At 43.9% G+C, this 144,179-nt stretch overlaps 7 protein-coding genes across 7 annotated transcripts in view; 6 read left to right on the top strand and 1 right to left on the bottom strand.

Moving 5' to 3' along the window:
• Positions 1–5,015, top strand: part of LOC131282775 (5-hydroxytryptamine receptor-like) — a 5,620-nt gene extending 605 nt beyond the window's left edge. Inside the window, exons 2-8 of the mRNA XM_058312316.1 lie at positions 768–998; positions 1,721–1,854; positions 2,103–2,212; positions 2,285–2,474; positions 2,536–2,673; positions 2,921–3,115; positions 4,302–5,015. Coding sequence (XP_058168299.1) covers positions 768–998; positions 1,721–1,854; positions 2,103–2,212; positions 2,285–2,474; positions 2,536–2,673; positions 2,921–3,115; positions 4,302–5,015 — 1,712 coding nt within the window. The remainder of the gene's footprint in view (positions 1–767; positions 999–1,720; positions 1,855–2,102; positions 2,213–2,284; positions 2,475–2,535; positions 2,674–2,920; positions 3,116–4,301) is intronic.
• Positions 5,016–59,920: 54,905 nt separating this feature from the next.
• LOC131290817 (kazrin) lies at positions 59,921–100,399 on the top strand. Its single transcript, XM_058320001.1, has 13 exons — positions 59,921–60,052; positions 70,877–71,393; positions 71,515–71,739; positions 72,975–73,460; positions 73,544–73,684; positions 73,751–73,838; positions 73,896–74,459; positions 74,528–74,691; positions 74,759–74,920; positions 75,398–75,542; positions 87,298–87,412; positions 98,864–98,887; positions 99,959–100,399. The coding sequence occupies exons 1-13, from the start codon at positions 59,936–59,938 to the stop codon at positions 100,397–100,399; spliced, it is 3,189 nt and encodes a 1,062-aa protein (XP_058175984.1). The 5' UTR covers positions 59,921–59,935.
• A 3,095-nt stretch (positions 100,400–103,494) lies between these two features.
• Positions 103,495–129,011, top strand: LOC131282795 (protein spinster). Its single transcript, XM_058312337.1, has 7 exons — positions 103,495–103,987; positions 122,634–122,991; positions 123,062–123,388; positions 124,188–124,449; positions 126,505–126,603; positions 126,678–127,035; positions 128,232–129,011. The coding sequence occupies exons 1-7, from the start codon at positions 103,549–103,551 to the stop codon at positions 128,312–128,314; spliced, it is 1,926 nt and encodes a 641-aa protein (XP_058168320.1). The 5' UTR covers positions 103,495–103,548; the 3' UTR covers positions 128,315–129,011.
• Positions 129,012–130,549: 1,538 nt separating this feature from the next.
• Positions 130,550–131,680, top strand: LOC131281143 (sugar transporter SWEET1-like). Its single transcript, XM_058310402.1, has 3 exons — positions 130,550–131,065; positions 131,138–131,257; positions 131,343–131,680. Exons 1-3 carry the CDS (start codon positions 130,610–130,612, stop codon positions 131,451–131,453), a joined length of 687 nt encoding a protein of 228 aa, XP_058166385.1. The 5' UTR covers positions 130,550–130,609; the 3' UTR covers positions 131,454–131,680.
• A 1,904-nt stretch (positions 131,681–133,584) lies between these two features.
• Positions 133,585–134,656, top strand: LOC131282155 (alpha-tocopherol transfer protein-like). Its single transcript, XM_058311556.1, has 3 exons — positions 133,585–133,886; positions 133,952–134,327; positions 134,387–134,656. Exons 1-3 carry the CDS (start codon positions 133,585–133,587, stop codon positions 134,654–134,656), a joined length of 948 nt encoding a protein of 315 aa, XP_058167539.1.
• Positions 134,657–135,495: 839 nt separating this feature from the next.
• On the bottom strand, positions 135,496–136,065 carry LOC131286476 (peptidoglycan-recognition protein SC2-like). Its single transcript, XM_058315439.1, has one exon. It carries the CDS (start codon positions 136,063–136,065, stop codon positions 135,496–135,498), a length of 570 nt encoding a protein of 189 aa, XP_058171422.1.
• A 2,394-nt stretch (positions 136,066–138,459) lies between these two features.
• LOC131286142 (peptidoglycan-recognition protein SC2-like) lies at positions 138,460–139,029 on the top strand. Its single transcript, XM_058315036.1, has one exon. The coding sequence runs from the start codon at positions 138,460–138,462 to the stop codon at positions 139,027–139,029; it is 570 nt and encodes a 189-aa protein (XP_058171019.1).
• The last annotated feature ends 5,150 nt before the right edge of the window (positions 139,030–144,179 follow it).

Here is a 144,179-nt window from a genome sequence, read left to right as displayed (position 1 = left end):
TTTTCCCGTACTCTCTTTATGGTTTATTTATTCAAAACAAAAATCACCCGTCATTTGTACGGTGTGCAGAAGGTCAAATTAATTTAGCATTCCTTTGATTCTACAATGAAGCGCTTCTGTGTTCTGTGATCATTAAATATTTAAGAATCATCTCCCCCGTAGCCAGCAATAGCATAAGGTTCACGTTTATAGGGCCACATGAACACAGAAAGGTTGCATCGTTGCAACTATGAAAAGCGAGCTCTAGCTTTGCTTCCTTCCCTCGACTCGGTACCCGGTTTTATGACCGAAACCAAAGGACAACCGAGGTGAAAATTATTGCTGGTTGTATAATTTACGTACCCTCGTTGGCCCAAAACGCAACCGTACCGGGAGCGATCCTGCTCGTTACGTACGGTGGCTGACGAGCCCGAGTACAAATACACATAGAAAGCGGTGCGGTGTAGGTATGACATAAAGCTCATAATTATCCGAGTGCCCTCAACCGTTCTATTTCTACCGTAAAACCCCATTCACACCGCAACCCATCGTTTTTTTTCAATCTTTTTTCCTTTCCATGGCGGTTTTCGGTGGTCATGCATTTTTCAACGCAACCCTCCAAAACCCCCCCGCAACGTCCAAACAAACGTCTTCCATCGGGCATCCGGTCGCCATCCGGATCCGGTCCTGCGAACCCGACCATCATCAACGCTGTCATCGGCATCTCCGGGTAACATCCGGCCATCAAAACCGCCCCCCCCCCCCCCCCCCTCCCCCTGACGCTGCAGAGCTGTACGATGATATATTCATCGACAGTGGTAGCCCCGATTCGTACCTGAGTGCCGACGTCGGTAGCATCGGTAATGAGACGTTCTTCAACTACTCGGCGAATGCGTTCGCAAACGCCACCGAGCTCGGGCCGGGCCTCAACGGTACCGCCGAGGAACCGCTGGCCGATGTGATCGTGATGGCGGTCACATCGCTCGTGCTAGGACTGATGATTTTAGTTACGGTAATAGGTGAGTATTAAAACCGGCTCAACCCCCCACCGCTCCCAGCATCGGGTGAACCACCGGGCGCCTCCATCTCGCGATTCGACGAGCGCTTGCTTCATTTTCATGCTTCTCCCCGCGAGACGATGCAATTCAGTTTGGGCTCATTATTTTCCATCTCCATTGCCAGCAATTTCAATCCAAAAATCTGTACCATTCGTGTGACTTAAATCGTTCGTACTTGAATTAAACGAACCGCCGAACTGTTGACATTCTTCTCATTTAAATGCTTTCCTTTGTGAATCTAAAAATGTTCAAACAGTTTAATGTAGCTTTTTCACATTTCTTTTTGTTTTTTTTTTGAAACATGGAATGCCGATGTTGCAACAATTAGATCCGATTAGTATTCGAGGGGCGCAAAATTGCACTCCTACCTACGTAATGCAGCATCCACACTAATCACCTCCCTGCAAAATAGACCTCTGTTGCAATTCTGAATTAAACGCTACCGTTTGCATTTTTAATTACATAATACGCCCGTTTTGACTCGAACTGCAACGTCTTGGAAGAGAAGGAGACATTCGGTGCAAGAACCCAAGAATGGAAAGAATGCACACACACAGAATCATTTCCTCGCTGCAGCAACTGTCCTTACCGTCTTGGATATTAATACACAGTTCGCTTTTCTTTTCCTACCGTCGTAAACGTTAATTTTACTTTCCATTTTTTTTGTCTACCCTCCTCAACAGGAAACGTTTTCGTAATAGCTGCCATCATTTTAGAGCGTAATTTACAAAATGTAGCTAATTATCTGGTCGCCTCGTTGGCCGTCGCCGATCTGTTCGTGGCGTGCCTGGTGATGCCGCTGGGTGCCGTGTACGAGGTAATTGCCGCACGCTTGTGCCTTCTCCGTTCGCAGGGATATTGCTAGCAATTGGTTCCGCTTCCTTCAAGGACAACGGTAGTTTCGTCGTTGTGCAGCTTGGTTGCATGATTTTCTTTACAAATGTTTCTGTTATAATTTCTTCTCGCTTGCGTACTCAGCGGAACCGTTGTTTGTCTTACCTTTAGTTATTTGAAATGAAAGAATTGAGCTACTTTTTGTTTCTTATTCCCCACCATTGCCTTCAGATAAGTCGTGGCTGGATCTTGGGTCCGGAACTGTGTGATATTTGGACGTCGTGCGATGTGCTCTGCTGCACGGCGTCCATCTTGCATCTGGTAGCGATCGCTACCGACAGGTAACTGAACTATTTAAAGTGAGTGTTTGAATAATGGGAAATTAATGGATTGCACCTCAACAACGTCGACAGATACTGGGCGGTGACGAACATCGACTACATCCACTCCCGAACGAGCCGGCGCGTGTTCACGATGATCTTTCTCGTGTGGTTCGCGTCCGTGATCGTGTCCCTGGCGCCGCAGTTCGGCTGGAAGGACCCGGAGTATCTACAACGAATAGAGCAGCAGAAGTGCATGGTTTCGCAGAACATTGCGTACCAGGTAGGAGCCTCAAGCTTGCCGATGGCCACACGGTTTTAACTGTTCCGTTTTACTTTCCCAGGTGTTCGCCACGTGCTGTACGTTTTACGTTCCTCTCTTTGTTATACTAGTGTTGTATTGGAAAATTTATCAAACGGCCAGACGGCGGATACACCGACGGGGGCCAAAACATACCGTCACGCCAAACAGTAGCAATCAGGTGAGCGATCCAACGTCCGATGTGATTGTGCTTAAGTGTGTGTAAACGCACCAAACCAAGCAAAACTCCATGATTGGCAAAGGCTAACCACGAACGCTAATTTCCATCGCGTTTTCCAACACCCAACGTTTTGTGCGGGGAAATACCGTAGTTCCGTGTCGAGTACTTTGTCGAGTGGTGAATAAATTAACCACAACTAACTCTCCTTCTCTCTCTCCCCCATTCTCCTCCGTTTCGCCTGCGGCAGGAGGAAACACCAAAGCCAAAGTCCAAGATAAGATTTCACCTGAAGAAAAAGTTCACCAACCCGACCAAATCGGCCGTTTCCTCGCTCGGGCTGGTCGAGGGCAACTCCACCAACACGGTCAACACCGTCGAGGACACGGAGGACAGCACCAACGCGGAAAAGAAGGGCCTCGAGACGACGTTCAGCGGGGACGAGGTAAGTGGCGGTGCGCGTGGTGGTTGCGGTCGTGCTTCCCATCCTAGTTGGTGGTCGCGCCCGAGTGGAGTCGGGAAAATTTTCACCCCAAAAGCGAACGCGAACGGTGGAATGGTTGTTCATTAAAATTCAACAAGCCACTTCATTTGAAGAGCGAAACTAAAAGCACCGAGAGGCCAAGAGTGTCAAAGATTTCCCAACGAAATCTCCGGCCACGGAAGGCGCGACGGCGGAGCGGCTGGCGGGAATTATGAGCCAAGGTTCGGTTCTAGGTTTTTTTTTTTTTCGAGTGTTCCAACTTCACGGTTATGGCTCGACGGACTGGCTTATCCTGAACGGCAGTCTATTTGTGATGGATAATTGGTGTGCATAATCGGCTTCACAAACGGAATGGGAAAGAGAAAATGGAGTGAAAAAGTGGGCCCGAAGTAGGGGTACGGAATGAATTCGTGTTTGCTCTAGTCCACAAGTGGCTTAAGCGGGGGAAAATGTTTTCATTCACTTTACGAAAGTGGTGGAATCATTGAGAAGTTTTAAAAAAAGTTTTCAGTCAATTTCTTCAAGTCCTACGGGTCGTGACTTGTCTAGTTAATGTTGTAGTTTTTTTTTTTTTCGTTTTAATGAACATTTAATTTTGATTTTCATGTTTCTTAAGCATGGTATCACAATGTTTACAATCTAGGTTATTGATGTTAAGGCATTTTTACTTTAATCACATCACATCCAAACAAGCTGAGATCTTCAGTTTTTTACATCTCTACATTGTAAATTTTATTTTGTTTATGTTATACTAAATGTTTCTAAATGTTTATCGTAGGTTCAGTGTTCAAGTATCGAACTTCATTTCACAATCCCAGCGTCTGATGGTCCACTCAATCACCTTCCGAGGACGCACTCGATAGCGTTCCGATGTTACCGGTGGAAGACCACAAACATCGCTCGTTGGCGATGGTGTACGATTTGGTGAATTTGCAATTCCGACCACAAATTGATTTTTGTTGCTCCCTTCCGTGGGTCCCCCCGCGTTTCCGAGACAAACCACCTCAAGCCGAAGGAATTCCCTCATGCATTCGGGGTTTGACGTAGGCTGCTGTAGTTCCACATCACGTTCCAGCGGTCCGGATCTCACTTTCCGTCGGATCGACACGAACACTCACGCTTCCTCCCGTTCGCTTCCTTCCCGCAGGGCAACAATGGCCCGGTGCTCGCTAGCAACAAGCAAATACCGACGGTTTCGTACGAGGTCACGCAGCGGCAGCTCGGCGATGCGGAATCGAACAACAACAATCGGGCGACCGCGAACAGCAAAACCAGCCCCAGCGGAAACGGCGGTACCCTGCAGCCTCCCCCCACCGACACCGCCGCCTGCCCGAACGATTCCAGCCAGATTGCGTCACCATTGTTGCAGCAGCAGCAGCATCAGCAGAATGTGCACCAGGAAGTGCATCAAAATCAAACGCCAAAGGCGCAGCACACGGCGACCCACCTTTCGCCGGCAACGGTCACACCCGGCGCGGCCGGTGCCCCGGGGCTGCAGGGGGCCGGCGGCGGATCCACGCTGAACATCGCCAGCACGTCCAACCCGCACGCGCAGGTCTCGAAGCGCAAGGAAACGCTCGAGGCGAAGCGGGAACGCAAGGCCGCCAAAACGCTGGCCATCATTACGGGCGCGTTCGTCGTCTGCTGGCTGCCGTTCTTCCTCACCGCCCTGCTGCTGCCGCTGTGCGAGAGCTGCGCCATCAACGACACGGTCGCGTCGCTCTTCCTCTGGCTCGGCTACTTCAACTCGACGCTCAACCCCGTCATCTACACCATCTTCAGCCCGGAGTTCCGGCAGGCCTTCAAGCGCATCCTCTTCGGCACGCACCGGTCCAGCAAGTACCGGCGCGGCAAGCTGTAACGAGGTGGCTGCGGTTAGGCGGGGACGACCGGCGGAGAGTGATGGCATCGTATGCCGGTAAGTGTTTATCCAACCAAAGACCATTCACTAGACCAATCGAACGCTGACTCGGCTTCGAGATCTTCCTTTCCCGGAACTCTGATTTTCTGAAGAGCTACAAACCGTACACAGACAGCAATGCCCTGAATTGATACCACAGAAACGCAGATAAACCAAGCGTCTAGATGGTCGATGTAAAATCATTACAGGAACGAAACGGAATGGAATTCAATTCTGGGTATATGAAATACTCCACCACCTCTACAGTACAGCTGTGTTAATTTCATTGATTGAATACTCTTATCCTCATTGTTGTTTATCTAATAGATCATTGCACTCAATGCAAATGTTTTCAGTATGAAAGACAATTGCGTAATGAACGCTTACAGGGTTACGATCCATATGATGGAATGTTTCAATAGGTAGAACATTTTTTTAAAAGCATAGGTGATATTTTCAACCGGTTGGGAGAACTTTACAATCATATAGGGGAATGTGTCAGACAGCTAGGAGAATCGTGCAAATTTACCGGGGAGCTTTGCAACCGGTTAGGGTAGCAAGTTGACAACCTCACAAAAGTCCTCATTTGTTGTAATTGGTTTGTTTATTTTGATTCACCTCTGTACGTTTACGAAAAGAAAGGAAATTAATCACTGTGTATTTTACTCGTCTATTAATTTAATTAAAAATTGTGTCTTCGATTTTTGCATCAATTAGCTTGTATTAGTTTGTCAAGCAACGAATTTAGTACGATAAACGTAGAACATCTCACATCGAATATCACACATTGACTTGTCACTTTGTGTTTACCTCAGCGGATCGATTGCTTAACCGAACCGTTCGTAACAAGCGGAAAAGTTGCTGAAAAATCGGAAAATGTTGTATTTTAGTTGAAAACAACTTATACGATTTTCAAATATTCAATTATCCAATGTAATGTCATCCCTTAGCATATAAATGATAAATTTTGTTAAGTTAACAGCTCGCTTCCCTAACCGGTTGCAAAGCTCCCCGGTGGGTTTGCAGGATTCCTCTAGCTGTCTGACACATTCCCCTATAAGGTTGCAAAGCTTTTTAAAAATTCTCTCTACCTATTGAAACATTCCGTTATATGGATCGAAACCCTGTATGGCTGCAAAGTTCTCTCAACCGGTTGAAAATATCCCCTATGCTTTTAAAATGTTCTATATGGATCGAAACCCTGTATATGGAATCAAATCTGGCAGAAATCATACGGAATCAGAGTGACTTATGAATAGATTCTTGATTAATCTTTATTCAAACTTATCCTTATAAGAGGATCTTGAACGGTATAAGCCCTTTCAGAAACGTTATCAGCTGAGAGATGCTTCCAGTCTCACTCCGGTACAGCATGGCACTGTTGATATTTTCGGATAAACTTATCAAGACGAACTAATCAGGCATTCTGTAAAATCTGAGCTATAGAATCAAAATCCTTTATAAATCCTTGACGGAAGAAGAATCCTATCTATTGGTCCAGACCAGATTTCTAATCATCGGAGGCCTTCCGAATGTGGTATTTTGCTACGAGAATGAACCAAAGAGGTGTTCGAAAGGAACAAAAGTAAAGCTCAATCACGAATGCCTACCCTGAATCCCGGGACGGGGGGGTTCGGATCCCAAATTTGCCCGGTTTCAATTTCGAGGTCAGCTCATTAACTCCACCAGCTTCAAAGCCGTAGGCCAGCTGGGGTCGTAAACTTGTGTCTCTGATTAGTAGCTCATAAACGGAAAGCCTCCCCCCGATGTCATTCCAATGAACAGCCCCATCGTGTCCGATCCCGTACAAAAACCCGGGCATCATTTCGATGGTGTGTTTCTTGTCCTGTTGTTCACGGGATCGAAGCGTCAGCTCCGGGTCTTGCGACTTCTACCCTTTGGCCATAAAAATTAATTACAGCATCGATAGCGGGTGGCTTCGGACGGTTGGGTTCGTGAGTGTGTTATTTTTCCCTTTTCCCGGCCCAAAGCCCTTCCTCGGCCTAAGCTAACTCCTTTTTTTTTGCCGGACGGCTCCATTGACCCGAAGACACGAGAATGGTATCGGATAGAATCCGCCAGAAGGCACCGACGTTTTGGGCTCGGGATCTCTGCTGGTGTCCTGGAGATCTGATTAAATAAGACTGAAGACGGGCTGCTTCGGTTTTGAGTTTGTTGTGTCGTTCTTTTCCCCCCCTCTCCCCCCGGCCAGACCTCGACACGTTCAATGGCCCGCCTGAGGCATGTTGGACCGGAAGCACCAAATGGAACGAGAAACTGCTGGGACCAAAAAAAACTCCCGGCAAACAGGATGCTTTCCATATCGGAAAGGACACGCTGGGTCCTGCTGGCTTTATGTTCGCCAAAGAAACGATGAGTCGCCCGTTGCCGGCGTTGTTGGTGGAGCCGGGGTGAATCGGTCTTCCGATGCGATATTGTCTTCCAATTTCGCTCCGGTTTTTCCCTCCGGGGGCCAATCCCCCTTCGGACGGGAAGAAGTTGCATCCCGTCGCCACGTGCCTCCCTCTCCTGCCGAACCCGTTATAATTCATTATCATTCGATTTCATCTTGGGGAAATTACTAAATTTCATAATTGAATTGAATTCCATTGCTTTGTGGCTCGGTCCGCTCGGTTCGAGCCCTCCGCTCCTGGGGAATGCTGGGGAAATCAGACGGCCCGGGAAAAGTCGAAGCCACTGTAACGGTCCACAGCTTTCCCGGGCCGGCCGATAGCGAAGGAAGAGGACCGAGCTGATGAACGATTCGGTATAGCCAAACTGCTCTCCGATTTTCCCGACCTCACGCCGGTTGAAAGATGAAATGCCCGCAGAATGGCAGCATCCGCCTGCGGGCGAGAAAATTGATTCGATTCATCTCCTTCTCGACGGTCTCGACTTCGGCCGGGCCGATCTTTGCCTGCGCAGCCCCATTTGCCACCGTCCAGCATGGCGAGTTGTGTTGATGGCTCTGGATTTCCAGTGGAAACTTTTCTGCCGCCCCGAGCGCTCCTGGAATTAAAGCAAACGAAAGCACGCTCTTTTGTAAACTATTCCCAATGGCACAGACGTAATTTCACTAAAATTGTAATGCCCCAAAGGCGTTTCTTTCTACTCATTTCATTCGTTGGCCCGTTCATCCGTTCTGTGCTTCATGCACTCCAACTGGTTGTTGGATTAAATTTATAAATTGAACAACTTCCCGGACGTTTAAGAGCCAGATTTTTTCAATAGCTTTCATAATATTGATGCTCGTTGATTTTTTGCCTTCTTTGGTATGATTCGGTTTTCACTTCGTCATCATCAATCCATTCCAGATCCGTTCAGCGTTGGGCAAACCAAACCGTGCCCGTTACGACTCGCACTGGTCAGTGAGATCCTATTTATTTGCTTCCCGATTGAAATGAAGATACTCTCAAAGAGAAAATGTAATTTAAATAACATTAAACGTACACTCGGTTGCATTACATTTCGATTGAAAACATTCCATCAGGAAATTAAAAAAAAAACAATCAAGCAAGCTTATTGGTGGTAGGACACCGGAACTGTATGGAAGTAAGCGAATCGATGTTGTTCGGAAGGGTTGGTGGCATTGTGCAACGTCAGGGCCGTTGCTCATTGCTAAATGATCGATTGAGTGGTGTTTTCTTCTCCGGGCGCCCTGCCGTACGGTTGCTCAATGTTTCGTTTCGCTGCACTTAGGCTTACGCTGGTGCTGCCGACTGCACCGGATCTCTTTGAAAATGAGTCCGAGTTGATTGATTGCTTTCCAGTGAATCGACATCATTCGTACGTATGGTTTTCTTCGTATACCATGTGCCTTTTGGTCCCATCAATTCGTTATCCAAATACAAGTGAGTGGCAAAACAATGAAACGACTGTCGAAGGTTCTTCCGTACGGATGCTACCGAGGACAACCGTTTTGTCCCCTCCCCTGCTCGCTGTCGGTAAGTGTTGTCAACAGTCTTCCTTCGCCCAGCATCCTTCAGCTTAAGTTTCTCCGTTCCGTGTCGGATGATGATCACATTGGAAAGGCAAGAGCGGTGGGATGGGAGGAGTTCCCAGGAAGCTCGTTAAACACTTTGCCAACGCTCGTGAAAGTCTCGCAACACAGAGACACATGGTGAAGCAGATCGCGCCTAACGAAAGGTAACGGTAGTAGAACCTGTAACGATCACTTTTGAGACTAAGCGACGTGTTTTCCGTCGGTGGTATCCGCGCCCGCCGCCCCCATTTTCCCCGCGGCTCCAAAGTGCGCAAAATGTTGGATCAATATTTGCCAATTCTATTACCGATGGGATGGAATCACCCGATGTTTGCGCACGCAAGATGGAGGAGGAAGGAAAAATAAAGCTGCAAAACCGGCCGTTTGCATGCATGTGCCAACTTGGTATGGCACACATGTACTCACACGAACACACACACCTTTCAAAACGGATCACAACCTCTCAGGACCGACCAACATGATGGAGGTGGGGGGCAAAGAAAAACTCAAGTACACACACGCTCATGGACAGGAAAAAAGTGCTCCTGTTTGGCTGTGTCGGACGGCGCATTTATCGGCAGCGGTATCGAAACGAGCGGCCCTGTGTTTGCCTTTCCATATCCGATTCGGAACGCCCGGCTCAAGCCCAGCAGAACCGACGAAATGTGCCGGTATGTGCTGACGCTAATGGTGTGCGGACTTTTGCCTGGCCGTTCGAGTTCTCTTGAAAAAGAATTGTGGGGAGTGAGAAGGGGTACCGTTTCCACGAACGTTCCGCCAAAGTGCCACCCGAAGCATTTGGGCGGTGATTTCCGGGTTGCCATAAACATACTCCAACTCCAGGATGCCAGAGGAAACTGTAAGGATGCATTGATTTCATGTATGAATGAAGCGGGTCCTTCGCCATGCACGACGGAACCGGAAAATTACATAAACTAACAGAAAAGTTTCACGGTGGAAGTTTTGATTCGACCCACCGCTTTCCCGTGCTTCCTCCGGAACCTCGGGAGCGGGGGAAGCAAAGTGCATTTTCCAATGCATTTTGCATGGGCTTCCGTACGAAGCGCAGGGACCCAACTTTTGGTTTGGTTGACGATGGGTTGGGACTTTTCCCGCCCGACCAGCCCACGATCCACTCAACAACGGTGGTTCATATTTTAAACATGCTGCAAAAGAAGCATGTGATAGCTTGTAAATATAAAGTTTGACATGGGCTGACCCATTCTTAAACAATTGTCAGTGAAAAGATGTATTTGCTTGCTGTCAACACAAAAGCACCTGAATTAAATTTGTATACTCCAACGACAACGCCAGAAGTATAGCAATAAATATGTTATGACGTGACACTGGCTCACATAGAAGAGCTAGCCGAATGTTCAAGTTTTACTGAATGTTTGTGTTTGATGAAAATAAATGGTTATTGGAATTGTAATTAGTTCGAAAATGGCATCATTTGACATGCGTGATTATAGTTGAAAAAGAAAACTACACCTTAAAATATGAGAAGCATCCCAAATTTCAACCATTCGAGGCATGATTGTTCTGAAAAAGAGACTAAAGATGTTACATTTTTGCCTTAATATTTTTCTGTTTTGTTTAAAAAAAAAGTATTTGGTAATGAAAACAAACAGAATGTGATTTAAGTTTTATATTTTGTAATGTGCAATGTATTGAAAAATATAAATTCTCATTTTGTTACGCATTAGAAGACAAAATACCGAAATGTGAAATCAAAAAGGGAGTTTATGCTTCTAAGCACCAATAATAAGCAAAGTCCATCATACGGATGTACAAAAACTTGGATAAATTGGTAAGACATTCAAAATTTATACGGCCACAGTATTTCACATAAATATCGATCTTTCAAATGAAACATAGATGTAAAACACAGAACTATAATATTGCAAATCAAATGACCAGTCTCTGAGCCATTGTGCAATCTTTCAAACAGTTTAGGGTCACGAAACAAAATGCTTTCATACATCTCCCGCGCATTATCTTTTCATATCAACAGTCAAATCACCAAGCGGTAGAAAAGCTTACAACCCAGGCAAACGTGTTTCTCTTGAAACACGAAATCAAACGAATCACTAAAGCAAACTTTTGCGAACGCTAAAGCATTAGCAAAATAGGAAAGGCAAATATTAGCCAAACCGGCGAGAGTCCTCGGGCAGCCAACGAACACGGAATCGCTGCTACCATATGGCCACGGTATCGAATAGCAACTGATGACGCGGGCCGCATTCGGAATCAATAGCGAAAACAAGAGGAAAACATAAGCATATTTGCACACCCCAGCAGCAGAAACAGCCATGCGAGGTGATTTTCCATGACATATGTAGTCGGGTTTTGCTCTATTTTACTTTCGGAGAAACAGGACAAACGGTTGATTTGTGTTTGGGATACGATTTCGGAGACATGGTTGGAGCGCTTCAAAGGATTTCTGATATTAAAATGCATTGTTAGGAGAAAGTATCGTTATTCCACCGTCTGTTACTGCTTGGAAAGGTTTTCCCACAAGGGCGTGTATTTTCCGATTCGGGGTTTCATTTAAACATCCCCCTGCAGTGCATTGTGCTTGCAATTACAACAGGCTTCGGGTATGGCAAGCACCGTAAATACCGACCGGAACCGGGTTGTGTGGTCAACCATTCCAGCATCGAGGTACCCTTGTCAAGGCCTGTTTTTATTCCGCACACTTTCCAAAGTGCCACGGACCGGTGGAAAATTTGATTGAAAGTTTGTTATTCTACCGACCCGAACTACCCGAAACGAATCCCAGCGAACGGTTTTTCTCGGGTGACTTATTTTCTACCAGGACCCCGCCGTCCCTCACTCCGTCCTCGCCACTTGCGTTGGCGTGGGAAAGTGCGAGCGATTTTTCTCGCGGAACAATTCACCGAACAATTCCCGTCACTGTTCGCTGGCACGACGGTGCGTTCGAGGGAGTAAAAGTTGCCGAAAGCAAATGCTTTCGTCTCGCGCACGTTTTGCCCTTCGCCCTCGGCGGTGCGTAGGAAAAGTTTGCTTGGAAGTGAAAATTTCTCTCCCTGAATTTGCCTGTACCTTCAGCACCTCGTCAGGCAGGAGTTTTCCCATCCGCGCTGACGTACCCGGCTCGTTTTCGCCCGACCCGGTGGAAAATGCTGTGAAATTGTAAAGTTTTTCACCAAAAGGTCTTTTCCCGCTGCCAGCTGAACCGCTTGCGGGGGGACGACATTTACAGCTTCATTTTATTTCGGACGCCAATTATTTGAGTTTGGCAGGAGTTTTTTGAAAAAACGGAAAGGATTTTTAGGAAAATGCTGACTCGCCGGTGAAAACTCACCTTTTTTTCACACAAAGTCCCAGGTTGTCGTTATCGGAAAGTTGTACGAAACCGTACAGTGGAACCGCTGTGCAAACCGACGCGGTGGGCGAACGTGGCGAGTTCCGGGCAAGACAGCATACCCCACCCCGTTGGGCCCGGGAATAGAAAAATGTCTATTAATTATCTCCCGGGCGTCTTTGTTTCGGAATGCCCCGAAGGATGTGCCGAGCGTTGCTCGGGCAAGAAATAATTATGCGCTAAAAACGCGAAAAAGAAAAGCGAAAACTACCGCGAGGGTAAAATCCCGCGCAAACTTTCCATCTGATAGCGCCCGGCAAGCCCTTCACGACAACGGCCGCCCGGCGGATGGCGGATGCCGCTGCCATCACATTCGTTTTTGTTTCGTGGCAAGCTCCGAGCGGACTGTTCCTTTTATCGGCTCAGATACTCGGGTCGCGCTCCTGGTTGCTCGAGTCTCGCCCGCGGTCCGGGCGATAGTTACGATGGCCGGGAAAATGGGGTACTTTTTGTGCAGGAACAATTTTGTAATTGACTTTAGCAAACTTTCGCAAAAAAGAAGTACCCTGCGTTCGCCTGCATCCGATGTTAATATTATCCTGCGTAATGGTTTGATATCAGTCCGCTTACGTTCAGGATTTTATCGATATTAATTAAATGTTTTAACTGGCTTTGAAGAAACCAGCTTTGTCTGAACTTTTTAAAGAGCGAATTTAATATTGTAAAATTTAAGTTTCTGTTTCCAACACTTATTGAACTACTTCTCTATAGTATGTTCCAGATAATTTCGATGAAAGAAGTAGACTTCCGTTAGCTCGGTGTAAAACAAAAAAAAAGTTCGAATTGAACCCACATTTAATCCTTTTTCCCTTTTAATTTTTCAAAATGCTCTTATAAATTTAAAAAAAAATGAGTTATTATAAACAAATTCGTAGAAACATCAACTTCGACCTTTTTTGCTTTACACCGATCTAGCGAAATAAGGAAGAGGTGCATCGAAAAACCAAAAACTCAAAAGATAGTTACCGTAGAAGCACCATACTTGGCGAGGGTCCAAACTTGGCGCACTCTCTAATATTTTCTTCGATATTAGACTATTTCCTAAACATTTCAGCCTAAAATATGCTGTCAAATATTTGTTTATGTTTGTACAGTACAAAACATGTAATTGATTTTTTGTTATTGAATGTATATATAATTAAATGAAAAATTCCATCCCACAAGTGCGCCATTTTTTACCCGCGTTAGCAACGCTACTAAGGAGAGGGTTCAACAGTTTCCAATAATTTAAAGGGAAAACACATATTATTAATGTTGTTTTTAACCGAAACTGTTAAAATGTAAGTATTTCCAATGAATCGTGGTTAGATTCGGCGCTTTTTGAGATATTTATGCAAATTTGAAGCGAAAATATTGTGCGCCAAGTTTGGCTCATAGTGTTCCTAATAATTCACCGTGGAGACTATGAATGTTTGCGCTGCTAGATATTTTTGAATCATAGAAGGCTTTGATGAATGAGATTATAAAAGTTAGCGATGGGATAATTTTGTTTCCATGAGAGAAGTCAAAGTTCGCTGCAAAAAAAAGCTAAATTGTTTTTTTAATTGCTGTTGAAAAGTGTTTCTTTTGTTTTAAGTTGACTTTTGAAAAAAGCTGTTGAATTTAATGAACTATAGCCATTTTGTTTTAAGTGCGCCAAGTTAGGAACACATCGCGCCAAGTAAAGAACATTGCAAAAACCATGCGCCAAGTTAGGAACATAATGTGCCACAGAAAGAGTTTCTGAATCTTGAAGAAATATTAATTTAAGAGTTTCTCACTTATTTTTCTTATATTCTATGGTAGTTAGGCTAGCACTGTACAAACAATGGTATGATTTGACCGAACATTGATTTTGTTATTCAACTATTTATGTACAATTTCCTTAACTGCGCCAAATATGGTACATCTACGGTAGCAAATATACTGAAAAGAAACCGGTTTGAAAAATCTTCGAAAATAGAGAAGATATACCGTTTTAAAAAGAGCGGTTAATATGACCGCTAAGAAGCATTCTAGAGATAGTCAAGTTGGTTCTTGGAACTGATCGTACAGAAAAATTTGAAAATTTTGTTGTGGATGTAGCTTTGGAATTTAAGAAAAGCATTATTTTTTTTAGTAAAACTATTCAGCAGTTTTCGCGACAATCAAAAAACAATTGCGTTGCGGCCACAATGACCGCTATTTGGATTCTAGTGTTAAGCTAAGCAACAGCTAACAATCATTGACGCTTGATGACATATCGTATGTAGTAGGAAGCTCCCCTAAAAGTGAACGACATTATAAGTTATGAGTTGGTTTTGCGAATACCCGATGGTATTGCTTGTTCAAGTCATCATCAAATAAAACCCACGCATATTGAATGTAAAGTTATAAACCATAGCCCCAATCAAGCGCAATGGCAGACGTAACCGTCGAACCGTGGCTTCCTTATGCCATTTCTGCCTCAATTAATTCGCTAACAATCGTACACACTCAGTCAAAAACACTGGCAGCGTAGCAATCCGCGCCGTTTTCGATTGCTTCTCGTCGTTCGGCGGGTTTCTTTGATCGTTCCCATGCCAAACTGCGTCGCGGTGACGAGAAGATGAAACGAATCCGACACAGAAACCCTCGAAATGTTTCTCGATTGAACGACGCAGCCGATGAGTTTTGCGATTTTAATTAACAACCCACTGATTGTTTCACTTCGATTTGTACATTTTCCCCCTCGTTACAGGAGACCCCTCGTCGTCGTCGTTCGAGTCGGGGAGCCCGTGAAGGCGCGAGTCGGAACGGAAAACCGGATGCGGCAGCGGAGGAAGTGAAAATGGCGAATGACCGAACGGAGCGCTCCAGGGACGCGTCACAGCGTTGGCAACGTGGCGGGCGTGAGTGTTGGGATGTCGCCTTGGTACAAGATGTAAGTTCGAGGTGGGATTCGCGCGGCAAGCAATTTGTCGCTGGAGGAAGTGGGCGAGTGGGGACGCCATGGAAACGCAACAAAAACAAACGCGTCAATCTTCACACCCACAACACGAACAATCGAAACGTACGTTAGTTTTTCTCTCCCATCCGAAGCATTTCCTCGAAGGCCAGTTCCTTCGGGCTTGTGAGGCACTTCCTGGAGGACATTATGTTGTTGGCGTGATCGTCCATCATCCACTCCCTCCCCCTCCTCCCTCCCCGAGGGCGTACGCATAACTCAATTAATGTCCACATGTGACCGCTGCAGGCACAAAACAGCGAAGACAATTTACGAGGATTCTTGTGGCGAAGAAAGACAAAGAAAAAACAAACGGAAACGGAACCGGCATGAAAAGAAACAATAGATGCGACACCGCGGAACAATGCCGGGACACAGAGCGTTGTTACGGCATTCCGGCGAGTGCTGCCCGGAGCTAAGGTTGTGATTATATCATTCGTGGCAAGGTGTTTCGCTTTGGCAGACAGTCAAACCCAGGAAGCCATCCTTCGCCATCCCCCCCGTATTGAGCTCCACTCGGGGGTGACGAAGGGTGCGCAATGGGCTTTGTGTGTGCGTGTGTGCGTGTGTGCTTAGTTGAAGGTGAAGTGAAGAGGAACAAAAACTGGTACAAAAGAGTCCGGTGGAAAAAAGAAAGAAAAAGCATCAAGCCACGGAAGGCGAATCCTCGAAGATGTCTTTTCGCGCCCCGCGGCCTCGAACATTATATATCCTCCGTACGCGCCATCGGTGGCGGCCACGCTCCGATCGATCGATGCGAGACGTAACGCATGCCGAGGTCACGTTTCGCTTGCCCCCCCCCCCCCCCCCACCCTTCCGGGGAGCCCCTTCGAGAGGCGCTCTATTTTGTAACAAATTTATCCAAGATCCATTCGCCAAACCTTCCGGATACCTTCCGGCCTTCTGCACGTCGCTCGCGTTAGAATAATCTGTGGTTTTTTTTCTTCGTCCTCTCCCTCAGTGTTCCCTCTTCCCGTTTTTTCTGCCCATCCATTCCAGTACCATCGCCCCCTTCCCGCCGGTATTGTGTGCGTTGTATGCCCCGGAATGGGGTTTTCCATTCTTCGCTGTCCTATTTAAGGTGGATCAGAGGGAAAATAAAAATGAACCAACCCACGTGCCCTGTGCCCGATCCCGATCGATGTCTTTTCACCGCTTACCTTACCGCTTGTGACCTGCGGCGCTCCTATTCTGCGCCATGGTACCCGTTTTCTTCCACGCTTTGGTCAGGCTTTTTATATTCAAATTTAGATTGATGTGCGGAGAAAAGTGAAGTTGGCTAACCTTTTACTCTAACATTGGTGTCACTTTCTTCTGAGCATCGTTTTTATCTGACATCTTACAAACCTCTTTCCTTACATAAGCTCAGTTTTGTTTGAATTAATATTTGTCAGTTAATTCCAACGTGACGTGTAGCTTTTTCTTTTTATTACATTTTCCTTTCAACACGATTTTCTCTTCCTCCAACTGATCCAATTCGTATGGAATGGTTGAAATTTGTACCTTTGAAAGCTTCGCTCGTGGTATGCCTGATGGATTTTGCCCCCCCCCCCCCCCCCCCCCTCGCCCCTTTTATTCACATCTACCGTCAGCTTACCCTTTCCCGGGCGCTCGGGAGGATGGCCTTCCGTTGGGTTTCCGCGTTCCCCCACATTTCCCACGGTGTTCCGTTCCGCACACGTCACGGTTAGTCACACGTGTGCGTTTATCATTGCGTTACGGGAAAAGGAAGCCAGCGAAGTTGGTCCACAGGGGGGCTGTGATAAAGGCTGCCAGAAGGAGGGAAGCAGGGAGCGGCGGGCGGGGAAAATGATAAAGAAAGCGGACACAGTGCGGGCGTAATTCACACAAACCATCAGAAGGCTCCCTTCCGCACGGCGTGTTTGGCCTGGGCGGGAAAATGACTCTCTAGCATAATCCGTCCCCCGGTCCGACCTGCACCAGTGTTGGCTTTTCCTCTTCACCCCCCCGCTCTCCTGACCCACTTCGTTTTAGAACAACCATGAACGATAGCGTAGGCGAACGGGGAAGCGGTCCATAAAAGTGCTCGCCTAAAATTGCACGATCTTTCAATCATCATTTAAAGCATAAGCTTTGCGCTCCGTGTATGATTATATATGTATGGGCATAATTTCTTGCCCAACCACCTGCTCCGACCCGGCCAGTGTAATAGGGCAGGGCAGGTTGGGATAGGTTTTCTGAATGGGTGCTGATGGCACATTGTATCGAAAGGCGAACCGGAATCGCTTCCCCCAACCCCCGGCCCCGGACCCACCGAGTGCGCCGGACCATCGGCCGGAGCGATTGATGCAGGGATCAACCGTGTATTCCGAAAAGGATTTGCCGAGCGCGAGGTCTTTTGTCCGCCTCTGTACAATTCATGTTTCCCCCCCCCCCCCCCCCCCCCCCCACCCTTCCCCGTGAGTGTAACTTATGATCATTTTTAACCATTTTGCCCACTTTTTTCCCGCTGCTTTCAACGTCCGGGTTTGGGGGGAGGGAATGAATAAAACATAATTCCACAAACGGGCAGGGATGCGATTTCCGTTCGGTTAGCTTTTCTTCCTGCCCCTGCCTGCCCGCCCCAGAAATACAGCCGGGGGTTGGTTTTCCCGGTTTCGAAGCCATTATTATCCCTTCCGATGAATAAATGATCGGTTTATAAGCTACTAAGTTTTATTAGCTCATACACGCGTTCGGGCCGCGGGCTTTCGGCATCGTTATAAGCTCGTTTATTGAAACATTTTTTCATAACTTTGATGCTTTTTATAGAAAGAAATGCACGCGTGTGTGTTTGTATTCAGAAGTGTAATTTGGTTTATTTATTTGTTGAAGTAATGGTAAAAATGAAACAATTCCCTCTTTCTAACCAACCACACTAAGCCTTCTGAAATATATTTTAATATTACTTCCTCCATATTTAAACCCTGTCGAGGATCATGAAATAATTTTTCCTTGTCGCACTTCTGCTAAAAGATATAATTAGTTTTATTTTAAATTAACAAAAATTAACCCCCTTCGAATCCATCCTCATCGAATTGAAACGAATTTTATCACAAGGCACGATCGGCAACAGAAAATGGGCCTTTTTTTTTGTCCTGACGACCTTCCCACCCCGAAAAAGGATGCCAACCCAACGGGTGGTGTTCGAGGGAATTTGTACCGAAAATCCATTAGCATGTCTAATTTCGGCCCAATCCAATGACGTAGGTTCGGTAGCTCAATTTCGGTGCCCTGGAAGCCTTCAATTAGGCCGCTTTGTGCATTCCCCATTACAGATGGGGCAGCCTTTGTTCCCGGCTGGGAGGCCGACTACTCCACCAGAGTGCATTCGCGGAATCGGGGCTAATCATCTCAAATTGGACTAATCATGTCCCATCCCGGGCAGACATGCGAGGCGAAGTCAGCCCTTTTGCCGACAAACAGCTTCAACAGCGTCATCACGACGAACCGCTGGTGTCAATGACCGATGCGATTAGATTATCCTGCGAGCCCCAGAGAAGGGAGGCTGTTTTTCCTTTCGCCATCTTCATCCGCCAGCGGTCACCGCCCTTGAGCGAGAGTCCTGCCAACATCGGGTGCCTTGGGAATGGTCGCTCGCTGATTGGAGGCCATTTCTTTTTCCTTGCACTCTCAAGGGGACGACGGGCGGTTTCGTGGGGTAGGGGAAACCATTGAAAAACAAGTAACTTTCGCAGAAGCATTTCCAAAGCAATCAATCAACCGTTTGAGCTTTTTTAAGGTAATTTATTTTTTCGCTCCCGCTGCGTCCAGTCCTTGACTTCGTTTTTTTCCGAATGCCAAACCGAAAGCTACCTTTTATGTTGTCCAAGTTTTCTTTTTTCCCCCCACTCCCCCATTTTCTTATTATTTGTTGCTACCAATTTTTCCCCGAGCCACCAGAAAAACTCTTTTTCCCCGTACCACGAATACAAAGAGAGGGGGGGAAAAACAGCGCTCGCCACCATTTAGAGGTGGAAAGAAAAAGAGAATTCTGCTACACCGAACTTCTAAAAACCCATCCCGGCCCGAAATTTCGCCGTTCCACGTCTTTACCTTCGCTTCCTGGCCGGGCCCTTCGGAAGCTTTACGACCTTTCCCGGGTGGATCTGGTTTGGCGCTCCCACCTTCGGTGGAGACGCCCTTTCACTGGAAACCGCCACCCAAGGGCAGAAAGTCCCCTTACCCCAAGGGTGGCCAATGCTTTCTGTATGGTACGATGTCGCCACGACAAGAAGTCCGTCGCCTGTCATCCTGTCAGTTCGTCAGTTCGGCGACAGCCCGTTCGTCTGTTGACGAGCGCCTGCTCGATATCGATAAGCGAATCTACGTGCGTATCGACGCTGATGAGAGATTGATGGGCCGTCGCGGCAACAGCGATGCGATATGGATGGGTTTCTTTGCCCGGCCTCTACACCGAACACCTACCGTACTTTCTTCGCTCGTGAGTGGTTTTGAGAAAAAAGGATTGGACACCCCTAGAAACCCTTTTCCCGACTTCCGGGAAGCTGGAAGTATCGACGTTGGGAGGCACGGGACATTGAGGTGCTTTGATGCACGAAACAATAAAACCCCAGCGAGAGAAAGAGAGAGAGCGAATGAAAAGGCAACATGCCGAAGTAAGTGCTGGAGAGTTGTTTAGAGGAAGGAAACAGAGAAAACAAAAACCACTGGAACAAACAACCGCGTCGGAAAAGGGTTTCCTTTGGTTCGAGCAGCCGCAGCATCGCGACGATGGCAACGGTACGATGTTGGCGATTGATTTGGCCAGAGTTGTAGGTGACTGTGGTGGCCAAACCGCGAAGGGATCGATTTTTGTGCTCCTCACTGAGTTTTCCGAACCCCCCTTTCTCCCTTTGCCTCGCTTGACGCGAGTTCTGACGCTTTGCTTTCGCTTTTGCCCGGACCCGGACCGAAAGCGAAGTGATTTGCAAATGTGGTCTGGTTTTCTTTTTTACCCCCTTCCTCATCCCGGTGGCCATTCAAAACCCACCCCCCGCCACAACCTTTCTCTTGGTTTTCCCGTGTCCGCCACCACAATAAAGCATCCAATGATGATTACATTGTTATGGGCTAATTTTGGAAAAGTTTCCGTCGACCGAACCTCGACCTGGCGGGGAGGAAGGCTGGGGTAAAAGCGAAACATACAAGCGGTGGTCGAATCGTTGGTTTTTTTTTATTTTTTGTCACTCGCCATTCGCCCACTTTCGTAACCCTTTTCCGGTGCCGGTTGGAAAACTGGGAAGCAAACAAATGGTTTTGGTTTCCATGAAGGGGTCGGTTTTCGGTGCTATTTCCCGCCGCGATCGTTGGAAAAACAAACCTGTTTACGTTTGATGTAGTGTTCCAGCTCTGGGCAAAACCGTCGCTGATGCTGAATGATGGGCCGGAGAGGGGGAAAATTGGCCTCGCGGAAATTTGATTACAATGTATGCGACCGTTTTTCTCTTGGCCTCGCCATGGTTGGCGAAGAGCGGCGGTAGGGTCGGTATGTTTAATTAGCATGCTTCGTGCTCACTGTTGACACATCTAATGGTACCTTTCTTCCTTGACAATGTGAATTTTCCTTACCCAGAGGGTGGTAAAGAAAAGGAAAAAAAATGGTAGAGTCCTAAAAATATAATGCTCCAGCGCGAACCCGAAGCTAGAAACCTTTCAAAACTGAATGAGTGGAAACAACGAACAACAAAGAACGAAGTAAGTGAATGGGTGGGAATGGAAATGCTACTGCGGTTTCCTGCCGGGGCCTCGGCTACATTTGCATCCATTTCATTCTATTTTTATTCTCTAACCAACTTCTAACGAAAAACCAAACGCTGCTGAGGCGTTCCGAAAGCGTGCGGTTTCGGCTTCCGCCAAAATCAGTGCTTTCGGAAGGCAACCGGCATTATATATTTTAATTATTTTATCTTCGACGAGCGAGGACAATTTAGTGGAAAACCAAAAATTAAATTAACTCTTAACTGATGTTCGCGATCCAGTTTAATTTTCTCTTCAATGCGGGGCGTGGGTTGTCTTGAAGCTTGGTTTACTTGAAAGTATCAAACGAACCAGCACGCGGAGGGACAAGGAACCCCCGCTCCGAAAAGCCTTTGTGGCAGATTAGTTTTTCTTACATGATTCCAAGACTTCATTAGGGCCGTTCAATGGTTTCCCACAGCGAGTATCAACACGCAGGGGGCGTCTTTTTTTCTCGATCCTTTGTGCCGACGAAAACCCGCTTTTGTGTTGGCGGGATGGAGCCTATTTTCAGCATAAGAGTTTACGCATACGATCGCTTTAATACCCACAAGAAAGGATTCTTGTGACTTTCTAACGAGCATCGGGTTATCTTTAAAACGTAGAGTCTCTGGGGGTGTTTATATAGAAATCCTTTGTTCTTCGACGATTAAGTTTAAACGGGATTTTTAGGGAAAAGTTTCAGCGGTCTGCGGAAATTTCACACCACCATAAGTCACACGATAAGTTGAGGCAAGAATGTTGTCGTTTGTTGGTACAGGATTTGCCGTAACAAGCGAAAATTTTGCGTTCACCAAAAGTTTCGCCCGTGTCTAAAAACATAATGATTTCATAAAAGGTGCCATTGGGCACCACCCTGCCCCGACAATGGCTCTTCCTTCGTGGTGGGGAAGAAAGGGAAAAAGAAGGGTTCCCTGGGTTCAACGCAGCCAACCATAACGGGGGGCCACGGATGCGATGGAACGCAGACTTGATAATGAGGTTATTCCTCCGACTCCTGCTTAAATCCGGCATTGTCACCATCATCATCCGTCCGGGGACACGTAAGGATAAGTCGTGAAGCTGTCGCCATCACAAGGACTCCACGGAGACGCAAGCTGGAAAGCGAGGGAGGCTAGAGAAACAATGGCGGCCGTTAAATGATGGTACGGCCGAGCCGTAGAAACTAACGATTATTAGCGAACGGGAAGTAATCAAGGGTGCGTGGCTGAAAGGGAGAACGGTAACCCGCACATGCCAGGAAACGATTGTCGTCGTGCTTCCGGTGCCAGCAAGTCGGCCTCGGAGTAAGATAGAAGGTATCGATTGCCATACACCAATTGTCTCCGCTTCCCGATGTATTATTCTCGTTTCTTGAACTTTTCTTAAACTGCGCTAAGAACGGTCCAACAAACGTCACAAAACGTCGGTTAGCTTTCTGTTTATCCGAATCGAACTCGATTCCAATTCGTGACTCATCCGATGGAATAAATGTTTTGCGTACCTGATAATTGCAAATTGGATCGAATACAAACTCCCTTCTCTCCACTAAAAATGTTGAAGGAACCCGGGAAGGGAAAATCAGCATAATTAAAAATAATTGGTATGCGAATGGCAGGATGGAATCGTGTTCACACTCCGCCCAAAAATCTCAATCCTCTCCCTCCCAAAAAACGTTCACCTTCGATTGTTCGTGTTGACAGGTACCCTCGGAGCCATGGGGTCAACCACCCCCAGGCAGGCGAGATCTTACTAATTAACAAAACAAAAACAGCAGGGACAACGGCACGCTGGAACGCCTCCGACCGATTGCCACTGTAATATACCCGGTAGTTAATAGATGCCATTCCTTGGGCCAATATTTGGGCAGGATTGGGCGAGACGTTGTGTTTATGCTTCTGTAAATATACAAATACGCTGTCGAGGGTAAACAGCTTGAGAACCATTTCGGGACACGTTGAAAGGCATTAACGATTGCGCTGTCGGTGACGTGCCATCTTTAAGGCCATAGGGAAGGGAAAGAAGGAAGGAGAAAACGTGGGAACATGCGAAAGAATATCCACACGTGAACGTTGTCCCCGTTCCAAAACTGAAAGGAACTCTCAGGTTCAGGTGTGCGGTATTTTTTCCACAAGATTAACGTGTTCTTTTCTGAGGATCCAAAAACTAATCAGCTTTCGAAACGAAGCGAGCAGCGCACTGTTGTAAGACTAGGTAAGAAACAGTAAACAAATCACTGAAAAATAAAACCATATATCTTATACTATTAACTCAGCGAATGCCACCGAGAATATGATTATTTGTACAAAGATTAGAAAGGGGAAACAGTTGATGATGAAGTTTTACAAAACGCTACTAATTCTATGGTTGTTAACAGCACCAGCATATCTGGTTTCTGAATGCTATTATCGACTAAGATAGTGTCTATATAGATATACACCGGTAAATGTACACGAGCAGATCATGCTACTAGATAAACCATAGTACGAAGCAGAGCGAAGGGTGGCATTAACAGTTTAATGTATGTAAATTATCAAAAAAACGATGCAACACACAAACGAACAATGCGGGATGTTTAGGGTTAGGACATGAACGCAGGACCAGCGCCGAACGGCCACGATTTGGTGGCCGGTTCGCACCGTGTGGTCCAGCGGGAAAAGTTTTCAGTTCTAAACCATTCTAATTAAGTGCTACCTCCGCTACCACTTTTGAGTGCTGTTTCCTTTCCACGATCACTTAATGGAAGGTTAAGCAGCCCGAGAAGTGGTAGAAGGACTATTATTTTAATGCAAAACATTGTAGAGTAAGCCAATTTAACGAATAAGTGTTAGTAACGTGTAAGTGGTGAATCTAACGAATATTCAAACAGGAACTATAGAAGTAAACTAAATCCATTGTATATGCATTGAATATGGGAGCAAAACCAACCAGTTTTGCATAATCATTATATAGAAAAATTACCACTCACACACTCATACACTCTCATGGATGGACAATGTAGAGTGGAAAATATGTTGCAAATCAAATACTACTATGTAAGGCATTTACTGTATATAATAAGGAAAGAATGGAAGGGATAGGATATTCAAAAACACTATTTATGCTTTAGGAAAATTCACGCAGTGACGAACAAAAATCGAACCGATTTCCATTATCAATGTGCAAGGGAAAACTCTACCTTGCGCCGGCAAGGGAGATGTAAAAATGTGACAAAGAAATCATATATATGATGTTACGTATTAACAGGTAGTTATTGGAGTAGCGCATCGCCAAAAGCGAATCATCCAACTAATTGTAAAGTAGGATAAAGCGAATTTCACAGCTGATTGGATGTGAATGTGAACACTAATACCTTAACACTGGCCGACCCAACGTCGCTGTACGGTGAGCGAACTCACCGTGTAATTAACTGTTAAGACCGGCAGTCTGTGAAGGGCCATCCCAGTCTATCTTAAACTAGTCGCCAAACGGAACTTAAGACACAAAGGCGTCTAGCGTAGGGTACAGCGGGGATGGCGGGGGTAGTGGCGGGGGACGACAAAAGGAAAGCGCGTTGAAAGCGAGTGATGATCAAAACTAGCCAAGTAATCAGAAGCGAAAAGCAAAATGGCCAATTTACTATGTACTACTACTCGAAGCAAACAAACCATAGTCGTATGGATACAGTAAAACACAATCGAATACCAAAACCACACGAAACACACAAGCATTACAAAAGTTACAAAACCAAAAAAGCAACAAACTAAAGATTGTGAATTTGTTAAAGGTTATTGATGATATTGTTAAGATAAATACATGTTTAAAAAACAAAACAGATAAGAGAGCAAACGAACAAACATACAAACGAATAAACAAACCAACCAAGTAACAGGACAGAAATATTAAAAATAAAAAGGACGTGTGTTGTTTTGTGTTTTACTGTCCGAAATTTTCAGTTTTTTACGGTGTCTTTTAATTTCTTCACTTAATTATTCACTTAGTTTTCCCTTCGAATACTTTTTAATTACACATTAAGTTCGATATATTTATCGTCCTCAGTTGTCTATGATCGCTGTTCATCCATTTCAATTTGCAATAAACTCTTTCTAGCAAGAACTGATATAACGCACCAAAGGAGGCGACGCAAAATAATTATTTGCCTAATCCAATAATAATCAACGGGGCGGGCGGAGTAGGCTTAATTACAGATTTGTGCCACAAATTCACTGCGCGATAGTGTCAATGTAATAAATTTCACGCAAAAGCAAAATGTTTATTTCTTCAGGCCTGAAGTGCGTCCGCGGATTGAATACGTAATGAAGTGGCGGTGAATATTCATCGCTTGCCGGGCGCGGTCCAATGGTTCAACGACGGAGGCGGCCTCCAGATTTCCATGGTTTTCGCCCGACCCGGTTCCATACGCTACGGTTCCGGTTTCGTATTTGTGGTTAAACGCTTAATGGATTATAATCTTTGTGTGACCAAGCAAGGATGCGTTTTGTCGTACGAAGGGGGTATGGGGAGGGGGGGGGGACAAACTCCGTTACCCCGTAGATCACGTGCGGGTACGCTATCGGTATGTGCGGCACGCGTATTGCTGGTGTTGAAGCAGTCACGAACACGGCGTTTTGAGAAAACGCAGTTAATGCTGATCGTGCACTGAACCAATTTTGGACAGACTGATTTGCATGCCAAACTAACTAGGCACTGGAACTTTCCCAGTAAGCTGTTGCTTCGTGTAAAGATATCTTAGCGGTAAGAAAACTATTTGAATGTTTATCTCAAACAATCGGGTTCTATGTTCGTGAGCATATGTAACAAGTAAACAGATTTTGTGATACAATCCTTATGTTTAAGTTGAATTGCAATACCCTTCCCAAGTTGCAGGGTCGCATTAGCGCGGAAGCGTTCCGTAAGCGTTTTGATTATCCTTTAGTTCAACTTGATATACAAACATATTATGCAGATATTATAAAGTATTAACTCATCAAATACATGCATAGTTATAGATATTTCGGGTAAAATGACCGCTAAGAGACTTTCAAGTCCTCAAATCTAGTCCTTACAGTTCGTATGACCAGAAAGAAAACAAATTCCCATGAACCTGTAGTGAATAGACCTAATTTAGTCTATTTTTTCTAGTATTATTAAGTCACGCTCCAGACCTTTCGGTTATAATTGAATAGATCATCCTATTTCAGAGTTTTGAGGTAATCCTTACATTACCGTGCTTTATCAGATCAGAGTTTAAAGATTTGATCGTTTCACGGAGTTTGGTGGCTTTTTACGAATGGCGGTTTTACTGATAGGTTATTTGATTTTTCTTCTACTATATTGGTGTGAAATCCGTACCTTAAGATGTCATAAAGTCATAAAATCGCTTAGAGCAGCCACTAAATACAGACACATTAATAATTTTAAAACAATAAATTCGTTTTTTCGAAATGACCTGCTCTTTGCTCGTTATACACCGAAGTGTTGGTTCAAATTTGCATCGTTTCGTTTCATATGACTCTTGTGCATCTATGTAATAATTGTGTAAAAATTATATAATTGTTTTATTCAAGTTCATCATCCCCTCTGAGAAAGATCAATTTTAAATTACAATACTTGTTTTCATTTTCAGCATAATTTGGTCATTTGCATCATTTTTAAATGATTTCATATTCTTTGACTATACTAGTTTGAGGTTGTCCTTAATACCGGTGCAATGTCCATTTTTTTAGTAAAAAGATAAATAAAGTAAAAAGGAAATAACTATGAACTTAACACCCCAATATGCTACAACAAGTGCTCAACTTGTTTGATATCTACAATCTACTCAGCGAACTTGCATGCAACTTTTACCTTGCATACAAACGAGTGTGGCTCGGCTACAATTATTTACAATATTTTTAAAATTATTATAAAAAATCCTTAACGTCACGCTGCAAATCCTAACGCTGCTCCTACTTGGATAAAGTGACGCACTAAAATCGATGCAAAACCACATCTTTGTATGGAAATTCTCTAAACGCTCATCCCATTGCATTGCATTGATCGCCATAGCAATCAGTTTGCTTGGGGAAAATGAAAGGATCGCTATAGCAACCACAGTTGACCTGGGGAAACGTGCTCGATTGGAGAAATGGAAAACTGGTTTTTCAAAATGTTTCTAAATTTTGTAAAATGAAAAGAATAATGACGCCGTTTCCGGGCATTATGCGTTCGATTGATCAGATATATAAAGGAAATACCGGATGAATCTTTCAACATGGTTCCAAAAAATGTGCATCAAATCCGTGTTCAACATGCACGGGCAAGCTCAATTGAATCACTTTGCTGTATCTTTTCTAATACTGGTAATGCACGAACAATTCTTCGAAAGGTTTAAACAAGTTCGAAATGTCACAAAAAAGTAGAAAAATACTTAAAAACAAGTACATATGACAGAAGTGGAATTTTTAATCGCGATCAATTGAACAGGCGTTCACAGTGGCCTAGAACTTCACACGAACGAACGAAAGAATGAAGGTATTGAGTAGACACTTTGAAGCAAATATATTTTTAAATTGATTTGGTTTGTTATGGGACAGTGGGACAACCATTAAGTACCTATGGTTTAGGTAAGTACCATTTTGTTAACAACGGGATTCAGAAAATCATCATTCTCACGTGATTTTAAAGTTGAGCATATTTTTCCTTGAAAATACTGTACATACATTTTTTTTCAAACAAAATTAGACACGGTTTTTAAATATGCAATGGCCTGCAGATTATCTTTCTCATACCGGGATTTGGATTTTGCCTCTCTCAGTTTGATACAGGTTCAATCTTTTAACTGGACTGAGGCTTTACCACAACTTTAGTAGATTCTAATGCAAATTCCCCTTTCATCAACATGGGCCCGTGTAACCGGGCCGTTATACCTAGTATTTTTAAAATTTGAGGGTTGTTTTTAATTCTTACAATAGAACGTTACTATTCAACATAACATCACGAAATCAAAAACTTTTGTAAAATAAATTTCCAACAAGGACTTATTTCGGTCTTAAACAATATCACTAACATAACTCTCGATAAGATTAACATACGCTCGTTGGTTTCAAAAACATTCCGTTTGTTTTTCGTACGTTTGCATGACAAATTTTGTACGTTTTCAAATCATTCGTTAGTTGGTTACTGACAAGTGGCCAACATATCGGCAGTCGATGGGAAGTTAACTGCGCCACTATCGCCGGTCGCCTACAGTTCGCCTGAGACACGACCCGCCAATGCTTCCGTCCACCAAAATCTGTGTCATCAGACGCGGCGGGTGGTTCCCGGCGGGTTCCGTAACCGCGCCATAGACGGCCAGCGGAAACATAAAAAGGGACGGAAATCAATAGTATGCTGTTACCCCTCCCGCTCTTGGCCCTTCTTATGTTGGACCTATCGTTCGCCGTAGAATGCAGAGACAAGAGTCGTCAGCATAAGCAGCACGGTTTGCCTTATCACAGTCCAGCGCATGCTCCGTAATGGCGAGACGCATGTTGTCTTGGTTCTCCGGTTGGTGTTATTGCCATTGCATACGGCCGGCCTTCTTTGGTTGATATGACACAATTGTCGATTGCATGCCAATTTTGGAAACACCGTTATCGAAGAGATAGGAATGGAAACGTGACATTTCTTATTTGTCTTACATGTGCCCCCTCACATAGTTTTATTGTAGTTTATTTGAAATGTCGTTAATGGTTATTAAATTATTTTGCAAATGCATCAACTATGACAAGAATGTAAATTTTAAGCACAATTTTCTACTTCTTATATCATTTGAACAGATCATTTTGGAACAGAGGTAACGAATTCACCAGTTGCGTGTCGACGACAATCCGAAGCTCAAAACAATAACACACATTATTTTCAAACGACTGTGTTGACGCTGGAGTACCTACACCATGAGTCATACCTCCCATGTCGGTAAAAGCTGTACAAACCATGCTGTTTTTCTTTTGAACACGATCCATGGATACACAATCAGCTCGCATGACTGTAAAGTCCAGCGATAAGTGATTAGGTACTGTCAAACACCCCACTAGGCAAAAACTTGCATGCTAACTCCTAATTTTGTGTCACCTCGATTTTGCCCATACAAAATTGAGGAGTTATGAGGAGTTTTGAGGAGTTTGAGCCACGGGCTTATGAGCGTGTGTGAGTGAGAACGTACAGCTCAGATCTATGCATGTGTTGGTGCGAACCATGGAATGTATGTATGTAGTAGTGATAAATGGTTTCTTTCGCTTGATTTCGCAAAATAAAAATGTCAGGCTCAAATTGGAAAAATTATGAAATATTTATTTAACGCTCGAAAAATGTTTTAAACACCTTTTACAAATACTCACGTATAACACTCTAGGAAGTAGGAGAATTCACGGGAACTGCTTATCGTTTCGGGTGTATGAAACTTCCGGACACAATAAGCCATCGCAAACAAGCACTCGTCTATCCGGCAGGTCGATTTGGTTGTAGTCGTCTAAAACTAGAGTGAGATTTCATTACGCTGCAACTTGTACGAAATGAATATCGGCATGCTTGTACTTACCCTTTTTAACAAGGCCAGGATTGGCGACACCGATTGCGTCGGAACTTCCGACTATGACTTTGCTGCCTCGGATGTAGTTTCCCCGGTCGCTTTGTTGGCTTCCTGAGATGCTGCTTTCCTTACTTTTTACAGTTGAGTGTCTCCATCGAACTGAAGATGTTCTGGAATCACTAAAAGAAATTAAAGACCAGGAGAAACTAAAACAATTACCACGATTAGATTTGCGTTCGCGTGTGTTCAACTCACTTCTTGTTGTCATTCTGATCCGGCTTCTCGAACTTGTCATTTTTTCACTGACCTTCTTTCCACGCACGGTTCCACTAACACAGACAAATTTTTGAATCGCTGTGTCCAGACACGGGAAGTTATGCTTATACCACCCGGGTTGGATCCGACAGAACGTTGATTTATACAGATGAGCGTGACAGACGATGACGAGCTACACGCTAAAAAGAGATGGCATACTCGACAACTTGTGTGCAAAGACCGAAACATGGGCCAAGAGGGATCGGGGGTGGGAAAACTTGTATGGTAACGGCTAAATTGACTAGTGGGACACAGGATCCTTTTGACGTTCGAGTTTGAAAGGATGTCAAAGTTCGTGGTGGTGCAATGACACATGCGCATCGGTACCGAGTAATGGTGCGTCCTTTTTTTTGGGTTTATTTCATGTTTTCTCGGTCGCTCTTCCAAATTCCACCTGCCAACGGGCGGCCGAGAGCAAACAATGACACCCGCACCGAAAGAACGCAATGCGAGAGCAAGAAGAGACGGGGTGAGAATGCCCTTATCTCTCTCGACAAAAGCATCGAGGGTGGTTTCCGAGAACCCGAAGTCATTCGCAGGCAGCATTAACACTTGGCATACCAACGGTATATTTTTGACACGTTTTTGGAAGATGTTTTAAACAAGGGTTCTTTGACAAAAAATGGGTTTATTACAACGATACTTCTACACATTTTGCTTTGAGTTTGAGCCACTCGATTCTGAAAACCAAACAGTCATCTTCAACAAACGAAATCGACTAATTTGTCACGCGATTTATGTTTAATTTTAAATGTATGTTTTGAAGGTATTGTTTTTCTATTATATTTTTATTTTTAATCCTCGGTGTAAGAATGACATGTTCTTCTTTGATTTCTTTGAGGAAAACTTGTGCGTCAAATTGACCCGGTACGTTAAATATCGTGTGCGGAAACTTCGGGTTTCGTCATTCCTAATATCGTGTGCGCTTGGCATGCTGATAAAGACTGCACGAGGGAGAAAGTGGCTCATGGAAACAATACGAAAGAGTGAGAGGGCACAATGGTTGCGTGCATTCTGGGGTAAATGGAATCCGCGACAACCCCTCCGAAGAATCCGACTGTATGCGACTCCGGCAACGTTCTCTCCGGGACCGGACGGTTAGTTCCGCTCTTATCGCGCACGAGTTCGGATCGTTCAGCTGCCCCCGTGTGGATTTGGCTTCCGGTGAGCAGAATTTTTCAACATCCAAGCTGTCAAACCCATCCCACCCACAATCCCAGCACGCGCATTCGCTCCATCCGCACGCCCACGCCGATCGCAAGGCCCGAAGCGGCACGGTTGGGTGGGGAGGGTCTCAAGTGAGGCAGGAGTGAGTTGTGGAATAAGATAAATCCGAAAATCCTTCATGGAATTATGGTCCCCGTTCGGTTTTCCCGGCGCCGAGGATGTACGGAAAAATCAGTGAAGGATTTATTCAACTGTCTTCTCGTGGCAATGAGGAAAAATGATGTGATTTGAAAGGCAGGCCAGGGTGTGCAAGGATGTGTGCTTGTGTGGTGATTTATCTTTTCAAGTTTGGTTTTGTTGTGTAGGTGCTGTTTATCAAAGCTTGCTCCGAGCAAACATTGTAGTGTGCAATGTTTTCGATAACGTTTTTGTTAAATCTAGTGTGTTGTTTTTTCGTAACAAAGAAACGTGTTTGGTGATCATTTTGCGACGCATTTTCCCAGATGGTTTTTGAAACACAATTTTCCACACACAATAGTATTTGGAGCAACAAATTTCAGGAGTAAAATATTCTACCTCCCCGTACAACATTTGCGCCACACGTAAAACCTCGGGTGCTATCCTGTGTGTGGCTGTGTGTGTGTGATGGAAAGGTACCCCACAATGTGCATGGGAAAATGCGCGTGTGTGTTGTAGTGTAGTGTGCTTTCCACGGTAACGCCAACTGGTGTGTTTGTGTTGTGGCTGGCGCTTGGTTTTCCATGCGTGCGCATTGTGCATTGTGTGTCCCCGTACGGTAGCGGAAGAGTTCAATGTTTTGCAAACCCCCAACGGACAATCCTTTATTTGTGTGTTTTCTTTTGTCTCCCGAAAAAACTATTTCGGCCCGTTGGGGAAAAGTTTATCGCCATCCGGGAATACCCACTGGAAGCGAATGCGTTAGAGAAAATTCAAATGGCCAAAACAATCACAACCTTATTTTCCTTATTTTCACATTCGTCCTTCTTTTCCCCCCACCCAGCAGTGGTTTCTCGTTAAAATTGGCTTCAAAGGTAAAGTGAGTGGCAGTGACGAGTTATCGTACCAGCGAGTCGGAAAAGGAAAAGCAAACGAATCGGAAAAACAACGGTCGGCTGCGCTGCTTTTGCAAGCAGCGGTGCCAGATGAAAGCGGTACATCATTTCAAAAGTAATATTTTCTCTCACAACAACCTTCGTCGAAAGGGAAAGTTTTCCCGGGCACTCTAGAAACGGAACGGTTGCCTTCGGCCCATGAAGGAAGTTATTTCCACCTGCTGGGAGACATTGTTAATGAGGTAAGCTACTGAAAACTTTCCCTTGGCACGCAAAAGGCGCCAGCGCTGTCGAGCACGTGATTCAGGTGGTTTGACAAAACGAATGTTACTCAAAAGCGATACAAATGGCTAGTGCCAGCGATAAAAAACAAAAAACTAGTCACAAGTGTGCTAGAACTTTGTACAAACTCGCTAGTTTCAAACAAGTTTATCAACAACTTCCTCAAATGAAATAAAGATCAATATCAATACCAACGGCTTTTGTTAGTATTGAATGCAGGGTGTTGAAACATAATAAAGACCTAACTCATAAGGAAATTTTGACTAATTTCATCTCCACATAACGAACTAAATGTCGTTTTTGGGAGAAAGCATCGGTGGAAAAGGCGTTGTTTATTTTAAAAGGAATTCACATTCTTTTTTGTAATTTGACATTCAATAAACTTAATGGAACAAGTGTAAAATAAATAAAAATGAATGAGTTGAATATTTCAACCGCCAATGCAACTATTAGAAAATTATAAGCAATACGATAAAAAAAAGTTCCGTTTTATGGAATGTTATGATTATTATTTATTTATCATTAGAACTAGTATTAATTCCAAGCCGCTTAAAGAGCGCGACAGATGTTTCATAAACCTGCCTTTATGTTCAACAGTCATTAGTCAATTCGCGCATCAACATAATTGGTTTGCAAGCATTTTTATGCAATTCACGATACACGCACGCTCCTTTCAGGTCATTGACTTGGTCCGCGAGAGGACAGCAGACTCATCGCTTGAAGGCGTATCCTTATTAACATTTTATCAGCCTCCGCAGGAACTCCGCAAACCCCCGGGAAGACAAACCTCTTCCAATGCTCTGACACCCTAGCCACCGTCCGGTTTTGCTACAGCTAAACAATAAGAGATTGAAACAAAGAAAATGAAATTCGTAGGGGGTGAGAACAAGGGAGTAAGAACACGACCCCTCTCTCCATTTGCTAGGGGTTGAAATGTCGGGCAACTTTCACCCCTAAGACATCGATTCCCGTTGTTTGTAGGTGTAAGCGTTGCGTGTTCTGTTATCGTTTTCGTCCTTGCGAGGCGACGGTGAAGTTTATCATATCCTTATTAACACTCTGACGGCCGGCTACATCTATAGATGTAATGGCTCCGTTTCAGTTTGCATCCGATCACATCATTTTGGTGTGCTGTCAACGCTGTCACCAGACACGCACCACAGACTATTGAATGTAAACGAATATCAAATGGAAAGTAAACAAATTCCACAGGGCGCGTTGCTGTTCGTTCGTAAATTATAATAAAGATTGAAAAAGAATTAACAAACAGGGCGGCCAGATACGGAGGAACAAGTGCAAACGCGCCGGTCGCAAAGCGTTGTGACACCGTGAATTGTGCGGCCGTCAAAGTGTTAAGGGGTTCAATTACCTTCAACGCTGAATGACAAGTTGCACTCGTAAATGCATTGCGTGTGTGTGCGACTCTCGCTCATGTTCTGAGCATATAAATCTCGCTCAGGAAAAACAAGGCAAATCATTTTTTGGAATGTAGAATGATTTCGTTGATACTTTTGTATGCCACTTCTTCAAGCAATGGGAAAATTATTCAGGTTTTTCTTAGCTATTTAGTTGCTTCACAAAAGTCTAGTATTTTCGCTAAAGCATCGATCATTTTTCTTTCGACTGTTCTTTTTCACATTGAGCCATTTTGGCTAGCATCTTAATTAAGTTTTCTGCTTCATTCGTTTAGGAAATTAAATTTAAATTGAGTTCTGCCTTTTTCCATCCTCATTTATTCATACTCTGTTTTTACTTTCACCCTTGATTCCGTCCTTCAATCGCATCCTTTTTTTTCCTTTTCGTTACACATTTGTTCCGCGAAGCTTGTCGTCGAGAAAGAGAAACATACTTTGAAAATGCTCAGCTCAATCTACTTCAATTTCGCATTTACACACGCAGTGCTTCGCAGTGTGGTTTGTCCAACCTTCACTGCGCTCGTCTCCGAGGTCACTTACAGCCACCCTCACTCCAAATTCCTCTTCCACGAGTCGCAGACAGCGCACGGTAGCGCGCGTGCGTGAATTGTGATAAACAAAAGCAGGCTGGGAAGGCCCCACTCCCACACCACCCACAAAGCACCGCTGGTTGTACATGCAAGAATGCACGAACTAATGTATCATCCTTCATGTATGACATGGCTATCGGGATATTTTCCACTCTGAGATGATGAAGTTTGTTTCGTTGGTTTGTGTTTAGCAAACAGGCTCTAAATCGAATGCTTATCAACAGAACTGGATAGGAGTGAAAAGATCTGATTTTCCAGAGAAATATTGTGAAAATAGTTCCTATGAGATTTTAATTCAAATTGGAGTAACTACTTATACATTTGTTCGATTGATATTTTCACTTCAAAGCGATTTTGAATCGGATAATAGACACAATAATTATCTATACCAATTTCAATCCCAATGTCTAGCTGTAAAGCCACATCCAACCTTCCTTTCAGTGTTGTTCTAACATTAAGAGTTCCACTTATTGAAGCGTACCAAAAAAAAAACCTCCATAGTTGAGAAGCAAAGATGCCAAAACCTTCCAATAGAGCGCACACATGTCCCCGTTAGGGTTCTAAGCGCTACAATTGACGCTGCCAAACAGCCCGAGGGGAATTATTTGAATCTCGGCCGAACGACACCGGTACCGGCATTCCCCGTCGGCGAGAGCGAACGAGGGAAATTGGAAGGAAAGCTCCCCCCTTTCGACGACCCATTTTTCGTCAGCTTTGGAACCTTTTTCGGGAGCCTGTGCCTGGCTACGGAAATAACCAATCCCGGCAGCCAAAAACAGCTGTTAGTCGTCTTTGAGCGACCGGATGTAGGCCCGGGATTCTATTTCAAGACGTCGGCACTGCAATTGTGTCTCCGTTGGGGACTTATTTCATTTCCCTTCACGGTGACAGGGTCCGGCGAGTGGGGCGACCTTTTATTATCCCCTCTCCTGTCGTTACCCGGCGGCCCGTGGAGCTCGTGGAGGAATCAAAATAAATGTCACTTAGCCCCAATTGACAATTTACAGAGGGACTGAGCCACGGGCAAGTATTCAATCAGCAGATTTGGCTACCTTGTCAGCTAAAACTCAATCAACATGTGAAATCATGAATTCTTAATTTATGAGGTGTGTTGTACACGAATAAACATATTTCAATTCTCTTTTTATCCACCACATTCAAAGTAATTTATTCTCAAAACAAATTTTCAAATTAAACCAAAAAAATCATCACCACTCCTTGTGACTGCCTCGGCTCTTCCGAAAAGAATATAGAAACAGTTGAGTGCCATGCTCTCGGCACCCTACCTTTATCGCTGGTAATGGCAAGCTCAATTGGATTAATTTTACGATGCTTGAATATTGCCGGATAATGAAAATTGCTACAGGAGAAAATAAAAGTAAACAGAGGAACACGAATAATCAAAATACTCAAACAGTAGCAAAGTCTACTTTCAACATCAGTGAGATAAAGTCGCAAAGAGAGTGAAGACCAAGGGGTGGCCTTCAGCCGACAGGAAATTGCTTTTTAATAGTTTTTTATTCTCTCTTAAGCTCTTGATTTTCGCCCGAAGCCTCCTGATTGGATGGATTTTTTTTTTATGTTGAACAGTTTTGGTCACTTTATGAATGCAATAAAAGTCCTTCAGTATACTCAAAGCAACATGCTTAGTGAACCGTTTGTTTCAGATTATGAAAAACTCAAAGGATTTTCTTTTCGAAATGAATGGAAAGTGTAAAGAGAAGTTGTTAAGAAGTAAGTAATTAGTTTCTGAAGGTGTAAATTTGCGAAACGTAGCACAAGAATCTCACACGAGCCGATAAAACGTCCCTAAAAGCACATGAAACACCGTCGGTTTCACAGTCGGATTAAGTGTCACCTCGTGAAACAGTTTAAATCTCCGACAACGTCACACAGAAATGCCATGTCTCTATGGCACTGGCGTTGCCGGGTGGTCACGTTTCGGATGGCTCCAACCTTTTGCTCAATTTCGGATGTGATCACATTTGCACCACTGCGTACAATGCTAAGCTCTCCGTTCCGGCGGGAAGTGTGCATACTTTGCTGGATGCTGGTCATGGTTGAGATTACATAGTGCCGACAGCACCACCATCATGGCTCAAGTTACACCACTACGGTAGTTAATGTATCTCCCTGTCTTGCTAGGCACGATGACGTAATACAGCTCTCTTTCTCACTTTATTGTTGAGCTAAACTTTGTTGAGCACACAGCCAGTGATCGTGTGACGGCGTAAATCTTCTTTCCTGCAAAACCCAACTCGAGATATGGAACTTATCATTCTGTGCCTCCATGGTGGCCCAGAAACACACATACACCCGCCTGCTGAGATTGATTAATGCCGTGACGAACAACAAATAAATAAAAAGCTGTGCGTTCATTCTATTGGGCATGAGTGCAAACCATGAGATAACATTCGAAAGCATTTCGTGTGTTTTATTGGTTTGCAAAACAAAAAAGCATCACATATATTTGAGCATCTGTGAGAGGGAGGATGGAACAATCAGAGGCTGCCCTAGAAACATCTATCCCATTGCATTCCGTATGCCACAAAAACAGCAGATCGGCAGCACGCGACTTGCCAGTGTTTCGTGTCTTATCTTTTTCAGTATTTGCGTCGAAAAACAAAATCACACCCAAACAGATCCAGCTACATCGAGTCAATGAATGCGTCCCCGGAGCCACTTCACTCCCAAGCGTGTGTTTCATAATTTAATTTGATTGCACAATAATGCCCGGCCCGATCCACAATGGCTGACCGGTGCAATGGCCGCCACCGCCGCCGCAACTTCACTTCGTGCCGGTCAGTCGCACCATCAACCATAAGTCAACAACAGCGTATACACTCCACTTAGCTCCGATTCACGCCGCCTTTCAGCAACAATTCCGTGCCAGCTTCCATTTGTCCTGGCCAGACGGTCGGGAAAAGTAGAAGTTTTCGTGCCACGCCAAGAATCCATAATTGGGCTACAGCTTAATTGACGACGGCGGAGACCTGTTGGATGATCGCCATCGGCCCACACCGGACCGGAAGAAGTTGGAGAAGAGGATAAATTAAATCCCCACGTCGGGTTTAAAATAAAGTTTCCTCAAGTGAAACATTCGTCAACCATTTGGCAAAAGGCACGGAAACGAATTTGCTGGCACGCGCTCAATACTCAATACTGTTGAGTCGGGGAGATGTATGTTTAGCTGGTGGTGACTAGTTGATACCCAAAATTACCGTTTGATTCAACGATTAAATACTCCACCCGATACACTTGACAAAGAATAGATTTGGTTATTAAATAGGAGCTTTCTTTTCATGCACAATTCAACACTTATTAAAGAGACTTGTAGTGTATTATTTTTAAGTTCGCTAATTCCGTTGTAGGATTTGAACTTCTTACAGTATATGCTAGGATCGAACCGTGTTCGTTTACTTACCATTGGTTTTTCCTGTTTGATAAAGAAATCGTGGTAAAAGAGGAAATGAGGCCCCTGCCGCCATGTTTTCGATCGTGGCTACACCTCTTGTGGACGTTTAAACTGAATGTATGCAATCGTTATCAAGTACACGATATTCAAGACTTGCAGTGTTTTATTATAACATTTTCTATTTCTGTTCTAGAATTTGATTTTTACTTCTTACAGCGTATACTAAGATCAAACTGTGTTCGTTTACATACCGGCATTTTCTCCTTTTTGCTTAAAAAATCGTTTTCAACTACACGCTAATCAAGACAAGCAGTGTTTTATTTGGAAATCCACTAATTCTGTTTTAGAATTTGATTATCACTTCTTCCAGATCTTAACATAATCAAACTATGTTCGTTTACTTACCGTTGTTTTTTCCTTTTTGTTTAAGAAATCATCAATATCTACACGACATTCAAGACTTGCAGTGTTTTATAAAAAAAATTGACTATTTCGTTTTTAGAATTTGATTTTTATTTCTTCCCGCATATGGTAAGATCGAAGCGTGTTTGTTTGCTTACCGTTATTTTTTACATTTTGTTCAAGAAATTGTTATCAGCTGCACGATATTCAACACTTGCAGTGTTTTGTTTTTAACCCCACTAACTCTGGTCTAGAACTTGATTTTTGCTTCTACCAGATCTTAGCCTAATCAAACGTTGTTCATTTACTTATCGTTTATTTTTCCTTTGTGCTAAAGAAATCGTTATCAACTACACGATAATCATAAAAATAACGTAAGTCTTTATCGTTACATATTACAAACAAGGCATAACTTCTGCAATCGCAAAACAAGCCTATCGTTTATCGTTGGGCGTTTGAAATCGTTGCAATACTTACGCATCATCCATGCACAAGTGGCCTTAGTGTAGGAACACTTCTAAGCAATGGCCCGAACAAAGTGGAGATTTTTTTCTCCCTATGTATGTGGACGCATGCGTTCAGAAAGCAGCAGCCTGGCAGCTTGCCAAGCGCACAAAGTATCGATTTTCGGATCAAACACCGACGAGGCCTAAAAGATCAAAAGCGGCATCAGCAAGCTTGCGTCTTCGGCGGCAAGTGGCTGCCGGGGAAACTGACGCAACCAAAGCTGGCTTGAGCGTTAGCTGTCGGTGCTAATGAACCGAGACGCTTTTCCTATCCCAACGCAAATCCATCCGGAAGCTGGCAACGCTTACCTTTTCTTCCCCAACGCAACCGAATCCGGGCCAGGCACAGATTACTTTGCGTCCATTTTCTGGGCCAGAAAAAGTAATACCTTTTAGGTTGTACCTTTTTTTCGTGCTTTGCTTTCCTTCCATTTTTGCGCCCCCGCATGCTGCAGGTGATAAACAGACAAGGTAGGCAAGGGCTCGCAAACGAACGCAATCCAATCGCAAATGTTGGACTAGAATATTCAATTATCCTTCCGACAGAAAGCATCCATCATCCGGTCGTTGAAGCGGAACTGACGATTTTTTTGCCTTCATTTCTTCATTTCTACTTCACCTTCGCCCAAATGCAGGTGGCGTGATTAGTCGAGTGAACCCCACTCAGGTACGGCCATTACGGGGGTCAACGAGCACGGGAAGCCGGCCAAAATCGGGAGAAAAACCTCAAAGAAATTTCCACAACCAAATAATCCCTCGTCTGAGTGGAGCGCAAAGCACGCAAACACGAAACGAATGCGGTCAGGGAAAGTGTATGCAGCTATGTTCCGAAAGAAAGAACATAATCCTTGAACGGGAGCTAAATTGTGAGTGATTCAATTAAGACGATTTCGCTAAAAAGGTAATCGATAGCGTTGTAAATTGCATTCGATGAATTTTGACTAATCCAAGTTTGCAACATTACTGGTCGTCGACCAATGGTTCTTCACGTTGGCCTCAACAAAATACCAACTCCATATTTCCTTAATATTCATAATACCACAACAACCGGCGTAACGCAATCCTTGTGCAAGGAAAGACAGAAAGGAAGCCATTGATGGAAGTGCATAAAGACACTGTTGCACTGCATTTTGCAGTACTTTATACTCTAAGCTCCACTAAGCTCCCACTTGACCGACTTGCTACGTACGTTTCCGTCCAACAGTAACATTTGTACAGTTAGGTGAACTCTCGACTGCATAGACCCTCGAGTTGGGCGGTCGCTGAGGAAAAGCAAACGACTCGAGCGCCATTATCGAGCGCCCGCTTCGGTAGGCATACTTTCCGCACTCGACCGAGCAAATTCTTAATATCTGACGAGCTAATGCAGCAATGGCAGGAGCATAAATTTATGCAAGGTGCAAAGGTACCCCCGGAAGGTTTGCTCGATCGGTGTGTCTCACTTGGTTCGGCGAACTCCGAAGAGTGCAGTTTAGATCCACCGCCGACAGTGGAAGCATATAAAGCACAATTATGTTATGATTGCACTGTACGATAATTGTGTCAGGCTGGAAGGCTTGCTCCAGGTAGGGACATAGATGCCTTGAGGCACACCTGTATTGTACCGGCAACGAGAACGATGCAATAGACACTCCCGGAAGCGGCCGAACCGAAGGGTATTATGAAATATTGCTAAACAAGAACGTTGGGCCGTAAACGATGATTCATCCTTTTGTTGTGCGAACTGTGCCTGGGTACGTTTCGGAGTAATGAAACTATACGTGCATATATTGCAGCAAATTTACACCTTCCCAATCGCTTCGGGCTGCAATATGGAAGTACACTAAATGTTTACATTCACTGCGCATGAGTTTTGCCCAGGGCAAACAGTTCCGAGACGAGAGCAAAACACACTTCCAATTTGACGAAGAATTTCATTAACAACGAGCTACTGACATGTTGGCTGTGTATTTACTTCTATTAATACCTTAAAAAAAAAGAAAGAAATGCTTAGGCTCGACTATAAAAATATGAGTATGTGAAAAAAGGAACAAATTCGTTATCGTTTGCATGAATATTCAACCTTCCCGTTCAACATTCATGTGCGGACGTGTTTCATTTCTGCCTGAACTATTAAAATGCATGAGTCATTTGAATTTATTTTTCTCGTGTGCGTACTTTCGGGTGTTGCGACCATATTGGAATGAATATTTGGTGCAGTTAGAGAGCGCAAAAAACATTCATCAACTTTTCCGATCATCATACAAAACCGAACACTAAAAAGTGCTACACAAGGGTCACTACATCAACCACCGATGGATTTATCGCCCCTCGCTTCCATGCAGTGCAGTAAAATGCGTCGATACAAATCGCATGGCTTTTGAAATCTTTTTTTTATATAAAGGTGTAAATGAAGCAAGGATAGAAAAAAAATTGACGAAGCTTGTAAAAAGAACATGAATAGAAGATCATTTTACTCGCCAACTAAACGAACCTGGTTGACGTGTTGGTGTTAGAAAGAAAATAGGAATACTTACTTCTTTGAACCAGAATTTATGTAAACAAACTAATTGTTACAGTTTACTTAAACATAGCGTATTCGTATTGAAAAAAGTGCAGTTTCAGAGGAAAGATTTACTCTACCACATATATATATATATATTCGAACTAATCCCTCAACCCGGTAAATTTGCGCTCGAATAAAGAATGTTTAATAGGATTTCTAATTAAAAGTAACCCTGCTTTATGCGCACCGACAACGTAAAAGTTTAATTTCATTATCCAAATATTACCTTCACCGCTGAGTTATGTCCACCCCGGATTAACGCCGTACACTGTGCAACAGTTTTTTCGCTCGCAGCTCGTTCGGCGCCGTCCATTTCCGATGATCCAGAACATCCACGTACAGCCATCGGAGAGGTTTTTTCTCGCTTTTTGTTTGTGTTTGTTTTTTGGTCCAGCGAAATCATCCACCCTTGTGCGCGTTGCGAGCGCATCGCAGCAACGGCCGAAGAGGATGATGCTAAAGCCATAAAAACAAACTTGCCTGCCGCGTCTCGTCGGGGGGCCCCGAAGAGCGGAGCGAGCGGGACCTCTGAAAGGATGCCCGCGCAAGGCCTTTCAAATACTACGTTAGTCGAACGAACGTTAGCTGGAAACCGACAAGGTGGCTCGCAGTGGAAGTAAAATCGATCGATTTTGTTCTGTTTTTTTGTTCGTGTGTCTTCAAATGAGCGTAACGGAATTGGTCCGGAAGCAACTGGGAAACCTAATGGAGGCGCCTAATGCTTCGATGCCGTTTGCACGGAAGCACTTTTTAAAGTTGGAATGGATTTTACAGCACACCTTCTGTTTCTTTCGAGGAAACAATGCAGGGTGTATTTTTATTTTAAACGAAACTTTTCAAACAATTAAATTTCAAAAATTAGTTATCTAAAAAGACGTATGATATTACTAAGGGCAAGCAAACACGCAAAGAAAACACAAAATGGTTAACACGTTGACTGTCAAGCGTTTTTAGTACACTTTTTTAGTACACTCTTTTTTCATTAAATTTGTTTCTATTACGTATTAAACCGACCATATTCTAAGGCTAAGCAAAGGCTTAGCTTTCGAAAGAATTCGTTTTTCATATTACTATAATTTTTATGTTGCATTTTCATTAACTTATGGAACAACAACGTTTTAGAATTAATGACAGCTGGGTATCAAAACTGATAGCCATGCAGAAATAGTTAAAACAGAAGTTGAAATGACATTCACAATTCCTGTAATTTATATTAAAAAACTATGAAATACGTTATATCAATAGCAAACAAACTCTTAATTATATTTAAAAAAAAAACTAAAGTTATTTGTAGTAAGTCTGACCAGAAATTTCCGGTAATGGGTAGGTGAACTTTTTTGCAGTTCGCCTCTAAAACTTTCTTTCCTGGTGGTTGCTTCCTAACACCCCGGATGGGCCATTACGTTAAACCATAGACTAGTGGCGAGCAAATAGAAATGTGCTTCCATTTTCCAATCCGCACCATTTTTGACCCAGTTGTTTGCACAGCCTGAAATCCTTACCAAACCTTCCCAGCAAACAGAATCACACACAGACATAACCATACATACACCCGCACCGTCAACTTCAATAGAGAAATCATAAGGGTGTACGGTTGGTGAAAATATGGTGAACGGCAAAAAAGCGGTGCCTGGAAGCCGGAAGTAAGATTACTTTTCCATTAATTGAACACAGGTGCTTTTGATTACTTATGGGGGGTTTCTCTACCAGCGTGGAAAGCTCTTTTCCGACACGATGAAAAAATCTCTATATCATTGATGTTAGTGTGCTTTTTTGTGCTTGGATGGTCTGAAGAAAATATCTCCGAGATACCGAAGACCGAAGAAGGGGGAAAGTTGAAAAACGGGAAAAGGTTCTCCAGGACAACCTACTCACTTTTTGCACCCGGTTTTTTGCAGGATGATTTAATTCCGAAGATATTTACCCAGTTTTGTTCCGCTTTTTTATCACTTTCTATTTTGCTCCTGTAGTAAATCATCATTACCAATATGTTTCCATTGTTTGAACCAGCTTTTAGATAATGTGTTTTATTTTCATCAAACTTAAATACAAATTCACCATTTATTGACGTAGCAATTTTAAAACTGTTCAATTTTTATTTAACCTTTTTCCAAACAATATGTATGCAGCAAAAATTGAGAAGAATAATAAAGAACATGCAAATATTGCTCAACATAGCCATCATAACACACACCCAGCATAAACATAGGATTATTCAAACGAGTATCTATAAAAATCCAGCCTCAATTCGCACGCTTTGACCTAGACGCGCATCCCTATCCTATTCGACAGCACACACACTCATCTTCCGGATCTCTGCCACCATCATAATCGTCCGGATTGTCAGGCTTTATGCCGAAAAATGGGCAGCGTTCGAGTGGAAAACATTCCCAAGATTTTATCTTCAAGTTGGTCACTTTAAGCAGACGGACCACACTCGTTGTGGCGTAAAAGTACCCCCTGCCCCCCCCGTAGGCCCGTTCGTCTTCTCGTCGCGTTACGCTCGAGTGGCCCACAAAGGATTCTCGCTCCCTAAGCAAATACCGCGATATCCTTAGCTCGAGTGACGGTTAGGGAAGCAGTTGAAGGTAGGCGCATCAAATCGGAACGAGACGCGAACCGACCGGGAACCATCAGTTCGCCTTCCCGCCGAGTTTATAAAGTTCGAGTGGGCATCGTTTCGTACGAAGAAACCTTGTTTGGTCGGCGCCGGATGGTAGAGCTCGGTTGAAAAACGGATCTTATTTCCATAAAATACCACCTCCTCAACGAAGCACCACATTCGGAGGGAGGAAAAAAAAAGGCAGCTAACCAAAAAAAAAAAAGACTTCTAAGGGAACAGAGATTTTCGCTGTCTGCATATTAACGGCACGATAAATTTCACTCGCTCGGCTAACGAAGCATTTTTGGACTGGTGTTGTGAAATTCACGTTTCGTTCTGTCGAACAAAAGGCGGTCATGGTTGCGCAAGGTTTCGTCCGACTCGTTTCTGCTTTGATTTCCATTCAGTCCGCATTAACAAGTCGTACCCAATGATGGCCGTTGAGATTGTGCGAATCATTCAATGATGAATTTTGCAAGATTATTTTTATCCACACTTTGATCATACTCCTGTCGGTTCACGGTTTCTCCTCGTTGGAGTAGAAGCTCGAGCAAGTTCATTGATGACATAAAATTTGCTACCATCATCGCTATTTCGAACGTTCCCACAAGCATAACTGAAGCGAAATCGAATCTTTCATTCCTTAAAAAGAATATGTGTTGAAAAAAAAACCATCAAAGAGTATCATTTCGTTTGCGTACCCAACAAATTACACCAAACACTAATAGGAAACGATGATTGTGTGATGTTTTAGAATTTTTATTAACACGTTAAGCGCTACGCGTAATTTGTACTGCTTTCCGTTCTGCCGACGATTCGTAGCAAACTATCAACGACGAGCGAACTATCAACGACGAGTGCTTTCACGTTCAATCATGTCCCGACGAAACAGAACCAGGCAAAACAGAGAAATGAAAATACGGTCAGACTTTGAATGTGTGGCATCTGTTTTCTTTAGAATTAGAACAATTCTGTCTACAAAGCGATGTGTGACTACTAATAGAAACAATGTTTCCACAGCGATATCTGCCGACATCGATGAACAAATTCATGTTCAATTATTATTTCAACTGTGTTTTATTCTAGAAAATGCAAAGCCTTATGATGAAATTTTGTTCGTTTCCCAACGACTCGTAAACAAATGATTCTAATATTGCGGACCGACAGAAAAACTTACTACGCTGTCGGTCCCGAAGCACCGGTGCCCCTACCAAAACGACTCTGTCGGTCCGAGTGGGCCGACGCCGGCATACGGGAAAGAACGCTGTCGGCCCCATGGGACCGACGTAGCGCTTAACGTGTTAAACAACACTGGGAGAAGAATTTCACAACCAACCGAAGTAGCTGTTAACTTCAAATAGGAGCCTTACTTAAAACTATTCACTTTTATTTCCCCACATTTTGTGAACCGCTAAGTTCCACAAAAATTATACACCTTGCCGGTACGAAAATTAGCGATTCCAGTCAAGTGCCGCCCAAACGGCTTTTCCAACGTAAAAGCCACAACAAACTATTCCAACTGGAGAACCACTTTAAGCGTCCCAAACGGCCGTCGTCACTCTATGCGCCGTTTACGGAAACCGTACCATTAGCACGTAGCTACCACATTCCCGTTCTGTGCGCTTTGCATAGAATCGGTGGACGCTGTGGAAAAGAAAACAACCTGCCCTTCGAGCGAAACCTGCACCGGGTTGGGCGGGGGGTTAACGAACGGGTAGGGTGGTTTGGGGCTGAGTAGCGGCGGCCCAAGTTGCCATTCTTGGGCGAAAGTTTTCCAGAAAAGTACAACAACGTCCCTCGTGTTTCTGCATCGTTCCCGTCTTCTCCAAAACCAAGGGTTAACGCCGCGCAAATGACGGTAAATTTAAACGTTACACCTTTTTACGTAATGGATGGTTTCTAGAGCCGTTCATTTGCCGTCTGCACCGCGGCTTTCGTTCTTTCACCGTCGATTGCCGTATTGGCGCATCCAATTGCGGCAGGCAGCTGGAGAAACTTCGAAATGGAACCCCATCATCGAGCGCTAGCCCCCGGTTCCGGTTGTGTCGTAACCGGAAATGGAGGCGAATCGAAAATTCATGATCGCGCTCGCGAAAACGGAAACGGAGCTTCCCGCAATTTGCAACCGAGAACTAACGGGTTGAGGGTTATTTTTTTTTTTGTATTTCTGTTTTCACTTACTAGTTTGTTACTTTTTTTACGAAGCGCTGAAGAATGGGTTAAATTAAATAGTTACGCTGAGTGGGTAGGAAAACTTTGACGTTGGAGTTCTCTGAGAGTGTTCCAAAACCGAGCCAAAGTATGCGACTGAATATTTAATTTTCCATTGCGGGAAAAATAAGTTTTCGAGCTTTGTTTTCCAGACCGTCAAACTTGTAGGCCCTGCGGATCGTTCATGGAGTAGCTAACATATTTAATTTACAAAATAAAAATTCAGAAAAGACGTTGGAAATAAATCGGCTTGAATAAAAGATGTTTTTAAATATGAAACTTCACTTGAAAACTGTGCGTAAAAACATGTCTAATGTTGTGCAGCAGTTAACGAAGACGTCCACAACAAACTGGTCGCGTTAAACAATAGTATGAATATTGTTCTGCTAAAAGCCAAAGTCACCTTCAGACAAAACATATTCTAGTCCTTGCTTCGAAGAGCTTGCAAGTTTTTGCCCTACCGTTCCCACTCAACATCGCTCGTTTATGTGTTCTGATTATATCATAATGTGTCCCGAAGTGTTCTGCCCCACACACCTCTTCATTTAACGAGCATGTTTGCTGCTTTAGCACGGCCGTACACGGGAATCTACTTTCCTGCCGTCCATGTGCTTGTGCGGTTGAAGCGCGTATACTGAGGGTGGGGGGGGGGGGGGGGGGGGGTGGATGAGTGCTACAGAACCACCTCACATCGCAAGACCGCTGCTTAGCTGTACCGTAGATTAACATTCCCATTAACATCCTTAATTATCCGTTCATGGCGAATGCGATGTGTGGCAGTTGTAGTTGGTGCTTGTGGCGAATATGGTGCAGGATTACAGATTCCATTAAAAATGCTCAGATATTTTCAGACCACACTAGAGGAAGCTATTCATTTGTGCAATTCGTTAGCACATAAGCTACAATTATGAGGCTATTCTTTTTTAAAAGAAATATACAATCTATAAACGATTTACTACTCTTAATTTTATAGTAAAATGTAACAGTACTGTATTGTCTTGTAAAAGATAGAAAAGGACTTGATATAATATAATTTATGTGATTTGATGTCTTAAAATAAAGTTATAAAATAAACGCTCCGACAACATTTATCTTGTAACAAAATTTACAAAATTAGAATGATATCAGTTGCTAATTGTTATTCTATATTTTATTTGCTATACTTGTTGCACATTGGAATTCCTACATGAATTACACGTTTCAAATCTATTAGCAAAATGGACAGATAAAAATGCTGACAGAAATCAGAAACTATTCCATACATTCGTGAAAAAACCGAAAGAATGGGGCCCAAGGAAGCAAAACAGGGGAAAACTTTATCACGCACCAACAGAAAATACTTGGCCATATAACGGTCTGCGTGTCTGTTACCAATTCCAAAGCAACTCAGCAATCGGTCAATGCAATGTCTCTCGACAACAAAAATAAAACCAACACCAGAATAGCCCGATCAATGTCGAGCCGGTCCACTTTTAGCTACCCTACTACCAATTTTGAATGAACTCAGGCCTATCCCCGTGGATCGGAGCGAGACGCAGCGACTGATTTATGCCCCGTCGCATTCGCGCTGCAGCGCCGAAATTTTTCAACCCGCTCTTGAGTGAAACTTTGCATGAAAAATGAAATAAAGCGACGGATGGAAAGCATAAACCGTTACAGTTTGAACGGAAAGTTTATTTACCGGCACCAGCGCTGCCACCAACGGTAGAACATTTTCCAATGTAAACAACATTGACGCTTTCAAATCTATTATCGATGCACAATAAAGAGAAGAAATAAAACAAAATTGCTCCTTAATGGTTATTCCTAGCCAAGTGCATCATTCAGACAAAAGATAGTTCCACTAAATACCTATGCAATAATATTTATATCATCTCAATCGCCTCAGAAATGATTGTGTTTTAGATGATCCAAAATGTATGATTTCAAAAGCATTCTAAGCATTCTCGTGCGGTCTCTTCAAAGCAACACTCGATAGAATATAGAATCCTTCGACAGAATTTCTATATGTGGGTATGTTTTCATTTACGTTATTACAAAATCGTATAAGTATTACATACCTATAATGACAACGAGAAAATAGACAAATATTATTCAATTTATTGATGACATTTATCTGTTAGCTCGGAACGATCTGTTTGCGCATGCACATGCACATGCATATCAGCAATTACAGCGTTGGAAAAACAAATTACAAGTTTGCTAGTTGCTGGCTCAAGTTATGTTCTAAGAAGGGTGGATGCGATATTTTTTTCTTCCGCAATCAATTTTTACTCTTTCCCAGTTGCTACCATTGCTACCGCTGCACGTTTTACATCTGTGAATGCATATCAAAGGTAAACGAATGCATATCAAACTAACATATGTTCGGCTATTCAAAAAGTGTGTCCATTATATTCAAAACATCAAAAATATATCCCAGCGATGCATTGATCATTTGAATCAATGATCTCGAACGCCAACTATTGCGAGGTGTTTGATGTTAAGGATTCATGTTCGCCATTTGATATTTGAAATATAGAATTCTTTTTCGAGTTTCATCTTCGGGCGTGAAAGAGGTCCAACATAATCGACATAGACTGTCCTTATACCGATTAAATCTTGATTAGTGACGAACGTTTGCATTTCGGGAATATTACAATAACGTTGGCATTTAAAAAATGAGACAAATTTTAACGACTTTTCATGAAAAAACGGAACACGTTAGCAACTTTCTGTTAAAAGCAAATTAAAGAGTAGCATTTCGTTTAAATTTAAAACAAGTTTGACAACAACCATCTACGTTTGATTGTGTGTTAAACATCCAGCTTAATAGCGGACCACGTGACCAACGATTATTTAAAACCAGATGGCGACAAGTGGCGAAAAAGCCTAGTATTTTATATTACTGTTGAAGCTTGTTACAGTATTTTTAAAGCGAAAATTTAATTTTTTTTAAATATAATAAATTTTAAAAGTGAAAATCAGCGAGAAGGATTTGCCCAAAGTCGCTGTTCTTCCTGTCAAGACTTCCGGCGTATGGAGAAGTGTATAGTGTGCAGTGTCTTCCGGAATAAATCCACTTTATCAGAAAACACGATAAAGACGATTCAGTGGTTTGGACATACCTAGCCACAGTAAATCATGCGTAAAGAGGATCGGAGGAGTTGAATGGGTCAAATATAATTGAAATATCCCACACTGCTCACCTTGCTCATGCCTATCAACTACAACCAATCGAAAAAAACATTTACAGCAACTGAAAACATTCCTACATGGTTGGTTTGGTTGGCTAAGCCAAAGTTTCGGCCAAGGCCAACTGGCCGTCGGAAGTTATTTTGAAAGTACTAAAATCTTAATCTTACAATAAAATTTACTTTATTCAATACACGTGGTTGATTTTTTTCTGATCGTCGACGAAAATTTGTCTATTTTTTAATGCAAACGTCGTGGCCGTGTTTCTCAGTTCAAATGTTAATTACAAAGTAACGGTAATCTTTGTCCGGCAGTGATTAATTTTCTATCCGCTTGAGCAGTTGCTACACGAGTTTATGTATTTATATTAGGGTAACCAGCATTTTAAAAAACGAAAGCGTTTTGACTAAGGAGTGTCATTAAACTGCTCTCTTTTAAACTGTTGTTAGCGCTGCCAGAAAAATATAATAAACGCCAATCAAAGAAGGCTTAGTAAAATAAGATAGAAGAGGTTAGCCAAGAAATAGTTAGTTGCAATGAAGATTTTGAGAGAGGAGGTTGTAATAGTATTTTTTTTTTGTGAACGCTTGGTGAAGGCTTGATGGAGGATTGAAATTGTGTGAAATATAGCTGCCATTCGAACATCTTCTAAAAACAACTAGTCCGTTATTTTCGAGATAACAACTGTCAATACATGATTTCACCTTATGCTGGGAAACGATTATGGTTCCGGCAGAAGAAGATGTTGGAGCGTATTTTGCACACAAAAGTAGCTTTTGATAAGAGCTAGATTTTTATCCGTTACTTCCGAATGCTGTCTCCAATCGGTGTATAGATCTGTGTGTAGATCTTTACTAGTTTCCAAAAGACGTAATCTCATGAAACAATCAAATGCTAAGCAATGAAAAATGCGATGCGACATCGAAATCTGAAAAAAAAATCATCCAACTTGCAGTTGGATGTAGTGGATGTGGGTAAGCTGTGCAATTAGTTTTAACCAGATTTTGGCATGGCCTATCTTTGTAAAAGTAATTTCTTATCTGTAACATATTGCAAGCTAGGTATGAACCAAAGTTCGTGGAGGAAAAAGTACATCTTTGATCATTCGTATGGTTCTTTGCTCCGCATCCACTTTCGTTTTGCATGTTCTTAACGTACAAAGCACATGTTACACAAAAAACATGCAACTTAGTCGCTTGGTCACTGTTAATGACGCCGGCAGTACACTGCGCCTAGCGCCAGTTTGTATTGAAATTTAAATCAAACATTTTGCGGTCATATTTTAGTACCTTTTATTACATGCTAAAAATGTGACGAACAACTGTAATGATAACACAAAGAAATTCCATGCGCATATGTATATTTAATGCTGCGCGAAAATATAACAAAGATAATCATACGGTGCGATCGGTTGTCGCCACACCAGTGTGGCAAAACAAGAATCAGCTGGTTCTTGTTAGCGGTTCTTTTTACAAGGTCAACGCGCGTGCGTTATACACATGTGTGTATCAAGCGACGCGTGCGTGTACTGTCACGCAAACACCAAAGCGATTAAAGAAAACCCTAGTTAAACCCGAGGGTGTACAAGATTCTCGGTGGACTACTGGAACAATTCGAGGTTAACATCCCACACGCTTCGGACTGGCAGAATCAAATGGTAAGTAAAAACTTTAATAACAAAGACAAATATATACATCTTTCACCGTCAGGCAACATATCAACTCCCAAAGCCGAAGGAACGGCGGAACACCTGCTACCAGGCGAGCAGAACACATCAGGAGGTTACAAGAGGACCGCAGAGGGGAGCGAGGCAGCAGAACGAGAAAGGCAGAACAGAACAGAAGACAAAGAAACAAACGGAACAAGAGTTCTGAAATGTTTTTTGAATTTTTTCACATTTTTTTGCAAAGGTTCAAAACAAAGCTTAAATTTGTTGAATTATTTCATTAATTATTTCATACGCTTCAATTATTTCATGAACTCCGGTGCTGCATCTGAAATGAACGGTGCTGCTTTAATATGAAAAGTAGCCGAACACTTCACAGAAAAGCAGCGGTCATTTTCCATAGCGAAATGTTGGTGGGGTACTCGGCTACTGGATGAACCCCGGGTTGCAGGAGGTGTATAATAAAACGAAATTTATTTGCACCAGACTCTACGAAAGACGTCACTGTGATGTCCTTGCACAGACTGTCTTCCATTCCACCCCAAGGGAGTTCGAGGAGGGACATATCACCGATGATAGAATACGTAGTTGTTGCCGAACTTTTTTTCTGCGAAGCTTTCCGGCCGGAGCTTATCGTCAACTCGATCGCAATCAATTGTCCTAAGAAATGGTTCATTTCCACGGAGCGAAATGTCATTACGGCTGATGACATTTATCTTATTTTCGATTCGCTTTTGCGGTAAACTGTTTATGGCTTTCCAGCGGAAACAAGCTGCCATCTGCATTAACTCTCATTTAAACAGTTGCTACATTTTTCTTTCAATGTTTGATACTCTTGCAAGTGATTGAAATTGTCGTTTTGTTGCAGAGAAACCATACTGGCCTTTTTTATTGCTGGAAGAATTTTGTTTAAATTCTCTACTTCCTCTGTATTATCGCTTTTCCTTTACTCATAATACAATGTTTTTCCTTCGATACTTTCTTTTTCAGATTACGGTTCCATTTGACCATTCTTCAATCTACTGTCTTGAAGTAAACAGGACGACCGTTCATCAACTCTTTGGAAAGCTGCAGTGGCAATCGAGTCAATTTTCTTCCATAATCAACCTTGTCGAGTGCACGTAGTTTCCAACTGAAGCTTACTCGGTTCAGTCAATCTGTGTAGGTGAGTGATTTTTTTATATTTCTTTCCTTTCAATCCGGTTTTCCAACATTGCATTGACCACAAAGAGCTCCCAGGTCTCTCGAAAGTATCGCTTTCCAGTGCAGCGATAGCGATAAACAAATTTTCCATGCAGATGTATTGCGTCGAGGGAAAAAATCCCGCTCCGTTTTGTGGGAAAAAAGTAAATCCAATTGCAAGCAAAAGGCCAGAGCCAATTAAGGAATGAAAACCTTCGCCTCCATCGACTCGACCTATTTTTGCATTCGCTCGTTCCGTTAGGGTTCCCAGTTTTCCAAACAACACCGATAACTTACCGTACCGTTCATCTGTGTACCGGTACTTGAACGAGCTACCGGGTGAAAAGTTGGCTCCGGACAAATCTGGAACAAACGTTATCAACTTTCTCATACTTCAATCAACTCCTGGAGCTACTAAAAACTTTCAAAAATTTCTATTCCCTCCCAACCGCCCCCAAAGACAGAGCATTTCGTCGGCAAATTTGATAGATCCTCATGCTCAACCAACCGTGACGCGCGTGGCATTCATGGCTTTGCCTTCGGGATTAGGCGAAATCGGAAAAAGTCAAATTGGTCAAAGGATTAAGTTTTCTCGACGCTCGGAGAAGTGCTAATTCCTTTGCGGGAGCGGTACACCAAGCCCGAATGGGACGTCCAGCAGCGACCGACGACACTGACCTCCGAAACCTTGGGTCGAGTAGAATGGATAATTGAGTTTCCCAGCCATAAATCCGCCCACAGCCAGCCTTCCGCCGCAGTATCCTCGCCCGCTGCCTCGCCTACAAACGCCAATAGCTAAAAGACGACGACCCGACCAACTTAGGTGACCCACGTGGCGTCTCTAAGTGTTTTTCATTCAGCCCAAGCCGTGCAGGGGAATAAAAAGACGAGCCTAACGTGAAAGGCTTCTCCTACCCCCCATTTCCAACCCGGGTTTCCACTCACTTCCCCGCAGCTTCACCGCAAGCACCTCACGCGACCGTTCGATGCTGGGAGAGTTTCACCGGATATTTGAGAAGGTTTTTAGTTTTAATCCATCCCTTTTTCGCCTCTCTACTGCCACCTTTTACTGCCTTTTGCCGTTCGTACCGTAACGTTGTTTCAAGTTTTCCCCCGCGCTTTTCCCGTCTTTGGTTCCTTGCTCCGTATCTGTTGCCACCTTCCAATCCGTGGGCGGACCACACACCAGCGCCCCTTCGGAGGCGCTGTGGTTTGGTTTGCTTGTTTGCCTTGCTTGCCAGCACACCGGTAAGTGTTCGCAAGACATGGGCTCCGTTTCTTGAGCCAACTTGCGCACGAATCCGGCTCCAACTCCTGGCTGCCAGTTTCTGTTCCATGCTATCCCACTGGCTGGCTATCGTTGATGTTGTGAATTTTGTCAGTTATTCATTGCTACCCTATCATATTCATAATCTTTCAAGGAAACCGGTTCAATAGGCATGTATCTTTGTTCACTCGAACACAATTTACATTTCACTTTTCTATAACTCTCATTTCATCTTAGATTCAAGATCAAATATAACCTATTAGCCTTTTTCAACATATGGTTTTGAAGATACATAACCTTCAAGAACAAACAGCACCAATTATCTACATCTGAATAAAGAGGAGACTTCAATATCCCTACTTTTATTGTTCCCATTGAGTCACGTCTCACTTCAATGCCGAATAGAATCAATTTGAACTGATCCAACTTAATTGGCTTGTTACCGGTTTTCTTTATTCTGCCCGTGCTCTTATTCGATCTGTTTATCTTCTTTTCATTACGTTTAACCTCATTAGATTTTCCTCATTCATCTCTATTCTTTTTCTCATTTTTTATTGTTCATTAAAATTTCATTGCTCTTTTACGATGCTGCACAAACCTACTGTTAAAGGCAAATGCCGTCTGAAAGTTGAACAAATTACCTGTGTGTTTTTAGAATCAGCATTTGATGGTCGGAGAAAATATTTCAGACCGCCTAGATACAATTAGTAAAAGATACATAAATTTAACAATGTTCATATTTCGAGTTTAGTTGTATAGGAAACATTCCTCATTTTTTAATCTGCTCCTCTTTGATAACGTTATCACATTTCAGTAGATTTGTGCACATTTCTTAGACATCTTTTCAATTTATAATTCATTTTCATCCAAATTCGCTCAAGTATAATACAGCAAAGTAACGTAATTTCGGCCTAGTTAGAACTAATAGACCGCATTGTGCTTTGGATCTAAATTTTTCGGTACAATGCATTAGAAAATAGCAGCATCAAAACGACCGCTGTGCCAATTGTTGCTCCTACTTTCCGATGCATTTAGTTGTTGCTTAGTGTTTTGGCTTTTTGTAAATTGTACTGGTAGAGCAGAGATCAAAATTATAACTGTATGTTAATTTTCTTACATTTCGTAAAGTTTTCTTTCATATATCATTTCAAATATCCTTCTGCTTTAATAAAATGTATTTTATTCCCAATATTTTTCATAAAAACACAAACAATGTTCAACACTGAATCCTTAATCCAAAAAACAATTCTTTTGCAGAACAACTATTACCACACCTATTTTATGATCGAATCGATTCCAACTAAAAACCATAATCCTCGTCAGAAGAGCCAACAATTGCCCGAGAACCTGAAGAAAGGACCATGAAACTTTCGTGAAAACATCAACACTGATTTCAAACCCCGATATCCTTCTTGACGTTCGTGAAACTGTAATCCATTACAGTCGAGTTGAGAAACCACAACCACATTTGCGTCTGTTTTGAGAAAGTTGCTCCCACAAGAATTGTTCTTGCATAAGCCCTTTACAGAAGACATTATATTCGATTCGAAAATAGTTCCATGGAATAACATTGCAGCAATATCATTCCTAAATCTCCTCCTGCTGTTTTATTGACTTTCCGTCCATTTTCAAGAGTATACATTCAAGAAAAACATCGTATATTTTCAAAAGATTGTTTTGTCGAATCGTTGTGAATAACACAAACAAACATACTTATCTCTCCCGGTAGCAAAAACAGTCCTCCTGCCTTCACATTTCCGCGCGTAACAAGCTCGAACTGTTTTTCAACGGGACTTTTCTCGAAACAAATACAATCTCACCTGTTGCCCTGGCGAGCGTTACGGTGTTTCGAGATTCTACCCCTCTGCCCTACATTCGCAGGACTTTGCCCCAAGGGCTCTGTTTAGAAAAAAGTCCTTCGCCTCGAATTAAGTGTGCGCTCGAAGGCTTACAACGAACGGCGAACAAAAACACATCCCTTTCTGCGGTCACGGCGGATACAATATGGATAAATCCAAACACGTTCCACCTTTCCAGCCCCGCGACAACGTTCCCTTTGCCCTGGAAGGTTTACACTTCGGCCAGATGCCAACGCGCTGCCCTCCACTCTGCCCACTCTTTAACACCTTCAAGTGGGTCGCCGCAGGGTTTGTGCTGCTTCCGTTGCACAAACAAACCGTAGGAAGAAGTTGGAAGACTGAACGGTATCCGTAGAAGAAACATTGCCCTCGCGATTTCGCGCAAACATCCCTGCACGAAGAACACAGTCCGTAATGGCGGTTCTGGGAACTGGACGTGGTATAAATATGTATCTCGTGCGGTATTGTTTTCACCCGTCGAGAGATTGCTGATTGAAAGGCATACATGGCTTTTCCGGTGCCGTCCCGGGAATGGTGGAAATGCGAAACGTACAGAAGGGGTTCAATCTGATCCGATTTAGATTGATTTTATTCAGTCTATTCAGCTGGAAAATTATTGCCTTCGCTTGCTTGGTACACTTCGTTATAATAACCATCAGATGATGAATGTGATCGCGACAGTAGTGGAATTATTGAACCATAACTTTGTCGATGGAAACATAAAGCCATGCAACCTACGTAACCTTGGTTTTGTAAACCCAGCTGTGTCCCTCATAATTGGAAACAATTTATCTCAATACTTCTACGTTCCAAACAGTTTAATTGGAGCATTGTATACAATACCAAATTTATAAAACAAACAATTGAGATTTAACTATATTTCACTTTGTTTTAAATTTCTACTATTAAAAGACAAAGAATTCGAGTTGTTTTTTGATTGATGTTTAGCTTAAACGATACACAAACGTTAAGTGAAAAATTAATATTGCATTGAATTCGTTCTAGTGGTGGTCTACTACACACAAAACACCTTGTAGTCATAATTTCTCAATAAATCTTCATTAAACGTTCCAACGAACGATACCTTCAACCCTCAAGCTAACGACTGCCGAAACATTAGATAGCGATCCATTTTCATCAAAAACCGAACCATCGAATTTATTGAATTTGCTTTTCATCTATCCTTCACACTGTGGAGTGCGAGTGGAAAATAGTAAAAAAGAAAAAGTGAAAAAGGACACCACGTGACGCACGGCGCTATTGAGCGGGATGTCGAACCGTTTTTCTAGCATTCCAATTATTTATTCAACATCTACACAACGCAGGTGCCGCCGTTGCAAATCTGCCCACGCTCCCTGACCGTCCAAGTCCTCCGGTGTTTGTGTGATGGTGGAAAGTATGGCTACAAGGAAAAATACCCTGCGAAGGGTCACTCCGTAGCTGGAATTTGAAAGAAAAATACAAGGCCCAACTAGAACCGTTTACGCATTCGACGCACGAAAGTTCAATAAATGTTCAACCAGTATCATCGGTTGAGTTTCCAACTGCCAACTCTCGTTATTTAGGCGGGAAATTTTCCTAGTTTCATGCCGCATAACAACCACCAGGCCATGAGAGCACTCAAAAAAGCTCTAGAAAAATGGATCAAGTCACGGGGGAGTTAAGAATTTCGAGCAGAAAAAAAGCCTCCAATAACTTCTGCTGCTGCGTTGAGCGGCTCAGATGAAAATCGATTTTCTTTCATCGGTGGAGCACAATCCAAACCAAGAGTGTTTCGTCGCGACTCATCCTGCAAACGAAAACGATGATACGTCACCGATAAGGGGGAAAACTGTGCGATAAAATAGATTTCGAGACATTTTCTCAGCCTTTCCGCCTACTCGCCAAACACCTCGGCCCAGGTTAATGTAATTATTTTAATATAATTTTACCACTTTTGCAACACAACATGGCGTAACGTAAACTGGTTCCCCATCACCACTTCCCCGAGACACCGAACGGCTCAGTGATGCTGATTTATGGTACTATCATCATCGTCGGGTTGGAGGATGTGGTAAAAGCGACCTTTTCCTTCGCATGCCCCTCCTGCTCCCCCTCCGAGGGTGACCCGCGCACTTACTCGCACCGGGTCGAGCCGCATAAATCACGCCGCAACAAACGAAAGAACGGATGCCATTGCGTGGCGGACTGAGCTGGCGGGGTCCAAAGTTGCGAAATATTGAAGCCCAAGAATGGGAGGTGGAGGGCGTCCTTACAAGGCCGAGAGTGAAGTGAACCAGGATGGTTTGTGCGGTTTGGCTGCGTGGGCCTCAAACCCGACCTAGTACCAGCGGCTTTAACCATCAATCTTCTTTTAGATCCTTGCAGCCAGTTTGCAAATGTTGTTCGCAAAAGCGAGGGTTGCCGGTGGTGGAGGAGGCACGTATCGTGTTTCATTGAGGGCAAAACCCGGCTACCCTCGAGGTAACCGATGCTACTTCAGCGAGGAGAAATGCTTTCTCAAGTGGAACGGGTGGGTGGATTGTTTGAAGGATTGAAACGGATTTTTTCCCCCCGACTCTCTGCACTCCACTTGGACGCATTTCACCCAAACCGCCCACAATGCAACTCATTGTTACACCAACCGCTACCCGAGGCCGGGTCGAGCGAAGGAAAATTCCTGCTGGAAAACTCGAGGTCGGTGCGGGAAATGCCTCGCTGGTATGATGAAATTGTTCCTTCCGATTAGCTCATGCTCATGCATCATAACGAATGGAATGCAAGGCAAAGTAGCCATGCTTCTCGTGCACGGAAAATGTTTTTCCCATTCCGTCACACGGTGAAATATGGCAACGATCGAAGGAGGCATGATTCTTGATTTTTATTAGGTAAATCCAGTTTCGTTTTGTACTTCACCAACAAGCAATATTGTTATAGTGAAAGAAATATCCGTTCTGGTGATTGTAAAGTTATTCTGTCCTGCATAAACCATACGTGAACCTTGGAAAAATATGTAAAATTAATTGCTGTTAAGTTTGTCAAATCAAACTTATAAAAGTTATGGTTGCTTCTGTTACGCTTCTTCTATTATTTCCGAGGGTAGCTACTCGTTGCTTTCCTCCCGCTTTCGTGCGAAATTGTTGACCAATTAAACAAAGCACGGAAAACAGCAGCAACGTTCCGTCCCATCACACCAACCCGGGCGTCCGGTTCGGAATATTAATGTTGCTTCTGCAAAGCTTGCTCACCCGGCCGAGCAATAAATTACTTGCCAAACAAAAACGAAATTCCACAAATTAAATCGCAGCTCACTCCGAGCACATCCTCCAAGCACCGTGGCAAATCCGTACACTTCAGGGAACTCCAAATTCGATGCGACTCACCGTGCACGCCGTGAACCGAACCCGGGTGGAAACTAATAAAAATTCCTCGCGCGATGTTTTCGCTTCATTCGCTTACTTCGCTTCGCCATATCGCGTGCATTTCATACACTGCAATCTCGGCCGCCGGAGAGGCCTCAGGTGTGGCGGTACGACGAGCCCCAGCTCCGGAGCAGAACCTAATTAGAATCGATTCGCGCCGGTAAGCCCCAGCTCTGGTGTGTCCTGCTTGTCCGCCCGGCCATTTCTCGAGACGATCGGGTGACGTTTTCGCACGGACAAGCCCAAGACAACCAACTATCATTCCCGGAACCGGAAGGCGAAACTTTCCATCCGATGTGCCAGTCCCATCAAGCTGTCCGGCTCCCGGGAAGTGGGCGTCTAAGCGGAAGGAACCATCCTCTAAGCCGACGCTTATGCTACCCGGAGCCATCTGTATGTGCTCCACTCGTCGGGAGGATCCGCCCAACGTGCCAGCGATGCTGTGCCGTGCGCAACAGTTGAAGTTTTATCAATACAGTCGTAAGAAAACTTTCTCCATCGAAGAGCGGAGCCGGGTTTTCGCACCAGCTCGTTCGAAGGGGTGGAGCCTTCTGGAAACAATGGATAAAAATGATGACTGGCTTGAATCCAACTTGGTCGTTTCGTTCGCATTGTGCTCCACTTTTGGTAAAAGTTTCACAATCGTTCCTAGCAGATATTATAATAGATATTTTCTCGAACAGGAAACCAGATGCTTCATGCACGGAGCCTATTGAATAGGCTAAAAGAATAAAGAAAAGTCTGTCAACCAGTAACAAGACATCTTAAAGAAAAAAGGGCATCGTTAAATATTTACCATTTTCTTGAAAATACTCAACTACAAGCCACACATTAAATGACACAACAACACGAGCTTTATCTGCGAACCTTTCTCAATCGAAAACCAAAACTTTTACCTTCCTTTTAAAGATCTCTCGTTTGTTCTATTTTTTGTATCAAACTTTTCCTACTTTCTTTGTCTGTCTCTCTTAGCTATTGAAGTCGTTGTTATTAACGCGTTTGTTTGAATGGTTCGTTGTTACGTGGCAAGCTCCCCGAATGCTGCTTTCTTGTAGGTTTCCATAGTGTGATCGTCGTTGGCGTTCGTTTGTGATGCACTTCCACTCACATTTCACTCGCAAAACCGTCGGAGGTACCTCGCGCCGGATGCGGTTTTCCCCGATTTGCTGACTGACCCCCTGATGCGCTCCCTCTTCCAGACTGCCATCAACGATGACACAGTGAACTCCTTGCTGCGCCTGGTTGGAATGCAGTTGAACGGAACGGCCGGTACCGTCACCATGGCCGCCGCCTCGGAGCCGCCCGAGCCGCCACCGCGCAATCCCGACAAAATCAACGCGTCCCTCAAGCAGCTGGCCGAATCGGTAAGTTTTCTCGTGCGTCTCTCGGTGACAAATGTGAGCCGATACTGGACGAGTTATTATTTGCTACAGTTTTCAATAACGTTCGCTTAGAACTTTAGCCAACCAGAGCAAGGTTTGTTTGTGATGCTAGGAAGGGACTGACATCATCTTCACGACTGGAAACGCGGGTGAAATGGATGAATAATGCTCCTCGCAAATAGCAAACTCAAGAGTCCTGTTCTCCGGAAGCGATCCGTAATCAAATCAGTACATGCACGCTTTTCAGTACGCTCCGCTGGCAAACCGTTTCCCTCGAGGCCTCGTAATCTGTTCCCGGGAACTCGATCAAAAACTACACGTTTGCTAAAACTCTACACAACGTTGTTGTGTGTCCCTCGAGGGGATGGAAAAAGACGTCACCATGGACAACTAGTACATCTCCAACATCATCATCATCATCATCGTCAGCATCTCCATCACCGCTGTCGTTGTCAACATCGATGGCGTCCGTGTTGGGTGCATCCGTAACCGGAGTGTAGAGGTCGTTTCTCGCACAGCGCTTCGACCATCATTCGAAAGCCTGTCAGCTTAAATCGTTCGTCAAGCGTAAACACGTCCCTTTTTTCCCACCCTTCCCGGTGAGCCTCAGGTCACTTGTCCAATAAAACCCACCGATGCTGTTCCGTTACGACCGTGAGACCGACGTGTGCCATTACACACCGGAGTGCCTCGGGATAAGTCTGCAGCCCGCGGGTGATCATTTTTAACAGCAGCAAAAAATGCAATTACATTCATTAGTGAAAGAGGAATACTTTTTTTCTGCCTCCTTTTTCGATGCATGATTTACCCGAGAGAGGTCGTAGGATTATCGCCCGGTTTTGCAGTGAGTTTAATCATTTTCATTTTCACTTTCCTGCCGTCAACTGCCAGCCTTCAAAATAAAGTACGATGCAGGAATGGAGGGAAAGGAAACTCTACGAAATCGAAAAGCAAAACGCCGGTTGCAATTTGGACAGTTTACTTCACGATTAAACACTCGACGTGAAAGTGGAAAACAAGCATCCAAGCTAAATCATTTAATTTTACAATCAGTTATAACGAGAATGAGATAAAAATGGCTATGATTTAGAAGGTAAAAAACTTCTGCAGCGTACTTCAATCCACGTTTCATGTTTCCATAATTTTTGCATGAAATAAACGAAAACACCTTTCAATTAAACTTTAATCTTTCGCTTTATATCATGAACGCAAATATGATTAAAAAGGCATTCGTTGCGATACCAATGAATCCCAAGTAAACAAAACCTTCCCGGCAAACCGTGTCCATAATGATCCCGTTACATCAAACGATTTAATTTACAGCCCATTGTGTCGTATTTAGCCTACCGTTTACCCGCACCGGAATTCTTGAGCCAACGAGCAATTAATGCTAATTTGGGACGTTATTTGTTGCGCTTATCGTGGGGCTCCCGAAGTAATTTCCCCACTTTTGGCATGCGAATGTTTCCGCCAGGGCAATCTGGCACTCACTCTTTCACGCTTCACGGGGCTGTTTGGCAATGGTTGAGATTTATCTGATAACCACCTCCAACCAGCCCACCCCCGGGAGACCCATTAACCTAGAAAGCGAGAACCGATCCCGGTCCAGCATCCCAATTCGATTGGTCTCTGTTTCCACAAACGACCGAAATTGTGTTAAGGAAGGACGAGAAAATAAAAGGCCTCGGGAAAGTCGTTTCAGCTCAGCTGGATTGTGGAACCGTTGGCACACCACAGCCGGGAAAACAAGGCACGCTTTCCACTCTTCGAAAACTAGATTTCGCTCATTAAGCTCCGTTTTTGGTTAGGATTCGAGCTTTCAGCTGATAGTGAACCCCCGGAGGATCGATGGAAGGCACTCTAGAGTCCCGTTCCCCTCTTAGACGAGTTTTCTTCTCTCCACCTCTTCCCTTCCCCTTCACCAACCTCAGTCGATTTCCAACTAACTTCAATTGATAAAATTTACATATAAATTAAACTGCTGTCACAGCCAAACAGACGCGCAAAAACCGGCGGCGAGCGACGACTGCAAGTCCTTCCCGGTGCACTGATTGTGGTGCGTGTGTTTGTGCGGACTGGCAGTGGCACACCAGGGTAGTCTCTTCCTTTTGTCAAACCCGCGGAAAATGTCGCCCGAGCGAATGGCGCGCGCACTAGAGCAAACTCCGATCGACCGCTCGAAGTGACGTGATTGACGGTAACGAAAACCCGCTGATGGGCACGATGGCGCTCCTGAGGTGCTAGTGAACGGTTGGTTTGCTGTTTTTCCATCCCCGCTACCGCATTCCCCGCGCCACGCACCGGTACGCGGGACGAGAAAATTCGCTCATTTGCACAAACGACACACCGCCGCGCGTTCGACAAAAGGCCATGGCGTGGAAAACCCACATCGGGATGCTCCGATCATCGGTCGATTGGAAGCTTTAATTGGAAATAAAAACTATGATAATGCGTTCGATTGATTTTCTCGTTTAAAGACCGTTCATCCACGGGTTTTGCTAGTCAGAAAATTTGATTTTGCTTTTGAATCAGTTGCAATAAGGTTAAAAACTATCTCGTATATCACAGTTTACAAATCGCATTAAATACCCAGAACTAGGTTGAGGATTTGATGGTAGTTGTTTAATATATTAACGATATAAATTAACCACCATAAATCATTTAATGTTCAGTGGGAACTTTAATAGAATCATAAGCAGAATAATATAACAAAACTAATGTTATAAGAAGCAAATAGCGTTAACTTTATTGCTTACAACATGTAACACAGTAGTCGTGATAATAGATAAGATATTATTGGGTTCAACTAACTTCTTTCCACATCACATTTGAAGTTTCTCTACATGGCAGACCTAATGTATAATTTCTTATTAGTAGCCGATAGGTTTCAGCGGAAAATTTTCGGGATTTCTGGATTTGTTTAAAAATCCAGCTCAGAACAAGAAACAAAAATTAAGCCTATAATAAGTGCTTAATTTAAGGGTGCTGAATAGAAAATAGAAAACTAACCTAATCTATCTAATTTATAATCATCTTTTGTAATATTAAGATTGATTGATTTGCGCGTTGTCCTCAACTTTGCTTTTTTATTGGCCAATGATTTAAGGAACATAGAGGCTAGTGGATTTGTCTTGAAGCTATTCACCAGGTTTAAGAAAGTCGAACGGCGTGGGTTCGAATCCCAACCGAGACCGGACCCTCCCCTGTACGAGAGGACTGACTATCCACGTACTACAACAGGGAAACAAGTCTCCTAAGCCCTTAACGGGCAGGCATGACCAAGAGGTCGTTACGCCAAGAAGAAGAAGAAGGAAGTCGAAGGGAATTTATTAATAGGGTATTTGGATGTGATGATGTTTCTTTTATTTACTTATACTACTTATGTACGAAACCAAAGAATCACGTTCAGAAAAGCTTTTAAGAATTTGCTGAATGAGTTTTTTTGTATTTTAATTTATGAGTTTTTGTACAACAATTCCACACTGGAGCTGCATAAACTTTAATTGGTATCAGTCGGGACTTATACAAGAGAAGCTTATTTTGCAGATTCAGCTTGGATGTTCTGTTTAATAAACTATATAGACTAATAAATGTACGAGAGGACTGACTATCCACGTACAACCGGGAAACAAGTCTCGTAAGCCCTTAACGAGCAGGCATGACCAAGAGGTCGTTACGCCAAGAAGAAGAAGAAGAAGGCTAATACATCTAAATATTTTTTCACAATGTGAGTTACCTTTACGATAGGTTCTTTAAATGTAAGGCGTTTGTCGAAAATTATACAACTTATATTATTATATTATTTTGTATAATTTTACTTTGTACGGTCAAACACTATAATTTTCCGCCATGACGTAAGAACGGCGAAGAGTCCATTGGACTTTCGTAAGCTCCTTCCATACAAAAGCGACAACCCAATCGGAATTGCAATGTGTCCTCAATTTTCAGGTGGAAAACTAGCTGTACCTGACAGTACAATACCTGACGGGAATGTGAAATGTTTAACAGATGGCTGTCGTAACCGCCGAAATTACAAGCCATGATTCCAATATACAATATGTACTTTTATTTTTGACACACAATCCGTTCCTCTTAACGTTCGTCCAAAAACTGACTCCTGACCAGTCCTTCTGCCCGATCGTGCCGTTCTTGGTCCGATCCTTGCTCTCTCGATCTCTTACTGTATGCGTGTCGCAGTTCTCCCGAATTCGTATGTTTTCTCCTTTTCGTGTATCAGCTACTCACTACAAGGACATGCCGCAGTTCTCTCACCTATGTTTGCTCTCTATTTGTGATCCAACGCTCTCTGGATACCCTTCCCATAATATATGTATTTGATGAAGTGTGATTACTTATTAATTCCTACTTACGCTTTGATCCATATCTATTCTATTCTCTACATTCACCCCTTCCCCTACTCTACTGATAGATATGAAACAATACCATATCTTATAACTTTTCCGGCTTTTTGAGCCCCTGTTTTGGCCTTTACTCCGCACAATTTTCTTCCTTGTCTACTTTTATTGTCTACTGATAGATATGAAAGAGTACCATATCTTTTAACTTTTCCGGTTTCTTGACCACCCGTTTTTTTTGCATTTTCTCCTTTAAATTTTCCTCCCTGTCTACTCTTATTGCCTTCTCTAATGATTTTCGTGCGGGCAATAACGCCTGGTTTCTATTTGCCTCTGAAGAGAGTAAATCCGTTCCCAACGCTTTTTTTTTTTTTACAATCGACTACATTTCTTGAATATTGCGTGGCTCACTCGTTTTGAACAACTACCTAGAACCTTGTCACATTAGCACCGAATACCGAATACTCCATGCGGTTGTTGGTTCCTCCTGAAAATTTCCTGAGACGGCCTGACCTGCCGAATCCGTTTGCTTGTGTTCTTCATTCTATGAAGTTTTACGGCCAGCATGAGGCTTCACTTTCTCTCTGCCTCAAGAGCCTTCCGCCACTTGCACGTTTTCTTAGGATTCCTGGAAAGGAAGATCGAGATGGTTAAATATTTGTTTTGATTCTAATATATACCATTGTAGCCCTCTCAGAGGCGTCAATTTTGAAGAACATGAAACTGGGAGCTCCTTCCAGTCTTCATAGTTTTGAGGTCGATTTCCTGATGATGATAATGATGATGATGATCCTCCGAATTGTCTATCGGTTTCCGAATCTTTTCCACAAGTGCCGTTATGCAGAATCTTGCGACCCGTTTCCCGCATTTTGCCGTTGAGCGCGTGTTGTTGTATTACTTCAGTTACGCTTTCGTTAAGTTTCTCGTAGTCGAAATCACCCAGTTGGACCGTTGCTATAACCCGCCTTACATATTTTTTTACTTGGGTCAATGACATAAGCTTCAAACGCTGTACCAGGCTTCAAACGCTGTACCAATAGCTCATTCCAGTCTTCGAAAGTTTTGCAGTCGATGTCCTCCGAATTGTCTATCGGTTTACAAACCGGAATATTAATTGAGACGGTTAAGAGGGAACTCATGGAAGTAGAAAGGGTGGAGTTTTGCAAAGTGATCGCTGTCGAATGTAATGGTTCTGTGGTGAAAATTTCCTGAAACGGCCTGATCTGACCAATCCGTTTGCTTGTGTTCTTCATTCTATGAAGTTTTGCGGCCAGCATGAGGCTTTGCTTCCTCTCTGCCTCAAGAGTCTTCCGCGACTTGTACGTTTTCTTAGGATTCCTGGAAAGGAAGATCGAGATGGTTAAATATTTGTTTCGACTCTAATATATACCATTGTAGCCCTCTCAGAGGCGTCAATTTTGAAGAACATGAAACTGGGAGCTCCTTCCAGTCTTCGATAGTTTTGAAGTCGATTTCCTGATGATGATGATGATAATGATGATGATGATCCTCCGAATTGTCTATCGGTTTCCGAATCTTTTCCACAAGTGCCGTTAGGCAGAATCTTGCGACCCGTTTCCCGCATTTTGCCGTTGAGCGCGTGTTGTTGTAATACTTCAGTTACGCTTTCGTTAAGTTTCTCGTAGTCGAAATCACCCAGTTGGACCGTTGCTATAACCCGCCTTACATATTTTTTACTTGGGTCAATGCCATACGCTTTTAACGCTGTACCAGGCTTCAAACGCTGTACCAATAGCTCCTTCCAGTCTTCGAAAGTTTTGCAGTCGTTTTCCTCCGAATTGTGTATCGTAGTTTACAAACCGGAATATTAATTGAGACGGTTGAGAGGGAACTCATGGAAGTAGAAAGGGTGGAGTTTTGCAAAGTGATCGCTGTCGAATGTAATGGTTCTGTGGTGAAAATTTCCTGAAACGGCCTGATCTGCCGAACCCGTTTGCTTGTGTTCTTCATTCTATGAAGTTTTGCGGCCAGCATGAGGCTTTGCTTCCTCTCTGCCTCAAGAGGCTTCCGCGACTTGTACGTTTTCTTAGGATTCCTGGAAAGGAAGATCGAGATGGTTAAATATTTGTTTCGACTCTAATATATACCATTGTAGCCCTCTCAGAGGCGTCAATTTTGAAGAACATGAAACTGGGAGCTCCTTCCAGTCTTCGATAGTTTTGAAGTCGATTTCCTGATGATGATGATGATAATGATGATGATGATCCTCCGAATTGTCTATCGGTTTCCGAATCTTTTCCACAAGTGCCGTTAGGCAGAATCTTGCGACCCGTTTCCCGCATTTTGCCGTTGAGCGCGTGTTGTTGTATTACTTCAGTTACGCTTTCGTTAAGTTTCTCGTAGTCGAAATCACCCAGTTGGACCGTTGCTATAACCCGCCTTACATATTTTTTACTTGGGTCAATGACATAAGCTTCAAACGCTGTACCAGGCTTCAAACGCTGTACCAATAGCTCCTTCCAGTCTTCGAAAGTTTTGCAGTCGATGTCCTCCGAATTGTCTATCGGTTTACAAACCGGAATATTAATTGAGACGGTTAAGAGGGAACTCATGGAAGTAGAAAGGGTGGAGTTTTGCAAAGTGATCGCTGTCGAATGTAATGGTTCTGTGGTGAAAATTTCCTGAAACGGCCTGATCTGACCAATCCGTTTGCTTGTGTTCTTCATTCTATGAAGTTTTGCGGCCAGCATGAGGCTTTGCTTCCTCTCTGCCTCAAGAGCCTTCCGCGACTTGTACGTTTTCTTAGGATTCCTGGAAAGGAAGATCGAGATGGTTAAATATTTGTTTCGACTCTAATATATACCTTTGTAGCCCTCTCAGAGGCGTCAATTTTGAAGAACATGAAACTGGGAGCTCCTTCCAGTCTTCGATAGTTTTGAAGTCGATTTCCTGATGATGATGATGATAATGATGATGATGATCCTGCGAATTGTCTATCGGTTTCCGAATCTTTTCCACAAGTGCCGTTAGGCAGAATCTTGCGACCCGTTTCCCGCATTTTGCCGTTGAGCGCGTGTTGTTGTATTACTTCAGTTACGCTTACGTTATGTTTCTCCTGAGTCAAAGTCACACAATTAGACCGTTGCTAGAACCCGCTTCATGTATTTTAAGTCGGGTTCCTCACGCCTTGGTTCAATTTCCTACGTTTCAAACGCTGTACTGTTATAGGACTATCATAGAACGTCCACGGTCAATGTTAGATGATTCAGATTTCAAACGATCAATGAGGAACGAGGCAGTTTTGACTGCAGTATATCTGATCAATAGCAGTCCAACTTCAGCGCTACCAAACAATAAAACGCCGTATGAAATGTGGTTCGCGGAGAAATCAAATGTGTCTCATCTGAAAATTCTCGGAAGTAAGGCATTTTGTCACACACTAAAGCAAAGCGAACGAAGTTTGATGCCAAAAGCCAAATTGGTTATATGTCCGGGTATGGAAGCAACACATATCGAGTATGGGATCCTGATGCTAACGTCGCGTCCCGATATCAGTATGGCAATCAATATTTTAAGCCGTTTCCAGAGAGGTGCTACTGATGTACATTGGAATTATCTGAAACGTGTGTGACTACATTTACAAGGAATGGAGAATTCTTGTTTGGAATATCGTGAAGCTTGAATCGAACCAATGTTAGGGTTTGCTGACGCAGATTGGGGTAGCAACATGGATGATCGTCATTCAATCAGTGATTGTTAGAAAGGCTATGATAGAGAGGGAGTGTTGAAGAAGCAATCATAGAAGCCTTAGTTTGCATTGAAGAGTTGAGTCTTATTCAAGCAGCGAGTGAAAACAGTCGTTACTTTGGACAGCTAATACAAGAGATTCAAACCACGTTCACATATTCAACTTGTACCAGGCTTCAAACGCTGTACCAATAGCTCCTTCCAGTCTTCGAAAGTTTTGCAGTCGATTTCCTCCGAATTGTGTATCGTAGTTAACAAACCGGAATATTAATTGAGACGGTTGAGAGGGAATTCATGGAAGTAGAAAGGGTGGAGTTTTGCAAAATGATCGCCGTTGAATGTAATGATTATGTGGTGAAAATTTCCTGAAACGGCCTGATCTGCCCAATCCGTTTGCTTGTGTTCTTCATTCTATGAAGTTTTGCGGTCAGCATGAGACTTCGCTTTCTCTCCGCCTCAAGAGCCTTTCAACTTGTTTTCTTAGGATTCCTGGGAAAGAAAATAAAGATCGTTCAATATTTGTTTTGATTCCAATTCATACCCTTGTGTCCCTCTCAGAGGCGTCAATTTCCAAGAACATGAAACTGGGAGCATCCTTGCCTTTCAGTTCTATTATATATAATGTAGCCCTCCCAGAGGCGTCCATTTATATATAGCGCATGAAACTGGGAGCGTCCATGCCTTTCTTTTCTATTATATACAATGTAGCCCTCCCAGAGGCGTCCATTTATTTAAGGTTCATGAAACTGGGAGCGTCCATGTCTTTCTTTTCTTTATTTGTGAAATGTAGCCCTCCCAGAGGCGTCCTTTTATTTCAAGTGCATGAAACTGGGAGCGTCCATGCCTTTCAGTTCTATTATATATAATGTAGCCCTCCCAGAGGCGTCCATTTATTTAAGGTCCATGAAACTGGGAGCGTCCATGCCTTTCGGTTCTATTACATATAATGTAGCCCTCCCAGAGGCGTCCGTTTATACATAGTGCATGAAACTGGGAGCGTCCATGCCTTTCAGTTCTATTATATATAATGTAGCCCTCCCAGAAGCGTCCATTTATTTAAGGTCCATGAAACTGGGAGCGTCCATGCCTTTCGGTTCTATTATACAATGTAGCCCTCCCAGAGGCGTAAATTTGTAAAGTACATGAAACTGGGAGCGTCCATGCCTCCCGATTATTATATATAATGTAGCCCTTCCAGAGGCGTTCATTTTTATAAAGTTCATGAAACTGGGAGCGTCCATGCCTTTCGGTTCTATTATACAATGTAGCCCTCCCAGAGGCGTAAATTTGTAAAGTACATGAAACTGGGAGCGTCCATGCCTCCCGATTATTATATATAATGTAGCCCTCCCAGAGGCGTTCATTTTCATAAAGTACATGAAACTGGGAGCGTCCATGCCTTCCGATTATTATATATAATGTAGCCCTCCCAGAGGCGTTCATTTTTATAAAGTTCATGAAACTGGGAGCGTCCATGCCTTCCGATTCTATTATATATATGATGTAGCCCTCCCAGAGGCGTCCATTTATTTAAGGTCCATGAAATGAGGTCCATGGACGCTCCCATGCCTTTCGGTTCTATTACATATAATGTAGCCCTCCCAGAGGCGTTCATTTTCATAAAGTACATGAAACTGGGAGCGTCCATGCCTTCCGATTATTATATATAATGTAGCCCTCCCAGAGGCGTTCATTTTTATAAAGTACATGAAACTGGGAGCGTCCATGCCTTCCGATTATTATATATAATGTAGCCCTCCCAGAGGCGTCCATTTATATAACGTACATGAAACTGGAAGCGTCCATGCTCTCCGATTCTATTATATCGCTATCAAATATAAAGTTTATAAATGCTATTTTCGCCCCATGTCGTAGTTTCGCATTTTCAAACATGCCAAATCACAAGAACGAACAAAGAAAACAGATGTCACACATGCTTAAGTCTGACCGTATTTTTAGTTTTCGTTTCGCCTCGCTCTGTTTCGTCGAGACATGATCGAACGTGAGAAGCACTGCCCCGCTCGCCATCAACGGTTTGCTACGACTCGCCGGCAGAACGGTACGGAGTGCAAATCATGCGCAGCACCCAACGTGTTATAACACGCGTCGCGTCACAAACATGTCGAGACATGATCGAACGTGAGAAGCACTGCCCCGCTCGCCGTCAATGGTTTGCGCGATCAACAATCTATCAAGCTTTCACGTACACGACACTACGAATCCCGGCAAATTTCAATTTCCCGTTGGTTCACTCGTAAATACTTACGATTTGGGAGCGTGGTTTGCGCCATTGTCGTAACCGCCGAAATTACAAGCCATGATTCCAATATACAATATGTACTTTTATTTTTGACACACAATCCGTTCCTCTTAACGTTCGTCCAAAAACTGACTCCTGACCAGTCCTTCTGCCCGATCGTGCCGTTCTTGGTCCGATCCTTGCTCTCTCGATCTCTTACTGTATGCGTGTCGCAGTTCTCCCGAATTCGTATGTTTTCTCCTTTTCGTGTATCAGCTACTCACTACAAGGACATGCCGCAGTTCTCTCACCTATGTTTGCTCTCTATTTGTGATCCAACGCTCTCTGGATACCCTTCCCATAATATATGTATTTGATGAAGTGTGATTACTTATTAATTCCTACTTACGCTTTGATCCATATCTATTCTATTCTCTACAATGGCGTATCGCGCAGTTGCACCTGAAGCATCTTTTTCCTCTTTTTTCCCTTTCTCCCTCCCAGAAAACTCGCTCGCTAGACACCACGGACAAGCAGGCGGTCACGGGCTCGGGTAGCAACGGTGGTCGCCCCTTCCGGCCCATTTTATCGCTCGACAACAATGCCAAACCGACGTCCAAACCGTTCGATGCGCCCGAGCGTGGTACGCCAACGTCGGCACCGGCCGTATCCTTCGGCGGGGCTTCCGGGTCAGAGCAGGCCGGAGCCTCCTCCGAGCCGGGGGCAAGCGGTAGCGGCACCAGCAACGTCACCGTCGGTGGACAACGACCATCGAACCCGCAGCAGTCCTGCTCGTCGTCCTCTTCCGGTGAGGCGATGGCGACGGTGACGGCGGCCAACGGGACGGTGGCCGAGGGTGTTGCTCCGAACACCTCACCCTCGGGCAGTGGTAGCTCGCAGGTGAACTCCGGCTCGGACAAAGCGTTCGCCCTGGTGCAGCAGCACAAGCACAAGGACACCAGTCCAGCCGGAGCGGCCGGAGATGGCGATAATCTCTTCAAGAACGGCGTCAGCGATTTGGGTAGGTACAAGCGCACTCGAAGCAACGTCAACAGCATCCGCAACCGGAGCGTTTTTCCTGTTAGTAACTCCCTCCCCTCTCTCACTCTATCTGTTCCCTTACTTTTCTCCGTACTAATTAGAATCTCCACAAACGACCAAGATACGACTCGAAAACGAACGGTTGTCGGCCGAGATTACGCGGTTGAAAAAGTTGCTCGAATGCTCACCGGACGGGGCCGGGGCGGTCGGTGGCATCGATCTGCTCTCCGATAGCAACAGCTTCGATGCGCACTCGACGGACGACAGCGGCAGCCGGATGGAGAAGCTGGAGAACGAGCTGCGAATATCGAAGGAGCTGATTCAAAGTAAGTCCGATTTTCTGATGACGCAACCGATTGCCGCTAATTGGCGGCCATTCCAGCATTTAAATGTAATTTCTGTTCGGAGAAGGAGACCAGTAGCCTCTGGAAGTTCTAACGAAGAAGAATATTATGCACAGACGGCGCTATGCTAATTTACCTAAATTGAAGTTTTTAAATCGTTTTCCCTTTTCGTGAAGCGCTTAAATCGCATAACGCCATTAGGGATTATCTTCATTAAAAATGCTGACCAATACCTGAAGTGACTAATCATTTAAAGCAGAAATGTCAAACATACGGCCAGCGACCCCTTTGAAGCATTATATGGAGAGTTTTAAGCCTTAAGTATTGGCAATCATTTGAGAAAAAAAAATGTTGTGGACGTGGTTCCACGTACTAAGAATTTCATACGAGCGTTTAGTCCTCTTGAACCACCATAAGTTTTGTTTTTAATTCGATAAGAAAGCCATACTCATCATTGTTCCATATTACGCTGCATACATAAGGCGGTGGATGAGTAAGGGTTTTACACAGATTTTTCGAGAAAAGTGAAAGATATGTAGCAGTGTAAAGGATTATATGGCTGTGACGAAGCAACGGCTGTGACAATCAGCAACGTTCCAAAAAACCTGAAATACTTTCTTTTTTTACCACAATTGTTACGGAGAATGAATCGCGTTTAAAACGTGACGTGCAAGGGATACCAAATCAAAGTTCGCGTTTTCAATATCCAATCTGAGTTCGATACAACAAATATGATTGTTAGTTATCCGTGCCTTTAGTTTTGATTCATTTGTAAAAAAAAGTTGCTCAGGATAAAAAGCTGTTTCCCAAAAATCGATAAAATGGTTGCGGCGAATTCAGTTAAATTTGAATAATTCGGAATAAGTTTTTTTCGCCAGCTTCGTTTTCCATGAACACTATTTATTTGCTAGTCTAAAACAATGTGTGTAAAACCCTTGCTATTGTTCATCGCCATATGTGTGCGTCATAATCAAAAGATGGATATAATTGATAGCAAAATTAAAAGAGGTAATATAATACACCAAAAATCAAAATCATACATGTTAAGTTGAAAGCACACTGATAAGAACCTATTTTCATAAATCAAACCAATGTTATGTTTTAGCCCGCAAACGTATTTTGGGAGGAAATGCGGCCCGCGAGGTCAACTGAGTTAGACATCACTGATTTAGAGCAATAACCTACCTATCTTCCAAATCCATCTACCTTTCCGTTAGGTTTAAAGCTCGAGCGCAAGAAGCTCCGTGCGGACAAGAACGATCTTCTGTCGCAGGTGAAGCAACTCTGCTCGTCCCTGCAAGACAAGGAGCAAGAGCTGCGCAACTTCATACGCACCTACGAGCAGCGGATACGCGAGTCCGAGTCCAACTCCGCCAAACAGAACACGGACCGGGAGCGGGAAAGATGGTCTCTGCTGAAGCACGCCCGCGACGAGGCCGAACGATCGATTGCGTTGGCGGCTCAGCTGAACGCGCGCGATCTGCAGCTCCAGCAGACGCAGGAGCAGCTCCAAGAAGCCCGCCGACAGCTGTCCGGTTGCATCGGCTCGGACCAGGAGAGTCTGGTATCGGCCGCCCCGCTGACGCCCCCGTCCGGGCTGATGGCGCACAATGCGGCGACGGCGATGTCGGGCGCCGGGTACAGCAACATCAGCGGGACACCCGGAGACCGCGGTTCGTGCAGTGCCGATTCGGGAGTGAGAGGTAAGCTAACCAAGACGCTCGCCCACACGGTGACCCCTGGAGTGGCGGGGTCGGGAACGATGGTTTGCCTTACCAAAACCTAGACTTTGTTGCAGGCAGCAGCGACCGGGAGAGCGCCGCGGGGGATTTGAACCTCAGCGATGGGCCGTGCGAGAACGGACCCTGCATACAGGTGGACTCGGACAGTGTGTCGCTGGTTTCCAGCCACCACAATGTGTATCAGTGTAAGTGTAGGTCCTTACGGCGGTTTTAAGTGAGAGAGACCCGCCTAACCCGAAGGTATCTTTCAGATGGAACACCAAAAGAAAGGAGTCCGACTCTGTCTCCACTGAATGCCGGCGCTTACTCCCGAGCCGTGGACAGTGCAGCACTCTCGAGGTACGTACTACGGAGTCAACACACCGCCACCCCCGCATATACTAACGCTTGCCACAGTTCTTACAGGTCCGTTGAGCAGCTCGGATCGCCGGTGGACAACGAAAATCAAACCTTCGCCCGAAGACTTCAGCAGCAACAATCGACGGGCGGAGCGTCGTCATCTGGATCCACTAAGACGCAAAGCTCCGGCCTGACGGGTCGGACCGGCCGGGGCGGCACCTGGGGCAGCATATCGCGCGTCTTTGCCCGCAGCCGCAACCGCAACAAGAACGCCCCGATCGACACCGAGGCGTCCGACTTCCAGTGGAGTCCGCTGACGGAGGAAGGGTACGCGGAAAAGCTGCGGCTACTCCGGGAAGCTTCCTCGATGCCGATGGAGCGCTGGCGTGCCTCGCAGGTGCTCGCCTGGCTGGAGGTGGCGCTCGGTATGCCACAGTACAGTGGGCGCTGTGCCGAGAACGTCAAGAGTGGAAAGGTGCTGCTGGAGCTGAGCGATGCGGAATTGGAGACGGGACTCGGGACGACGCACCCAATGCACCGGAAGAAGCTACGGCTGGCCATCGAGGAGCAGCGTCGACCGGAGCTGGTGCGCTATCCGACCATTGGCCAGCTGGGACACACGTAAGCACCTCCAACCGAGAGTTGAAAACTGAGCCCCAATACCACTGAAACCTTCCGTCCTTCCACAGATGGGTCGCTTCGGAGTGGCTTCCAGACATTGGACTGCCCCAGTACTCGGAGTCGTTCATGCACTCGCTCGTGGACGCCCGAATGCTGGATACGCTTTCCAAAAAGGAACTGGAGAAGTACCTTGGTGTGACCAGGAAATTTCACCAGGCGAGCATAGTTCACGGTACGTCTGATGAGATACGAGAACTTTGGTGTTGGGAGTTTCTAAACGAATCCTGCGGTATTTCCAGGTATCCATGTGCTCCGCATCATGAAGTACGACCGCCAGGCGATTGCGATGCGCCGTCTGCAATCGGAGAATGTCGACACCGATCCAATCGTGTGGACTAATCAGCGCTTCATCCGTTGGGCTCGGTCAATCGATTTGGGCGAGTATGCGGATAATTTGAAGGGTAAGATATCATCTTTTGATCGCTCCTTAAAAGTTTTATAAATAAATTCATAACTTCACACCTTATACAAATAGTTGGTTAGGAACTTGTTCGAAAATTATACTTCTTACGTTTAAGAAACTATAGCGTTTTACACAAACTACTTCCTACTTACTTAAAACTGGAATAGATTACTTTGCCCAAATGCTTTTTGGGAGTCATTTTGACCCCTATTTTTAAAACGCTATAACTTCACTATTTCAGAAGATTTTTGAAATCCGTAAACTGTTACTTTTTAGTATATTTGTTGACTATCTTTTAACGTTTTTAATTTTTTGATGTACCACTTCATCATTCTGCCACTTTGAGATATTAAAGTCGAAAATTGCGTTGCCTTTTTTTAGCATAGCCTATATTTTGACTCTTACTACTAAATGTTCGTTGCCCATCGCTAATCGTTTCCTTCATCTCTATCATCAACCATTATCCGTTTTGCAGATAGTGGCGTCCACGGTGGACTGGTCGTGCTGGAACCGTCCTTCTCCGGAGACACGATGGCAACAGCGCTCGGCATTCCGCCATCGAAGAACATCATCCGGCGCCACTTGGCGACCGAGTTCGAGGCACTCATCCTACCGGCAAGGTAAGCGAAAGCCCGTCCGTTCCTTGCGGACGGAACGATTATTATGTTTGGTTGTGTCTTATCATCGCCGGCGAGTGGAGAGAGAGAGGGAGAGGGAGGGAGAGAGAGAGAGTGAGACTACACTCTCCATCGCCGGCCATCCCTTCATTGCGCCGTCTTCCCACCATCATCAACCCCCTCAAACAACCACCCACCCACCACCAGGTCACGTCCTCTGGTCCGCTTTCATCGTCAGCATCAAGCGTCAAAAAATAAAATGGCATCACATTATCCATTTTCCTCCCGCCACCATCGATGATCATATTCATGTCGTGTCCGCCTTTTGGGGATCGATCATCTTATCACATATTTTTCTCTTTCTTCTCTTTCCCATTTCTCTCTCTCTCTCTCTTTCTCTCTCTCTCTTCTTATCTCTTTCTATTGATATCTTTTCCCACCCACCGTCCGAATGTTGGACCCCCTTCCCCGGGTGTTAACCTTCGATGTGGTCGATAACCACAACCAACCGATCCCTTTCGTTCACCCTTCCTGCCCCGTTTCGAATTTTCCGGCTCGGAAAAAAACTACTAACACTACAAACACCACGAAAAACCCAATTTTCCCCGTTCTTAATTTACGTACAACCACTCTTGTCACCCGAACAAACATTGACCGGGGTGTGGAATTTGGAAAACGTATTCCTTGACCCACGTGCTCGTGGGCCACGTTTTGCCACCCGGAACCGGGAATGGGATCGGTTTTGTGTTTTACCCATTGCCACAGGTACGTGATATTCTGCCAAATGGAAGAGTATCCCATGGACAACTCCCGAGCCACTTCCACACTGCACAAGAGCTCGATTAGATAAATTAGACGCCCGCGAAAAACGGGCGGAGGTACCAACAAAAACATGATCCACACTCGTAGCTAATGAGGGACTTGTGGGGGGGAAACAACGGAACGGACACACGTGTTCGGGGGTGCAACCAGAAACGCTTCTCGCGACACCACGCAACAGCCCGCTAGAACAATAATCACTAATGTCACACGGCACGGCCGAGGCACGCTAGTCACCGCAAAAAAACAAAAAGGAAAACCGATTTCCCATTTGCCCGGAAAATGTATGTTCCACGGGTGGGAAGAAAATAGAAGCCAATTTTCTGTCGTATCTGTCTGTGTGTGTCTGTGTGTGTGTAGGGGAGGACGCGTGTGTCCAGTGAGGTGGCGGAAGACCATTGGAAAAAGGTCAGCGGCCCCCGAGCATCCGTTGGTATTTTAGCGAAGGAAATATTGATTTTTACAAACCCCCGCTTTCCAAACCCACTTAGGCTAGTGAAACTCGGACTGGTGGGCCCAGATGGCCACCGGGAAGGCGCGATTTAAACCGAGCAAACCAAACGCGACGTACGCCAAAACGCCAAAACAATGTAAGCATGATAGCTTTTTCTATGTATAAAACCGCGCAACAGGTCCGCCGACTAGGGAACCATAAACAACACACGACATAAAACACACGCAAAATAAACAGAAGATAAAACAAATCAATCTATGTTAGTATAGTATACAGCCAGCTGTAAGTTGTACTACTACTGCTACTCATACTACTACTACGACTACTAATCATGCAACCGGCAGCAAAAAGGGATATTGAAAATCAAACAGTTTAAACACAACACAACGAGAATCAAAATCGACCGTTTTAAAAAAAAAAAAAGAAGGGCGTAGTAGAACCCAACTAAAGCACAAATGTAGCCCCGAATCCAACCCACGCTAATCCGCTGAGACAATGATTGAATTAGAGATCAACAATAAAATTGTTTCTATTCCGTTAACACTCGCGTGAATGTTCAATTCGAATGGTGGTAAGCACCTTGAAAGGCTTGAAGAAAAGAAAAGGTTCGTAAGTTGGTTTTCCTTATCGATGTCGTCTCGTTCTTTTTGTTTAGCTGTGTTTGGTGTTTGTGTGCCTGATGATGAGATATGGATATTTATTTGTTGTATCTAATTTATTTTGACTCTTTTTGAGGAATGTTAAATTTTCGTTCTCAACGTACGACCTCGTGCTCATGTTTTCGGTTTCTTGAAGCACCATATCGATCCAACCTCCCCCCGTGTGGTTCAAGCCCTTGATCTTGATGATACGCTCGCTCTGGTCGCGATTCCGCAAGTAATCTTTCATTCAACCCCTTTCGCCGAGACGCTTGAAAAGTTTTCAAACGGGCGGAGGTCGGAACTGCCAGACAAAGCGCGCCGTTGTGCAATCGCACGTCACGGCTCGCTTCGCCATAACTCGGGGTGAGAATGGCATCACCTGATGGGATCTGCACAACAGCCCGCGCAGGGGCTTCCTAGCGTTTTCCACGCCAGCCACCCACCCACTGCTCAAATAACCAGCACGCGGAAAACTCAAACATTTAGTGGAAGACGTTTTGCTCTGCGACGGCATGAACTTTTTGTTCACCCACTTTAACCAAAACAGCTACCACGTCGGCGCAAAAGTACGCCAACTTTCGTCATCTCTTTTCTCAACCTTTTGCCTGGTCCCCTCCCTCCTCTCCGTGGAGGGGGACCGTCGTTATCAACTATCATCATCTGTCACCGTAATTGCTTCAGCGTCCGTCGCGTCCGCCCGAGCCACGCGTGTCACGCGGACCTGAGTTATAAAGTTACCCGGTAAACCATTTTGTGTCATGCCTTTTTATGGAACCCTTAGCGTCACTTTTGCAGTTTTGAGCCAAGGGGGGCGCCTTCTAAAGGTGACATATTTTATGCGACTCACTGGTGCCCGGTGGATTCATCCCTAGAAGAAGGGGTGGCTGGAGAAAACAGAGGTTCCCTCCTTGGAGCGCTTTACGATGAAAAAATTGCTCTTTAAAATGTTCATGTTTTAAGAATAAAAGCCATCTGGAAATTGTCGCGGAAATCCAGAAGCGGCGCTTTTCATGAAGCCGTCATCATTAAGCTGCTCACCTGTTCATTACAGTTCACCGTGAGGCATAAGCGAAACCGGTGTGTCCCGAAACTTTGTACCACACTTTGACCGGGTTTTTTTCCCCTCCCCCGGTTCGGTGTTGTAACTTTACACCTGCCCAACCACTACAGGATAATTTTCCTTCCGAGCGCCGAGGGCAGGCGTCCTGCGGGAGTCCTTCCCACCGGGGTTGCGAACCAAAGGGGTTTGGGAAAAAATGTTGTCCAGCCCGAACACGAACTGCAGCCGGCCCGACGGACGGAAACCAGATGCCATTCGAAATGGGACCCGACACTGACGACAATGTTGTCTTGTTTGGTAGAAGGAAAAAAATCATATAACCATAGTGCACCCTCTCGAGAGCGTTCGCGCCTCACCAGGAGCGCAAAGGAGCGCACACTAACGAGATCCAACGAGGTAAATAATTTCCGCAGCTTACATTTTCGAGTAGGTCAATTTTTCAGCCGGATCGAAAAAAAAACATCACAAGGTGAAACAGGTTAACATTTCGCCTGGGCTGGACGGAACATTGTAGCGTAATGATGTTCTTTCTACTCTGCTTTCCCCCGACCGGACGCTGCAGTGGCAGCGAGGTGGTTGCAAATTATGGCTCTCGGGCATTACGCCTCATGATTTCATGTTGCCAATGGCGTGTACACGGGCCGGAAAACCTGAAAACCGGGGGCAAAAAAAACACAATTATGAATATTGTGCTCATGACGTTTCCACTGACCATAATAATTAATCGGCTTTGATCGGAAAATTTAATAACGTCCCGCATCACACCGAGGCTCCAGTTAGCCGGGCTGATGCATTTTTCATGCCTGATTGACACTATGGCCGCTGATTTAAATTAATTTACCAGAACGTTCCGTTCAACCTGGGTTGCGGAACCGCTTTTCACGCTCTCCAGAATCATTTGCGTTAAGCGTGGAGGTTGTGAAAGCCACTCAAACTGCGGCTTGGTTTGTTTTGGGGAAGAATCGATTTCGAGTGACAGGCGTAAGGAGAAAAACCGGAAAGGGAATCGATCGAGATTTGCAATTAATTCCAACGATTAATTTGCCGAACTGCACACGGTGCCGTGTGTTGTGGCCATGTTTCAGTGTAATCAGGACGTTTGACAAGGAACAGCTTGTTTAAGTTTTTGACAGCTCCAAAATGGGAAAACACAAATCGTGTCAAAAACAGGTTCCATTTAAATCATACTTTATTTGTTCGAACCGAAGGCAAACAAAGACTGAAAGTATGGATAAAAACTAAACCCACCATATTTACTCGAACAAATACAACCACTCCCTACACTTGTGCATCGCTCAAATATTGATCATCTAAATATGCAATCCAGCGTCTGCATGCAGCACTCTCCTGTGTAATAAACAGCGCCCCAAACTCTTTATCGCAATGCCCCCCCCGTCTGGGACAAGCGATTTGATGGAGTTCGGTTGTGTCCGGCTGCATTATTCACCGGTCCGGATCTGGTGAGATGGTCCGAGCATCGGATGGGCCGCATATGGCGACGCAGTCGCACAGGTGTTGACGTAGGAAAAGTCCGCACATCGATGGAAATGTCCATCGTGCGGCCGTCTCCGGCTGGGAGATTGATATGTCTAGTGGTTCGATCGTAAAGTACCCGGGCGTGTTATTTTCAAGCGAAGGAAAATTTTAGTTTCCCCCCCTGAATTGCCTGGTATTGACATACATTTATAGATGCAACGAGATATTGGTTTTACATGAATCAATATCTCACTTTGAATAATGAACCTACAGAGTTCAATTTAATCACTTTTCGATTCATCGACTGGTGAAAATTGTCCATCCGTGATCAAGACGGAAACCATTGCTCGGCAATTGCTATTCTATGACGAGGACCTTTCCGTTTCCGTTTTCGAACCCCGTCCATATGCATACGGTCGAAGTTCGAATGGAAAGCCCCAGGACTCGACCACCAGACCGTTTCCATATCGTTATTATTGACAGCACGAACTCCATGGTGCCCCATGCACACAAGGCACACATTTCACCCACACAATATCACGTTTGGCCAACAGGTTCCCGGTCGGGGTTGATTAGTTCGTTTATTAGCTCATTAAATTCGTTCAGTGCACAGGGAAATTGCCATACTCGATTGCTTTTCCCAACCACGACCACGCCGGAGTAAGGGACCTTGGTGTCCATCGTGTTTTTGGGCAGTGGAGGGTCGTTCTGGTTGAAGGAGTAGCTAATGAAATTTGCACATCGGACTGGCTTTCTATTTACGGCCCCGCAAACCGGAACCATCCGCCAGATAAGCTCGGTTTCAATAGCTTGATAAAGAGATGAATTGTACGATGGAGTTTTAAGCGATCATAAATTATACTATTTTCCTACTCGAAAAAGACGGATGTTTGCTTACACCTAGTTGTGTGACTTTATAATGATGCAGGAAACACCCGACCCGGCTGTTACTGCACACGGCTTGCCTACACGACAATTGCTGGCACACTGCGGACTTAGGAGCGTACGGCCTAGACCTCAGTGCACCCCCATGACACACACACCCTAGGCCAACTCATTCACGCACACCACACACTAGTGGTCAGTAAATTTTGTCGGACAACGAAAAACACTCCCAAATCAAATGATTGCTTGTTCTGCGACACGTTTTACTACCTTCGGTTGAATAGAAACAACGAAAAATACAAGTTGTCTAATTTTTGACGCACCATAGTCATCAACGTCTGAATTTTCCGGCCATCTGTAGATAGGAACACTCTTTCCCAAAGCTGACCACACCATAGCGGGAAAAAGGTGAAGCACTGGCAAAAGGATCTGGCCTTATCCGTCGCTTAAATAAATAAACCACACCAACCCCGGAAACCCCCGGACCACTGGCGCGTGGTGAGCTGGCGAGCTGGGAAAACTCCGAAACTCGAACTCGAGAGCTTGGTTGTTAATGACGTACGCAGGAGCAATCAAAAATTCAGCGCTCGGTGTGCCAAAAATAGGCTTCCCTGGCAGATGGCTGCGAGAAAAACCCCGACCGACGTGGCTCCGCCGCTTGCCACTTTGCCGGAAATCCATCGCATCCCAAAACATAAAAGCGAATCGCTTCACCCCGATCGAAACCCTGCTCCACCAAGGTCGTGGCTTTTCCGAGCGACGGTGGCGAAGACGCGCCAAGTGGGCGCAGAGATTTCATCCCTCCCAGTGGGCCGCTTCTTGTGGGTGGGGTGTGGGAAATAAAACCGCGTGCTTTAGGGCGAACATTAGGCGAAGCCATCAAATTGCGTTTTTCTCTCGCCGACGGAAATGTGCCGACGTTCGGCTGAGAAATAACTATGCGAGCATTTTGGCAAACGCTGTCTTGGTATCGGCAATAGTCATTATGGCGATGCTAACCAGTTGCCGAGCGTCGGAGTAATTCCTTCGTTTTTAGATGAGTGTCTCATTTTGTCATCTTTTGTAGGATGAACATTCAAAAGATGATAACTTATCGATCACAACGATGGGATAACTTTCTTTGCTAAGTGGACAAAACAAGGAACAGTTTTAACACAATTTTCTTTCACATAAAATAACCAATCTCCATTTCTGCCGTCTGCTTTGACCAACTCAACCAACGTTCAATTCAATGGATTCTCCTTTTCACAAACTTTTGATTGAATAAATTATTTTCATCGGCAATAAACTCTACTTGCCCGGGACGACATGTCCGACATGTGTTCTTTTCGAAACTGTTACAAAACGATAATCACCTCTATGTGATAATCCGGTGCCATAAGTCAACAAGTTTGTGCGACCACCGGAAGGAAGCCGTTTCGGTGTGGGGCCCGAAGTGACATTTCGTGCTTAAATATTTGATGTTAAGTGTCACCGGGAGAGAAAAAAGAGAGAGCCGCACGACACTGCATGGCCATCTGTTGCCTCCCACCATCCCCTGGTTATCTGGGAAAGTTGCGAAATTGGCGTGCATCGAATGGTCACGGAAACATTGTCCATTTTGCTGCTTGCGATAAGTTTGTTCAATTGTTTTATGTATTCCGTTTCACTTCACTCTACTCGAAAAGGCGCTAATGGGAAAGTTTTGTTTGCTCCGAACATTAGGTCTGCAAATGAACGAGATGTTTGTTATAATTTATTTTGCTAATTTTTCTTCCGTCAGCTTGAAGCGGCAAAGGATAGAATAATCTAATGGGAAAAAGGATGTCGGAAAAAGGATAAAAGAACGAATGTTTTGCTCACTCTTTCCAAACCTCGACAATATAGTCCTCCCGTTTTTTTTTTGCATCGTGTACCGCTTTGCACGCGGGTTGGGCGTGGAAAGCTTGAAAATGCCGTTTAACTTAAGCCGTCCGTCGTGATGCGGTGCACTTTTCTGGCACCGTCAACAAATTACGCCGCACCCGGGCAACAAAGTGTGCTTCTAAGGCGCTCGTTAACCATTGAGAAAGTGGTGATTTTAGAGCGACGGCAAAACTAGCAGTCAAATTTTTACGATATACCCCGCTGCACCGATACCGTCCGGGAAAGTGTCGCGAACTTTCGACCTCTTATTTCGGTATGAAAGCCTGCTCGGGCTCACGGTTGGCCAGCTCGTGAAACGGTCGTGGGTTTAAATTTATTCACTTAAGTAAAATGGGACGAATGTTGAGAAACCAAGAGAAAAAGAAGGGAGCTACAAGAGCTACTACTCCCCCGAGAATGATAGAGTGTGAAATGGAATTGCGCGCTTCGTTTGGACTGCAATTTTTCTTCGCTTTTCTTCTCGGCCGCGCGACAAGCGGGGTTTTTTTATCGCATTCTAAGATGGCAGAATGGATGGCGTCCCCGTTGGCGCGACAAGACTGACAGGCGGACTGTGCCCACTGAGTTATGACCCCGGGAGTTACGGTCCTGGGCCGGGCTTGGCTCGAGCAACTCTACTGCTCCAGTGGATCATAAATTGGATAACCGAAGATTTTCCTTCGAAAATGTGGAAAGTGTGGGAGACGTTGAAATAAAACCACCACTCGAAGGGTTAAGATGTCCACGGAGGAGGTGGGGGTGATTCAAAAAGTGGTGGCTGGGGTGGGGAGGGAGCTTGGCCGTTTGGTCGTAAATTTCGACACGAACCAGCTAACGGTGGCAGACATTTTGCTCAACAGAAATTCGCTAACGGATATGAGAACGAGCGCGTCTTTTGGTTGCGTAAGTTTTAACCCTCGTTTTATGGACGAAACTTTCACTCGGAGTGTCCTTAAAGAGTAGTGTGCGTTCGTGACCTAGCATGAACACTTTCGAGGAATAGAACGCCAAACCACCACACCGTAAGGTCGTTAAAGAGTAATCTTCACGAACTTACGATACATTCTGGCGTGAATCAGCCGGAGGAAAGAAACTAAAATGCACATATGGTAACATTCTCAGCTGATCTCCTGTGCTGTAAAATAAAGCAAAATTCTTCCCTATTATGATGTACCGCCTCGAAGTACAAAGTATTTCGTTTGCCTTTCGCTTTTCGAACTTTTGAACAACCAAATCCCCCGGTCTCCGGATTGTCACTTGGAAACTTCCGACTTCAAGGGTGTCCTACGTGCCCCTCCGTCCTTGTTAGTCGTTTCGCGTGAGAAACCGAAATAAAGCTGACCTTTATGGCCGGAAAAGATGGGCACGTGCGTGTTCCTGCGGCTCCCGGCAACCCTGTCGGCACGGCAGCGCCATCGCCCGAAATTGCGGTGCATAATTTATGGCGACAGATAATAACCGAGCGAACATTATCGCTTAAAGTTTCCACCGAACCGTCCGAGTTCGGTGCTGAATAAAGGACGAAACTTTGGACCCAAACGCCTCTTGCTGCGTCCGGTTTTAATAATTTGATGCCCAGGGTGCATAATAAATGTGACACGGTCTGGGAGTGCATTTTTCAGCAAATTATTTATGATTCAGTCGATTATGGCAGCGTTTGGTTGATGAGTATCAGATTTCGAACGAATTATGAAGTATAGTGTTGTTCCTGAAGAAGAAGAAGTGACTCATTCTAATATTAAAGCATCACACTTGCAATCTAAAACAAGGCAAGCAATTTGGAGCGTTTGCAAACCGATGGTTCGTTACAGATATTCCTGTTTTGAGTGAAAATGTTGTTGTTTTATTTTAAAATAAATGAAGGATTACAAAAACATTAAACATAAGCTATCAAACTGAACAGTTTAACACCGATCTTCTAGCGGTTTTAAAATAAATGTTTGACCAGGCATGACGCTATTTACTAATAGTTTGTCTAATTGAATGATATACTCTGCTTCGGTGGGATGGAAAGGCGCACACGTCGGGTTCCGTCCATGGAACATTTTCCACTGGAAATCACGTTCGTACCGAGTGCTCGATGGAACGCCACACCCATGTGCATGCTTGCGCATCGTGGTAAACCCATTTTGCACCTGCACGCACGGTGGGATGTTGGAAAAATATAAATCTTATGAGTGCTTCTCAACCGTATGCCGGATAGCCGAGTAAAAGTACTGGCAACTGTGTGCAACGGAATGTCATTTTGTCTGATTTCCTCTTTGCACGTGTACAGTCCAGATGGGAGCTTATGTTATTGAATGGCCCCGACATTTAGTTGTTGGTACTAAATGTATTTAGTGGAGGGATTTAATATTGTTGTTCAATATCACTATACACTCTTGCCTCTGAGGTACATAATATGCAAAGTGGTATCCGTTTTTTAAGCAACTTTTCAAAATAAATTTTACGTGCTCTACTGGTCAAAACAGTTTAGTAATCCAACATGCGAAATATAGCAAGCTGTTCAATTGAATCCATTTTTCAATTTTCAGAAACTCCGTATGGTTATGTAGAACGTTTATTTCAAATTGAAAATGTTTGGTTTTTTTTTAAAATAACTTCAAAGATGCATTTCTCCTTGATACAAGAAGAAATTACAATCTGAGCTCAATTACGGAGTATTTTAGTACGTGAAAGTAAGGGAAACAAAACGGGAGAAACTCTATCACCAGCAAAGCACACAGCTACACCTACACACACAAACTCATACACACACACTCGTACTCATACAGGTCCAAAGACGGATGAACGAGAATGTTTTCCATCGGAAAACTATCCCATTTCCTAGCAGACTCTAGCGTCACTGAAGCGTGGACTCGCTGCGGAATCTGAAAATCCGTTAAGAAAAATTACACATCACGAAGGCACTTCCAATTTTCACTCACAGCATTCCTCCGCATCCTCCACCAATTCGGCTCCCAGCCTTTCTTGTGCCCGCAGGTATCGAGTTATCATTAAGCTGTATGGATGGCTGTAAGGTGTCATCATCATGAATGCCAGTTAACTATAAGTTTCATCCGTTTCAGCAAGTTAAAAGTACGATGAATCGGAACCTTCATCTGGGCTCCGGCTTTCCGATGTGGCCCCATTTACAGCTCATGTTCGATTCAATCACTCATCCCACCATAACCCCTCATCTGGCTGGCTGTTTCAATAATGCTTCTTGTGCTCTTCACAATCCAACACTTCATATAGTCCACCGATTTCACTTCTTTCGGAATGCTACCGAATGCTTACGAATGTGGTGCTCTGTTTCATGCAGTTGAACTTTTTCTTTGAAAATTTCCTTCTCATTCTGGTTCACCTACCTTCCTGGAGTGTGCCTGGTACAGATTTAGCCCATGTCTCACATCCCAGTCCTTAAATCCGCTTCTTCTGATCTGACACCAAAAGATTCTCGTTTTACACTCATTGCACATTCCGGCGCACGATAAACTTCGGATGCTCGTTGTGTTCTATGCTACTGTGTGCCTCGATGTGTGCACACACTGGGAAGGGCTCCATGTCGAGCTTTATGCTTCAGTGTGCACCAATCTATGTTTCTATGTGTCACTGTTGTGTGTTTGAGTTTTCATTGTACCAATATTTCATCGCTAGTTTTTTGCAGCATAAAACATGAGTTTTTAACTAGACCATTCTAATTCACAGTGAAACTAATATAGATACTCTACTAGCTACTAGGAAAAGCTTCCCGTCCTTACCTAGCAAGACTACTATTTTTAAAAATTTCTTATAACCTACCGTTTCCTAAAATTGTATGCTTCTAAGGTATTAAATACGACAGCTGCATAGAACACATCTCTTCTCCTTTCCAAACAAGACGGAACATGAAAACTATCGTTTTAGGCTTAAGTCGAACTGCCATTTTTTATATGATTCTCCGCTGATTTGAACATTTTTAACATGTTTTGATTGATGTAATTTATTTTATCCATGTCTGCTTTTTCTTTTCTCTTTCTCTTTCTTCTTTCTTGTTCTCTCTTTTTTCTTCTCTTATGCTCTCCCACTTTCTTCCCCTGCCTCTCTCTCTCTTTCACTTTCTCGCTCACTCATATTCACTTTGTGGTTCCATTTATCGTGTTTATCGTACTGTTGTTTTCAAAATCTTTTGCTCGTAAAAAAAAACTTTTGGGGAAAAACAAAACAACACGAACAAACTACCGAAACCACTGAAAACTACCACAAAAATGATATTGCAAAATCACTTACCTAAAACTTTTCGATCCTGCACACGGTTTTTACACAACAACACTACGACACGCAATGGGAACACAACAACACAACAAATGGCTGCACGGCTGCATCAACCGACCTCAACACATATGCAACACGGCGGGGGCTACAACAACAACAATGACCACAACAACACGCACTACACACCACACCACAACACGCGATGTCGCCCTGGGGGGCGGGGAATGAAATGGACTCCATGGAAAACGAAACCGAAACACAAATCAAACAAACGAAACCCTGAATAAAAAAAAACAACCCCAGAACAACCATGGGCCAAGGTATACGGACCGGCGGGGGCACGGTAATTCCCATCGCGAGCGGAATCGGCATGATGTCCGCGCAGGCCAACGATCGGCGGAACACGGGCAGTTTGCGCGTAAGTACCAGCCGGGTCTTCCGGTTCCTGATTCCTGCTTGTTGGTAGCCATTTTTTTTCGTTAACGAGTGTTCCTAGCTTTATCTATGCTTTAGTACGTGTGCTTTACTAACAATCGTGTCGTTTCTATTGATTTCTCACGCGTGTAAACGGTTATGTGATGCAATCAACAGTTAATTTGTCCTTCTTTTATTTCTGGCATGTTTTCCTTTCACCTTCAAAAAATAATTGCAACCACAAACTGCTAAACATATGGGTTAAATTATCATACTTATTCCAGTGTTGCAACAAACACACTATAACAGCAACTGTATAAAACAAATTTTCACCTAAAAACGAACAATCAATCTAAATAAAGGATCCAATTGGATTGCTCCATTCTCTACTAAACCAGCTAAACTACGCAACTTAAAACAAACAACCAACGCCACAAAATGCTCCATTTGTTAAAACACCCTTAAGGCCATTAAAAACGAACGACGAAATGGTCTTCCAATTAGGATCATTGTACAAAAACCAAGGACCAAGGGTAACAAGCACACACTCACACAAATACTCAGTCCAATCGTGCAATTGTGCGTAATGGAGTGAATGTGAAAAACCTTTTTCCTTTTGCGCACGGAATGGTAAATCGATTTGGCACGTTGTACTGCGTTGTTTAATGAAGTGCCGAGCGTACCAGATGCAACCTAACGAGCTGCGGTTTTGTTGCAATCGGTTGTGCAATTTGACTCGATTCACATCCTGCAATATGGTGTGTTGTTTGGTCGCGAGCTAACATTGTTACGGTGCGCCCAGACAAGCGAAACAAGTCATCAAATATGTATTCGCAAATGAACTGTACAAAATGCAAGAGCTATCGATTAAATTGGTATTTGATTCGCTGTTTTTTAATTGTTTTCATTCAAGAAAATTGAATGGTTACTACAAATGGGTTTTCATAGGGGATAAAGGAGGAGATGATTTCAGGTCTCGGAGAGAATTATCGTTCAATTGAACACATTACCCTCAAAGCTAACCTTGCAGTCATGTATTTTAAAGAGATCAACCTCTTTTAGAAGGAAAGGCTATATCCGGCCTTATCAACACCAATCACGAAATACGCCAACAACTTGTGCCAAAAGCCTTGGTTTCCTGTACCCCCTCCCCGGGAAGCTCGTCGGGAAGAATGAAATGTACAAAGGCAATCCCGTTCCGACGAGATTATGACGATTCATGACATCGGTGTGCAGGTGTATTTTTCCATTCGCGTCACTCGAGGCAAGATTCGTCACAGCCACTCTTTCTCACACCTCGCCGCCGTCAAGCACCACAGGTCAGGACACACGAAGGGCAGCTTTTACTCAACACGACGACGAAGCTGTCAACCGAACACGGCCATACATAATGTACATCTTTCGGCGAGAGACCAGCGAGATTTATGTACGAGAAATTGAATTCCGATGTGAACGTCGCCGTCGACAAAAGTGAACGAAGCGAAAAAAGAAACATCAACTATAGGGAAAAGGATACCAAAATGTGTCAAGCCATGTGTCAACCGGTCCTACGCGCCAACAAGGCGTGAAGAAAGGAAAATCTGGCCCCATCAATGTCACGTGCTAGGCGCGCTTGCATAATGCTGGGCATTCATCGAAACGTTCACATTCCGCATGTGCTCCACCGGATCGGAATAGAACGGAAAAGCGACCCTTCGCCATCGGGTGCGGAGTCCTTGAGAAATTCCTTTCTCGACTCGCCATGATTCGTGAACGTTTCTTTATCACCGAACATACCAAAACATTTTACTGTTTGAACATATAAAAATCGTACAAACCTTTTACCCACCACAAACGCTTCCCATTTCGGCTAACGTGTATTTAAGCTGAACCGCTTTCGACTCCCGCTGCCGAACCGCCTTAAAGGTCCAACATAATTACTAGCAGCAATTACACAAACTCATTAGACCGGGCTCCGGCTTCCGTTCTCATCCATCAAAGGCCTAATCCTACACGGCGGAACAATTACGAACGCTGTAAAGTTGGCACTAATCTCTACCCCACCCCCGCAGAAAGCGTTCCACTTTTCGGCTGACGCCCATCCAGCCGGACACTAAAATGGTTACATACTTCTTGGACAACTTTTGTGAAGAAATTTCAAGCAAAAACTTTGTTTTCAGAGCTTCGCCTGGAGGAGTAAGAAGTCCTATCGCCACTACCACGAGGATGACGATCAGTGCCCGCTATTCCAAACGCTCTGACTTCTCTGGGATCGAGAGGTTTGGAGTGCTAAATCCCACCTAGATAACTTACGGAAGGTTGCTTCCTAGGTCGCTAGCTGTAGGATAGATTTGAAGTCAAGTTAATCCTGTTTTGTGCGGTTCTGGATAAAACCAATATTTCATTGAGGTGTAGTTGAGGTCGGAGTTACGAATGATAGGATTTCCAAGGGTCTGTAAGTAATGTAAGCCATTCAATGATATTGTATCCATATCCTAAGCACAGTAGTAAACATAAAATCTATTGAAACGGAGCCAAATTGAAGGGTTCCAACTTGGTTCCATTTCTTTAACTCTGGAACTCTGGAATCCCCCACTTCATGGGGCAAATTGTAGCACGACATTCATATTACTTAGCATCGTCAAACATCAACTCGGCGCCAGCAACGTGGATCTTTCCGGGGAAAAGTGACCCAGCAACACCGAAGGATCGTGGATTTTATTTTCCCTCGTACACGTCAGCGCTCATTGAGGTGGGTTTTTCCCTATCCTAGTCTAACGTTTCCGGTTTATTTATCCCTCCTGCTTCTATATACAAACACGTACACATACACACACACACTTCCGGACGTACCTCATAGACAGGTTCGACATGGGACCAAGGGAAATGTTTATTTTTTCATATTTCTTGCCCTTTTTTTGTTGTGCCTCATCACAAACGACACCGAAAGCCATCCATCCGTCTCCCGATGCCGAAGCGTGTTGGCATGCGAATACCGGGTGAACCCCCGTGTGTTCCGCTCCCTCCCGTACCGCACTTCCAGCGCTTCCGGTACCGGCCTCCCCCCCCACATACGGCCGCCGTCAAACAGAGAGATAACATTTTGCAGCATTTGTATTTATGTGACTTGTTGTTTGTTTTGACATGCTATGTAAATTTTAGATGAGCTACACCTTTTTCTTGAAATATTCACATCCACTTTTGCCGCTGCGAAAGTGTACGCCGGGTTGCGCGTTCGATGTACCGGGCCGGGGCCGGAGCCTTCCTGGCTGCGGAAAATCGGCATGCTGCAGGAAGGTACGAAGCAGTTTTCCCGAACCCTCGCGACCCAGCGGTTGAGGTTCGCCACTATTCTTCACCCGCCGAATGGCTGAAAATATCGCTTCACACTCTGACATCCTTTTTGGCGGATCAGCACGGAGCTTCGCGCAACCGTGCAGCATTCCCGGAAATGAAAGACGGCACACCGGTACCGCCGGAGCGAATGTTTCGTACAAAGAAAACCATATTCACCCAGCTTTGCTCGGAACGGGAAGCCGATGGTACGTACCTGACCGGAGCAGGGGGAATAAAAAACAACACCCAGGCGCTTTTCAAACATGGTTATGCAAAATGGGATCCCCATGTGAAGACGCTAAGGCTTAGTAATACAGGAAAATTATATCCTGGGGGAAGGAGGCTGAAAAAGAAAAGTCGAACAAAAGCTCTCCGCGAAAGAAAGCCAAACCACGATAATGCCACCGTGAGTTACGTGACGGAAAAGTCGGTCAACGCGTCAAAAGTTCATTTTACAAGAAGAAACGCCAAGGATATAGAGAATATAAAGGCGTGTATGAAGGATGCCGAAACCAAAAACTCACTATTTAAGTGAACGATATAGTGAAATTACTTTCATATTAAGCAAACATTCATCAATACATTTTTATACCGTTAAGAACTTTAGTAAATGTTTCACGAGCATAAAATCCTACCGGGTAAATAACCAGAGTTCCACTGATCAATGAAAAATGCTACGTAAATCAAGAAATACGATGCAATCTCGGGATGAATTCAACTACTTAGCTGCATGGTCGTACAAGTATGTCAAAGCTACGACTTTTTTTTCCTTCAACTACACCCTAGAGCACAATAAAGGCATCCGTTTCTGGCAACGACAGAAGCAATCATATTGTTTGCATCGCTGCCAAGCTAATGGTGGCCTGCGCACAGCACAACTATGAAAAGTGTCTACCCATTATTGCTCTCAAGTGCATACTGCAATCCGTGATGGAATGGTTCAATTTTATCAACGGTTTTTCTTTCCGTTTGTGGCTTCCGCAATCGTATGGCACTGGTGCAGTTCGTGTTAGCATTCGGAGAAACCTATGAAATTGATGGTGAATGTAAAAAAAGTGCATCAAAATGCAAAGCTTTTTACAATTTTTTGTTACGGTTAATGGACGACAAGCGTTGTTGAAATTTCGTTGAACATTGTGGTAAATGTTTTTATGAAGTTGAATTAAACATTGGTTTTAATCATTCTTGATACTAAAGAGTTTTTCGAATTGATGAAAGGAGCTCAAGTAAGATTATTTACATTTCATCCTAAAGTTTGTAATTCGCGTTCATCCTTGAAAAAGAATAAAAATTATCCTTTTTCATCAAATTTCATCAAAAACCCGTCATATGTTCTGGTTTGACGCAGATACCTTATGTCACTTCCGAAACGACGACCTAAAACAGAAAAATTATTTACATTTAACCTTCCCATAAAACAAATAGTATGTTCACATTCCTACCGCTACGTTTTTGTGTCGATTCCTTACATTGTAGAGCGCCATTGTTTGCATCAAAGGACCACGAAGAAAGGAAAAAGGGTGCGGGAGATGAGATAAAATAGAAGTTCCCTTCAGCAGAATGGGTGAAGATAAAATAAAGTTTTCAATGAACCTCAACAGTTTGGGTGGGCTCTATGAAGGTCCTCTGAAGTTGCGAGAGCTCGAAACACTTGTAAATCTTCTCTAAGATTGCTCGCGTGCCGAAGAAACCCATCAGAAGAAGCAAATAACGGTGAAGGAAAGCAATTTCCTCCGAACGGTGGGAAAACGACGTTTCCTTGGTGAATTTCGCCCATCGAGGCCGTGGCATTCCGATGCCAACTTCCGCCGACCAGCAATCGATCGATCGATCCGATCCGATGCGATAACGCTCCCGAAATGGCACCTGAGCAGATTGCACGCTTTGTTTGACAGCTTTCCGCATTGTTTGAGCGACACGTTTTACGCCGACAGACGGGCGTCACCGGATGTGGCAAGCGTTGGTTTTCCAAGGCGAACCTGGTGGGTTTTTGAAAGCATCTTGGAAAAATGGTTCCATCGTTTTATTTCGATTTTCCTACAATGACATTTGAGAGTTCGGGCATATCACACACTGTCAAATTATCCTTGATTGTGAACTCACCACCTGTTGGCCGGAAATGAAAGATTCAAAATGCCTTAAAAACTCAAATTTGGATAAACTTGAAACGATGAATAATTGATTTTAGCAAGGGAAAATAAACCAAGGGAATCTTCTTCTCAAATCTCTATATTAATATACTAAATGATTTTTGTAAAAAGTTGTAATTAATTTCTGCGTTTATAAGATTTATAGCCTACTTTGATAAATATGGGAACGTAAATTGATGGGTGTATATCAAAGACAATCAACAGACAGGTCGGGTCAAAGCTTTTTTTTCCTCCGCCATTGTTGTGACAGTTGGTTAAAAAAGTGTTTACAAAAAATTCCAGCATACTTGTGGGAGATCTCCACTAAAATCTTCGCGAAATAGGTAGTTGGTAATTCTAGATCACAGTATCCATGGTCTTGCTGATAGAAACTGCTCTTCTGTGTGAAATCATGGGATATGGATCCTTTTGCTCGCCGTGATTGCCGAAATTAACTGTGTTGGTCTGCCTTATACGGAGCCTTCCTCTAGAACATATTTCGAACGCCTCAACTCTTTGTTCTGTTGATGAAACATACCAAATTTGCAGTTTTACCCCACTTCCTTCGCTGTTCGTGAGAGGTAAACAAAATTTTAACCAACTGTCAAAAATTTTCCCACGGTTTTCGGCTCGTTACATGGTATGCTGCGACCTGTCTGTTGATTGACTTTGGTGTATATGTTTTTTTTCATCCGCATTTCGCAACTGCTATGTGTTACCTTCAATTAAATCTAAACAGCTTTGAAGTAAATTTCCAAACCTCCAACATTAGTCCTCAGTTTTTGTTTCTAATTCTGGCTCCAGAGTAGCACAAACAGGCAACAACTTTTCCAATTAAGTTTCTACCGTGTCCGCTCGTGGCAGCAGCAAAAACCACGAGGGCTATCGAAACACGGAGAGTCGAAACTTTCGGTATCGTGAAATTAATATTTCCCATGGCTCGCACGGGTTGATGCACCGTAAGGCGAAAGCTCAAGTGAACGTGAACCGAAAACGAACGCAAACATCATAAATCCTGTGTCCAGGCATACGGAGCGCACACGGTTGTATGCAAAATATAAACACTGGATAAAACAGTTGGAAAGGGGTGGTGCAACGTACGCGTTCTTGTTGCGACGTATAGATATTTATTCAACCTATACTGTTCCTCTCTAGGCTATTGGGAAGGCTGGTTTGTTTAATTAGTGAGTTTAACGTAGCCTACATATTACGCGTTTTCGAGACGAATGTTTATCCTTTTTATAAAAGTGTTAGTCAAAACAAAATGAGTCTAGATAATATTTAACTTTAAATGGTGCCACTTTGACATTTTTCAAAATGTGCTATGGAAGTCCATTTACAGCTTTCCTTCTGTAAGTATTTAATTTTAATAAATAAAGTCTCAAAATGTTTAAGAAAGTAGAAAAATTTCTATATGTCCCCTGTAAAGGTTATTCTAACTCAGTTTTTCGATCAAAATCTGCTCGATGAATATTAGGTAATCGCAAAAAGACACCTTTTCTAAAAACATTTAGTTTCAAGATTGGTTCCAGAATGAAATATAAAGAAAGCAATGACTTCTTCTATCTTATTTATACCTTCTCTATGCCGTGAGATAAATAACCCGATCAAACGTAACCATAAACTTCATGGCTTATTCGTGGACTAATAAAAAAAGGATTCTATGGTCGTAAAGTTATTACGACACTACGAGCTACATTTCATATCGTACTTTCGTCGACTCAGATTTTGATTTACATCAAATTTAAGACGCCCGTAAAATGTCTGATAACAAGCGCGAAATTTTCTTCCATTGCGAGGCAAAGTTCCTCCCTCGTGAAACCCATCGTTAATTCCACTGTATTGCACTCGAAACAACACGAAACCAATGCACAAATGGATCTACTGAGCTAGCCCCACCTTACAGAATACCACATTGTTGCTACCAATAAATAATTTTACCACCATCTCGTAAAACACTTTACAAAGCTGACCATTCGTAATAGGTAAAGCAGAGGACGAAAGGCCTTGGTCAAAGACTTTCCGTGTGGCTTAATTGGCGCGCTATTTAAATGATTTACGCTCGCAATGACCTATTATTTCCGCGTGATTACTACTGCAAGCCGATTGCAACTGTATTGCAACTCGTTTGAAAAAAGGTTTATAGACCGATTTCGTGGCTACGAACAACTATTATTTGCACATTCTCACTTCCATCATATATTTCCTGCACGCTTTTGCCATCAAACATCACTCGGAAAGCTAGTTTACATAATGGTTTCTTAAAACTTGTATTTTTAATTCGAAGCTATAAACGGAAAGCTGAAAGCAAAACTATAAAATCCCTTTTTTTCAATTCGAAACAGTTCAAGGCAAATGAACGTCAACGTCGATTATATTGCACACTGCATCTTCGTTCGACACAACCTATTTCTCCGGAGCACACTTGTGAAGTAGAAATCCCATTTCATGGAGCACACATACAGTCACTATCAACAAATCGGAACAAATATCGGGGTCAACCCACCTGACATTTGCATCTTAATTCAAGCCTCATCCCATTGCCATTGCTTCCAAGGATGCAGCATCGTTAAAGCCAAGACATCCTCCTAGCCAGAAGGGTCAGCCCGTTGCATCGTGGCGAAATCAAACATGCACTTTGTGTCGGTCCCTTTGAGGGACACATTCTCACAGCAGGAAGAAGGAAGACCTCGTGCATGGCATGCAGCTAGGTTTGGTATGAATATGCGATTGAAACCAAGCTGGCCGCATCCGACGGAAATAGATCCAAAGGCACAGACGTGACCGCAGTCTGGCAGAAAGATGTGTGCACCTTGGAATCGAGACTGCATTTGTCAGCCCCATTACGACCCCATCAGCGAAGGCACACTGGGCGAGTACCATTTGATACGACTTTATTGCACTCTTCCCCAAACACACACACACTTGGAGCGGAGGAAAATTCCGATAAGCCCCGATCCTGGCCCCGGGACTGATTGGATTGCCTTGGGGGTGGGGGATAAATGTATGGAAATTACCGTGGTAACTTCAAGTGGTTAAACACTGCCGGGTGAGTTCTACCATACGACCAAAGTCGATTATTGAGTCGCTAAGTTCAAACGGAGAAGTTATCTGGATGCAGTAAAATCCAGTCTGTAAAGACCTCTCGACAATATAATCATTCACCAAGACAACATTGGAAATGAAGCACTGGGTACTTTAGAAGAATACTTCGTGTCATTCCTGGTACCAATTAATTCTCTCGGAATTTAATCTCCCCTGCTTCAAAACGCTGCCCGGAAGATCAAAAAGTGAAGAATCAATCAATCGAAATGAAGTACATCCTTAACTTCCTTTAAGGTTCCCCGGGAAGGAGTTTCCCGTTCCAGTTTAAAGTCTTGGTGTCGTGCTAGGTTATGCTGCTGGTTGCTTTTTCACACGCTTCCGGGATGCTGATAGCCATAATTCACAAGTCATTAACAAGACAGATAACATTGTCGCCGTCATGTTCATTCTGTTGGAACAACGGGGCCTACTTTTCGTACACTTTACGGTTTGCGGTCCATTGGTTGCATACGAGCGAGCTTCGAGAGGCGATTAAAGATGAAAGGATGGAATGGATGGGTGATTTTCCTCTAAATATGGCTTTTTGAATGGAAATTACTCACCTTCATCTGGAAGATGGTGGGTGGTTCTGCAAAACACTGCATACCGGCGTCCTGTTCAGCATGCACAAAACGGTGAACGCATTAATGATCATTACCGAAATGCAATCAAACCCTTCACCTTGCTGCTTTCACAACATGTTTTCCACCCTTCGGGCAGAGGTATGACGAAATTAAATTTAATGCCACTACGTTACCATCGGCTCGTCGTTTAATGTTCGCCGGTCTTATCTGCCGCACCATCCAGCATCGTCAACCGGTACCATCATCCTTCGCCACGCGTTTCTTTCCGTCGGAACGTGCATTTTCATCCCTTCACTGTAAGGCAAGGAACGGACGAATGAATAAATAAAACAACACACCTCGCCTCGTGGGGGAAAAAAATCATCAAAATTGCTACTGTTGCACGTGGCATTAAGAGCGTATGTGTGTGTATGTGTTCTGTTGTGAGTATTATTTTTCATAAAAAAAAGCCAGCGGTGCAAAGGAGCGACCCAATGGGAAGGGAAAATTGTACTGCACAACCACCACGTGCAGCAAACGGGGCTTATCGAACCGAGTGCAGAGCAGCTCCTTGTTGCACAGGAGGACACAATATTGCGAGGGGTTTAGAAGGGGCAAATTGCTTGCGAAACGTGATTTTGCCCTAGTGTCGCATCTTAAGAATGGAATTCCACCCTACCGTAACGAGAGGTAGTCACCGCTTTTACTCGATTCGGGACGATTTTTCCTTTCTGGTGAGGAGCATCTCACCGCTTATGCCGTTGCGATGTTATCAACTTTATTGGCGGAGTGTTGTTTTTCGGGGTAAGCTGTTTTTCATTTGTGAGATTGTTTTTGGCTGTCATATTTTACTCTGCATTATTTTGTCACGATTATGTTACTTATTATTCAAATTAAAGAATCCTTTAGTTAGCTATTTCATTGGTTTTTAAAACGTAAAAGTGACACCAACTTTGTCTAGCCAAACACTGAAGTACCACCACATTGGATAGATAGAAAATGATACGAAAATCAAACACTTAATCAAACTATATGATAATATTAAACGAATCAAAACCAGCCTCACGCGAGTTTGATGCTTAATTCAGTTAAATTAACTAAATTGATTCGTCTTTACACGAATGCGTTAAACAAGAAGCAAGATCTAGAAAAAATTCTAGATTTAATCATCATTTTAATATAGTATTTCATTACTGTTAGCGCAATAGTAGCTACAAAAAGATCCCATTACATAGAGGGTGATCATAGCTAAAGAAAAAAAAACAACATTGAATCGTCTATGAAATCACGTTAAACAAATGCTCTAAAGAGATCTATTTTTAATACAATAATTTTGTAAACAAAATCTTTAAACGAAAGGTTGAGTATATAATGAATCCATTTGTCTAACAAATCGTAGCGCCAGTAAAATCAGATAAATCATAACTCATGCGGGAGCAGCTTCTTTCGTTTAGCGAATTATTATAAAACAGAAGGATATTTCCACGCACAGTCAAGAACACTATGAATACCATTATAAGGAATGTCAATAAAAATTCGTGGCAACGTATGGTAAAAAAATGAATCCTCCAGTTCTAAAAGTAAAATAAAAAACAAATAGATTCCATTAACTATCGTCAACGGAACGATGGGGAGATACGGTTATTTTTCCACATCCGTGGTTAGTTTCTCTGATCGACCTTTTCCACCCCTTCGCACGTTCCATCCCATGGGTTCCGCATTTTAGGGATAAGTTCACGTCATCAAACCATTCCTGCTGGAAGAAGGAAGAACTGGAATAAAACCGTAAGTTAAATCCGGCGCAGTTCAACTAACACCCTTACTCCACAGAGCGCTTTCCATTTCCATTACTACCTTCCAACGGGGTAACGGTAACGCTTGTGCCATATTTTTACCCTCACTTCTACCATTCCGTCCACGTGTTCCGGCTGCAGCACCCCAACCTGCCTGCTCATTAGCATAATCCATTCGACTGTTCTTTGCATTCGATTAGTTCTGCTAGCGAAGGACTCGTTTTCCTGCTTCGGTAAAGTTACTGCACGAGGTTGGTGTGTGCATCCCACGAATGCGTATGTGTGTATGCACGTTCGGTAGCTTTTTGTGCATTCCTGTAATAAATTAGCATCTGCAAGCGATCGTGAATGATACGAACCGCAGGAATTAATTACCATACATTCCCTGTATATTTCATTTCTTCCTCTGTCGGTCTCCACCAAACCGACCCCTCCGCCCTGCCCTTCGGTGAACCGTCGCACTAACCACGATGTCCTCCGCGGGGAGATGTTCCCTGTTTGCCTGACTTTCCCAATGCATGATACGTTTGTGACTTTCCCCAAACACTCAACCTCGTCATCTTCGACACAGTTTGCCGCCTGGAAAGGATCGCAGGTAGATAGAACACTTGTTTTACTAGTTCTTGGATTTTTTGTTTCCACTTGACTGTCCTTTGAAGTACAAATTATTTTAACGAACGAGTTTGCCTTCGAATCAGTTTCCGGTAGCTCTACATTGAAGTAGATCTCGTAATTAAGTTTAATTAAATTTTTCATTCTAAATTGACTGGTGTGTTAAAGACTGCAACATAAATTACCTTTTACACGGTTTAAATATGTTCACACACAAATTCAAACATCAATTAGTTCATAATACAAAATTATCTTTTCATAGATCAATTATAGCATTTATTTTGAAATAATACCGCCACTTATTATTTTAACCAGGTGCAAAGGTTTTTGAAAAAAGTCTTAATTTTATCAATGTATTTCTCGACATCCTACAAAAACATCCCTTATAAGAGATTTTCTGCCATTTTTTAATATAAACCTAAAGAGAGCTTAAAGCGGGGTTTTGAAACCAAAGCATTTTTCTATAAATGGCCTTAAGTTAAAAAGATCACAATTTGTCATTTTGAACAGCGTAGAACTGCTATGGGACAAATAGTTTTGATTGTAAATACATACGTTCTGTCAGCGTCCCGTGGAAGCATTGATGTACCTCATCGTGGGATTTTTTCTTTTCTCATTAAATATGAACAGTGAATAACAATAAATAAACACCAATTTTTATCTTCTAATTAATTCGAATAATTTTTATCTCTTAAGAATATACAAAAAATATGTAGAAAGCATATGAACTGTAACGTCTCTATGAAATCAGTGTATGAGAATATATTAGCACCGTTTAGTACCATCTCACTTTTATGAGAAAAAACATTTCGTATAATATTGAAAGCGTGCTATACCAGATTTTTATTCCTAATTTCCATCATCAAAAAGCTACAAACGTTCGCATGACTATGGAACGATTTATAATGCCAGTCAAACTAGAAACCCCATGTTAAGAATTTAATGTTACCATTTTTACCTTCTGAACCGCATGTTCTCGATAAAGTTATCAACAGTCGAAAGTTAAAGCTCACTGCCTAACGAGTTCTCTACCTAACGTTTTCCACCACCACAGGGCTCCCTTACCAAGGCGTTCCGGATGAGCTCCGGCTACAAACCGCGCGGTAGCGGCAGCAACGGAGGCGGAAGCGGTGCCGGATCGGACAAGAACAGCGTCTACAGTTCGACCTCCCCGACGCCGTCGTTCAGCAGCAGCGAAGGTGGCATCTACGCGACGGTCGGCTCACTCCAGAGCCATCCAGCCTTCTTCCACCATCTGCCACCGCCGACGTCGGCTCCACCACCCGTCCCCATGGTGCCGTTGGGCAGTGGGATGGGCATGCGAAAGCTCGATCCACAGCCGGGACCATCGGAACGGCCACATACGGCAAGCAACCGGGTCAGTGCGCCCCCGATGGACACCGGTGGTCACTCCACCCTGCCGAAGTACGCTCAGCATCGGCGGGTGAAAAGTATCAGCGACATCGAGATTCCTTCCGTCGGACCGGTTGGATAGGGAAAACAGACTCAAAAAGACAATGAGGACGCGGTCGAAAAGTCGAACAAATCAAAATGATTAGGCACTATGGCGTCGGAAGCCAACGGATTTAGCATCTTTCTGGTTAGAGTCCTAATTTCATCTGCAGTTCTCTTTCGTTTTAGCAAAAGCATTACTTCGAATCCGCGAATCTTATCATTAAAATGGCAGTCAAACAATTTAAAGTCGATTGTTTTCCATAAATCAGGGCACACGAAAAGTTATAAGCTAGTGAACAAAAGCCCAACCCCCGAACGTTCAGTGAAAACTTCACCCAAATGCATCTGCCGGATAAACAGCGGGATACGCCAAGCCTTGTGTGACATGGACAAATTTCCGGTTCACCGACTACTTCCAATGCAGCATTTGTGGTTAACCAAACCGCTCGTCGACCCCCAAGGCTTGCTCCCGGAAGTCAAAGCTGAGGTTTGAAAGTCCGTTTGAGGTTTCATTGTCATCGGTTTGGCCTTTCGGTTCTTTCCCGGTATCTCGTTTCCTGGATTTCTGGGAACGGGAGGGATTCAATTAAAGGAAAATGGTTGCAGCCCCGGCGATGCACCATCGGTTACAATGCTTTGTGTATTAAATTGATTGGCGACAATTGGTTCACGAAGCAATTATTTGCAGGATGCACGAACTGATTGGGAAATCAGGCTGCCAAACTGTTTTCTACCGGTCGCTACAATACCGGGCTAACTTTTCGAGCATTCTGCAACTGAATATAATTTATTTCTCTCACACTAGAAACACTGCAATCGCAGCTTACACCCTCCGCTGGACAAGGCAATTAGTAATTATTTCATTAACCCTGTGCAGCTAAAGTGGTGTAAAATTGCATCGGAAAAACGTTGCGATTCGGATTGGATTTATCGACTAGATTATCTAAGCCCGAGCCCCTGCAGTGAAGGGCTTTTGAAGCAAAAAAAGGCCGAAAGTGCAATCGACACATTGGAGAATTCCAAGAGCCAGCCGCTCTGCCCCATTCATGAGTATTCGTTGTAAACAAATTAGTTTATAAGGGCAATTATTTCGACCATTCCATCTGGGGGCAAATTAGTTATTATTCACCTGCACGAAATCGAATTGCTACGAAAACATCAATTTCCCCATTTACATATCACCATACCGGAGCGTTTGTAATGAACTTATTTTACATTTTAATTTCATTTCAGCTATGTAAATCATGAGAAAGAAAAAAAGAAGTAAATAATTAAAAACTATGTAGCCTAGGTACGCGCTGATATTTGAATTGATCTATTCACACTAGTTATTAGTAAGGATTTGCCGGAAATTTCTCAACTGCAAACGAGATAATCACAACAACCAGATAACAGTTCTATTGCAAATGTGAAATGGAATGGTCGTATAAGTTCTGCATTAAGCGCTCAAAGAATGCGGGGACTAGCATACAGAAATTAAGTGAAGCAAGTGAACATGCCACTGACCAAAGTCATTGTATTTAATGAGAAGTATTTTTCTAGGCATCTAACAATAACCCTCAAACTAATGTATGAATCATATTAAAGCAAAATGTATGAATAAATTATATGATCATAACGGAAAGTATACGTACATGGGTGTTTTTTAACATTTGACTCTGTGTAAAAAAATTGGGATCTCCAAGTTACTCGTTGTCAGTTTGCAAATCCACAGTACCGTTTCTGTTTTGAAAAAAGAAGTTAAATTTACAGTAACCGCTAGCCATTAGATGTTTAACTACAATCAAATAAATTTTATGAAATAGTTGAAAAATAAAATTTAACGGTCTCGTTCAAATCTTTCATTTATCTTTGTCTTAATCACCTTGTTTTCTCAACCGTCTATCTAACCCTTGGTTCACGGGGCACAGCATTTTAGTAATCTTGGCCAATAGAGGTTATCGAAACGGTAAACTCGTTAAATTACCGCTTCAATTACCGGTTCGGAAACGTTTCCGAATATTTTCTCAAAAACTGCAAAAGATAGAAAAATCTGTAAAAAAAATTCAAGCAGATAGATTCATGATTTTTTCTGGATTCGAATAGATGAACCTATTTAAACCTTAACGAATCTTCATGAATTTGTAACAAATCTTTCATGATTCGAATCGTTAGCGTGGATCAAGCGACCAAAAACATCGGCCTCTCTTTCCTTGTTTTTACGTTTTCATACTTTACATTCCTGTAATTTTAAGATTAGTCAATCGCTCATCAAAAGATTCATGAATCTTAAAAACGAAGCAAAGACTCATTCCGAGTCATGATTTGGAGTTAACCAACTCCTCGCGTTTGAATTTGTGACGTTTGCTCGTCGGTTGTCAAACGACAAGACGTCAGTTTACAACTTACCGTCTCCACAGTCAGACGTGTTTTTCGCAGCTCCGTTATCAATCTCGTCCATTATTGGCGGATCTTTATCCGGCCCTGTTGACGGAGCACTTTTCCGCGAAACTGGTCAGTGTTCCAGAGACTCGAAGCTAAAAGGACTGATTGTGTGGTGCAACCTAACCTCCAAGCGTCCGAAGTTATCTTTCACGTACGTACGCAAACAGTAGCGGCACCTTCGCGAAAAAGCACTTCGAAAGTGTATAAATAGCAGCAAGAAGGAAAGATTCTACTCGAGATCCCGTTTTTCGATCGTTGGGCGATTGTGCGAGCAACAGCAGGGAAATAAAAGAACGAACTTGTGCATCGCGGTGTGCCAATCGTGGCCAGTTGTATTGTATTTATTTGTTAGCTACCACGTATTTATGGTGGTGCATCATCACCGCCATCATTTGCAACGAGCGGCATACATCATCAGTTCGCAAGTGCAGATCGTGCGTGTTTGTGTTTGTGTGTGTCTGTACGTATGATCGCATGATCACCGTTTGCTGGTGTGTGGTGGTGCATTGTGATCGCAGGTCGCGTATGTTTACATTGCGCCCGCGTGGAAGAAAGTAACGCCGCGTAGCGTATCGTACGATTTTGCCGTTGCCACATAACCACTTACCTTGTCCACGTGCCACAACAACACAGCACCATTCCGGTTGTGGAAAGAAAGTGACGGAAAGCAGTCCATTGTCTTGAGTGGCGTGATCGACGGCGTTAGGAGAAGCTGTAATTTCTTCTGGACGATCGATTCCAAAAACACCAGGGTCCCGTATTCGGATGCCGTCCAGCCAGGGTTATCACAAAGTAGCATCGGAGCCACCGATCGATCCCGTGGAAGCGGGAGGCACCGGAACAACGCCCCTCGGTCTCAGCAACAGCACGATCATGCCGGGCGGCAATAGTAACAGTGGCTCCGCCATGGTGACGGGGACGGGTGGGACCGGTAGCGGGACAATTCAGTCAAATCCGGCTGGCAAAATACCGGCCACCAACTCACAGCAGCGCCTCATGCCCACCGATTCGGACTCCGTGTCGTCATCGCTGGACGACGCGGACATTGACGTAGACCATCGGAGAACCCATCGGCACGAAGATGATTCGACGACGACGACGACCACGACAACGTTTGGCTCGATAGGGGCCAACGCTTGGTTCACCGTTGGAGTACTCTGCTTCGTCAACCTCATCAACTACATGGACCGGTTTACGATTGCAGGTATGTGGCTCACTTTACTTCACCCGCATGGCGTTCCCCCAAATTGTGCGCCATTCTTTGGTAAGGGCCGCAAAAAGCCTGTTGAATAATCAACAGGTTGCTCTCCTGGAATCTTCTCCCTACACTGTAACATGCACTTCAAGTTTCCACACAATGCATCGCAATTTGTCTTGGGCCGGAAACGTCGGTATCTTCGCCGCAGGGATTTTAAATAATAATGATGCACGTATTCAACCACTGCAGGGTTTTTGTAAAAAAGAAAAATTCTCATCACCCAATACACGCCAACGCAAAAGACCCCCAAAGGTTACGTACATGAATTCTTAATCTCTTGCTCCTCCTTCTCCTGATTTCATCGTTTCACACACGAACGGAGAATGCAAGTACAGCCCGCTGCACCTTTTGACTGCATTCTACGGTTAATTGTGGTAAGCGGCATTGAGAAGGTATTGCCCTTTAATCACGTCGGTTTGAATGGAAGCATACATCTTTGAATGGTTGTACATATACCAAATCTTGTGTGGGTTCATAAAAATAAAAGCCTAAATCATCCGTTCTTTTATTGTTGATTGGAAAGAATCAATACCAATGTTGATCACCCTACAAAATTACAATTTGAGGGAACCTGCATCTGGAACCTCTTGTTATCACCCGAATGATAGAGAAAAAGTCACCCTCGGAAACAACACCCTTCGACGAAACGTTGGGCAGGCATCTTATCTTTACCGAGACGCAAGCAATGAATACAAATCGCCCGTCAAAACTTATCTTCTATGGGAAAAATATTCGTCTCGTTTCTGTCTTTAATTTTTTTTGTTCTGTTTGGGGTTTCCCAAAGTCTAGTTTTGTTTGATTTTATAGATATGAAATCCTTTTTACTATTCATAAACGCATCGAAACACGCTTTGGTACAATAATAATCATCCATGAACACACTTATGACTAGTGGTTTTTCGATCAGCCGATAAGTTTTGTCAGTCATGCTAAATTTCCAATTTTGGTAACGTGCCGTTCCATATTTTCTTATCTATCAAACACCCCTTAGCCTTATTTTTTTCTCACTTCAACATATTTTCCACCTACCATATTTGTTATGGGCTTGCGATCTACACGCTCATTTAACACCATAAGGAAAAATGTCTTTTTCCCCCTATATTGTCCCTTTTTTTTTGGTAGCACCCTTAGGTCCCTCGATTAATCTTCCCATAATCCTTCCACAATCACACTATCGGCTCATTTTCGAAGGCTTAAGGAATGGAACGAACGTTATGTTCGATATTGTCAAACGTGGGATGGGCTGAAGGATGAACAAAAAGTGAATGTAAGTCATTTTTTTAAGTTTCATGTATGACGTTATTTATTGCATTTCGCTCCGTGAAGGGACCCTCCGGAGAATGCAGTGAGAAATAATGATGGAGATTCCTTATCCAGATTAAAAATCAACAAAAACCCGAGAATAATCAAATCGCCGGCACACCCTCCTGCACTTTCTTCCACCGGGACGCGCGATATCTCTCGTTGGGCAAATAATGCGCTTGATTATGGTGTGTTACAATAAATAATAATGCCCTCCCTCCCTGCGCCGCATCGACCGCATCGGCCCGGAAAAGCGGCGGGTTTGACGTGCGTGCACGTATCGAACAATTTGTCCAGCCCAATAACTCGTCCCCTTAGCGGCTGGTGGTGGTCGTCCCGTATCGTCCCGGTTCGATCGAGACACTTTTGACACGCCACAATGTCCTTTTTCCCCTGTTTGGTAAACAGGGTACAGGATGGGTTACTTCCCTCCCCTGCGGTTATCCTTCGTTCAAAAATGTTTAATTTCGTTTATTTGCTACGCCCAAACACCCTCCGAAGGGTGAACATTTTTTGGGAAAAGATAAATTAAGGTAATATTTCTTTACCAGCAGGGAATTTGTTTGATCCTCTTAGGACTGAGGATTTTTACTTTCGGTAGCCCGCAGTGCATCTTACATTTTACAGACGCACTCGGTAGACGCACCAACGTCCACCACCCTCAACCCTTTTTCCGGGTCCGGGGGCATCCTCCCCCTCCGGCACGAGGTCGTTGAAATATTTTCGAGCCAAAGGCCGTGCTCGGCTTCGGTGCTTCTGCTCCAACACTCGAAAACCCATTTGTCAGTCATAATTTTGACCGGCGCGGTTGATGATTGCAGTTGATTGGGCATTATGCGCCACCACTTCCAAATTAACCACCCCCCATTTCCCCAACCGAACCATCGTTTCACGCGTCTTCGCGAAAGAAGGTTCCGTTGCGCAGCGAGTGCGAGTTCTACGGTTTCGGATAGGCAAGAAACCGGTGGCCAGCCAGCTAATCTTAATTCGTGCTGCCTTGCCTCTCTGCCGGTTAAAGCAGAACGAACGGTAATGCTATTAACTGCGGGGGAGTAAAATTCAATTATATTTCGAGCAGCGCCAGAATGAACGCTTTTACACGAGGGTGTGGGATTCGACAGGGGGGGGTGTGTATGAGATCGCAGAAATTGTGCTGCTCGTGCCACGTAATTGTATTGTTTTGTGCTTAGTTTAACAGACGAATGGAAAGGTAAAATAGCCTGTAAAGAAAACGAACGAAGGGTGGGGTGTTTTTACATCTTATCAAAGATGCTCCATAAGATCCTTAACACTAGAACAACCGCGATTTTTACGCTTGAAACTTTAGCGCAAATTGTTTTCATTATTAAAAAGAAAATTTTTGAATACATAAAAATTAACATTCCTTTGGGTGTGTGAAAGTCGTGCATCAACGTTTGGTAGAATTGTTCAACCTTAAGAAATTATCGTGATTGAAAAAGTACCTGACCAAAAGTCAAAATGACGACTGGTCCGGTGGTTCTAGTGTTAAAACATTGTTAAAAATTGCAGAGAAAGAACCGTCAGGATTGCTAGATATTTTGTAATATAGAATATTGTGTGTCATTCCAGTTTGATCGTAACTAAGCACAAAATATAGACGACATCCAAAAACCCTCTCTATGGCTTTCTCCCAAGAAGCAAACACGTGTTCTCCCGTGTGTCGCCCCCCAGCAAATAGCTTCGCCGTACCTTCTTGAAGGGTTCTAATTGAGTTTCACAGTTTTCACTTTCACTCCTTCGTAGTGGTTCGCTTTCTCCAACTGCATCTACGAGAAAATAGGGCAAAGAAAAATGCCATGAATAAACCAACACCCGCGGCAACGGCAGCGATAATTGGTACCGAGGATCGCTTTGTCCACCCCGTCGGCACGATGTGTGGGTTCTTATGCAATGGTCTTGAATGGAGGAACTCGAGCTGCATCGCTTGCGGGTAGAACCGGAATTGTTTTACACTCGAGCTCAGAAATAATAGGCGCTCTTCTTTCATTCATACCCTTCCTAGTTCCCCGGTGGAAGAATCTGAGACAAGTCATTCGTTCGTTTACCTTTTTTTTCATGAATGAATTTTTCATTGTGGCGTCGAGTTAAATGGATGTACTTTACAAAATTATTTTCTGCGTACCGTCATCCTCTTATTTGGCTTGCGGTTAGTCATCCTACTCTCCAGATCGTAAGTAAAGTCCACAAGTCCCGCAAAGGAAATACACCATCCCAACCATGCTCCGACGTTCGTCTCGTGTATCGTAAGAGGGCGTACTGTTGGAGCTGTGTGTTGGTATTACGATCGCACAAGATTCGCTTCGAATTGGTGGCGACCCGATGCCATGTCCAATTAAAAAAGCTGACTTGTTCTTGCCTCCTTTTTTATCATTTAATTCAACAGAAGCTTCAACCGTACGGCTCCGCTTGGAAATCTTGGAACGACGCAGGAGAAATGCAAACATTTTACTTTGGTTGGGAATTGCAACTTGGGTAAATATTGAAAGAGAAAGGCAGAACAAAATTGATTACTCCTCCCACATTTGGGGGGGGCTTGAAGATGACTCAGAGTCATTACTTATACCCGGGTCGTACAGCCTTGGGGTTGGAGGGAAAATGTGTCACCGTGTTTCGGCGTACATTTCGGATTCGAATGTCTGTCTTGTTTGGGCCCACCATTAGCGTAATTATTTTCCAGTTAGACTGTGGCATAATCTGTAAAATAACTTGCCAACAACTTCGGGAGTTTGTTGTTTGGTGGAACTAGGACTTTACTGGTTACCGTCGAAGCTGTGTCACCATTTGAATAATTACCTTAGTTTCCGTACAATATGGTACTGCTTCATTTTTTCCCCTTTAAACTTGAAAAGACAGTCAAGCGTCAAGTAAAAAATCGAAAGTTACACGACTCATCTGCAAAAACCCATTCGTAAACGCTCGCTCCACTTCTCTTTGCCCCTTGATTGACTCCCTTTAGGAAATAAAGTTCGAAAAGTAAAAGCAATTTCACTGGAATCAAATTTTCTTTTCAATTTCTCTACCGGCAACAAACCCCCCCAGACCCCAGCACACCCTGGTGCTCCATTTTTGGGTTGTTTTATTTTGGAAAAAACAGCACTTTCGGAGTGAATTTTGTTTCTGCGCCCAAGTGTTTCGATCGAGCGCAATTTCTCCAGCCGAGCCGCGCCGTAGATCCCGTCACCGCGATGTTACACGTTTAGTCGTAGTGAGAGCGGGAATGTGAATTTTTCCTCCGTTTATTGAATTCCTGCTGGCTTACTTTCTTTTACGGTGTGCAGATGGCGGTAGCGGTTTGTAGGTGCCCAACTTTCGGTTTAGCTGGGATGCATTCAAGCGGGACGATCGCGGATGAGTGGTATGGATTTTTGGGGAGGATTTTGTTTTGGATGCACTTGGGCGATATAAAATAAAAGATGAAATTTAAAACATCATAAACACCTGTACGTTCAAACGAATCCAACATTCAAGGTAACCTACACCAAAAAACCCAATCCCACTAACATGTCTTGGCCATTCATGGGCGGCGACCTTCTCCGGAGGGGGTGTGGAAAATGGGTCGTCCCCACCCTCTCGCGGAAGGTGACATGAAAACGATAAAAAAAAAAATTTCATTTTTATTTGCAACCAACACGGTCACAAATATAAGGCCCCTCTAGTCCAAACGTGCGCAATAGGTTGGGGATGTCAAATTTGACAATTTACGCGACGTATGTCATTTTGTTTTATAGATTCGCGAATTTTGTTTTTCGAACTCGGGGATTATTGGTTGGAAGTATGATATATTTCCCTTTTTACTTGCTACAGTCTCACCACAGAACATACTTCATTCTGAAATACGTCACTTTATATCGTACCTCCGTCGTCAAGAAAGAGCCTTCTCTTAGGTCGATTTTATTTCTGTCCCGCGTTCTCCTTCTTCTTGAGAACACTTCTCTTCACAATTGTCCAAGCGTGAAGGTGGAAACTTTTTTTATTGTACCGTATGCATGTGCCATTTATTTCCAAAATAAAGACACTTTAAAGTATCCCAAGACACCCCAGAACGAACGAAGGGATATCCAACAGCAGTACCATTCTCTCACTTCTTTTTATTTTATGTATGTTTTTTGTTGTTGTTGTAATTCATTAAAAACATTTGATGGCTTTATACTGACGAAGATTGCCCTTTCTGCCTTCATCTGCGCCCAGTGCTTCCTGGTGTTTGTATAAAAAAAAACGTCTGTGCCAAGACGCTCTCCATTTTTTGTTTGCCCACCGTGGTTTCCCAAGCTCCGTGAAGAAGTGTTTCGCAAATTGGACAAACGGGCGTTTGTGAAACGCAGAAACTGTACGCACATATGGCGGTGTGCGTCGCCTCTTGCCTGCTTACCAAACACACCGAACACCACATCTGTTGCCGCCGTGCGGCTCCTTGAAATTGAACGTTCCAGAAGCGAACGTTCGCCAAAGGAATGTGATGTGTGTCCGAAGAGCCCGGCTTCGATTTCTTTGCAAACATAACGGTTGCGATGGTGTGCGAGTTTTGTTGGTTGATGTTTACTTTGTATCGTACGATCGAAGATCGACACTTTCCTCAGACTCCTTCTACCGGTTGGATGGGGAAATATAAATTGTATGCTTCCGATAATTTTCCTGTGAATTCGATTTCACCACTAAACTCTACCTTTAAGAGCTATAAGATTCTCGAAATCAATTCCACGAAGGTGGGCTTTCAGAGACCAAGTCTTCGAAAGTCTAATAAATATAATCTTCTTAATGTGATCGCCACCTTCACGATCCACGGAGAAAGTGTGGGTAGAATTTAGTTGAAAAACCAACCAAACCAACCCAAACAAGGCTCGACTTTCGATAGAATGGAAACGATAAAAAGGGGTAGGCATCAACCGGGGGGCGATAACATTTCCATTATGCTGCACTCTGGCCCGTTTCCCGATAGGCCAACGTGGGCGGGCGGCATCGGATGGAAGGATGGGGATGCACATGCAGTTGTTAAACCACCGGGAGGCGGGCGGGAACACCCTATAGAAAGAATGCAACATAAATTATCTCCGGTTTAAATTAAATTTCCTCACCACAGGGAAGGAGGTGGTACAAGGTGTGGGACGTATGGATTTTAAAGAAGAGCTGTGTGCCTGTGGGGGTTTTCCACCCGCGCACTGGCTGTCACTCGGTGGCTAATGCATTTTCCACGCGGGGGAGAACCACTTCCAAATAGGCGATCAATTTAAAACTCTGCCTCCCGTGGGCTGACGTTTGGGGGCGGAATTGGAAGCCCTTGGTGACCCTCGGGCGATAATCCATCGTTGTCCCCCCCTGCCCACCCATACCTTTCGAGGCAATGTGGAATCCATCATGGATGCTCAAACTGCGATCATTAGAACACATCAGGGCGTAACAAGCTCATCGTTTTTCCGATCGTCGATCCCTTCGGATGTTGCTGCAAGATCCAGCGGGACGCACTTGGAAGATGTTCTCAAAGCCTGACGGATGGCGTGATAATCCGGGAGTTGAAGCGCCCCAGCTTGGGTATCACTTCCCCCAGAGTGAATGACAGCTTCGAGCTTGGAGACAGAAAAACACAAATCAATCACCGCCCGGTGGCGTCAAGTGTGAGTCACATTTACATTCCACATCGATCGGGCGGGGAGGAAGAAAAAAAACTGATCGTCCGCTTCGTCCATTTTCTTTCTTGCATTAGTAGCATATTTCCCTGCATTACAGCGGTGACACAAAAATAAACAGTTTTAAATGCTCTCTCGGTATTGTGTTACAAAAAGTGGAATGTGGAATAATTTTTCCATTCGCCCCAACAAGCTAGACAAAACAACAGATATACAAATCCCTGCAACAACGTGAGAGGTCTGACATGTTTATTGAGCTAATATGCATTTTTATCGAACGAAGTTTTGTTTTTTCGATCGCTTCGACGAAGGCGCAGTCATTCTGTGTTTACATTCCAATCGACGGGGCATGTAATGGGACCCAATTACATTCCATCCAGTCGCAGCAAATACCGTTACGTTTAGAGAGTACACTTCGGGTGTCGTGACAAAATTCTCCACCTTTTGTCGCACGTGGCGAAAATTAAACGCACCTACTTCATTGTGCATCGAGTCACGTGGACCAGGAAGCGAAGCTGTGCACATCCAGAAGCAATAAAATTTTAAAATACAGTACCTACAACGGTACAGATAGTATTGGTATGCTCTAAGTAACCTAATAAGTATGCATGTTTCTATTTCCTTCATTTCCATAAATCATCATCAGAATGTAAAATATCATAAATTAATGCAAGAAGCAATTATAGTCTAACTGTTCAATGGAAAACGTCAGTCAATTTGAATATCATTTGCACAATTCTGTTTTCTCAGCACTCATAATACCATTATCGCGTTAATTTCACTTACTTTTAAGATACGATTCAATAATTACTTTTGGTAATACTTGAGAAACAGTCCTTTTTGGCAAATTAATAAAACAAATGCCAATACTCAAACAATGTTTTATGATGAGAATAACGTATTTTAAATTGAGAATATCCTCAGTTGATAAATAACCCCTTGTAATACAGGGGTAAGAATAGATGCGTCCTTTTGACGCACTCGGTATAATTAGGTGTAGACTTTTTTTCTAGTACGACTAGTGTTAAACACTAAGTGAAGTAAACATTACATCACAGTGTTTATAAAAACTTTTTCGGAATTTTAATACTATTTTTTCTATTTTCGTTTTGTTCCTCTACCTCTTACATATTATTGTGTGCTGTTTACAAGTTTTTCGAACGGTAGTTTTTTTTTGTAATATTTTAGGGATTTCCATACCAATTGTTCTATTTTCAGTTGTGATTGTTATTAAAATTAATTTTGTTAGTTTTTTGTTCTTTTCGTTCGTTTTATCGTGGATCACATTTATCACATATATGGCTTTATCGCATTGAATTATTATACTAACATTCAAGCTAAACAACATATGACTAAATGTGTGAAAAATGGAACCCCTACTACCTTTAATCAACAATTGGCATTACTCAGAGTAACAGAGTGTAAACGGAACATTTAAAATTATCGCGTTGAAATTCTGCAAACGAGGGTTGTCGCAACTTCTTTATCTCCTGATATCGGCTCCTTCGGGTGGCCAAAATTGTTCGGGGTTCGTTTAATCGTTCGAGCTGCAATAAAGAAAGAAGAAATTTTGTTGCATCACGATCGTACGATTCGCTGCCAATAAGTGCCGTTTGATAAGTGATCGAAGCGGTCTGATACGAGATGGTTTATTTTTGCTCCATTCCATCCAAACGCGGCTTCGAAGATTGGACCACTGCGCATCACGCAATCACGCGCCATATCTCGTCGATAGATGACGCCAGCGATGGTGATAGCGGGACACCACACCACACAACTCACACTGTGTACGTGTGTATCGCAACGTGGCGTTAGCGCGTTTCAGGCGGACAATTAGCGATAATTATATCATGGGTGGCGCAACCCTCCACCTCCCACCCCGGCTCCGGCATCGATCCCCGGCAAGAATAAACATTTTTGTTCAATAAACAAAAATGAAGAGAAAAATAAGAACACCCCCATGTTGTCCTCCAACATGATCGTGGTTTTGTACAACAGAGCGAAAGAGATAATGATGTGTCTTTTGGTCGGGGAATTGAACGGACAAGGGGGGTTTCCCTTCGCCAGCAAGATCGGTAAATTGAGACAATTTGCCTGCTTCACTGCAGGACCGGTGTTGTGTCTTGGCAATCATCGCCGTCTTCCAGTGCAGTCGTGCACTTCGAGATAAGACCTTTTACCACCATCTCAACAGTGTGGCATACCGTAAGTGTAAGGGCCTCCCCCGAGTATTAAGGTGGAGGTGTTCAACATTTTACATCATTTCCGGTGCACGACATATCAACCCAGATCCCCCGACAGGTTGCCCAAGAACTCGTTACCAACTGTCTCAAAACCGCATTAATCGTCCCTCTCAACGACTTGGGCAAGATTAAGGACATTCTTGCGACTCAACATCACCACGGGCTAGGAGGAGGGTGGTGATGGTCAGGCGACCGGCATGGGTGTTGCCTTTGCAAGCGAACCGATATGGGCTCTCTCTGTAATCAAACATCGTACGACACGGGACGATGGGAAGCCAATCGGAAATCGCGCAGTCGCAACCATATGTTATGGCTTATGCTAATGTTTTAGTTGCCTCCATGACGTGGCCGACTTCCAGGTTTCGGTGTGAGGGTTTCTGTCCACCAAGGCTCTTGACCGACCCGTTCCGGAAAAGGGGTGGCCAACAAACAGGCAATTGTTTCTGCATTTAGATGGATGCGGCGCCGTATGTTAATATTCTTTTGCTGCTCCTTTGCTGCTGTCTAGACAATTTGTGGTGGTGCTGTGAACATTCATTTCATTTCACTACACATTATTTATGGCAAATGCAATCAGGTTCTATTTTAAACATCTTGCTCAAGTATGGAAACCATCAAATAATCATCCCTCTTATTCTATTTGTTGCTGAATAGGATTATTTTTATATGCTATCGCTTTGAATTAAATTAAAATTTTTAATTAATTAATGTCAATTTTAAATAGGCTTGTTTTATGCTTTCGTAGTTGTTTTGTTGTTGATAATTTAATATTCAATTTAATAAAAAAATAAGGAGACATTCCTATACCAATAGCATGTTAAATGTTTATCATTGTTTTGTTCTTAACAAACGATAGGAAATTCCATTTACTGTGCCATGTTTTGTTTTGTTAACACTTCATTAGTTCAACCATATTGCTTAAACAATTCCTGTTTTTATGTTTCATTTTATCACACAGTCGTTTAGTCAGTTATCGTAGCCGTATTTCCCAAAGTAATAATAAATTTGAATCGTGTCACGTGTTCTGGGAAAACACCCTCCTCGTGGATGACGCAGCCACATATTTTAAAGGCCCACGGCGCACGTTTGCTTAGTATCGGTGACCATGAGGCGCGGCGCTGGTCGTACGATTTTTGTTTACTAGCAAACGTTTGAATCACGCGATGATTCGTCCGTGTTGTTGCCCCATGCACGACGTCACCGGGTCAGTATTATTATTATTAGGCGAGTGATTTGAGAATGAGCAATGTCCGTCCGCCGATGGAGGTCAATACGGACAGTCTGACCTCGACGTTGCTCCAGGATGTGAACATTGGATCCGCATCTGTACGGAGAGCGGAGCGGTCTTATCAGCTCTGTTTCTTACACGAGACTTCGGTCGAGGGTGCGGCTTCTACAAAAATAGAGCTACGGCTGTGAACATCCCACAAATCTTGATGATGTTTACTTTTTAATCGGTGCATCTCAATAACCTTTGCTTCGATGGTGTTGTTGACCCGCTTCCAAGGAGGGGGCTTTGAGGCTAGAGAAAGGAGCCTACGGGGTGATCCTCGCACACCAGTGCAACCAACATATTTCCCACGGTGGCTCCAACTTTCGTTTCCCAATCCTACGTACGGTGTGCAAAAACGAGGTCCACCTAATAACCGTCCAACAGTCACAATAACAACTACGCTTGTTGCCGGCGTTTGCCAGATTGCATCAGCAACACCTTCCTGTGTAAAGTACTGATCGCCTGTTCAACCGACCAACCAGGGCCAAAACAGCGTACGCCGGGTACTATTTTTAAACGTCGTTTAAAAAAATGTTACCCCTCGTCGCCGATGTAAAAGATCACCCGTCGTTTAAATGCAAAATTCTTTGCATTTTCTGTTTCATCACCCCACTTCCCCGTCACCCCACTCTCTTTAACCCGGTGGACCTCAAACCACGCACGAAAAATCGGCAAAACCCTTTCCCAGTCGGAATAGAAGAAGATTCCGTGCACCGCGCAAATCTACTGCAACGTGCAGAAGCGCACATTTTAAAAGTCCTCCACCCGATGCTAAAGCGACTTCCGTTTGGCGTGGCTCCACGGTGGAGGGAAGCCCCAAAGTGTGTGTGTGTGTGTGTGAGGCTCCCTATTGGGGAGACCTCGTACGTGGTGTTGTGTGGGAGCTACTCTATCGGCGGCATCTGCTTCACATGACGCAGTGTCCCAGGGGTTGGCAAGCTTTGGGCCGCGCCCTGAACTGGTTTGCATCGCAGAAACCTCACTTCCATATTTTAATGTTGACTCGGTATCAGTGCTTCCACAATATATCTTATGAGAATAAAAAGCGGGCGACAATGCCACTATATCTATTTGTTTCTTTTGTACACATCGAACCACTTTTATAGAACATCTATAAAAGTCTCTCTGTCACTTTTATAGAACATATATAATAATCATCTATTGCATTGTCTCTGAGAAATTTCAAATGATACTACGCTGCGTCACCCAAATGTGGGTGACATTCTTGTTCCCAAAATGTGTGTTGACGATTTCTTTGTAACTTTTGTTGAGATTAGATATCAATGAATTGTAAAAATGTTTCATGAAACGTAGAGTTTAAGTTGTAGTTGGAAGCGACACATTGTTTCTCTTGCTCGGACTGGCTCTTGAAAACTGAAACGTGTTACGATTTATTTATCTATTATACATTTTAGCCTTTTATGTATGGAATTTTGTGTACACTAAAAACTCGACCAATACTGAACCGTCGACTTTGAAACATCTACTACATATTTTAGCTGTTTTTTATGTATGGAGTTCGGTGTACACTAAAAACTCGACCAATACTGAACCGTCGCTTCTGAAACTTTTCACACATTAAGTTTAAGTACTGCAGATGTTGTTGAAGGTTTGTTTGATCACTATTTTTTGATTAAATTATCTATATTTTACAATTTAAACTCAGTTTTACTAACACAAACAAAACAAGCATGTAAACAAATGTCAAGGTGTATCCAACATAGTTACCCTAAGGTTTATACGTCACGGGGAAATTCATGAAATTTCATACATTTAAATATGCCGTTATTGTAACTAATAAATTAATTCAAACTTTCAAGTAAAGAGTAAAACCAAAAATCTTTTCTCAACCTTTTCTTCACCGAGCAACGCCGGGGCGTCAAGCTAGTTAAACATATTACAGAGATTGTCAGATGATATCGATGATAAACAAGACTAGCGTTCACGTTAGACACGATCACATTCTACAGGTCTTGACAAAAAACAACACATTATGAAAATGCACACGATCTTTATTTGTGTTGTACAAACTAAAGATTGTATATAATTTTCTGTAGTTTCTAGATAAAGTCGTAATCATTCGTAGCAACTACATTATATATTTCATTAAGATTTTCCTTAGTCTTAACATTTTGCTATCATCTGGCCCTTTTCCCCAAACCGCTTGCCGACCCCTGCGTGACGCGTACGCTTCCCACTTCTGCGGCTGCGGCTCGCGAACATGAAAGAAGTGGCGCGATCCGAAACCGACCAATCGGCGCACGATTAGCTGTCGATGCGATGTGACGTCACTGCTAGGGGCCGTCCAACGTCCTTCCCTTGGGGGTGCCGCGCCGAGCGAAGCCGGCGGAAACAAGATCCAAGAGGGGTGGCCACGAGACAGACGGTATGCGTATCTTTCCCCAAGGGGTGGTGGGGGCTGAGGACGGTGAAGTGTGTCCGTTATGTATGCGCAAAGGCGTGCTCTTTCGCTTACGTCGGGAGCTGCCTTACTATTATTATACTGGGGCGTCGTTTGAATTTTCACTGGCTACATTTTGCATGAGCGGGGTTTTTTTGTTGTTATTTTGAACTGGCCAGTTTGAACCGGTCGTTAATTTTTGCTTCATTCTCAACCGTTGCCTCCCATTAGCTCGTGTTTGTACTTTGCTCTTCTTCAGAAAAGAAAAACCCTGTAAGGGGTGGGAAACAGGTTTAACCAAAGCATCGTTTGCCAGGTCCACGCGGCAGCATTACGTGTCAGTGTGTGTGTGTGTCACCCTTTCGCGGCCCCACCACCCCGTTGTTACCACGTATCCAACTCTCCATCCGCCAAAGAGATGCCACGCCGGTTGGTTGGTGACGTACCGGTAACGGTGGTGGGTTAGACGCTGTTGGACGCATTCCACATAGGCCACCGTATCAGTACGTTGCCGCAGGATGACAACATCATCCCCCGAGGAAGTTATGGCTTGGTTTGCTGATAAGAATACAGAGCGTTGCCTCGGTACGATCGGCCGGATCGAGGCGGTTTGGCACCCCGCAAATTTGTTGTTTTAGTCGGCAGAGATTATGATTATACGATAAACAGTCCCAGACTGCGTTGGTTATGGTACAGGAATGACGCATAAACAAAACAAACAATCGATTTATCGTCCGATGTAGCGGCACACCGTTTGTTTTAATGGCAAACATTAGTATCATTACCTAAAACACCTCCGACGAACGCACGATCGCACAGCTAAAAATAAGTGAATAAATCCAATTTTCCAAGACCTCCTCCGTATCGGATCAGTTTTATGATGGCTGGCGAAAGTTGGTGTTATGTCAAATTTATTCTCACCTTATTTAGGTCACACCGTTGCAAACTGCAGCTTTCGCCCGCTTGGTTCGCTGGTTCGCTGGTTTGTTGTCGGATGATGGTTGGCCAAACATTTCACGTCACCACAAACTTGATGTGCCAGCACCACCAGCGTGGTGAAATTTGCTTCTCGTATCGGTATGGGAGTACGGTGGGGGGGAGTGGGGGCCTTGTCTGACTATTTATACAAAGTTGCTACCCTTATTTCTCCCTTCCACGACGCGGGCGGCCAAGTCCATTTCACGCACAACAGTGTACTTTGCGATGCAATCTCTCTCTGCTGCGGACGAAAAGATGACCATTATTATGTAAGATTGTGAGATTCAACATCGGAAAGGTGGTGGCGCGTGTCACCTTTGCGTCGTAACGATAAATTATGTGTTTCTAGGGTGAAGTACCAGAGGGGCGATTGGCGGCTACGAGGAATGTTTCGCGGTACAATCTTATAACAACTAAATGGTCGAGCAATGGAGAACAATGTTATCTGTTTTCAAACTCCTTCAGATCGAGTGTTTCATGGCACGAATGGGAGAGTTTTTCATTTAACTCCTGGTACTCCAAAGGTCAAACCCATTTCACATTTATGGTGTAAATCTTGGACCGAAAAAGTAGAGTGTTAATTACCACAAACTCTCGGTGAAGAGAATTCACTGCAATGAAGTATATGAACTCGCTAAAAATGTTTAAAAAAACGAATTCCACTAGCTCTCTGTAGAATAACTGCGACACTTTGAAGTGCCATTCAATTAGCACTCTCAAAGTTCTTCCATCCTATCAAACGCTAGTACCTCTCCACTGGTGTGGCAACAACATCCAAAACCGGTCCCGATGCTCTCAACTGACCTACGATGTCTGCTCCGGATGACTACAACTACTTCTCGTCTCTGATTACGGAGGCAAATAGTGGCCCGCGCAAATGGTAATGCAGGAACTGAGTCATGGCCGCCAGGGAGTGCGCCCGGCGCGCGCTCTCCGCTTCTTGGAGTGTTTGTCTATTTGTCTATTCGGCGCGCACTATCTATATGGAGGTGCACTTGACCGTATCTTAACACGTGATACATACTCGTCGTGTGACTACACCTCGTACTCAAGGACTGTGTCATTGAAGACAGCCACTAGCACCACGCATTTTGGGTGGAATGAATAATTGAATTAACCTGCAGAGATTATGGCCCGTAGACAATCGCCGTGAAAACGATCCCGTTTTAAGACTTCGGCAAGTGTGAGTTTATATGTTTTTCCATCCAACTTGCAACCACCGTTTCCACTCGATCGGGGAATCGTAAACATGTCAGAAGACCATAAACTGGTGTTCGCCGTTAAAAAGTTGACATGCCGCAGATAGTACGGATATCATGCCCAACCAGTTTCGTGAGAGTGGTACGATAAGTCAGTAGCAGCATCGAGAACTTTAAGGGCGGCTGAGTTCGATCAATCATCACCGAATGCAGTGCTAGAGGGGTTAAGTTTTATGCCACTTGATGGATTCCAGCTGCAGCGCTATACTCTGCACATGCTGCACAAAGATGTCAGAGGGACCGATCGCATCATCTCCGCCGCAAGGTTTATTTTAGGACCGGTTATAGCTACCCACTCCGGCGGTAGGATTATTCTCCTCAGAAAAGGGTGTAAAAGTGAAAACTACTTGAGAAAAAGGGTTCCCCAAGCTGGGAGGAATCACCGCGTCGGGGATCATACCACAGAGAATGAGGGTGATCAGCTTAGATCATGTCTTTAGGCTTGAGGGCGATCGCCCTAAAGGTTAAGGGCCGATATGCCGGTCGGCATTCGAAGTGGTAGAGGGGTTTGACTTGCTGCTTACCGAAACGTCACCCGGTGGCCGGTGTTTTGATCCCTTCCTGTCCATTTGCGGGATGTTTACATTGATGGGTTAGGGCTATATCAATAAATCGAACCATCGCGGGAGCGTGCCGTTGAATGAATGTGTGTGTTTAGACGGCGGAGGAGATATGTTGTGTTTGGGGGAAGTGGACCTAACGCCAACGCCACAGAAACAACCGCAGCAAGATTCTTCGTTGTTTGTTTAGATCCTTCGAGTGCATCATCACGCTGTGATTGAATATGCAGGGCTAGACGTCATTCATTTCCTCTTTTCAACATGTTTCTTCACCTTCGAGATTAATGGATTTTTTCTACAAAATACGAGGTGAATTCGGTAGGAAGATTCACAAACACAACACTTCATCCATACTGGAGCATTCGATTTAAGTGCGGAATATAATTCTTCACTCCTCCGACGTTTCATCTCGAACGGAAAATGCATTCTTTAGAAAAAAAGAAAAATGCGATGTAAACATACCACACGAACCGTTTTTTTTCATTCCCGGATGCTCCCTTCATGGTACGTCGATTGCAAGTACGCACATATGCCGACGCGATCACGCGATCCTCACCCAATGCAAGAGTCAAAGTATGTGTGTGTTTTGGCGTTTTCTACGTCGCTTGATGCTGTGCCAAGAAAAAAAAAGAAAAGCTCGATCGTTCGGACGATATTTTTGCCGCAAAAAACGAGATCCAAAAATTATCGTACGATGCGCGATCATCACCCCGACGCGCACTGACGTTTTGTTTATCTCGGTTTCATTAGGATTAATCAAACGATGACTAATGCGATCGTCTCTCATCGTCGTGCTGTCATCGTGATGATGATGATGAGGATCCTGCAGCGCCTGGGTGGGACTGAAATGAATTTCATTTCTCGGCCTTCGTATGGAAGTTTCACCCGATGTAAATGAAACAAAACCGTTGAATGAGATTTTTGCATTCCAGCAACATCTTCCCCATCGCCTCTTCGACAAACAATTTGCCCCACAGTCTGACCATGTCCGATCGCTCAAGAGCAACTTCCCAAGGCCAACCCAAGAGTTAAACATCTGCTCGAATTGTAAACTCCACTATAAAACCATCGGTCTGTTGCGGTGGATTCCACACGATCGTAACTCAATCGACTCCCGTGATCGTACACGCCCTGCGCTTGAAAGTGTCCGGCCTTCGCCACCGATATCAATCAATTTCGCCAATTTACCGTCAATTTGGCGGGTGATCTTTTGCCCCGCGTCCAGTGTCGAAATTGACACTGAACTCTCCTGGAAACGGTGAGATCAATTTGATGAAATGTCAATTGACTGTGGCCCGCCCATGTCGTTAAAGATCGCGCGGACAATTTTTTCATCAGACAGGTTTTGAAGTCTCACGTCCATTAAACAAGTGGATTGGTGAGTTATGGTTGGGAAAACTTAAAAAAATATTCAGAGGTAATTTTCCCACGTACATCAGGTTTTCATGATATAGAATTTTCATTGATTCATGTTTTAAATTACGAAAAGAAATGCTTTAAAAAGCAAAATAAATGACTCTTTCAATGTCTAAAAAAGTCTACCAAAATGATCCACAAATCTAACCAATGATTTTTAAAGCCCTCCTAACGTGTATGTGGTATTAACCACGGTATAACCTCCAAAAATGGTCGTTGCCATGTCGGTAAGGACTTACTTCCTACTGCTATGCACCTCATCACCGTCAATCCGCATTACAGCTTTCCTCGGTGATGCAACCATAACACTCTGTTGTCGACTTTCAACTGTCCCTCAGCGTTCCTCGTCGGTCCGAACGGAAGTAAAAATAAACTATTCTAAAGCCAATGTGTTGTTTGGTCTTCTCGATGGCGCTTAGACATCAGCGCTCAACAACCGTAAGAATCGGAAGACAACAACAACGACATGCCACATACGCTCTTGCCGTGTCACGGTTCAAAGTCGCGAACCGCGATCTTCCGATGTCCTTCGTGTACGTCACGTTCACGGATCGTACGATGGGACGGTGGAGGGTGCTTAGTGGTTTAGAAGAAAGTTTAAATCGTCTCGTTTAAATGATGCAATAGGTTAGTACTTTGTTAAGAAATACATTGTCCAACCAACATCCTGTAAAGTCACTCGGTTAGCACCAACACCGACATGAAACCTCGGGAGGGTGACCATTGAGCTTTGCAAATCGGTGCTAATTGGTTATGGACGCGCCGTGAAGTCATTTACACTTCCGTTGCTTCTATTCGGCGCAGAAAGGGCGAACGTACGAAACTGCTTAATAAACAAGAGGAACACCGCAATTTGCCAAAGTTTAATCGAATGCCCCTATTTATTATGCATAAGAAAGTGATCCACTAACTAACTGCCTAAAGAAAAGTGCAGCAGCATTTATTTTCAATATTTAACATCTCGTTGAACCCACCATTCAATCGGAGAAACAAAGTTGGCAAAATCAAGCTGTAAACAGTGGGTTAACAAAATGCAATTGAAAACAATATACGAATTTACGCAAAAGCTATGAGTTTGTACCTATCATAAGACAGAACTGGAATGATTTTATCAGTCTAGAGTTGTTAAGAAGATGAAACTTCAGGAAAACTAGTGAAATATGATATAAAAAATACCAAACTTCGTCTTGCAAACAAGAGAGGTCAAATTTACGTCACCGGAACAAAAGCCAATTCGTTACAGCCTTCCATCAGGTGAGGTTTGCGGTGACGTACGCTGTCTCATGACGACTTACCTTGTCCGTGTACCGAGACCCATGTTTGCCATTTTCGTTACCTTCTGCCGTGCCACAAGAAGATGTTGTAAAAAAGAACGGGTTTTAGTTATTTTTTGTTTGCCGGAAATTGCTTTTCGCATGCAGCGTCTAACGACGGGACGAATTGAAGTGAATCTGGGCAGTTTGATTAACTCCTCTTTTTTCCGTTTTCGTTCCGTTTGTTTGCCGTTTCCCTTTGCAGGTGTGCTGACCGAAATACAGGACCACTTCAAGATAGGCGATGACGAGGGCGGCCTGCTGCAGACGGCCTTCGTCCTGTCGTACATGATCTGCGCGCCCCTCTTCGGGTACCTGGGCGACCGGTACTCCCGCAAGTGGATCATGGTGCTCGGTGTGTCGCTGTGGAGCACCACGACACTGCTCGGCTCGTACATGCACCAGTTCGGCTGGTTCATCACCTTCCGGGCGCTGGTCGGCATCGGGGAGGCCTCGTACAGTACGATCGCACCGACGATCATCTCCGATCTGTTCGTAGGCGAAATGCGCTCGAAAATGCTCGCCCTGTTCTACTTCGCGATCCCGGTTGGGTCTGGATGCGGGTAAGGTGTTTGCCGTGGACGTGGTCCTCCTGAATGACCCCCCTAATTATGCTTATGGTTCTTCTTTTAGGTACATCATCGGTGCGCAGATGGCCAGTCTGATGAACTCGTGGGTGTGGGCACTTCGGGTGACACCGTTCCTGGGGCTGATCGCCGTCGTGCTGATCATCATGCTGCGGGACCCGGAACGCGGACAGAGCGAAGGATCGCATCATATGCAGGCCACCTCGTACGGTGAGGACATCAAGGCGGTCATGCGTAATCCCTCGTTCATGCTGTCGACCGCAGGCTTCACGTGCGTTGCCTTCGTGGCCGGTGCGCTGGCCTGGTGGGGCCCGAAGTTCATCCATCTCGGTTTGACATCCCAGGCGGGCAACGAGCATGTCACACTGAACGAGTAAGTATCGAACCCACTTGCGGTTGAAATTCTATCGACGAGGAGGTTCCATCGCGTCGTCCTCCAAGACGCGATGTTTAACGTTTCTTTCCCAGGAGCCCCTATATCTAGTTATCTGACCCCCCTCTTCTAACAAATCATTCCTTTGCCTGCACCATTGAAGAGTGTCCCAGCGCTTCGGCATCGTGGCGATGCTGGCTGGTTTGATCGGCGTTCCGCTCGGTTCGTTTCTGGCAACGCGTCTACGGCCCCGGTACGCCAACTGCGACCCACTGATCTGCGCCGCCGGGCTCATCACGAGCTCGCCGCTAATCTATCTGGCGCTGGTCGTGATCAAGTACAGTGGCGCCTGGTGCTTCACGCTGGTGTTCTTCGCCGAGATGGCCCTCAATCTGTCCTGGCCCATCGTGGCCGATATGCTGCTGGTAAGAAGGGCGCGAAGCCTGGAGAAGGTTGTACAAAGAACCAAAAAAGGATGGAATGGATTCCATTGGACAAAAAGCGGCACACCACCGTCATCGGTTAAGGAAGATCGTAATCCGGATCGGGCGGAAACTAAACTACTCAAAGCTTTTCGTTTTAGATGTTACCAAGATATTTTTGGCACTACTCGTTTTTTGTGTTTCTTCAAAATTAATCAATTATTTTTCTTCTTTCTCTCTCTCTTTTTTCTCTATTCCTTCCACTCCATCCACCTGTTCGCTTGGTTGGTGGCGACGCTGGTTCACTGATTTGTACTAAATCGTGCGACTTTCCTTGCACCGGCTTTGTGACAATCTATGCATAATTCGTCCGTTAGGGTGTCGTTCATATTTGGTGCCATCACGATGACGACCGGTATTATCGGCGTACCGCTCGGTTCGTACCTGTCGACGCGGCTCAGCATCAAGTTCCCGCAGGCCGACCCGTACATCTGTGCGGGCGGGCTGCTCGTGAGCGCTCCCCTCCTGCTCGGCGTGTTGTTCGCCGCACGCGTGAACATTATCGCGACCTACGCGCTTATCTTTTTCGCCGAACTAGCACTGAATCTCAATTGGGCGATCGTGGCGGATATTTTACTGGTAAGAGACAGCAAGCAAAACCCGAACAAACCGAAAACCGGACCATCACCACTCTGTTGTGTACTACCACCCACCCTCCGTTGTTGTTGTTCTGTTGTTCTGGCGTAAACCTAAAAACCAACTGCAGCTGCTTCAAACAATGTTGTGTATCTACTACTCTTCACTACTACTTTATCACCTTTCGACCTACTACTACCACTCGTTAGCTTTTGTTGTTTCTGTTTGTTGCTTCTTTAAAACATCGTCCCCGTTTGAGCACACAAGCTCTCACACAGCACCATCCTTTTACTAAACCTGAATTCCCAAAACTCTACCTCCTATTCCTGAACACCCGTAAACCTATGCACGCTTTGGCTTTTTTATTCTCTTTCCGTGATAGATGGTGATCGTGGAAATGGTGATGGATCTTATGTGAGCTACAAAAACACTTCTCTTAGATGGTGTTGGAAATTGAATATAATTTGTACAAAGTTTTGTGTTTTACCGATAAAGTTTTAATGATGATTTTTTTAAGAAAATGTTCATGTAGCTGCCGACAAAATTTAAACCAACGGAATGAACTACTCATTCAATTGTATTTTTTTCATTTCCAGTAAACATTTCGTACCTTCAATGTGGCTACTCTAGTCGCTAGTCCATTGAAACACTTCCCCTTTTACTAGACGTTCTCAGTAATGCCCCTTTGGAGGGTCCTTTCGTGACTGCAAGTAATAATCAACTCGCGTAACAGTTTCGCGTAAATCGTGCCGCCAGACAGTCGGGAGCTAGTTTTGTTACTTCCGGCCAATTTTCTCCAATCCCGTCTGGGTGGCTTTTCTTTCGCGCATAGGAAATTTTAATTTCCGGACACGTGTTTCTATCGTTCGATAGACTTCCCATTTGATTTTTCTTTTGTGATTTTACCACCAATGCTTCGGTCATCGGGGAAAAGTGTAAATCCTCACCTACTAATTCCCACCACCGCAAATTGCAAATGTCTGAGTGTGTGGCTTACCACCCGCATTAAACGAGGGTCCTAATTTTTCAACCCTCTCTCAAACAACCACATTCCCCGTTTTTGTGTATTTTTGGATTACCCCAGACAAAAATTTAAACATTCCCTTTCCTAATTTTTTCCACGTTCTTTGTGTTTGTGTGAGTGTGCGTGTGTGTAATTTTTGGTTATCATTTAAAAGAAAATCATCGCTGGTGCTTCAACGTTTTGATAATTTCCAAATTGTCGACGATAAACACAGGGCATCTTCCGAAAAGAGAGATAAATTAAATGATCAATTTAAAACAAAGCAAAACGTAACCAAAACGTTCAGTCAGACTTACTTAAACCGACGACAACGCAGTACAGTACCGTAAAATATCTGCACCGGCCCAGACAATCCCAAATGCGATTCGGTGCTCGTGAAGCAAACGTAAACGTGTTGTTCGCGGCAGTTCTGGATCATGCTCTGGCATGATATAGATTTTACTTTTAAATAAATCGGATGTATAGATTGTCACAAGCCGCACATAAAAAAACCAACCATAGATCAGTGTGGCTTGTTTAATTAACTTAAACGTGGTTATAACCCACAATTTTCCGTCTTTAAAGGCCTTTGTTTTGGTTTTAAAAATCTGTAGTTTTTGTTTTATTTTTTGGTCAAACTGTCACGAATGCGTTTATAAGCGTTGGTCGACAGGTCCATTGCTTTTGTTTTAACGGATTGCAAATTTGAATTAATTCATCTCTCTCACGGAAGTAGCGCCCTCTCTTGTAAGGTAGTGCAATTATCTAAAATGACATTTGCAAACGAATGTATGCAATCGGCACGCACGACAAATAGTTCAAAACTGGTTTCTACAGTTATTTTATTATTTCATCAATTTCACAATTCACATAGAGAAAGCAACTCGCGCATCTTGTTATTAACATCATATAAACATGTTTGAATCAGCCCAGTTGGTACCGGAACAACGCTCCATCCTTTTTCTCATCAACTAATAACAAACCATCTTAAAAGAACACCGACTAATAATGTGTCTTTTTGTCGTTTATCCCGTCGTCGCTATCCGTTTCAACAGTATGTCGTTGTACCGACGAGACGATCAACCGCTGAAGCTTTCCAGATTCTGATCTCCCATGCATTCGGAGACGCCGGCAGTCCTTACTTTGTTGGTTTGGTAAGTCCTCTTGTACTACGTGCTATCATCTCGAATTTGTCTTAATTTTTTCGTCTCTTTTGTGTTCTTAATAGATGTCGGAAGCTATCAAGCGAGTGATCCGGCTGTCCGCCGATGCGTACTCCGGCTTCGAAATGGTACGGCCAGCGATCAGCATGCGCAGTTTGTCGCAACTGGCCGAAAATGTTACCGTCACTGCACTGGAAGTCATCAATGCGACGACGACGACGACGACGACGACGACCACGTTAGCACCGTCGATGGATCAGACAGTGCCGGACCCGGAAGATGACTCGCCACTGGTAAAGTTCCGTGCCCTCCAGTACGCCCTGTTCTCCACCTGCTTCGTGGAGATCCTCGGCGGAGTGTTCTTCATGATGACCGCCATTTACATCGTGCGCGATCGGCAACGCGTAGACCAGGCGATCAGTGGTAAGGATCAGTTTAACCGTTCCATTCCGTGTGGTTCCTCCGCTCTTTTGCTGCTAGTTCCGTTGATCTCACTTCGCTTGGACGAACGTTTCCTAACGAGATAAAACCCTTTACCACGCTTTTTGCTGCAACGTTTTTTTTTGTCTTTTCTTCGTCACACATTTTTCCATTTCACTCTCATGCGTTCTTTGGTTCATCTCGCTCGTTTCCGCACATCCTTCCTGTTGTGGGTCACCGATGATTTTCTTCAATCCATTATCACACATTTGTGCGTGTGGCACGCGCGTTCGTTTGTCACAGGATGTCAGCTCGAGCTCAGCGAAAGCTCCGGATCGGACGGCAACGGTACGGACGACGGTCAACGGTCGCTGCGGACGGCGGTGGCCAGTGGTAGCACCATTGCTGCGACCTCCTAACGGCGCCGGCAACCAAGTGAAGTGATCTAATTGGTGGTGTCCTTCGGTTCGTAACAGCGTCATCATCCCGAGTGGATCCGATCATCCATCCATCCGTTCCCCCCATCGACCCGTGCTAGTCTGTGATCTGTAATCCCTTTGCCATCCCCTTCCTCCGTCCTGTGGAAAAAAGGATAATCCCAACACCAAAAAGAAAACACGTTACGAATCGAAGGCGGTTGTGTTGAGTGTCCCCGGGGGACACTCCGAAACAATACCCGCTGGTTAGACGCTTCTTACTTGCCATTCACTTGCTTTAGGTCAGTGCCACATTGCATTCGGTCATGAAGGTTTTCCCTCTTTTCCCGTGTGGTTTCTTGTGATGTGTGCCGTGTGCGTAGAATGAATTCGGTTTTAGTAGTTTGTGTCCCTTTTGCTCTCAATCTTTCCGTCAACTTTCTGTTTTGTTCGTAGGTTTGATTGTTCTTCTAATTTCATCCTTTTGGACTCTTGTTTGGTTTTAGAAATGCTGCATAGCATTTTTATATTGCCAAGTTTTGCATGGTGATTCTATTCTTTTCTTCGTTCTTTTGAATCTTATTGTCTTCTTTTTGTACCAGATTGTCGTTTGTTTTGTTAGTTTGTGTTTTTTTACGTCTTTTCTTGCTTAACTTTTGAAATCGTGTTCGCCGGTAGCTTTTGCGTTCTTAACACAACGAGTTTTCCTTCTACATGTTAACCGTCCTTATTGTTGGTCCCACATTAATTACCTTTGTGATGCAAATCTCATCCCCTTAACAGCGAATCAATCGAGCAGTGCCTCCGCACACCGACTGGAAGGCTCGGTCTCCGACATGGAAGACACGTTACCAAGCGCACCATAAAATGCCGCGTGTAGAAGGAAGCGAACAACAAAAGACTCCCGCCTCGTCCAACAGAGAAACGTCCCCGCCGTGCACGTAGCGATTGGCATATGCATTTCAAAGTGAGACGAGCAAAACCGTTCTATCTTGTTGTAGGATGATCGTGATCGATGACCGCAAAGATACTACGGGGGGAACCCAGGGTGTTCCCAAGTGTGCTCGATCGCGGTAGGGTTAAGGATAGAGAACTAAACAGAACTGAGTATCGCGTACAGAGGTAACCGCGCGTGAGAAGATGGTCCTCCTTGCGGTGACCTCCTCGGTCATTCGCTGCTCTCGCAATTTCTTCTAGGAGCACATTACCACATCACACACCGTTTCAGCTCGGTTAGCATAGGGAAACGGTAATGATTTTCTCAACCTAAAAAAAATGGAGCAAATCAAATCCCTACCAATCAATAGATACGTTTAAGAAAATGTATCTGAATGTAGAAAAATATCAAAAACACACATAACAAAAAAAAACCACAAAAAGTAAACTCCCAAAAGCTGTAGGCAATCGATCGGTTTATCCTACGATCACGCATCGCGGATGATCGGTTATGTATCAAATTTAGGATTTAAAATTAATTTTTTTTTGCGGTTGGTTGGGAAAGCATTAGCAATTTAAGGACAGGGTGTGTACATAGAACTACTCTACTCTAGAACCCAAAACAATTAGACACTCAAATACGCATACCCTAAACACACGCATTAGGAAGATAGGATTGATAGCAGTTTTGCTGTTCAGGGACATTGTTTCTAGTTTAGGAGTACGCGAACGTAACGCGTTTCTTCTGCAAAACGTAGGTCATCACCATAAAGGTCGGTTGTAAATTAAAAACCCGCCCTTTCCACATGTTCCAACGTGATTCTGAATAATTGTACGACGACACACTACGGTACGATAGGGAAAAGGGAGCATTGAATGCCTTGCCTAGAGTAAGGCAAAATACGGAACTACGGAGATACGAAAGGATTGGTATATAAGTCCATAAACTCTGAAGCGGAAAAGAACAAGGGGCCATTTGAGTTTGCCGGGTAGACTAAATTATTCGCGTGATAGAATGTGTTTATTGGAATACCGATAGTTGACAAATTGGCGGCCAACAGCTGCAATTGACTGACAAAAAAACGGCGAAAAAAAGCAAAGGCAAGGCACAAACGCCAACAAAACGTGTTAGGCAAATGTTTGAAGAGAGAGAGAGTGGTAGCAAATTTCGCAAGCATGTTGAATTAGTGGATCAAACCTTATCAATTTCAAGTATTTCTTCCCCCCGGCAAGTCAATATTCACGATATAGAGAGACTGTCGATATGAGAAGTGATTCTTGTCTTTCGACCTTTGCCGGTGTATACATACGGCTCTTATATCTCCTCCCCCACAGTAAGATAGAGGGAAACTCTTGCCTCCCCTCGGACGCGGAGATTGTACCCCCTGCTGAACCAAGGCGACCAAAACCCCTAAACTAAATACCGTGATTTAATAGAATTCATCATGCAAGGGATGAATTAGGCTGAAGATGACGAGCAGTAGAATAGGAAAGTTTATTAGAAAGCGGAAGCATATTTATTATTAGATTTTCTGTTTATCATTTTGTCTTGTTTTGGGCCGGGAATGAACTGAATGAACGAGAAAATGGATTGAAGTTTAAATATAACTGAAAAACTGTATTACCGAAACGGTGTGTCGAGCTGAATGGGAAAGAAAATGTAGTTTTAATGTTTTCTAAAAGAAAACGTAACGTAATGGATGTGTCCGTTAAATTTAAATTTCGAAGAAATTCACCACCGCCGCACAGCGCCACCTAGTGGAATCGAACTGAGCTACAATTGTCTATGTCAAATGAAATGAAAACAAAACAAAAACATGTAAATATAAACAAACCTAGATCTGTAAAGGCAGTCTTCAAAGTAAGTTCCGTTTTTATCGTTGTGATACGATGCAGCAGCATTTACCGTTATCTTTTGTAGATTGATTTGCCCCTTGAAGTGCTGCCCATTATCTCTTCCGGGTTAACAACGTCCGACGGCCAACACTCCACTCCAAAGAACTGGTCCTAAAGAAACCCGGCGTGGTGGTTACTTTGATTCGATTGGAGTTTTCTTATCGCAGCGCAGTGAAGCAGCCATAAATGATCGACGACACCCTAGTGATCGTGTGTGCGTGACGACATTCGATTCCTTTGCCCCGCGATCGGATGCAAACGATTGCGTTGATCGCTGCTTACGTAACGTGCAAGGAAGTTTGATCGTTGTTAGCCGTCCGATCGTCGTAATGGAATCGATCGCCGTCGCACTGCAACCGCACAAGGATACCGTCGGCCAGACGGCGGCCCTCGTGACGGTGGTCCAGTTCTTCAGTGGAGTGTTGGTCGTCAACGAGATCCGGCGTCGGGGCAGCACGGACGGCTTCTCGGCGGTGCCCTTCCTCGCCTGTACCGTGTTTTGCCTGCTGAACGTGCAGTTCGGACAGATGCTGCAGGATGACGGCATGATACGGGTAAACTTCATCGGGCTCGCCCTACACTTGCTGTACGTGTGCGCTTTCTATCTGTACACACCCGGGCCGAAGAAGACGGCCGTCTGGGGACAGATTGGGCTGGCTGGTGCGTTTACCGTGGGTGTGCTATCGTACGTCCAGTACGAAGATCCGAAGGTGGTCGAGTTCCGTTTCGGTGTCATTCTAACGGCGATCCTGTGGACACTGGTCGGGATGCCTCTGCTTGGTTTGGTAAGTGGAAAACAGCCCAAGCCGGTTTCATAAAAAGAAAAGTAAATCAAACTCTACTTGGCTCCTTTTTAGGGTGACATTCTGAAGAAAAAAAGCACCGAAGGGCTTCCCTTTCCAATCATCTTGCTCGGTTCGATCGTGTCGTTTTGCTGGCTGCTGTATGGAATCATTCTTCGCAGCAATTTCCTTGTGGTAAGTTTCGATACATAATGGGGTCGAATGAAACACAGAACAAACATATCATCTAATACTCTTTATTTCATTTTCCCTCCTGAAGGTCCAAAACCTGATGGCTCTCGCGCTTGGTGCCGTGCAGCTGTCCCTGTTCATCATCTTCCCGTCGTCGGTGGCCAAACCAGCACCAAGTCCAGCCAAAAAGCGCAACTAAACCTCGTCCCGCAACGGGGATCGTTAAAAATGGGGGAAAAAAGTAACGAAGATAATAATTCTAGACAAGTAAGGACAATAACACACTCCACGCGTTTGGCGGAGTTCGCTTGAACAAACATTCAAAAATATTTACCCTCACACCGGGGTTTATCCATTTTGAAACTACTTTATTACATTTATAAGAAGCAAGGAGGATGACAATAATGATAGAAAACACTCCGGCAAGCAAACACGGTAGCTTTTGGCCTCCCCCCGGCTCTAGCGAAGGGAGTCTACTTTATGACAACAGTTTAAGGACAATAAAAATAGCTTCCATATAATGAAACACGTTAAAAGTACACAAAGTTGTAGTGGATGAAATTTTTTCGTCGATATTTACAAATTTATTCCATGTTGTAATCGCCTGAAAAGCCGTTAATAAAGATATTTAATATTTCCAAAAGCACCCGAACTTGGTATTCATTTATGCATTTTCGAAGGATTTAACTTAGAATTGTTGTTTAAAAATGGAAATAAATTAAAATATGGGAAAATATTCTACCCAAAAAGTGTCTCTTTATGCAACGGAACCGCAATTTTCCTCCCTAACAAGTGATTAGGAAAAGCAACCTATGGAGCCAAGTGAGGGTTCGTTTCGGTTGCTTCGTAAAATCAAATTCCAGCGTCCTCCTTTTTTCAAAGCAAAGCGAACGAAAATGGTCAACTGGTACCAGGGTCGCAGGATCCAGTAGCAGGTAGCACATTCCGCCGAGCAACGATCGGTGCGATAAAGATAGGAAGATCCCAATCGTACGCCAGGCTCGCGCACAGGTCGGTGAGAAAGAGCGCAACCTAGTTTCCTACCAGGCTCTCGAGGAAACCTCCTGGATCGTCATGATCGCCTGGTATCGAAGATGAAATTCGACGCAAAAGGGAATGAAAACTGGAACCAGCGCGAGCGAGATTTCGGGCTACCTCCTCCTGGTAGATCTAGTCGCCTGTGACTGAATGTGCAACGTGGTTGCCTCCTGGTAGATCTAGTTGCCTTGTAGCAGGAGGTAAATTTAAATTTAAGCATTTCCATCTACCATTTTATTGTTTGATACAATTTTATACGATAAAATGTAATAAAAGTGTAATACAAACCTCTCCTCAAATGGAAGAAGCTAGTTTAAATGCGTAAACAGATTTTCATAGGAAGTAAAATTCTACAGCTTTTTCAGAATAGTTCCACTAATTTTAACACAATTAATCTAAGGAATTTACACAATTTAATTTATAAAGTCATCAACAACATCATAAAATAACATAGTTTTACATATTTTATCTCTAATGGATTAAGTTACTAAAAATAGGATCGAAAAGACATCAAGTCATTTTTGGAAGCAAAATTCATTAAGTTCTTTTCGAAAAGCTGCAACACAATTCAATTTCGAGATTCATCAACAATATTATAAAATAACAAAGTTTAACCAACCTCACCTCAAAAGGAACAAGTTAGTCAAAATGTGAAAAGTCCTGCAAGTAAGTTCTTTCAGAAAAGCTTAATTACGAGATTCAACATTAATATAAGATTAACTACAATATAAGAGTTTTAGAAACCTAAAACGAAAAAGTTAATGAAAATGCGTAAGTGATCATCTAATTTTTTTTTTGGAACAAAACTCGAATCAAATATAAAGGGAAATTACAAATTGGAGTTGCAGGATCTAATGTTCTTTAAGAATCGACTGAGTCGGTGTTATTTAAAATTATGTATTTAGTACTAGATCCATCTCATCGCAGTGCTGTAGTTCATAAGAGAAGGGCATGTCTCAGCTTATCAAATTCTTCTATGTCGTCGTACAATCTATTTCATCTCCTAGGCGTTCTTACAGCGTGTTCAAAATTAGCCAGATATTGCAGTGCAGGTGACGTACATGAACAATAGCCTATTAGCACCTTCAACGAATGATCGAAATCGTCACAATCAATGATCTATCAACGATAGCGACGGTTTATTCGGGAGCACGTTATCTATTTATTAGGGTGTATTTGTAGGTGTTTGGGGCTGAACGACGAGCTTATGGCTCGGCACTTATGAAAGTATTATTTGAAGTTCGACTGACCTAGGGTATCGTTGGGCGGATTGCGTACACCGCCTTACTAAAATGTCTCAAATTCGTCCCGTGTCCTCGCTATTGAAGGAAGTAGCTGAACGGGAACTCAACGAGGATGAATCTCAGATCGAGAGTCATCTGTCAGTAATTCGAACGTGGCTTGTTGAACGTGGACTACAGTGCGAAATAGTTGATGATCAGTTTTTGATAGCCTTCCTCCGTGGGTGCAAGTTCAGTTTAGAAAAGGTGAAGAAAAAAATACTTCTATTTCATGAGATCCGTTACCAGTTACCGCAAGTAATTCAAAATCGTGACCCAGAGGATGAGAAGACCATCAAAGTTATACGTATGGGGTGAGGATGTGGCTCCACTCCGCAACCTCTCTTTTTAGGATTATTATTATATTTTTAATTTACAGCGTTGCTGTGCCTCTCCCTAGCACAACAAAGCCCACCGATCCAAAGCTGTTTATCATTCGAGTTGGACATTTCAACACCGAGCAATGCAGTTTTGCAGACGTTATGAAAGTCGGAACTATGATCAACGATATTCTGATGCGTGAAGACGACCAGATGGTAATTTGCGGCCTGACCCTTATAATAGATCTCAAAGGGGTCTCTGCTGGTCACTTGATGCAATTAGAAATAGAACTTTTACGAAAAATCGCCATTCTGAACCAAGATGCTTCACCGCTTCGAATGCAGGGAATTCACATACTGAACCCACCAACAGGGGCTAATATTGCATTAAATATTTTTAACGGGCTTCTTTCGGAAAAAAATCGCCATAAAAGAGTAAGTGTCAGCAGCATTTGTAGCGCTTTAACATTATTCTCATATGTCTTTTCTTACAGATTTTTTCTCATGACAACGGCCTTAAGTCATTACATCAGCATTTTTCCCCCCAACTGCTTCCAAAAGAATATGGAGGTAATCTAGAGTCAATTGACAATATTGTAAAGCAGTGGGAGAATAAGCTGAAAGATAATCGTTTATATCTGCTGGAAATGGCTGCAATGAGCTCAAAAAAAGTTTCATCATCTTCTGGTACAACTGCGATCAATCGCTCCATAGAAGATTCTTTTGGAACTGACGGAAGCTTTAGGAAGCTTAGTTTTGACTGAATACAAACATTTTCCCTATTCTAACATTGCAAATGAAATACTAAAAACCTGAAAATAAACTTACAACAAACATAGTAATTCAAGGACTTTGTTCATTCAATCTTATGATTTAAAAGAAAATGTCGCATGCTGTCCATGCCTCAAAGCGGAAACTACTCTACTATCCTTTGTTGCTTTTTCTTTACCAGATTTGATTCTTTAAACTAGCTTAGCGATTAATATTCCAAGCAGTTTGAAGTTCAGCGGGACCCAGGCTTCCCTGGTCTCTCTTACTAGTTGTGCATGAATCCAGAAAAAAATGTGACTATACTTAAAGGTAAAAGCTTCAACAAGCTAATCGAATTAGTGTTTTTTTTTTATCATACATATTTTTATTTTGTTCAGGTTTTTAAGTAAAGTTCTTTCAGAAAAGATTAAACGCCATTTTAATTTGGAGAGTAATCAACCATGCAAAATAAAAGCATTTTGCTACCCTTATCTCAAATGGAACAAGTTAATGAAAATGGGTACAAAAAGTCATGCGATCAAGTATTTTTAGGAAGTAAAGTTAATTTCGAGAATCATCAACAATATTATAAAATAAAAGAATTCAACATACCACACTTCAAACGGAACAAGTTACTGAAAGTGTGTAAGCAGTCGTGTCATCAAATGTTTTTAGGAAGTAAAGATTTTTTCAGTTCTTTCAGAATAGGTTCAACATGATAAAGTAAAATAAAATACTTTTGAAAACCTCACCTCAAACCGTTACTGAAAATGGGGTCACAAAGTCATGTCATCAAGTGAGTTCGGGAAGTAAAAAGTACTTTGATTCGCTTAAATTAAGAAACGGGCTGTATTTAGACGTTCGGGTTGAAGCGCGCCCAGTTGCGGATTTCGTTGAAGAAGGCGTTTCCGGGGCAGGCGGTGGCCACGGCCTGACGATGTCCGATGAGCCAGTAGTTGGAGGCGATGTGTCCGAGCGACACGCCGCAGCTGATCAGCTGCTGGGCGGCGTTACGGGCGGCGGCGTTCGGGATGCCGTTGGTGAACGTTCCCATCACTCCCATGCCGACCGAGCGATCGTTGTATCCGGGCGCGTGGGCTCCCTGGCGACCCCAGCCGCGACCCTCGTAGGCGGCGCCGTTCTCACCGACCAGGAAGTTGTAGCCGATGTCGGCCCATCCGTTGCTGTTCATGTGGAAGTTCTGGATGTTGCGCATCTGCGTGGCGCAGGCGGCGTCCGTCGTGCAGTGCGCACCGGCGGTGTGGTGCATCACCACCCACGGGGCCGGGCGGATCGGCAGCTGGGCGGTGGAGGCGGCACGGGCTCCCCACTGGGCGCGGGTCACGATGCGCGGGCACTGGGCCGACACGCTGGCCAGGCAGGCCACGCTGGCCACCAGCAGAACAGCGGCGAACTTGTTCATCCTTGTGATTCCTTGTGAACTGAGTGAAGCAGCGCTGACCTACGGGGGCGTTTTATACCGGCCATCCTCCTTATCGTCGCCCAAAACGCAACCGCGTTAGGAGCTGCCGAAAGATTGCTTCCTTATCGTGGTCCGTAGTCCGACCAACCACACACTCTCACCGGGCGAGGGTGGCCGATGGATTGTACGGTTGTAAAATCAGCCCAAATCCAACCCCCAAATAGCGCACCTCGATCGATATCAATTACGCACAACTCCCCCCTCTCTACAGCCCCCGCTAAGGGTCATGATAAGTACGTGGATTTCCCCAAGCAAATTGTCGTAGGGTTGTCCTCCCGCGGAGGCTGCTTCCGACCTTTCGTCGTCCCATCGGTAGAAAAGAAACAAGGTGTTCCGAAGCGCGACCTCAGACCGACGGACAGACAGGTGGCAGGCTCGCTCTAACTCATCGGAAGCAAACAAAAAGGAATCCCCGTGCAAAGCTATTTACCATTTCCCTCCCCACCCCCACCACTACACGGGGTGGGTCTTGTAAATCTAACCACCTCGGAATGTGTCCATCTGTTGGTTACAACAACGCATGTGCGCCGACGTCGACTTAGACGAAATCGATAAGATAGTGTACGCGGAGTCGGGGTCGGTTTTCGGGAAGGGGTGACGCCAACGATGAAGGATGGAACAGTTGATGATGAATTGATTCACTTTATCACCGATAAGCGAATTATGATAATCCGTACTTTAAAATATTCGAACAAGCCGGCCAAGCCAAGCAAAAAAAAACGCTTCATCACTGCGCAGTTTAGCTAAGATTAGGTGAACATACAGTTTGCATATAAAGATTGCTGGAGCACAAATGGGACAATTTTTGGTCGGTTGTAAAACACCAATTCTGGTAAATGGAAAATCAGTAGTTTTTTTTCTTTTCAAAAGATTACACATGCACATTCTTTTAGCATGTTCGAAATGGTTATTAAAGCAAGAAAGCGTAGCAAGGAAACATAATTGGAACATTCAATTGCACACTGGCTTTGGATGTAACTCACTTATTAAGTACGTTTAATTCTTACAACCAGATACTTTAAAATCTGAAGCACCACAATTAACGATGCCACTAAAGACGACCTGCTCTTGAAGGCGGTACTTCACACTCCTCGGTACATCGTGGAAAATGGGAAACGGGGTTTCTCGAACTGACTCACTGTTACATAATTTTTGATTCTGTGCGATCTAGTAAGCCGTTTCTAACCAATGTCGATGTACAGATCCTGGATTGCTAGATCGATCTCATCGGAGCCTGATCCTAACGAAGCCTTCTCATTGACCTGACAACGAAAGCTGCATATCTAATGGACATATTTACGCCCTTTTACAATGGAAAAACCTTTCATGGATCGATAGATTTCCATGATCTTAGTTGCCCTTGACTTGAAAATTCTTAACGCCGTTTTTTTGACACGAGACGTAATTTTCTTAAGCAAGAACTCTGGAATATAGTCAAAGATAAACCGAAAGAGCCACAGCAAGACCAAATTAACCAAATCGGAGTGTTCAGTAGAATAAAATTGGCAGCAAACCAAATTTCCGTTGCCATGGCATTGTGCGGTTACATGGGCTGGTGTTGGAAAATACATTCTTTGCTGGACTTCTGAGTTCTTTTTCTACGCCACGAGAGTTGTTCCTAGCATCTATATCAGGAAGTAACGAACGTAAAGTACACCGCTCTGATAATGTTTTAGTATATCGCTGGTAGATAAAGAAAAACATACAGGGTCGTAGTCAAAGTTCTGCAAACATCCTAATAATCCATGTTCGGCACGTGTTGCTAAACGAAATTACATGCTCAGTACACGTTTATTTTTGGCCTACGGCATCGTACCGGTCCGCGTCGTATCAGTGGCAGTTTCTAGATCGTTTCCCTGTTGTGTTTTAAATCAAACAAACCAAAAGGAAGGAAATAAGGGGAATCGTCTGAAGAAATCTAGACCAATTTTAACGTCATAAGCTTGGTGTATCTTATCGCCGCTTATCAACCGAACGTTGTGAGGTAGCGCGTGAAAGATGGTTCCCGTGTTTACGGTCCTCGCGGGAGTCCCGGGAGCAATTGGGCGATTAACGACCTAATCGGATAGCTGATCCGCGGGCGCGATAAGGTTGGAGTTTTCTGCTTCATCCTTTTGCTTTCCTCCAAATTGCCAAATATAGCGTGACTTGAAATCGATCCATTTTCACACGGCACGCTCTAGATGCGGGACTGCCACGAGCTGTTCGATATCTGGCGCTAAAAGCTGGCAAAAGGGAACCCCGGGGGGAGGTGTTCTATAAAACCGGCGTACAATTGGGAGCTCGGGACCATTTGAAATTGTACGTACGGCACACCCATCTACCGGATTCGAGATGAACAAGTTCGCCGCTGTTCTGCTGGTGGCCAGCGTGGCCTGCCTGGCCAGCGTGTCGGCCCAGTGCCCGCGCATCGTGACCCGCGCCCAGTGGGGAGCCCGCGCCGCCTCCACCGCCCAGCTGCCGATCCGCCCGGCCCCGTGGGTGGTGATGCACCACACCGCCGGTGCGCACTGCACGACGGACGCCGCCTGCGCCACGCAGATGCGCAACATCCAGAACTTCCACATGAACAGCAACGGATGGGCCGACATCGGCTACAACTTCCTGGTCGGTGAGAACGGCGCCGCCTACGAGGGTCGCGGCTGGGGTCGCCAGGGAGCCCACGCGCCCGGATACAACGATCGCTCGGTCGGCATGGGAGTGATGGGAACGTTCACCAACGGCATCCCGAACGCCGCCGCCCGTAACGCCGCCCAGCAGCTGATCAGCTGCGGCGTGTCGCTCGGACACATCGCCTCCAACTACTGGCTCATCGGACACCGTCAGGCCGTGGCCACCGCCTGCCCCGGAAACGCCTTCTTCAACGAGATCCGTAACTGGGCGCGCTTCAACCCAAACGTCTAAGCAACCCTGCGATCAATGTCCTTCCAATAAACGTACTGTTGTAGAGCAAGATACCGACTATGGGCTTCTTATTCTGCGATGGGATTTCATGCACGTTCTCTCCTCGCCTGTCCGTGAGGAGTTGAAATATTTTCGATGTGTTTTATACATCAAAACGAAACAGAGATACTTCTGAAAATAAAAACACTGTAAAAAAATTAGAAATATTTTTTTTTACTTCATTTGCATTCAATCCATGCTTTGTTCCCTTGGCAACAAACAACAACATATGTTGGCTTGCTTGTTGAAAAAAAGTTACACTTGTAGGCTAACAGATGTTCAACAGTAGGACATTCCGTGAAAAATATTGGTTTTACAATCATCCAAGCACTCGCTTTATGACATCACGGTGATATGAACCAAGCGTACCACCACCGTGTGTTCCAGCAGAGGCATGAAGGCGAGCAGCTTTTTGGTTTGCCTTCACTGGTTCTAACATTCTTTACTCCTGCCTTTCGAACGTAACCGACAATTATATGTACATCAAGGATTACTTCTATCGGGTACTTCAAGGACTTGTTTAAGTATAGTTCCTGGAGGTCAATTGATCGACAGCAGAAGCAGAAACAACGGTATCGGTCTGTAAGGTTCGGGTGCTTAGAAAAACACGAACAGCGCGTGGTTTTGGTGGTGTAAGAATTATCTATTCACTGTCTTTTTTTCTGTTTTGATTGCCAAATAGCATGGGTTGAAGACTACATTTATAAATTATATGCTAACACATTCATAGACGGATGTATATCTCAGCGGTCCTACGAAAACCGATGTACTCCAACAATCCGCTCGATCGTTTGGCATTCTTCCGCATTAGCACCTGATCGCGGGGTGGTGGCTGGAAAGATCGCGCCGAGCAGAAACTTTAGAACACGCCGCAAAGCACTCATGGTCCGGGTAAAAAAAGGTGGTGGTGATGAGCAGGTTGAGCACCAGAATATCCAACGCCCTTTATCAATAACCAGGTACGGCTTCAGATCGATTCTATGACGCTGGAGTGTGTTTCAAGATCAACCAGTTTACACGGTCACGGACACGTGGAGTTGCGCACGCGTTGTGTGAGAGCACTTCAGCGAACTTCGGTCGTGATCTCGTACTGTCACGCTAGACGGTTCTCTCGAAACTGCGCGCGCCGACACTGGGATGACGAAGCTGACGCACAAACGGAACAGAGCAGTATTCATCCCCCCCTCCATGGAGCACGATGATCACGGACCAGCCGTTGCTACTATCAACAATCGGAAAAAGATTGCGGATCGGAGCGGGTTTGCTTTTTTCCTTGCCTTGCCTTGCCTTTTGTGGATCGCGTTTTCTTTTGCTCCCGTGAATGCACCTCTCTGGCAGGTCGGAACACACCTAATTGCTACGATACGGTGACAGATATGGTTTTACCGGAAGGAAGCGCTGATGAAATCCGTGGGTAAAGGTACTGGAAACCAACCAGTTAACTGATTTCTACTGCGGGAATTATTTCTTGCAGTTTCGAAATTTATGTGCTATTTTTTTAAATGTCTAAACAAACAGAAAAAGTTAGTACAAGAATCTAACATTCTCTTTCGAACGACATGGGAACTTGGCTTGCATAATCGAGCTCTGATTTAAATTTGAATGATTTAAAAACTGGGAGTTCTCGTCACAGACAATGAAAGTGAAAGTAGTGGAAGGCAAACCCGCAAGCACCAAACCCGAGTTTTGCAGAACGAAAATGGCAAAGACAGCGAAAAGCTCTCTCCTAAAAACCCATCCACCGGTTAAACCGGTTCTGCCAAAATCGTGGCCACTGACCCATAACACCGGTTGGTTGGTTTCATTTCCCTTCCTTCCTCCTCGTCGGTTATTTTGCATATACCAAAAGAAAAAAACACCGAAAAAGAAGCACCAAAAGCAAAACTGCTTTTGCAGGAGGCTTTCTCTTAACCGGAAAAGTTCATGCCCACGTCCTGAAAGTTGCATCTATTGCACTCTTTCATCAAACTATTCATCTTGGACTTGGAAAAGTATAATAAACACTAAATTACTCCCAATATTTCAAATTTACCATATTTTTTTCGGCAAACTTTGGGCTTTATCAATTTCCTTCAGGTTTAAAGATTCATTTTACGTGGAGTTTATGCAACACTTTTCTTCTGGAAAAAATACTTTAGAAGGCAAATGCTTTCTTTTCACAAAATAACATTGCTAAGGGGGACTTTAAAAGGTTTTCTATAGACTTCATAGATAAATTTGATAAGTTTGATCATTTTTAATTTTCTTTACTTTTCAATTAAATTCGCTACCCCAAAAACCATCAAGTTCAAGTTGCTTTTTCTTGCCGATAATTTTATATTTTCACTTCACTCTCAGCTGTTCTATACACATATATACTCATTCGTCGTATCGCTTCTGCTTGCTTGTTTTGTTGTTGCACTCGGTCTCTTCGCGGTTGGCCTTCCGCTCGTAGGTGATCTTAGCTAAATATCTTTTCCCTCCCCCAAACCCCACACACTTCCTGCTTCCTGCCTTACCAAACTCCGCGCAACAGCTTCCGCGAGCACTTCTTACTGGCTGCATCATGCACAAACTACTACCCAATTTACGTTCCGTGTTCCGTTCAAATCATCTTACAGGCTACGTATTACGGATTGCTAATTCAAAAAACAGAGATAGAGAGATAGCATGACTTCGTGATAGAGTGTCGTTTACTCGTTTGTGTGTTTGGATGTTTCGTCTGTCGATTTGTTTAGTGTTTATGTGACTTTTTTCTTGTGTTTGCATCACATCATCCCCGTCGCTCGCTTGAATCATTAATGGAGCAATAGCAGTCATCTCACTGTTTGCTTAAGCTGCTTTAAAAAACGTTGGGATTTAAAACCAAAAAAAAAAAAAAACTAAACCACATTAAACTAAATCCTACAGGAAGATTGATCGAGTTACCCCAATAGTGAACACTACTCCCGCCGTTAGTTTTCACATTCGGTATATATATTTTGTTCACTGCTTATACGCCTAACCGTTACGCTCCTTCAACCAACTGCTCATTTTCTTCTATTGTTTCTGTTAATTTTTTTCTCCTTATCCTCAAAGTGCAGTTTAATCCCTAGCCAAATTCTCTCTTCTTATGTCCCACTTATGCTTGTGCCCGCGTTTCGTCTCTTGTTCTGATCGCATTTTACTTGCATACCGACAAACAAACCGACACACATTACACTAGGTTGGCTCAATAATCCGACTCCTTGCGGGGTCCTCCTGTTTTCTTTTCGCATTTATACTTCGAGCTATATAAGTGAGAAAAAATAAAATACTATCTTCTCGATACCGTTACGAAGTGTGTGTGTGTGTGTTTGTGTTTTTGTTCGCCGTGTGTAGATATATGCATTGTTATATTGTATATGGAAAAAGATCGTACTAAAAAGAAATATACTTTTAAAAAGTTTAAACGAACCTTCCATTCTATTCTCCGCGATCATTGCTTCGATTCATCCGTATTCCCAAGGCCTGGTTCGTTCCCCTACATTTCCTCCATCAACCGAACAGCTGGAAAGATACCATTTTGATCCAACTGCCAAAACTGCCCCACTGTTCGCCGAGGATTCGCACTTCACGTTTAAAACTGATGCACTTTGCCGGGGATGTATCATAAACTCTATATTGCTTGATCGAAGGAAATACAGCACACGAACGACCGTTACAATAAAAGAAGTGAAAAGGTTGTAAAATAAAAGAAACGCGTCTTAAATAATCACATTATACCGATACCGTTCTTGCGTTTCATGAGCCAATGTAAACGAACCATGACCCGGATGGTACGGTAAATGATTCTATCGACGAAAGATAAATGGCCACAAACGGGTTTTCTCTGACTCTTATGCTCTAGATGGTGTTCAAAAGCACACGGAAGTGTCACATTTGACGCACAAAACCCTCTCGCCTTGGTATGTAAAACAGGCGGTTAGATTGTTCTGTGTAAACGATCGTCTTTTCCCTTTTACAAACAGTTTTCCCGTCGTCCGATCGTATTTGTATAAAAAATCCTTCCATTCGTCGTTCGCGGTTCCAGTAGGGCGGGAAGGGTTAAATAAAAAAAAGGGACGTGTACAAACGAATGCCCCCGCCGTTCGAAGTGTTATGCACCGATAGTCGATAAGTAAGAACCATAGACGAGTTAAATTACAATAGAATACAGAGACTGTCAGAGTGTATATTTAATGCGTGTTTTAGCTTTGTTCTTCTTCCTTCCTCTCGCTGCAACTTCGTTCGCAACCGTATATGAAAGGTAAAAAATGGGAAAACTCTTAATCTTGGAGCACGACGGCTTGGAGGCAACAGTGTGCTTTTCGTGTGTAGTAGTCGCTCTACATTAGCAGTGGTTGTTACTTTTTGATTAAGTCTGAAAAATGATGGCGTGTTTCACTATGATATAGCTAAATGGTTCGGGGAAAGTGGCTTTCCCATTACTTGTTTATTTGTTCTTCATCCAATACATATAGTGTGTTATATCCTTCGAGAGAGTTCAAATTGATTTATTGTTTAAAAAAATGTAGGACAGAGTATCAACAAATTATAATGCTACGACAGAAAAGCATAACGTTCTCATAATCTACCATCCACCCATCATCTTCTTCGTTGGCAGAATTCCTCTGCTCTTCTTCGACCTTGCCAGACATACTCCACCTCGGCGGCCGTAATTGAAATGCCCTGCCGTTGTTTTTAGCGACTTGTTTCCTACATATTAGATTCTTCAGATTCCTCGTGAGAAAAATGGTTTCTCCCGCTGATAGGTCTTTTCTGGGAAGTGTTTTGTTTAGCACGATCTTTCTGTTTCACAAACCCAACCTACGCCGTTCTATTCAAAACATTTCATTTCCTATCGCACGCGACACGTTTTTTTTTTTTTGACTATCTGTTTACCATTATCTTTCCCCGAGCAGCGTTAATCGAAAAAGCTGGTGATCGATTTCTTTTCCGTAACCCATAGCAACGGTTCTCGATCGAGAACGCATTGCCATGGTAAACCGATGAAATTTAATGTCAGCCAATCTAATCGATTAATACTGCTTTTGCTCGGGTTGCTTTGCTTTGTTCGAGTCCCGAAGTTTTCTGTTAATAATTGATTGTTTCAAGTCGGTTGTTCGTTATCT

This window comes from Anopheles ziemanni, chromosome 2, assembly GCF_943734765.1.
Source record: "Anopheles ziemanni chromosome 2, idAnoZiCoDA_A2_x.2, whole genome shotgun sequence".
NCBI lineage: Eukaryota > Metazoa > Arthropoda > Insecta > Diptera > Culicidae > Anopheles > Anopheles ziemanni.
Note: the sequence above shows the minus strand (reverse complement) of the source record. Positions and strands in the feature narration are given on the sequence as shown.

Excerpts from the sequence above, each read along its gene's own strand:
- LOC131290817 (XM_058320001.1), top strand. The coding sequence starts at position 59,936 with ATGCAGTTGAACGGAACGGCCGGTACCGTCACCATGGCCGCCGCCTCG. Across the intron at positions 71,740-72,974 it reads ATCGAAGGAGCTGATTCAAA|GTTTAAAGCTCGAGCGCAAG; the intron begins GTAAGTCCGATT and ends CCTTTCCGTTAG. Across the intron at positions 75,543-87,297 it reads GCACTCATCCTACCGGCAAG|AACAACCATGGGCCAAGGTA; the intron begins GTAAGCGAAAGC and ends AAACAACCCCAG.
- LOC131282795 (XM_058312337.1), top strand. The coding sequence starts at position 103,549 with ATGCCGTCCAGCCAGGGTTATCACAAAGTAGCATCGGAGCCACCGATC. Across the intron at positions 103,988-122,633 it reads GGACCGGTTTACGATTGCAG|GTGTGCTGACCGAAATACAG; the intron begins GTATGTGGCTCA and ends TTCCCTTTGCAG. Across the intron at positions 126,604-126,677 it reads GTCCTTACTTTGTTGGTTTG|ATGTCGGAAGCTATCAAGCG; the intron begins GTAAGTCCTCTT and ends TGTTCTTAATAG.
- LOC131281143 (XM_058310402.1), top strand. The coding sequence starts at position 130,610 with ATGGAATCGATCGCCGTCGCACTGCAACCGCACAAGGATACCGTCGGC. Across the intron at positions 131,066-131,137 it reads GGATGCCTCTGCTTGGTTTG|GGTGACATTCTGAAGAAAAA; the intron begins GTAAGTGGAAAA and ends GCTCCTTTTTAG. Across the intron at positions 131,258-131,342 it reads TTCGCAGCAATTTCCTTGTG|GTCCAAAACCTGATGGCTCT; the intron begins GTAAGTTTCGAT and ends TCCCTCCTGAAG.
- LOC131282155 (XM_058311556.1), top strand. The coding sequence starts at position 133,585 with ATGTCTCAAATTCGTCCCGTGTCCTCGCTATTGAAGGAAGTAGCTGAA. Across the intron at positions 133,887-133,951 it reads ATCAAAGTTATACGTATGGG|CGTTGCTGTGCCTCTCCCTA; the intron begins GTGAGGATGTGG and ends TTTAATTTACAG. Across the intron at positions 134,328-134,386 it reads AAAAAAATCGCCATAAAAGA|ATTTTTTCTCATGACAACGG; the intron begins GTAAGTGTCAGC and ends CTTTTCTTACAG.
- LOC131286476 (XM_058315439.1), bottom strand. The coding sequence starts at position 136,065 with ATGAACAAGTTCGCCGCTGTTCTGCTGGTGGCCAGCGTGGCCTGCCTG.
- LOC131286142 (XM_058315036.1), top strand. The coding sequence starts at position 138,460 with ATGAACAAGTTCGCCGCTGTTCTGCTGGTGGCCAGCGTGGCCTGCCTG.